Below are 123,844 nucleotides of genomic sequence, written 5' to 3' on the forward strand. Positions count from 1 at the left end.
GTAGCACTTTCTTTGCCATCAGTGTTTGTAGGACTTAGACTATGATCACCTTTAAAAACATTTATGTGCTAAAAATTATCAACGTACAAATGAAACAAGGTAACTGGAACCTACAGGGAAAATGAAGAAGGTTAAGTAATAAGTTGTTTAATGTACTCTACAGCTGTAAATCAGGAAAACTTGGCAAAGACTGCCCTAACAAGTTTTGTGTGATGAAAAAGAGGACAAGTAGTACAAAGTGGCTGCTTTCAAATAATTCATGGCACAATGCTCACTGCTCATTCTAGCTTGTTAGTATTAACATAACTACTTGGCTTGAACTGAATCATAGCAAGTAAAATTAGAAGAAGCAATACATGATTTCAAGTGCAATTTGGTGTAAATATATGAGAAAATATTTCAAAGACAACAAAATTGCACAAGCCCATACTGGGCCAGTAAAAACAGCATCACAGAGAGTAAAAACAGACAAAATATTAATAGTGCACCCACTATTTGTAATTTGCACTTGTGTTACAACTTTGCACTGGTGTTATAACTTTACACTCATGTTACATGAAAAATATCATTTTCAGCCAATTAGAAGACTGCATACTTTTTTCAATTTATCAATTTAAAAAAGTGCCCAAGAGAAACAAAAACTAGCTCAAGTCATTTGATTAGGCTTTTTTACAAGCAACATTCACAAACTAAAGAAATCAATTGGAGGAGAGGGGAGTTATAAAACAAAACAAAAACCAGAAAAGCATCTGAATGTTCCTAGTTAAGGCTCCAAGCTGATTACAGGTAACCCCTTGAATTAACTACAAGAAACAAAATCATACAGGAACCCTTTTAACCAATGCCTTATGGAGCACCATTCCACAACAAAAACTTAAGGTTACCTTTAACATTGACATCTGCTCCTGCATCAAGTAAGAATGTGACACATGCCATGTATCCACCCCTGGCAGCATGATGTAGAGCAGTCCCTCCTTGGCTCCCTGTCACATTGGGATTTAGGTTCTTGGCATCAAAAATAGTCTTTGCCTGATAGAGCATTTGATAAAGATACAAATAACAATCTCAAAAGGATACAAATAGTACAGGTATCACTCTCACAGATATCCTAAAAATAATACACTCAGCACTAGTTGCCTATATAATCACAAGTACACATACATCTCAGAGGTCACTGCAACAAGTCAAATATTCAATTCCTTTATTTCACTGAGTGTTAGGACTTAAGACCTCAGCCCCAAAAACAATAAATCCTGACTTGTGAAATATGTATTTGGTTTGCAAAGTCATGAATCCTTGGTATAGTATAACTAAGTTTTGCATCAGTGGTGTGAAGTCAAAAATTGGCAAGATTCTTCTCAAATTTTACTTATTGGTTACTTCTCTCTTCTAACTTTTATTTTGGAGTTAAAAAAGACACACCATTAAAAATGTTCTTGTGGTTGCTATAAATCCAACTCTAAGTCAAAATCTAGATCTGTTTTCAGACCGAAACAGCTAAAAAGCTCCATCTGTGGGTTGCACTGTCCAAACCAACTCAAATAGGGGGAATACCCTCTCCCCTTCTAAAGGACAGGAGTAACGGTTTTGATGCGGGTCACACCATGTGATATGAGTCAAAATTAAAATCACACCTAAAGGCGTACCACGTATTTGTCTACCTAATATGAGTCATCTCGTAACACACCTCACTTTGAGTATTTGTATTACTGTTGGTGCTAACCGAACAAGCTCTGGAAAGCTTTTAGGTGGCTAACTGTAAGCATGCTGAATTAAAGACACGATTCCCTGTTGCAGCATAACACCGAAAATATGATGCATTCTGATCCATGTGAGCTTATTGTCGACTTACTATCTGTTAGTACTGTTTCAAAATAAACAATGGACATAATGTTACACCCAATGTTGAGATTCTTACTTCGTCCAAATTTCCCTCACGTATTGCTGCCAGAAATTCTAGAACTCCATTTTCTCGTGGATTTGCTAGCATAACATTAAGAGGTCGAGGGGGAGGAGGAGGCCTCATCAAATCGTCACCTTCTCCATCCATAATTTTCGAATTGAACTTCGTTCAAAGTTTCCGTTCGAAAGAAAAGAGTTTTATAATTCGTTTTAGATGTTATCCACCATTGCTTCAAATCGGTAATGTCATGCCCATATTAGGAAACAATTTTTTTATCCCGCTAGAATCTGTATTGCTTTGTCATTCACACCTCTGTTGGCTTTCCACTTAGAAAAATTCCTCTACTTTGTAAACAATTGTAGTAAAACTAAATTGCTGGATGACTTCACCCTCAGACAAAGAGAACTACAAGGGAAATTATCCTTATTAGGAACAAGATTAAAGGTGGCTCAGTTTACTGCTGCATACATACAGAAATTGATGACAGCCTTTGTCATCCGCAGGCCAACATGTGGCTCATACTACCTAACTAAAGGCTTCCTTTGTGTAAGGCATATCTTAGAGGTCATTATTTGCCCCTTAGGCTTGAGAAATTGGGACTTACCCGAAAACTTTAGAAGGGTTAAAATAAAAGTCTTCCATTCCTTCTTCTTACTTTTTCTACCCTTTATTTTTTACTTTTCTCTAATCTCACTTCATTTCTACCAACGCGGTTCAATGAGTACCATGTTGAAGAAATTTGACCTTGATGTGATCTTTCAAACAACATACTACGATACTCGCTCAAAACTGATCTTGGAAATCTTTTGCTGACGTCATAACCGATCCAACTGGTGGTTGCTGGTGACAAAAAAAGTTTCTTATTTTCGGCTTCCAAGATTCAGCCTTGCGTTGAAACGTGGAAAATTATTTTCCCCTTTTAATTCGCCACAGACTTCCTTTGCGATATTTTTAAATTATTAGCACGTGTCTTTAAAACATCGCAAGAGAAGAAAGACATTTTGAAAGGGAAAGCAATGAAAATATTCGGTTTACAGCTGATCATGAGATGACAAGGACTGTAAAGCCGGTTCAATTCGGAAATTTTTTCCTCAGTAGTCCGTAAACAATATTTAAGTGTGGTTAAACGGCTATAAGCTATGGATTCAGGAATCGAAACAAACGATAGTATGAATGACAACGATAAAGTGTTAAAGGTAAGATTGCTTCACAAATGATGTATTATTTGAAAGTGTTCAGCCAGGGTAAGAAAAGGGCCAAAGCCTCGTTTAAACTGACATTATAATCCTTATTAATCTCTTCTTTTCTCCGTCGCCGTCTCAAGATATAATATGCGCGCTGTCCATTTTCCTCCCGACGATGTTGTACAGGTTTTAAGAAATAAATATATCCTGAGCCTAATGGTCGGGGACCTGTTCTATCTTACTTAATCTGGGCGTGTTAACAGATGAGTTTAGACTAATTGTATGGAAATTTGATTTTATACATTTACAAGAATTACGGAAATTAATACTTGGTACTAGCTAATCCTGGATAGCATTCTAGCAGTGCAAAAGCACTTTTGTAATTATTTATATACTAATTATACCGATAGCAATCTAGGAAGCGAGGGCCCGATGCAAAATGGACACACAAATTGCCAGTCTTCCTACGATTCGTGGTATTTACATAACAATGTTCTCCACTTGTTTGATAAATTAAATGCTGTTCGCTGAACAAGCCTTTAAACATATATACCTGTAGATAGTACTTTAGAATTCAGCTAGATATCACAGATGTTTACTCAATTTCATGCAAAAAAAGCATATATTTGTTGCAAGTTCCAATTGCATTGGAGGCTCACGGTGACATGTCGAAAATTTCCGAATTTGGTCAGTTTTTTTTTCTGAATGTCTACATTTAATTTCCCTCGCTGGCAATTCGGGTTAGGTTTAACTCTTAACCTGCGAGTTTACACTTCGTTTCCGTGTAAAAGTCAAGTTAAGCTTAGATTACCGTGAAGCATATTTTCACCTAAAATATTAACCGCCAAATGAGCAATTCGAACTAATTTAACAAACTCGTAGCTAATCTGAATGCAAATCCTTTTTTCTCCCCTACCAAAATTTATTAAAAACTTTGTATACAATGTAGGATTATTAGACAAATGCGTCCAGTAGGCATCTGATCGCGTAACCACCGTTTTTAACTATGGGTGTTAGCTGGTTTCTTGCGCGCGCTCAAAATTTCAAGCGCGCAAAACATGTGCGCTCACATCACACAATGACGGTTATACGTGCAATCTTTACGAGCCAATCACATTGCTGTATTAGCAGGTATCTTAGCAGTCCGTTGTGAAAATAAACAGCTTTATCCTCAAGAGAGCGCACAACTTATACGAATTCCCGCAGTGAAGATTTGATATATGTAATTGCTTTAAAATGTCAACGTTAGCAAAAAATTATGTCCAGCAGCCTGCAGTTTATAGAGGAGCTGTGGATCGATCATCGGTGAAGAAATCAAGAACAGCTAAAGACATCCCATTACCGGAAGTACCAAAAGTCATTGACAACGGAAATGGGAAACGCTACTTTCGCGGAAGATTGCTCGGCAAGGTAATCTATGTTTAAATGAAAATTATCTTGCTATCTTGCTTATAATAAAGCCAGATTTGCCTTGATTTCAACAAGACAAGAAAAGATTGGTACAGGCCTTCGGTATATTGACACAACACCTTAATTGACGATACTCTTCAACATAGCTCAGTCTTTATCTGTAAATTTTAGAATTTTAATGTAAAACTCTGCCTGATTTGCACACAAACTAAGCTGACCTAAATAGAAGCTTTGACATTCCTCGAATGAACACTTAAACCGTCTAGTAGTAGAATCGATGTTTCAATTACTTTTATTTGAAATTCGCAATCTGCAACTGTAACTTATCTCTCCGTCCATTTGTGTTCCATGTTTTTTGGCAGTTTTATTCAATACCATAAATTGTGACTGTCAATAAAGCTATTTTCTCATGTCTGTTTTTGAAAGGTGTTTTTTTTTTTCTATGAAGTACAGAATAACCAAATTTCAATAAATGATCACATCTGATGATATCTTAGTGGAAAAATTGTTACTCAGAATCTTTTCAACTTTATATCTTTGAATTCATCAGGCTTTCGTTACTCAACTTTAAAACAGGTTTGTATCAACATAAAACTGAACCTCATGGCGTTATATTCTTTTAAACACTCAGGGTGGATTCGCTCGTGTTTATGAAGTCACTGATATGTCAACAAACAAGGTGTATGCCCTAAAAGCCGTGCCAAAGGCTAAACTTACAAGGTCCGCTGACAAATATAACAAAGTGAGTGAACGCGTCCATTAATAACTAGTTGAAGTATTTGGACCACAATTTTATTTTTATCAAACCCTCTGTCCGTAGAGAAAGTTGTTGTGAAGAAGAGGAAGACACATGCTCCTTCTTTACTAACAAATGAACATTTATCGCAAGGCACAATGAATTGCAACACCTGGTGAATTGATGATTTTGTTCTTTTGATCACCAATTCTTGATGGAAAGTAGTCGCCACCCGTTTTTGTTTTTTACATAAAATTGGAAAGAAATTTTCCTAACCATTCCTCAACAAGATACGATCATTTCTCAAACAATCAGGTTACCATAGGAACATAACAATTAACTGAAAACACCCTTAATTTTTTACTTGAGGTAGAACTTTGGGTGACTCATCTCGTAAGATTTAAACTTGCACTGAAATTACAACAAAGTCAAGCGCATGTGATTGTTTTAACCTAGTTTCTAAAAAAGAAGTTAGAGGGAGAATTTTCTAAAATCGAAATATGTTTTTCAGATAGAAACGGAAATTGAACTTCACAAGAGTCTCAGGCAGAGACACGTTGTTGGCTTTCATGGACATTTTGAAGGTGATCAACATGTGTACATACTGCTGGAGCTTTGTAGCCGAAAGGTGATTGTAAATTATTCTCGATAATAGTAAAAAACTTTTGCCAGCATGAGATCCCTGAGTTTGGGTGCGATAACATATTATGCCTATTAGTTGATCATGGGCGTGACTCTTTTACGTGGTTGGCCCTGAGCGAGGAATGCATTTTAATAAAGAGAGGGTGAATTGAAATGATCCTCTCTTGTTTGTATTTATTTGGTGCAAGGTTCACACATGACATCGGGTGGAAATTGAGAAGAATACACATATTTTTCCTGAGCAATTAATTTATTACCAGTTGTCGCTTGATAAAGATAGGTAAGCCACCCGCGCAAAAAGCTGACGAATCTATCGCAAACCCTCAATTAGAGTGAATTGAGAACTCCTTTTATGGAATCCTAGTTTATTATCATATGAAACGTTTCCTTGCCTGCTGATGCAGCATAACAGCTTCTCCATAAATTAATATCTTTCCTGTGAAAATATTGCCGAGAGTACCTCAATCCCACGATGGGGCCTTGAACAGGTGTACATATTCCTCCGAGTGACGCGGTGTTCTGTTTGTTAGCACCTCTTTCAATATATTCAAATTACGATTTTTTTTGCTTTATTATCTTCAGCCAATCAGCCTGACAGCATTGCGATGAATAATATTCTAACATTTACGGCTCTTTACTTATTTTATTGTATTGTTTTTGTAGTCTTTGGTGCAGACACTCAAAAACCGTGGAAAATTAACAGAACCTGAGGTGCGATATCTAATGTATCAAGCCGTGCAGGCATGTTCATATTTGCACGCCCAACGGGTCATACATCGTGACATCAAAGTCGGTAACTTCTTTCTCAATGCTGACATGGAACTGAGGCTGGGAGATTTTGGCCTGGCAGTGAGACTGAAGGAAGGAGAGAATAAAATAAAGTAAGTAAAAGAATCCTGGCTAAAAACAGCCTCAAACCAAAATTATCCAATATGGCGTTTTAAGTTCTGAACGAAAAGAGCTCTTGATCTGAAGAAACGACCAACTCTTCCGGCGTTCAAAGAGATTGCTACACAAAAGGTGCACATGCTACATACGCACGAATATTTTCGTCGCACAGGCGTGCACGTGTATGGAGATACTCTACCTTCCTGCGAGTATCCAAATGTGCAAAATTGTAAGCCAGAGGCAAAAAGGGTTTTCTGGGCCTCAACTTTGGCACAAACTTTCAAGATTCTTTACTCTGGCGGGACTAAGTGCGATAAAAGACTGCTCGTATTTCACTTCGAATAACACTTCTTCTGCTTTTCTCGTGACCCAGATTTTTGCGAAGAGAAGCTCTTCCTTTATATCATACCATTGTCATGGGCTCTTGTGCGTTAAGGCTGAGAAATGCAGGCAAAAACTCTTCAATTTGCAAAACAACAATGCTGCGTGACAAGTTGCAAGAAAATGACATCATTATTACTTGGCCCTAATGTGTCACATAAACATTTAAAAATACCAATATACATGAAATTGTTGCTGGCTGTTCCTCTTTTGGTTTTCCTATCGACCATACTTCTTAGCCAATCTTAATTGGGAAGACTTTGATCCAGCCAGTGCATGTCATCATTTTCTTTTACTTTTAGAACAATGTGCGGTACACCAAACTACATCGCCCCTGAAGTTTTGTCCAAAGAGGGGCACAGCTACGAGGTGGACACTTGGGCTTTGGGTTGCGTTATGTAAGTCTTCTGAGAAGTAGCCGTAGTCAAAATTTACCGTTTCTCGGTGCATTTCTCAAATTCTAATGATGCAATGTATATATAAGAAAATAAACAATTTAAGCATGAGTAGGAGACGTACAACATTTGAAAAGTCGATGTATTTGACATGGAGTTTCGGTTTTGATATTAAATATGGGTCACCCCTAGTTGTATGAGGTATAAATCTCATAGCTATTCAAAAACTTTTATAGGCGGTCAGAAAAATATTATCATGAAGCATTTGACAGGCTTGCGCTGTCAAACTTTTTAAGTTGTGGGAGAAAATCAGAATCTAAGCTCTTTATAATGAAAATACTTACTGATTCAGTCCAAATGTCTTTTGAGTAAACGGCGTTACCTCCTTCTTTTTAATACAGGTACACGTTGTTGATTGGACATCCCCCCTTTGAAACGAAGTCTCTCAAGGAAACCTACAGCCGAATACGGAACAACGAATACACGATTCCGCCTCGTATCTCCGACAGCGCCGCGAGGCTCATTCGGAAAATGCTTCAAGCGAACCCGGCTAACAGGCCCTCCCTTAACGACATTCTGTCTGACGAATTTTTCAAAAAGGGATTTTTTCCCAACAGACTTCCCGCATCAGTAGTAACAACTTCTCCAAGATGGTCTGAATACGAAAGAACAAGGGAGTCTAATCAGAATATATCAAAAGATGCCATCAAGAAAATAACATTGACTTTATCGCGCCAAATGAAACTTTCTACGGACGAGAAAGAAGAGTCGCTTGAAAAAGATTTAACAGAAATGGAAAGAAAAGGAGAAAAATGCAGTGTATCTTCTAGTAGTGAAAAAGAGAGTGAGTTAAGTGGAAATTATGGAACTAGCTGTGCTCGAGACACTGGACAAGAAGGTGAAGATTTGTAAAGATCATGTCCTTGTCATGTTTAATATATTTAAGCTTTACACCCTAACGTCAGTATGCATATTCCCCGTATTGTTCTCTATACATTTTTTATGGTACTAACGAAGAGAATTTGTCTAACAATCAGGAGATTCTGGAGTGCTCAATCATTTCCTTTATTTTCATAACTTAAACAATGTTTGATTCAAGAGTGATACTGTCCAGAGAAATTGGATGATTATCACTCTTAGAGGTTAGGGGTTAAAAGCAAATCAGATGGATAAAGTCGAGATTTGGTCGTTGCTTTCCTCGTACTATTATTTGGGTAAAATAAGACTTTTAACTGAGCCTTAATTTCATCTCCGTTCACGTGTCTTCGTCACAAACCTTTGATTTGTACACTGAAATGGTCGGTGTTTAGCAGTCGTAATCAGTCGTAATCAGTCGTAATCAGTCGTAATCAGTCGTGCAAATAATATCCCAGTGGTCACCTGATTCATGTGGAAACTTTGAATGTGTTTACAAAAGTAAATGATAATATGACAGGTTCTCGGTGATCGGGAATTTTGTAGCTAATAATAATATTCATATTCTTAGGGCAGGGAAGGCCAACATACTTTCCCCCCGAGGATATGATGTCCAAACTTTCTAGCTGCCTGGAATGTCTCGAAGAACGTCCGCAAAAGACTCTGGCTGGAAAATCTTCAGGACCCTGTGCGAAAAAGGCCCCTCCTAACTTATTAGAGAATGTGCGAAAATCAGGGGGGATTCTACCTTCTGATGCTCCTAAGTCCTTGCTGGTTACCAAGTGGGTAGATTACAGTAACAAGTATGGATTCGGAGCCCAGATGTCAGATGGAGGTGTAACTGTTCGGTTCAACGACTGTAGTAAGATAGCGATCTCTCCCAATAAAAGGTGAGATGCAATCTGAGAAACATTCCAACAACTTTCATTTTATTGTATTCGATTCAGTTAAAACGTAAGTGATTAGGCCACCCAGTAAGTAGGTCCGTCGGTTAGTCAGCTAATGAGTCAGTCAGTCTGTCAGTTAATCGCTCAGTTTGTCAGCCAGTCAATTAGTGAATTAGATAGTCAGTCAGTCGGTCAGTCGGTCAGTTGGTCACCCACTCACCCACTCACTCAATCAATTAGTCAGTTAGTCAGTCAGTCATTCAGTCGGTCGGTCTGTTTGTCCGTCAGTCTTTCTGTCTATCTAGAGGGGGAAATTTTCTGGTGGAGATGTATAGCAAGATAATTTGGTTTTATCAACTGACTTGATAATGCAAATTAGCCGCCGTAAAGAGTTCGCTCTAGCAAAGGGCTAATGTTCGAAACGTTAGCTTTGAAACTCTGTACGATTGGTTAATCTATATTTCCAACTCAGTCAATAAAACCAAATTATCTAGTCTGTCTGTCTGTCACTCATTCGGTCAGTCTGTATGTCTATTTGTCTACATGTCAGTTAGTCCGTCAGGCAGCCGGACAGACAGTACATGCAGTTAGTGAAGAAGCAAGTCAGTCTCTGCGGTCATTCAGTCAATGAGTTAGTCAGTCAGGCAGCCGGGTACGCAGTTGTTAATTAAAAAGCCAGCTTTTCAGTCAATCTATTGTGCATCTCTCTAATATGCTAACCTTTTGTTATGGCTTTATCTGACAGTTTTGTACACTATTGTGACCAAGCAAACAATATACGTCAGTTCCGGTCCACCGCGGTGCCGACGAACTTACAGGCAAAGTTTATGCTGCTCACTTTCTTTGCGAACTACATGGAAAAACATCTCTTAAAGGTATGGCTCGGGGTACACTGCGTACACCCGGGTCCTCTATTCTTAAGATGCTTCTCTCTGATTAGGAGTACAAATGATTAAGAGAGGATAGCCGAGGATGGGTTAAGAAAATGAATAGTATAACAATGATTGATTTATACTTTTGCAGGCGACACATTAAGTCAAACATGAACGGTAAAACTAAGAGATGAAGAGTGTACATTCATCGATACTTTGTTCTATTAAAAAGAAGAAAGCAATCTTTTAACCAACAGGGAGGTGATTCAAAGGCCCTCACATCCACTGACCAACCGAGCTTTCCGTTTGTTGACATCTGGTTTCGCACTGATATTACCATGGTGATGTATCTTAGCAACGGAACTCTACAGGTATGTATGCTTAATTTGTTCGGTTTTCTTAATATTACAAAGATATCGAAACGCAAACGTGGAGGCCACAATAGGACTCGCCTTGTGATGGCCTCCTTTTCCGCGTCACTAAACCGTGGATAGAAAAGAACTGTGTGAAATATAGCATTACACTTTTGACATTACTCATCCTGGAAGCGTGCAGGACGGCTGTCACATAGAGATCAATGCGGTACACAACCTAACTCGACATCAGCTATGATCGACAGCTAAGTAATTCGACCAGTGATACACCTAATGATAAATGCGTTCCTATCAGTGATTCAAACTTTTTCCTTATTTTGAGAGATATTACCATGGGAAATAGTGCTAGCGATAATTGGCTAAACAGGGCGAGTGACCGACTTAATTTTTTCGGAACCATTGTCATCAGCAGCATCAGAAGCCCTCAGTTTGAAAATTGGCCAAATTAACATAAGTGTTTTCCCCGTTCTTAGCGCCAGTTACGTGATCGGGTTTCCCTACAAGTTAAACTAAGTATGTAATGATTGTTACAAGCTGTCAACGACACAGTTTTAAACTGTCTTAACTGAAATTCAATTAAGTACTTTTTTTTTACTTTACAGGTGAATTTTTTCAATGATCACACAAAAATCGTTCTTATTCCTGGACCTAGGGACGTGTTAGTGATTTACATCGACAGGCAGCGAGAGGGGACAACTTATGTTATGTCTGATATTAACATGCAAGGATGTGCTTCAGAATTGATAGAAAGACTTCGTTATTGCAAAAGAGTGCTCAAAAAAGTCTGCGATTTAGTAGAGGAGGAAAACAACCCTTGACACTCCTCTAAGAAACCTTAGGACGCTTTCGATCAGTTGAAACAGTGTTGGATAACATTTAGAACCGATGCATCATAGATTCTTTATAATTATTTGCTACGAAGATAATAGTTCAAAACCTTTAGAGAGAGTATAATTTAAAACAGTAAATTTGTATGTACACAACATGGATGGGAAACTGCAAGAGCGTCTGCAACAAAATTGGCTAGTGCTTAATTTAGGGTAACTCGAAAACGAGCTACCATGCATCAAAAGACTTTAGTAGCAAGAGCGAAACATAAGTTTTAATTTGCTGGTTAAAAAGAAGAAATAAAAGAGGGAAGTGTTTATTACTGCAGTCCTGCTGCTTCTTTTTTTTCACTTAACTGCAAATGGTGGTCAACAAGTAACGCCCGAGCTCACCAGAATCTGAAATATGACATCTTCGCCATCATCTTTTGCGCTATTAAACCATACAAGTTATTCTCGTTGTCTCTCTTTCCACCTGGAAAACTTGACTTAATTACAAAAACATTGATGCTGGTGGTAAACACGGACAAGAATTCCATCCGAGAGAGGAACTCATACTTGTCAAATGACCCATACGGCCCCGTGCCCATAATCCCCGAGAAATCCATAGTAAGAGCAGACGTATTTAGGAACGGACGGGTTGACGTGAGTCTTTCTGGCCACCGTAAGGAGTTAAAAAGTTGACGTTTCGAGCGTTAGCCCTTCGTCAGAGGAATTGTGGGTTGTGTGTGGGTTTGAAAGCAGAAAATAGAGCTAAGCTATTGGTGGGAATATGGTGTCAAGAAAACAAGAATAAATTAAAGAAAGATGTTTTTTTTTGTTCGTCTTGTCGCGAGCGTGGGACAAAGAAAAACTTCTGAGTCCCCATGAGGAATCGAACCTCAGACATTCGGATTCCGCGCTCCGATTCTCTACCGCTGAGCCACAGAGACTCCACGGTGAGCGAAGTCTATTACAAGTTCATATGACACATACTGCTAATGAGGATCAGCAGTGTCGATAGAAATAGGAGAGATGGTAAGTTTTGAGCTCCGAAAAGAAATAAAGAAAGTTTTTTTAAAATTAGTTGAATAAATAGCGCTCGTTGATATCGTGGGGACTAAGAGTGCTGATTTGAGAGATACATTTTTGTTCTGTAGTTTTGCGGCTTTCCGAACTGCCTAGATGTAGGGAAAGGCCGCAAACTGCTTTAAATGACTAGGGAGATTGAAGTGTCTAGCGACTGGTTTAGATGCGTCTTTGTCGTTTCTTTTCACGTTGCGATAGTGTTCTCAGAATCGGTCATCTAGTCGTCTTCCTGTTCCACCAATGTATAACTTTTTGCAACGAGTGCAAGTTTTACAGTAGAAGACATTGGCAGAGGTGCACGTGAAGTGATCAGTGATCTTAATGGATCTCTTGGGTCCCGAAATTTTCTCTACGTTATAAATAAAACGACAAGTTCTGCGTCGTGATTGAGCGCATTTGAAAGTTCCAGGTTGGTCACTGGTTTGAAATGAATTTCTGAACAAAACGTTGTATACGTGAATCGAAAAACTAGAATAGTTTACAAACTGAAGTAGTTAGGCTTGTCGAATTTAACACATTTGCCCAAGGTTTCTTTAGTTTCTAATACAGAATCTGAAAGTGAAATGTTCAGTGAAATCCGGCCGAATTATGGCTCATAAAATCACGCTAGTTTTTTCACATGACAGATAGAAAACAAACTGTTCAAGGCGTGTTCCATGAATGAACAACAGCCGAATTCACAGGAAGGGATATCAGAGCAGGCTCTTAGTTGTTCACTCGAAGGGCGGCCGATGTAACTGCGATGACCGGAGATCGCGAGGATGAACTAGCTGCGATGCACCTCAGCACAGTCGCTCTGACACCGTCATGGTTTGTATGAATTTTAACCGTTGTACCAGTGGCTATCTTTTTAATCATTCCTGTTCTGTTCCGTTTTATTTTTAAACACGAACCTATATATACAGTACGAGTGTTAGCTGTGTTTGATTTTTACTGCCGTACGTAAGCTCGCAACCATGTCTACAAACCTTTGTTTGGTTCTTCTGTTGCAACTTGCCGGCTCGCAAGTTCCGAAATTTCACTATCAATTAACAGAAAAAAGCTTGAAAGAAGTCCCGGAAAAAGGTCGGACATCGTTCAATTTGGCAGATGGCGTGACGTCTTCAGCTCAGCTCTACGCTTTGTACACTGATAGAGCATATTCTTTCAGTCAATGATAACGCGCGTTGTATCCGAACTATACTATAAGAGAAAGATAAAGAACACCGGACAGGAAAACTTAAGAACCATTTTAATCCAAGCAATTATGGCAGTAACGATGAGATCTTTGGGTAAGCATAACTACGTGAACTCCACCACAAATAAAGATGTATTAGTCATCCATGAATAAATGAAGCTGAAATACGAGGGGAGGGGCAGATATTTCGTCCCACCAAGGGAACACAGCGGCAGGAAAGCATATTGAGCCCTTGCTCCTATATTCCTCTTCCAGGCTCTCTATTAATCCAAACTAAAAACGATGAATGTGACTGGGCAACGTCTCTTAACTGCATTCAGTTGCAGATCCTCAAACTGGTTACATCACAAAATCTTTAATTCTGAAGCAACAAAATTGTACCAAGTTCGAACTCTGAATTTGGTGTCCACCCCAGCTTGTAAATGCTTATGTCATGATGTATCTTAGACTCTAACACAAGCGACATACACGCCAACTTTCTCTTTGCTCATGGCCAATGTTCCATAGCAAAGCGACTCAAGAAATTGCACTCCCATCTAATCGCGAGGAAGTTTGTAAGAATCAATTACAGTAGTTTATTCACTTTAACGCCTATGAATCTTGAGACTCAGACGAGCAGGATGATTGACCACACAATCATCTGGAAGAACATCATTGAAATAAAATCACTGAATACATTCTAATTACAGGGGTTTGGTACAATATAACACTTAGCAAGTCGAACAACCGCAAATAATAAAATAATAACACCATTATTATAATTGTATGCTTTACCATATCTAATAATAATAATTATGATAAGCAGTATTAGTTAGGCCGGTAAGATGGTCCACCTGCGAGAAAATGAACTTCCAATTTTAATAGAATGTTCTTTTCGGACATGCAAAACATTAGAGACTTTGTAATTTAACAGATCGGGAGAAAATCACGTCTTGGTTACGTTTAGTCATCCGCTTGGTTTAGTAGAAAGTTGGCAGCCAACGTCTCATTCTTTTCACAAGCAAAATAGGCTTGGATAACTAGAACTTCTGGAAATCCAAGTTGTTTTAGCTGTTGAGTCAGGAAAAGAACAGTTCCTGTTATTGTAGACTGTAAGTGAAAAGGATGAGAGCACAAAGGGGGAGTACTGGGGAGAGAATGGTGGAGGTTGAGACAGAACTGTCAGAGCAACAACAAAGAAAAAGGTGGGCCAAAAACAAAACGACAAAATGATTGTAGAGAGGCAGTTACAGATAGGAGAGGGTAAGAAACTACGCGTGCAAGTACAGGGGTCTAGCCGTAGAGAAGGAGGATAGAGAAGGACATGGGTTAACTAAGGTTAGGGAGGACAGAAAAGAATAGAAGAACTAAAAGTACTTTGGGTCAGAAGAGAAGCAAGAATGGGCAGATACAACAATCCCAACTCTTACCCTCTCAATAGCTTCTTTTTCTTGTGGTGTAACATTAACGTATCCTGCCTCAGCAGGTGGTGCTTCTAAGTCTTGTTCACCTCCTGAGCCAGGCTGGGGTGGCTGTGAACCCACTCCAGGGGCAGGACCAATATCGGGGCTGTTTAACATACCTATGAACTCCTCTTGATTTTGGCTAATAAGCTACAATAGGAAGATATATTTCAAACACTTTTTGATATAACCTTTACTCCAACACAAAGCCTTTTTTTAAATCATAAAACACCAAGTTATGTGATTTGAATAGCTAAGGAAAACTGATAACTATAAAGCTTGTAATAGTATTGTGACAGAAAAGACAATTGAAGTTCACCTCATGGCCGTTTGCCATTTCACATGTACAGCAGGTGTTTACCTGTTGTGGTTAGAGTCTTGACCCACAACACTAATACAACTACTAACCTGCAGGAGTTGTGGGTTTTCCTGTCCCATTTGCTGAAGTAAAAGTGTCAATGATTGAGGGTTTCGTTGAACCTGCTGCCTCAAGCTAAGGAATGCAGGGTGCGAGCGCAGGAAATCCAGGTTACCTTTTATACAGAAAACATAACAATAGCGGTTTGCTTGTCCCATTTGCTGAAGTAAAACTGTTACTTATTAAGGGTGTCACTGAACCCATTGTCTCAAAATACGGAATTCAGGGAGTGAGCACAGGAAGTCCAAGCTACCAGTACTTTATGTTAGAAAAAGGTATTGATGTTCAACACAATTGATCATTTGAAGAGTATATGGCTCAGCTCACTCCTACATGCACATGCATCCATTCCCTCTACATCAGTGGCAGAGAAATTGTTCAATAACCTGCAGTACTCAACTATTTTCCAACTCTGTCCCATACATGCACTGATGATTCATGCTGAGTTCTTTGATGAGAGGGCTCCCCCGTGAATAATATTGATATCAAAATCATCATCATTACTATTACGGTTATCATAACCATCATAATTCTTTACCTCCAGAGGCTGGTGCATCGTCTCCACCCTCTCCTTGTTGTTCGTCTTGTTCTTGGGACTGGGGCATCTCTGGTATACCCTAAAATTATCACAAAATAACAAATTTGTCTCTGAGTAAATGCTTAAAAGATAATGCCCAATTTCAAAAAAAAAGCTCAACTTTTTTGTCCATGGGTCACCTAAATACATTGGCTACTGACAAGTTAGTCACATATCCACAAATAGAACTCCAAATTTGAAATTTTTGTTGCCAGAGATGTTCACCTGCAGTAAAGCACTCTGTTCACCTAGCAGACACAGGCACTTTCTACTTCAAATGGTGCACCACCGAAGAAAAGGACTTGTATAAATTTGACAGGTACACAACATTCTTTTATTGCACTTTTCTTTTCTAAATATTTCCAATTTTTTACTTGCTACCCATGATTCCAAATGCTAGTATAGATGGTCAAGTCAGACTTCATTTTTCAAGTGGATTTAATTGTCAGACTCTAATTCCTGCCACATTTATGTTCTCATTTTATTTTTTTGGTTTCAACAATTGTACTCTTGAGTCTTATGTAGTAGGCAGTGTGATCATTTTCAGATTTAAAAAAATTGTACCAGTCTAATTAAAAAAAAGGTACATGTCACACCCTGCTGTAATTTGAAGACTCAGAATAACCAATTAGGTCACAGTTCAATAACTACATTAACAGGTAATGACCTTCAGATACCAAATTCTATGGCCCCTTTTTTGGCAATTTGCTGATTCAAAGAGTAAAATGCTCTCTTTTCAAACTTTTTTTTTCAATCACGAACAATCTTGAAATGATTGTCAGATGTTTATCATCTTCTGCTGTTTTCTGTAGTTTACTTCAAGAACTGGAAATGTAATGGTGTCTATAGGCCAGAAACACCAAAGGAAAGAGCTCAACTGTGTATCAAGTGCAAATGTTGAACAACAAACAATAAGTAACACCAGGAAACATTGGGCCAAAATTGGGTCAAGATAGGAATTCTATTGTTACACTCACTAACTCATCCCAATGACGTATGTAATTTCCCCTCCTTTAGGAGGCAGTAGCCACAAAAATGAAATGCCTACAGAAAAAGACACTTACACTCATCAAGTACTCCACAGCTCTGTCTGGATTGTTAAAACTTGCTCGGAGAGCTCGGTTAACCTGCCATTGAAAAACAAATAAATAAAAACATTAACAAATAAATGAAGGGATGATGAATGCTACAACAAAGTACACATAGAACCATACAAACAGCTGTTCTAAGAGAGTTTGTCGGGGGAAAGCATGAAAATACACATGAGAACCCTAGAAAGGAATGTGGGTAATTTTCAGGTTAAGTTTCCTTTGCCTCAAATTTCACAGAAATCTGAGAAAACGTTACTGTATGGACGAGGCATCCAAGTTTGGAGAATTTATTTGTTTCACTTATTGAAATTTATTGATAACTGGATACCCAAATAACCTTTTGAGGTTGTTGTGCCCAATTTTTTTGACAACCTTTCTGAAAACAGCTGTATGCACTGAGAACTCCGTATTGATATAAAAAGATTTGAAATTATTCCCAATTGTGATACCAACAGGCTAATCAAAATTTATGCCTTGCGACTAGACTCATAGTGGTATACTCAGTAAATGATTTTAAGACTCACCTTTTCCCTCTCGAATCCCATTGCACTTATTTCATCCACCATTCTGTCATAGTCCTGCCCAGTAACTGCAAGTGCAAAGGAAACATCAGCAGAGCGTAAGAATTTTAGTTGGTGATCATTTCCTCTATTCTTGTGAGCTTAATGTTTGATTTAAGGTCATTTTTAAGTATAAATTGGATGCTTGTCTCTCTTAGTGGTTAAAGAGTTTAGAGTTCACCACCAAAGCAGGTCTGTGGTAAGTGCTCACCCACTTCAATCGCTATGAATTAATCCATTCAGGTTCATGCTTCCACTATTAGCCATACATTTCAATAGTCCCAAATCAAATACAAATGGACATAAGTTCTAAATAATAAAATAATTAATTCTATGATACATCTTTTTGAAGTACTGGCTGCTTTCATGAATTATAACTTTGACCAAGATTTGAAAAGCAACAAACTTTTAAATTACAGGTGTTGGTGTTCTAAAATTTGTGACTGGACCCTTCAAACTCAAATTTTGAGAACTGAGATCTAAGTTTTACAGTCAAAGAACTGAGGTGCAAGGGAATTTCATCTTAAATCCTAGTTATACATTTGGTTATCTTTCTAACTGGCGTACCAAGAGTTGATTCAGCAGTGGACAAAACTTGATCCGAGCTAGATGATGGAGCAGCAGTAGAAACAGCTGGACTTGTTGTTGATTCAGGCTCATCTGTAACTTTGGGTTTATCAGCGTCAGAGCTAAATAGAGTTCCATCACAAAAAAAAAGGGTCAGAGAAAGACATTTTACACACAACAACAATAAAGAAGAATTAACAAGGTGAGTGTGCTGACCATAGAGCATTACAGTCTAGATGGATGTGTTTGGAGTAGTTCAACACAAGTGTATCGTGGCCACCTGGGAACCCACCTAATCCCTCCCCTTAAAATAAACTGATACAACAGCTGGCATGTATTGTCTCAAGTTTGACAGCCAACTCAAAATGCATAGAGTCCCTGGACAAAACAGGCAAGAACAATAAATCTAACCATATTGACAAACACAGCTTACAAATTACTACAATGTCAATAAATATTATAATTCAATAAAATTTCAGTACTTCAGTACAAACTGCAAGGCACTTATCTCACCCAAAGAAAGATACCCTCACCTTTCAGGCTTAGACTCATCTGCAGGTCTTGCTGTACTTTCTGTGACTGTTGCAGCAGTGGGCTATCAAGGTCATAAACGTAAATAAATATCAGACAAAAAGCTTATGAACTTTGCAATAACAAGGAAAGATGCTTCTTCATCAAGGTATCGGGCAGACAATGATTACAAATTCAATGCAAAGGGAAACTAAACCTAGAATAAAGTACATATTCATATCTGGATAAATCAAGAGCTAAACTCACTAAGAAAACACCCAAGCACAAATAAAGTCACTAAACACTCCCAGCAGCAATGCTTCTCATTGCCATGCCATGCAGAATAAAATTCAGCCCTTATATTGCAGTAAAAACCAATCACTAATTTGTTAGGGTGGTCATGTTCCAAGTTGTACAATAACACTGGTTATTTATCAAGGCCTTTCTGGATTTTGTGGTGAGTTAAACATTTATAGAAAAATATCCTCTACACTCCATTCAGTTCCTATGTCTAAGTTGGCATTATCACCTTAATTAGCAAAGTAGTATGCTTTTTAATATTTGATTTACTTGTACATTGTTGTAGAACAGCTAGGCAGTCATTTTGCCGACTATTTTGAGGACAAGTTGTAGAGTCTGCATTGTGGCCCATTAAGTAACAATACAAAAACTATCATTTTCTCCTTTTTCGGTGAACAATATTCCATCTCTATCAATAACTTAAGGTTGCCAAACTGGCACAAAGAAAACATTGAACTTCAAGCAGGGGACAAGTACTTCTTGGTACATAAAACTCTTGAAAAGAGGCAATTCCTGGGAGAGAACAAAATCCTACCTGAGGTGTTGTTACAGGTTGGCTTGGAGCTGGAGCAGGTGCAGCCTTTGGCTAAAATATGAGGTGGAACAGAATCTGTTTGTCTGACTTACTCACTACATGTGCCATATCTAAGCACTCTCTCAAAAACTTTTCAGCCATTTGCATTTTTCATAATTTTGCACTATGGCTGAATAGCTTGTGATCAGTAGCACAGTTCTGATGTACAAAAGCGTAACATTGGGGTAAAATTGAAAAATTGATTCAAGAATCAATTCTTATTAGAATTAAGTCAGAAAGTAAAGGAAATTGGTTCCTATCTTGAAATTATGTCATTTTGGTCGATTCGGACACATTTCAAGAAAAATTTCTATTACCCATGATGCAATGTGGCCATGCTCTTTTTTTTTTTTTTTTGTGTGTAAAAAATGCATTAATACCATGTTTCAAGGAATATGGTTTTTTTCTTGCCACATCTGAATCCTAGAAACTCTAGAATCCTTAATCTTTACATTTAATTTCACGGCCTTGTGCTTGTGAACAAACAGCACTTGACTGCATGCTTGAAACATGCGGTATGTACTTAGGAAATTTCCCGCTCATTTCCTCATCTGATGTAATATTTTTACTTCTTAATAAGGAAATCTAAAACAGTCCTTATTGTTCAAGTAGACTTTGGGATGATTTGGAAGTAATAGAAGCCGTCAAAATGACAAACGCGTCGTGTTTGTTTTAGCTATAAATTTGATCACGTATGTTCCTGAGGATCAAAATTGTAGACCTAATGTTTCGGATGAACTTAAATGCTAATATTTTCGTCAGCTTTTAACAGATTCGATCGAGTTTGGTACCAAAATTTAGCTTGTCATTTGAGCATTTTGTTTATGTCAAAGTTGACATGCTCCAGTGTACTTGTCGCAAACAATGCGATTAGGAAATTCATTGACTGGTTCTATCGCGCGGCAGATCACAACGCTCGCCAACTGTTTTGGACGCAGAAACAAATTCATATCTCGACAACGTTTCGACAAAAACACCAAAAAATGAAAAGAAATTGAAAATCAATTTATGAGCAATGCATTTTGAGGTTAAATTGTTCTATAACTCAGGAATTATGACTCGCAAAATGAATTTAAAATTATCTGTCTCTCCTAAGCTTTAAAGCGTGACGCGTCAAGTGGTGAACACTTTTGTTGATTTTAAGAAAGATTTAGCTCAAATTTTCAGGATTTTGGTTGCCACTTTGCTAAAAAAGGAACTATTTTCATTATCTGTTAAGTCTTACGGTTATAAGCAAGGCTTCAGTGGGCAAAAACAGGAAAACAGTGAATAGTGAAGCCGACGCATGTTACGCGTGACGCCATGTTTTTGTCACTAACTTTACAATTCGGCTCCAGTTCAATATTTTCAGAGATCCTTTATTCTACCTCTGTTTAGTCCAAAACCATCTTTAACACATTTGTAACAATTGTGGAAAGTCTCAAGCAGATCTGATCATTGTGCGCCGAGAAATTCTTAAAAGATTCAAGCAAACCCGTGATTTTTCAATTTGTACGTGACAAGCGTGCTACTGATCTTGTTTTGAGGGGGCCTCTAAAGCAAAAAGCCCATTAACTCTTTAAACCCTAAGAGTGAGTATCAAAAAATTAATTACCGCAATAGCAGGTACAAAAATAATTATATCAAGGATAAAACAAATATATAATATATCTAATAGTTTCACCAGCAATACAGGCACAAATGAAAGTATAACTACATTTACAATGTCTTATCAAAGCATGTTCAGTAATACAACATACATATATAGCACATTACATATAGCTAAAATGACCCATTTTCTTTCAACACAATTTCAATTACATACAAAAACTCTGTGAACAAAATATACATGTGCAGGGGTTTCAAAATGATTTGAAGTAGGCGTCAGACTCTGCACAAGTAGGTGTCTGTGAAAAGTTCATTACCGCATTTATCTGTGTATAAGCCAAACCCGTGTATAAGTCGACCCCCCATTTTCAACATCAAAAATCTGATTTTTCATCATTTCTAGTTAAAGAAAAATTCAGACCGATAGAAAGTTCCCAAATGTTTGATCTCTTATTTCTAAGAATGTATTGAAAACAGGGTGAATTAAAAAAAAACTGCAGAGCAAAATGTAACTGTGTACTGTGAAGTTTCGTAGAACTTGTTTATATCACCACAATTCATGATTTAAGCATACATGAGCACCTCGATTTACTGGAGAAGTAATTTACCAGATTTTGTAAATCGCTTTGAAAATGAAATCTTCATGCATTTGAATAATGTTTTGAAAGGAGATTTAGTAGACCGAAGGAACACCAAAGAGCTTCAAAGGATCACTTGATGAAAACACCGCCATCTTGGAAACTACAAATTTGAGGAGCACTGGTAACTAAGATAAGCTGTACTTACAATCTCATTGGTCCTTTTCTGGTTGCTAACAACAAGAAAACAATATTCACGCAACAAGCCTTACAAGCCCTTGGTTACAATAACATAATTGGTCCATGTGCGTAACAAACAAGACCGTGTGAGAAAACAGCATTTGCCAGGTCACTAAGCTGCTGCAATCATTCAATGAAAACGAGAGTTCAGTACTGTAAACAGCAGCGAAGCTGTAACGAAAAATGTCTGCTCTACAGATCAGAAGATACAATAGAAATCAGCTCCAGTAGGTTTCTGTTTAAGCCGCATAAAATTTATTACTTCAAACTTTTTTGTTGATGAAGGATGCACTGAAAATTGACAAAACTCAAAAACAATTAGAACTGGTTTTGTAAACTAGGTTTTACTAATGGACTTCAGGCAATTGTTATGCTAATTTCTTGGGTTGCTTGGGTCAGGTCGTGTATAAGTCAAGGGTGATTTTTTGGGCTGATTTTTCAGTCATAGAAGGTTGACTTATACACGGATAAATACGGCAATTTACATCCAAAAGGTAATTATTTTGACCAGAAAAACAATGACATGTCCTCAAGTTGCCAGCTGAACTCCCAGCCGTCACCAGCTTGTTTTGAAACCCCTGAAACAGCACCTTTTGGATGTTTTAGAGAAGAGACTGGTGCTCACCTTTGTTACCATAATGACAACAAAACCCTTTTCATCAATTTTGTACTCTGATACTGGCTGGTCATCATTTAATATTTTCCCTGAAAAAAAAAAAGATATTTCAATGAAAAAAACAATTAAGTTTAAACACACAGGCTGATAAGTTTCTGCTGAAGGGGATCAAGGAAAGATAGTCCTGGTTGGTATTTTGCCATGCAGACCATTTCCATGAAAACTGTTATATGCTGTGTATTCCAGATTTTACAACAGCTAGCAAATTCAATATAAAGAAGTGGTCCAAGTGAGTTTTTTTTAATACTGACCTTACTATGCTCGGCCTGTACTGTCACTAACTTGGGCCAATATTCCTCAGTACAGCCCTTGTGCTTGGTTAGCAAGAAGTTATCAGTTTAATGTAATTGGATGATACCAGCAATATCAATCACCCACATGAAAGAGTTATCAACTGATATAAGTTGACCACTTGATATTTATCATGATTTTCCAATGCCAAGTCTTACGATTTTTTGAGAATCAACTAGCAGTCATAATAATAATATACAGAATTCTTTACCAGCATATATAAGTCTGATGCTAGCCTTGGGATAAGCATCCTTTCCTTTCTCAGTTTCCAGTTGGTTTTTGAGATCTGCCACCTGAAAGCAACGAGGTTGTTAGATAAATTTTCACATGACAACAACATAGAAGTTAACTATAGTATAAACTGTGGAGTACAAATGCCTTATTATAAGTGTTGCACAGGACTACTGAAATACGTGGGAGGAGGGTGGCCTCTGAACCAGTTAACTCTCACAAGTGACCAGGAGAGAGTTTCTCCTTACAATATCAATACAATATCCAATATCAAGCAGTAAAGTGATGAGATTAAGAAAAATATAAATTACTGGATTATTAGAGCATCCAATGCCAGATTCTCAGAACTAACATCATAATAGTTTTATAGTAGAAAGGAGAATTAATTACGAGAGCTTGGGAGTGAAAGGATGGACCATTTTTTGACAAAGAATCAGATCAATATCTCAATAGAGCAGCCAGCCAAAGTACAAAGAATGTGTGGATTTCCATAGCTGTTAACTACCTTTGGTAGCTCTAAGAAGACTGCAGCTCTTGTCAGAAACAACTGATAGAATTCTTACATATTGAAAGCTTTGGTTTACAAAAATAAAAATATCCATTGATCCCATAGGAAAGTACTAGCAGATTCTAGAAAGGACAGTAACCAAAATAAATTCCTCTTGTGAAATTCAAATATGTTTCACAGCAAAAAATTTTAATGGCAAGCCTTTTTTAAACCCATGTTTTACTACAGGCTTGAATAAATAATATAAAAGATTTATATGGGGCCATTTCTACAAAGCATCCAACAGCACTCTATAATACTGAAAGTTAAATAATGAAATAACAAATGCATCTAAAAAAGAAAGGCCTAAAACACATTATTTAAATTATATACATCTATTAAACCAATGTATATCAACTAGAAGTTCTCTCAAAAAGAAGTGACTTCAGCTTAGATTTAAAAGTGTTCAACAAGTTGTACCTCTCCATATCCTATTGAAGAAAATTCTTTATTCTTTTTTCTCAGAGGGAAGATGCAGATTTTCCTATCTCTGCTCACGGGCACAGCAATGCTTTTGTGAGTTGCTAAGAGCATCACTAGCTTCTTTGTCATTTTCATAAATACACTTTGTTTTGCCAACTGGCCAGCACTTTCAAGCAAAGTATTTCTAAGCAAATCAAGCAGAATTATAACTTATCAATCTTCTCTTTGCTCTCTCTTAAATCACTTTGATTGTCAGCAAAAATTGTTTAGGAAATAAATTTGTAACTTAAATTGCATAGCAAGAACCAAAGGAATTCAATGAGAAAAAGCTGCATTAAATTCTCCTTGGGCCTAATGAACATGTCTCATTTTACTTTAGTTTTTTTGGTGGAAAAATTTGCATATGCCATAACAACACACAAACGAGCAAGCTCACACAGCTTCAAAACCTATCATTGAATTTACACACAAATACTTTCCTTGCCATTTCCTGACGGAGCAGAGGTATCCTTTATACATTAATCATTGATGGAAGTAAATAATTCTTACCGTAAGATCATTAAATGTTGTTGAGGAAAATATTGTTTGATAGTCATTGAACTTTAGTTTGTTGGCCAAAACCAGTAACATTTTATTTTTCAATAGTGTACATGCACTTTTTTTTCTAAAGCACTCTCTAATTGACAGTTGTCTGATTGTGACAGATACTTGTAAAAAAAATGTTTCAAAGTTTGTTTGGAAGCCTTTTAAATCGCATTTATTGTTACACAAATAAAAATCTTTCAGTGAAGCCTCTCTCTTTAATTTGCATTACCTGTGTTTTAAGCCTACATGTAGATTTGTCTGTATTGGGAAAAACTGTGCCCGAGGTCTTGAGTACCGCCTGAGGCCCTAGGGTGAGGGTGGTACTCAAGACAGACCAACTCCAAAGAATAATTAAAGCATACCTCTTGCTCTCTCTTAAATTTGCATTTCCTATGTTTTAAGCCTAGGTTAGTCCATATTGGGAAAAACTGTGACCTTTGTCTTGAGTACCACTCTCAGCCTATAGCCTTGGGTGGGACTTTGTACCTTGGGCACAGTTTTTTTCCAATATGAACCTCCCAGCGGGCAAATAATGTATTAATACTGGTGCAGTAAATGAAAAAGCCTATGACTGTACATCTTAAGATTACAACTTATTTTCAAGAAAATATTTCCTAGAGGGGCACAATGTTCTCGGAGGAATTAATCTGAATAATTCTTTTAAATTCTCATACATCTAGCTGTACATTTGATCTTGTTGCGCATACAAAGTGTGGTCTGAGAGATTAAAAAAAATTGTATTAAAGTATTGTTCAAAAGGCTTCCATGTACGAACTTACACAGGAAGCAGTTCATACCCAACTCACACAACTTTCCAGGCTTGGATAACACTACTGTATGATTCAATTACTTTCCAGGTGTTCAATGATATGTGCTTACATTAAGAACATGCTGAAAACTAGAGTGAACTTCAAAAATTGCAATCAAAGTTAGGTGTGTTTTCACATGCCTGACAGTTCTACTGAATATTCCCCACAATTGTTACAAAAGGACAGATGGTGAAGATTCCAACATATGTTATTGTCATGGCAGGCAATCAAAAGATTGTCAGGTTAATGATCTTCACTTACTCATTTTCAACACTCTTCACATTACATGATCAAAAAAATTAGTCAACCTAACACACAAGTTTCCAAAAAAATTAACCCGACTATTTTACAAAGTTCATGTATTTCGGTGATAATTAAGTGATTACAAGGGCATGAAACAAGAGAGAAAAGCAAAATAGATGTAATCCATAGGAAAATGTACAATTTATAAGTTGAAATATCTAATCCATAGCCTGCCGGCCAGTTCCCATTCATTTCTGGCAGGAAGTTAAAAATTCTTTGATTTCATACCATTGCGACTTGTATAATGAAAGGTGAAAGAATTTTCAGTAAACAAATATTATCGATTACTCAATCACACGTGTTATAGAGACAAAAGCCTACTTCTAGAGCAGGACCTCTTAATGCTCAACTTAAACTGTACTTGGTCTAGAAAAAGAGTCGACACTTTGAGTAAGTGGTTAAGAAATATGTCGAGAGCTTATTTCGATATTTGAAAAAGTAATTTACTCTTCCAGTAACCAAATGCACTGAAAGATAGGATAATAGAAACACAGTAGACATAGCAAACACTACAAACAAAAATAACGAGAAAAGATAGAAAAATGCTCTAATCGATGTAAATGTCTGAAAATTGAATAAAAGACCGAGACCTGCTCGTGATCGATCAGGTTGTCAAACGTACCGTTGCAGACTCGTCTATTTCAAGCTTGAAAGTTTGTTGTTGGAGAGTTTTAAACGTTATCTGCATGGTTCTTCTCTAATATTGCAACAGATTTAGATCACCGACGGTAAAATACAACGGCTGAGAGCAAGGAAATCGAAGAAATTTGGAATACTGCACTACAAGCATTTGTAGCGTGTAATCCTTAGAAAGAACCAGCAACATGACGTCATCACGTTGGCTACGCGTACCTCGCATGCGCCATGCGGGGCCCGTAGGGTTATGGGTAGTTTTTGGTAGACTGGGCACGGGGTTGGGTGTAGTCGGAAAAGACTAGCACTAGAAGGAAGACCCGGAGCAAAGTTATCATCGAATATCTATTGCCAAAATTGTGGACAAATGAAATTCGTCTGTGAACTTGCAATAAGTATTCTTGCAGCCAAATGTGTGTTGTAGAGATTGAAGTGACCGAAGTCACGAGGTTCGTTCCGTCTAACTTCGTGACTTTGCTCGAAAGCTTCCGGAAATTCACGGAGGAATCCAGAATGATGGTAACCATCCAAATCCGAAGAATAATCAACGCATACCTCAGGCGATCTACAAATACAGTAAAAAAATATTATCCTGCGTTTATCAAATTTCCTTTAACAAAATTCATCAAATTTAGACGCTGTGATCAAAATCTTTCGGTTATGTGACCGCAAGTATTTTCACTGATTGAAATTAAAGATATGTGGTAGTAAACTACTCGTGTTTTCCTTTGGTCAGAAAAGTACAGGGTTATTTTCATCCGCCAAAGTGTTACTGATCGATCCAGTCGCCAAAGTTTACGAAAGATAATTGAATTTAATCAACCAGCCAATAAATTTAGACTGTTCCCACATTAGATCGTAAACAATCGAAGCGATTTACCATATTGGGTTGTGTTTTAACTAAATATGTTTGTTCACTCGAAAGGTGGTATTTGAAGCAACAATGCTAAGTATAAACTGTAACAAACCTGGCTATCGTTTATGTGCGGTTACTATTCTAGGACGATGGCGTTAGGCCCGTGTCTACATCTTAATGAGTAAGTGACTGACTCATTTGCATATTGGAGTCACCATAACAACTTATTTCTACGCTTTGCGTTAAGTTAAAGACGAGGCACTCCACTCTCAGGCCCGTCTGTTTGTGTACAACAATTTAGTTACATTTGTGGAGTAAAGCTGGAATTCCAGTTTTTCCTTCATCCTCTTACTGATCAGTAGTTCGTTACCACCCTTACATATTCCCATTTCTTATATGGACGGGAGTGTTTTACCTCAGTGGAACTAAGACACTCGTAGAATCAAAACGACCACTATACATCGGAGTGTATGCAACACGAGTGGTCACATTAAGCAACTACGTCACAACCCGCCTTTTAAAACTTTTCTTTTCAATCTACCACGTATTTATTGCCTATATGATAACAAGAAACATTACTCGTTAGCTCGAAGATATGAATTTTATTTTCTCACATCTTCTCACAACCGTATAATATCCTCAACATAGCTATCCCCTCCGATCAGCTCCTTGTCAACAACGACAAAAAAATTTATTTTTCTCGTTGTTGACAATCATTGTTGTCGTTGTTGAAATAAAAAAATTTATATAAAAGCTTCTAAATATGGCCAGCTGCCCCCAAATAAAACTTAAAAACTATTATATCATTATGCAGCTGCCTGTAAAATGAAAAGAAAATGTATGACAAATTCATCCCTCGACCATGAGAATCTGTTCGATGACCTTTACATTTTTCTTTTTCTGGCCTATAGCTTATGTAGGCACACAGGGAAATGTTTTAATTCCTTCTCTGGTCCAGTTATAAGCGGGCTAAATAAAAACTACCATAACACATATAACATGATCGCTATAAAAAAAAAAGATCGCCCGACTGCTTTGCTCGTGGCTCATAATGGCAGGAGCCCATCCTGATGATGGTCGATTCCATTAAAGCAATAAATGGCAATTAAAGAAATATATATTACTTTTGAATACATTGAGAATCCTCCTTTAAAAAAAATAATTTTCTTTAGTAAAAATTTATTTGCCTGTCATATAAAATTTTTAGACAGCCTAGTGGTGTTTTTTTTATTAAAAAATATAAATCCCTAAAACACTGACACACAAGGAAAATTGAGAACTATGACCGGACGCATATGGAATTTGTGAGAAAAACAGCAATTCTTGGCCCAATTGAAGTGAAAGGATAACACTGGGTTTATCACAGGCGGCCCAAGCTCCAGCTGTGAGATGATCATCTTGCACAATAACAGTCACAGCGGAATGGGCTTTTCTTATGTAAGTTGAAAACCTCGAAATGGAAAACTCGCTAAAATGGGTACTTTTCATCAAAATAAACGGTCGGATAACAAGCGATACGCTGTGAAAGTAAGGTGAGGTATTTTCATTGAGAATTTGACGTATTGTTTCATTCCTTAGAGCAGTCGGAAATATTCTCATACAAACTCTTATAATTCCGCCATGACTGTTATTGTGCAAGATGATCATCTTACAGCTGGAGCTTGGGCCGCCTGTGGGTTTATAAGCGAAATATTGGTAAAAGCTTGCTAAAGACAGCATTGGTAAAAGCTTTCTAAAGACAGCATGTTTCTTTTTCATTAACAAAAGGTTGTTTCCATGGAGATGGGCTCACAGGAACATCTGTCATCAAGACCTTTATGGATCAGTTCAATCTCCTGTTGTGGTTTGTTGTTTAAGAAAAGCAAAAACACAGTCTTACTTTACGAATTTCTCACCCACTATTAAGCTATCATCCTGAAACGAAGGGCTAAGGTTAATTTTGCTTTGAGAGTCAAAAATTAGAGAAGGAGACCTCTGCTGCGAAGTGTTACTTTGAACGGAAGGTTAATTGAAGCTGAACTGATTCGTTGATGAAGGACTAGGGATAAATTAGTAAGCTGATTCTATATTTTAAGCTTCACAATGCAAAAAGCCAGATTTCATGGTCAGCACTTTGGGATCTTTGAGAAAAGCTTGCGAACTGACGATTCCACGAAAAACACTACAACAGAACAGAGAACCCCTCGCATAAACGAGACAGAAGATATGGAGGAACACCTTGGAAAGAAAACACAACAACACGATATGGCGAATACAGTCGAAGGAAAGCGGAGACAGAGCGTATTTTACACGCACGAAATCAAGAAAATAATGGACGAAATTTTGAAGGAGAAACTATCCACTCAATTATATGACGCCAATACCTGTAGGGTTCTCTGCATTAGTTTGTCAGAGGATATTAAAAGCCGAGTAAAGAATCTAGGAATGGAGAGATTCCGTTTGATATGTAGCGTCAGTATAGGATCGAACTGTGGCCAAGGTATTTTGATGGCTAGTCGGTTTCTTTGGAATGACTTCAGAGATAATTTTTCGACTTCTTCTTTTCAAAATGCGTCTTTATTTGCTGTAGCTATCGTTTTCGGAGTTCTAAAAGAGTGAAGCGACATGAAGAACACTGTAGAAGTCAGGCTGAATGGATTAAAGCTTTAAACAGCAAGTGATGATCATGACTCTATGTAACCGTACCGAAGTCTCAAGCCAAATGAAATAGATAGATGGCAAATTTTCTTCTATGATTTTACCCTTTTAAAGGTTATCTCCATGCTGGGTCGTAAAAAAATATCAAAATTATCATATTAAAATCGGTGAAAATGATAAAACATCCCTTGCAATCAAGTTTCGGTGAACGAAGCCGTAAATTTAAATAACAAAGATAGTTTTGAATTTCATGACTGAACTGTTCTTTTTAATGAATTAAGGCAAATTTTGTTGTCTCCGCTGTTCTTATGGTGACATTTCATTAATTTTTCTGTTTTCCTCTGTCAGGAACTAAAATATATTAAACAATATGAATTATTGACTCCAACGTTTAATTTGTTGACTTTTTTATTGAAATAAGCAATTTGGAATGAAAATAATCACGGTGAAAACCTTTCAATCTACATGAATCAAATATCACGCCTACGTCCTCTGTAAATAATACCAAATAGGTATAAGATTTGAATTTTCTTCGCGCTCTACTGGGGAAAAAAGTCCAGCATCGCTTTAGTATGATTATTTCACATCATATAATTTGAGTTTTTCAAGCGTTGCGCGAATTACACACTCGAATGAGAATTCTCACGGCCGTCTGCCATTCTGGAACCCAGACCTCTTACAGTCACACAGCTGGCTAACAACAAGAAGTCTCTAGGGTAGAGTAAGAATGAAATATTTACAAACGCAGTTAGTTATTACAGATTCTTCAAGTTTTGAACTCAGACCATGGTCGCTTATTCGAATTCGTCAGCTAAGGTTGACACGGGCATAAATAATACGTACTATAAAAAAAAAACGGGCGGGAGATATTTTCCAAATGAATTCGCACAACTTTCAAATAACTGAGTAGAGAAACCGTATTGCATATGGCATACAGTACTCCATTATATAAATGATATCTCACGATAAACACAGTATTTAGCTGGTGTGTACAGAAAAGGTTAGGGGCCCGCTTGTCTACCCAACCTATAGTTTTCTTGAAACTCAAAAAACTCTTTCTCCAAACTTGGCGAGTTAGATTTTTAATTTTAATGTCTTTGTCGGTCATAGATATCAATATCTAGGAATCAAGTACCGATTAAAGGATTTCGTGAAAAGTAAGGCGGTGTGCGCACTCTGATTTCTGCATGAATAATATCAAAGACAGAAATAATATTCCCAGACGCGAGTTATTTAACAGGGATTCTACCCTTGACGTGCAAACGCACTGCAAAGAGACAAGAGATCTTCTTATACACGAACTTTTTTCAAGTCATCCACCAGGCTTAAATATACGGTAAATATAGGATTCGTAAAAAGAGAAACGCCACCCCTCCTGAGAACGAATTCATCACGCTCCACGTTTAATAAAAACGTACAGAAGTTCTAAGTAAGCTTAAAGAATCGAGGATACTCAGGTGAAAGTTTTGAGAAACGTATCTCTTGAGTTATTTTCTGCGGGAGAGAAAGGTTACTTAAATACAAAGTAAATAGTGTACAGGAGAAAATATTGCCTTTTCTAACAACTTAGCAACTTCTCTGCTCGCAAAGTGATCATTTATCAATTTAAAAAGTAAAATCGTCCACAATTACATACAACGCTAAACCGGAGATCGCTTTATTTCTTCTAATTTTCCTATTTATTGCTTTCTTCATTTATTTTCGAAAACACTGATTCCTTTCAAAATTTCTAACCGCCGCCCCCTGACGCGCATGACGTCCTTATTCTAACTAAAGATCAGAGCTTGCCGATGTTAACTTTCGACCCGGCTGATGCCAGTTGGTGTTACGGCGTCGCTCTTCTTTCATAGAAGCCGGTCCAGCTGCTCTTCATACAAGCCGGTCTAGCAGGATAAATGTCATAATTTAGTATTTTCAGTGTTGCGTGAAGGCAGGCGAAACGGCTTGCACAATATCTGCACCATTCCGGTTGCCATTGTCACTTGTCACCATTCCTGGTGACAAGTTATGTTAGCAATCCCAGACACAACGTACAATCCTAACCACAAAGAGTAGATAATGAACCACAATTTCTTTGAACTTCTGACCTTCCTATATTTATAATCTCTTGACCCAGACGTTTATTAAATCCTTAAAAAAATGTAAAGGATGCTCAGCTACGTCATCAAGTTATTATATTGCTTCTTCAAGAGCCTTTCGTTGTCAATCAAATTCTCCTCGTCTGTCATAAGGTTAATGAAAAACCAAAAAGGAAACAAATTATGAGCTAATCAAAAGACTGATATCGGTATTTGAAGCTCGCAAAATCGTGTAAGTTTTCGCCTTGTTTCATCACGTTTCTAATTGGAGGGAAATCTTTGGATAATGAGTAACAAGACTGGGACAAGAAGTCCAGCGGCAAGATTAAGAAGTCTGGCCTTGAGTAGGTCTGTTGGTAGACCAAAACTACGAAAAGCTTTGTCGGTAAACAGCGAAAGTGAGCTATTAAAGGCAGTCGCTGGGACTTCACTTACGACAGGCAAAGATTTCGGCGTGAGCAAAACCCCGCCTTTACAAAGGAAAGCACTAAGTGCCTCTGAAAATGTACTTTCAATCAAGTTACAAGCCAGTTCATTTAAGGAATACGACAGAGAAATCACGACTTCAAGCAACCATGCGGAAAACGTCGGTAAACAGCCAAGGAGTGGCAAAGAGTATCAAAAAACAAACAGTTTGGATCGTAAGGATTTAAACTCGAAAATACAAGAGATAATTCGCCAGAGTTTGTCTGCGCACCTCGAAAGTATGGAATACAATCACGAAATCTGCGGCAGCAAGTGTAGAACTATAAGCCAATCAATAGAGAAAGGTGTCAAATCTCTTTACAATACTCAATACAAAATTACAGCTCTGGTTTACATCGGCGCTATTCGAGACCGAGGAATTGAAATCTCTAGCCAATGTGTTTGGAATCCGAAGACAGATAACTTTGCGATGGCAACACTTGACACCAATTCGCTGTTTGCAACAGGGATTGTTTTTGCTACGTTATTCAATGATGACTAGATGTTTGCCCGCCGATTTTTAGTTCGTGAGGGAATCTTGGCTCTCCCGCAGGAGATGTTATTATTTTTTCACTTCAAAAATATCAACAATAGAAAGAAACAGTGGGAGACAAGTTGAAAGAGTTATTCATTGATAGGGAGATAATTGATGGTGCGATTAAAATTAAAAATGAGAATGCTGTTGTAAATTGTTTGAAAATAGGCAGCGAGGCGCTTCATTAATCTTAATTGTTTCTCAAGGTTCAATATCTCAGGAGAACAAAGAACTAAGTTCTCGAGTCCTTTCTTTCAAAGAAAGTCATGAAGTGTAAATGGTCAGAACTTTTAATTTCAGTTTTAAGTTTTCAATGTCAGTATTTCGAGACTGCGTAGAACCAACAGGAGTTTTACAGTTTATCGTATCAAACTCAATAAACAAATTAAGGCCATATTCTAAAGCCAAAATGCATTTGTGTAACTTATTTGGATAATTTATTCACGTTGAATCCACTGTTTGACTTTTTCGAAAGCGAGACTCATCCACTGTGAAAAGATTGAAAGTTTATTCAGTTGACTCTTCATGGTCCTTAGTGAGTGGTTCTTTTAAAGACAAAACAAAGGATGGACAGGCAGACAAAGAATCGCAAACATCTCGGATTTACTTCATGTAAGTCAGATATCGTACATTTTTGTTCTTGGACATTATCTGTTCCTCAAAGCTCACAAGTTTCCTCGAGCTTCGCTCTCAGAACTGACTGTTCGCATCTTGTTTTGGATAATGTCCGCGGACAAACCGCCGCGCATGTTAAATGGAGGCTATTGTTTATATTTCCCAATAGGCAATATTTCTTCGAAACCAGAGGAAAACTCAAACGAACTGAAAAACAGGAAAAAGTCTAACAGAACCCAGTTGTTCAAAGGAGAGATAATTTTATTCAACGGATAAATCGCTATCCAACGAACAAGTTGTAAACAAAACGTACTGCGTTATCCACTGGATAGAGATTGATCAAGCACCATTCACCTCCAATTCGGTGAATAATTACTAGTTCTTCCATTGATAGGACTTTTCCTACCCTGTATCAGCAATTGGTGCACCCGTGGGTGGAAGTAACGGAAACAGTTAAATAAATTTGTGTACCGCTTTCTCATGTCTGAAGCTCTATATGTGGCCACCGACAACCTGGCGCTGTATATTGGCTGGTCTCTGAGTTGTCTGCTAGATGCAGCTGGAGAGCAATTCAGCGCCCCCCTTCTCCAATAAGCTATCCCTTATAAGCGCCAAATTTGTCTTTGATGATAATTGCCCCTATTCTAATAAGTGCCCCTGTTGAGAAAGCATCCTCATTACAATGAGTGCCCTTATACAAATAGGCGCCCCTGTTCCAATAAACACCCCTAATCTGTTTCAGTAATAACACTGTTAGAGTACAATACATTAAGGTCAATTGATGTCCATCTTCCTTAAATTGCTCAATTAAAGCTTCACAACTTAAGAGTGGTCTTTGTCTCAGTCTCTCAACTATTCTTTCGCCGTGAGTGCACAGTTCCTTCAAACGAAAGATCCCGTCTTAAAATTTTACGACGATTGCTTGGTTAGTCGTTCTGGCAAGGAAGATTCCAGGGAAAACAAGTCCGTTTTGCGGTCTTTTCGATCCTAAGTCCTAAGTCCTAAGTCCTTTTCGATCCTAAGTAAACATAAAAGCTTTTCTGCTGTTTCTCAAAAGAGATTAAGCGCCCTGTTTCAGAAAAGCATTCCCCCCATGAGATACCAAAAGTAAATAAGTGCCTCGGAGCTTTCCAGAGGATACATACATCACTCTGTGTCGATGATATCTGGTGCTTCTGTTTTCTACTTGGCAAAGAGTTATTATAGTAATGGTAGTCTGGGCTCTGTTAACATAGCGATTAGTGAGATTACAGCTGCATTTTTAGATATATCTAACATACTAGGAGAGGAAGGAAGTTTTTGAGTTTCAGGGAGGCACCAGTTTTCACAGACATGAACGGTCGTCAAGTAAAGCATTCCAATAAATCAACAATGAAAGTAGAAACTCTTACCTAAGTAAGTGAAGGAAATCAAGGTGGAATGAATCAAAAGTTGCAGTTTCGTTTAAGTTTTTGACATATGTTAAGTTTGCAATGTTTCAGATATGCTTTTTACAACGGCTGCGGAATTGGCGGTTAAAATTCAGCTAACTATGCCGGTTCATCAGGAATGACAAAAGTTTTACATCAAGTAGACTTTCTATACGTATAAAAAACTGAGATTCTAGGAGCGCACTAGAAAACCGATAGAAAATTGAGGTTTGCTTTTGTAAAAGCATTACACCGCACTTTCTATCGGCTTACCGGCGTAACAACCCACTTGAGCTGTTGGAAGGACATTCAAAAAGTTTTTAAAGCACTCACCTCTGGATCATGATTCCCATTACTTTCTCTTGCTTCTACCCCACTGCGACCCTGTTTCCATGGTCCTCTACTTCGACGAACGAGGTCAATTTTCTGTCTTCTTAACCTCAACCTCAAGCTTGCTTGATACTGACACATCTACAATCACGGACCTAGCGCGTCCTGAAAGCCGCGGTCACACAGTCACGGTTTTAGGTTTGTCTCAACTTAGTCGATGAAATGTCACTCCAAATGTTTTGAACAATCATTTCAATTTGTTATACGCAGGGGTGATATTGGCTAAAATAAAAGGCTGCTGCTCTGAATAATTCATGTATGACAGGCAGCTAACATTACACAACTTCCCGCTGTTTGTGTTCTTTCAAAATTTGCAGATTCTGATATTAACTCCAGATTTTAATTCACCTGCTTCTCTCATTTTGTTACCATAACAACAACTGCCAAAATCTATCTTCTCTCACTACAAATAATGAGCGGCAGAAAACGTTTCGTTCAGGATCATATTTCATCATTTTGCAATGGTTAGCGTTACAAGGAATGAATCTACTGAAATCCTGGCGAGGAAGTTTAACTGATATTTGTCTGATGGAATGCTAATTCATCAGTTTCGGAATATATTCTTAAAGTCATTCTGTGTTTTCTAATGGAATCAAATCGGCAAAATCGTCGAAATATGAAGGACAGTACGACAAGTAACCGAACTTAACTGCGGCAAAAAAAATCATGGCAGCTTTAGTTAAGGCTATCGAGCGGAAGAGATTCAAACAAGCCAAATTACTTTTGAAACTTGGCGACAATGTTAATCAACAGGAACAATTATCAGGAAAAACTCCTCTCTTAGCGCTTTGTTTCTTAGAGGACGAGAATCTAGCGTGTCGTATGACAAGGAAGCTACTTCTTAGAGGAGCAGACGTTTGCATGCAAGACGAACATGGAATGAGTCCACTCATGCAAGCTTGTAAGCTGGGTAAAGAGAAACTAGTCAAAGTACTTATTCAGAGCGAAGAGTGTGATTTTGCTGCTGCAGACAAAATGGGGAATACTGCGCTTATTTACTCCGTTGATGCTGGTAACGCTGTTATTACTAAAGCTCTCACAGAAGCAATGAATTCCTACGATATACGAGCTACTGATAAAGCCAACAATAACGGTGAAACTCCTCTGATTAGAGCGATGAAACTCAAACGAGATGACTGCAAGGAAGTGTTATTAAATGATGGGAAAGCGTCCCCTTCAGCCCGCGATTTTGATTTAAAACTAAACGCAAAAGAATGGGAGAGGTATCTAAAAGATATGGGCGAGGATGAAATAAAACCTGTAGAGGATAAGGCGAAAAGAGTCCGCTACAGGGAACAAAATAGAAGTTCATGTGTGAAGTCAAGGTTCTCATCCATAATTGATTATGGACAGGATGTGAAGAGTTCGACTAAGCTAGGAACACATTCAGTCAGCTCTAATCACAACTGTAACGATATAAATTCTACCAAGAGGTTTCCCCAAAGGACAAAGTCTGCTTCTTTGGTGAGTTGTATCAACACTAACAAACGCCAATCGACATCTAAGATTTTCCATTTGGAGTCAAGTGATGCTGTAAGGAAAATTACTGAAATGAATTTTTCAGAAAAGGGAAACAGTCGATGCTTTGAAAAACAGACGAACAAAGGCGAGATGATTTCAAACCAAAACAGTAAATCAATGAGAACCCCAGGAAGGTCATTCGAGCGTCATAAATTGAAGACATACCCAGTGAAGGAAATGCTTCCTTCGACTGCTGCTGTCACAAATAAACAAAAGATGGCATATGAAAAGACTGGTGAAGACAGTGGAGACGGGTTATCTTTTGGTCAAAGCCATATACCTCAGCTTTTTAATCTGATGACTCAGCAAAGGACCCATTCATTCCGGTCTTCGGCAAAGACACCAGCCCCCGGAGAACAGAGAAGCAAGTGGTCGGTCCGTGAAGGGAAAGAAAATAACAGGAGAATATTTTCTGGAAGGAACTCAACCGCGATGCAAAAGCAGTGTCTCTTAGGCAGAAGATGGTCCACAGCTGAGTCTTCCCTTATTGCGCTCGAACGATTTCCCTTGCTTTACAGTCGTTCGGATTTCCAGGCGTTAACTCCAGACAACCGCGTGACTTTGGAAAAATCAGCTTTGAAAACAAGACCAAACTCTGAACTATCAAGCCTAGAAGAGCTAGTTACAAAAGGAAAGAATTTAAACAGAAAATCAAAATCACCAACTATATCTCCTAATTTTTTGAGGCTAAGCATACCTCTCTCAGCATCCCTTCCTGACAGCAGTGGTCACGGACGGATAAAATCTTCCAGACCAAGATATACAAAGCGCAATAGTGACCCACTCCCAGCAGATAGAACCTTATTAAGTGGGTCGTTGAGGACAGTGACTGCAGGCCCAGTGATCGAGGAGATAGAGGAAGGAGGGGATAACGAGATATGAGAAAAATTAATGGAATGTGGATTATCGAGGATACGATAATCTGAAGGTCGTGAGAAATCGTAACTCCATCCGGAGTTAAAATTTCTTCGTACAGCTTGACTCTGTAAAGGAAAAAAAACCTCTTAACTTACCATGGTACTTGGTCAAAATTATGTGATAATATGCACTTACTATTTGAAAACCAAGTGCATTTGTGAGCATGCAGAGAAGATAATCTATGCCCTCAATTAAAGTAGTTTTCGGAACGCATAGCACCTTACCTTGCACAGCACGCTTAAACTGCGAGAAGACAGTAACTGTAAGAACAGTGTAGCATGTGCTGAAAGAAAGGATAAAGAAAAGTTGCGATTAAATGTTCAGCCACCGAAGTTTTTGTTGTGCTATCTTCATCTCACATTTTTCTTTTTTTTTTTTTCTTTTTTTTTTTTTTTACTGAAGTAATCTTCATAAAAAAAAATGATTTAGGTTTTGTGTGTCAATTTCTGTAGCTGGCTGACATAAAATGGGGTAAATGAGTGCGGAAAAGGAAGGACGAAAACTTTTCTTGGATGGTAAGCCAAGCTACACGGATTGAAACACCTAAATTTATTTAGTCTGTGATAAATTGGTTAGACGATGAATCAAAGAGAAGCAGCTGACGGCAAGTGCTGAAATCATTTATAGCAGTAACTTTGAGAGACCGTCCAAAGATCGGAACCGTTTAGTGAAGTAACCTTTAGGGGATAAAAGTTCTGCTGATGTAAATCGGAAAGAAATGCTCTGAAAGTAATAGAAGTGCTTCAGGATAATCACTCACCTAAGACAGAGAGAGTAATGTGCAGATGTATCGGGGCCAGGGAGAAAAAAAATCGTGAATAACTCGAGATGGACTAAAGTGGAAAATCGCCTTGCTTTTGACTTGGTCTAGACACGGATACATTCTGCATCTCTCTATCAAACATGACTGATTTCTGTAGATCACAGGCTCCCTCGCTCTCTCGCCGGGCCTTAAACCTGTTAATTATCTATGTCTGAATCAGGGCCTACCTTTCCTGGTCAGCAAAAAGGTCAAGTTTTGCGTTCAGGAAATGAAGACATTAATCAGAACAAATTTCACACATCAGTACAAATGGATCAAATGATTTTATACAAAGGATTGATTGACAGAAGTGCAATATTGAGAACTAATGACGAAGGCTTTCGTTGAGCGTTCCTCCTCTCTTCTTTACCTCGTGCATTGTCGTGAAAATCAGAAGTCTTTACTGCATCGAAACGTGACCGATTTTAAGTTTGACTGACGTAAGAGGCTTTAAACCTCATTTAGTAAGGTGTAATACGAGAGCACACCAAATGAAAGTCGCCAAAGATACATAACTCCCTGACTTAACAAGTTGTAGACAAAGCTCTTCATTCATATCGGAGAAATAAAATTTCCATGATTTTGTTGGAGCAAGAAACCTATTGCCCCAATCACACCAAACCTAAACATGTTTTAAATCTATTTTGGTCATCATAGTTCATCATCCAAACAAGCTGCATAAACCGATTTTTATCAACTTCAAATTTAGCACGTTGAAAATACAAGTTAATGAGTTCTTGAATCCTGTGGAAAATCCAGTTTTTCAGTTCTATGTTTGTGATCTTCATTACTTGAACCCGGTTTAACGAAACAAGTTTTGCTGACGAATAGGATTGAGCAAGTCATACTTACGCCAGTTGTCTGCTTAAAAAAAAATCCACTCTTTAAAAAACCGGAAACTTGCTTCATGAAAACCGTCCCATTGTTGTTACTCTGCGTACAAAGCATAAACAGTTGCTTGAGCAAATAATGACGAATTCGTAAAGGAAACAGTAACGAAATCGTCAAAGTTCTCATTCCAGGCACATCTGCTTGTAATTCGTATTCCCTGACCTTTTTTCTCGCCAATGTGCACAACAACAACTAGTTTGTATCGCGGGCATAGCAAACTTTTTACCTTCTCTTTGATGAGCCGGCAAATATTCTGACTGTGGTCTTTGCACTTGGAACTATCATAATCTTCGTTCTTGAAGCGCTCTTTCAAAACATCTGCAATTATGGTTTCCACTGTTTTAGTTGGCATTGGCGTTTTGGCATCTGGCAACAATTTGTAAGTGTTTTCATAGAAATTTATCCCGCTTGAAAACTCGCTGTCGGCAACGGAGGCGTCATCGAGGCGATCTGTTAGATGAGTGTCGTTGCGATTCATTGCCGACTTCTGGGATGGAACTTCTTTGGAGTCCAGTTTAGAAGCAATTCCCAGTTTGAGCTTGGAGTGTGGTTGAGGACTTTTTCCTGAAAGGGTAACAATTCCTCGCTTAGTCCCAGATGCCGACATTTTAAAAATCTTACGGCAGATGTATAATAACTTTGGTTGCTTTTTGTTTTGAAGAAAACGAAAGCGTAATTTTGATTGTTTTCTCTCTCTACAGTCAAACACAGCCATTGGAAATAATTAAACCTCAAACTATTCAATTCGGTAACAAAGCCATGTAAAGGGACTCAAAGAGCTCGATAATAAAGAGTCATAAGTATGTTAATCAAAATGGAAAGATCGTGACGCTAAATAAGTACGGGCTTTGTGTGATGAAAGTTCTCTTACAATTGGTTTTATAGGAAGATGAATGTTTGAGTGGAATTGAATAAGTTTTTAAACAATTCACCGATTGTATTGAATGCCGGCATTCCGTATAAAGTCGTTTAATTTCTTCTAAATAATCAAACGCCTGCATGGAAAAAATAATAAAGTAGGAAGGGAAATGTTATCATATAGGCATGTCTCCTAACAACATTCATCGGAATCCTTTAACTCAAATCATGATTTGCAGACTAGAATAATCCACCTTTAGGATAGATCATAGGAGGTTTATTTTTCTTTTTTCAGATCAGTTATTGTGTTGTGGACATTAGAATAGTTTATTTAAGGAAGACACAGTAAGTGCTTTTGATAATACCCTCTTAGGTTGATATTTTTTCAAGGTAAATCTCATAAGCTCGTTTTACCTCATCAGTAGCAAGAAAGACTTCCACAATTATAAACTCAAAAAGGCGTGTAGAACCTGTCTCAATATTACAAGCAGTTATGGAAGTCAGCTGTTATCCGTGATTCCCTTTTAAGCTCTTAAGCCATTGTAGGATGAGCTTCTTGTGTTGTCTATAAATCTGTTTGGTGAAAATGAAATCAAATAAACCCAAAGTTATATATACCAATTGTATGTGAGTTTGGAGAGTTTAAAACAGAATTAGAGGCGAGACCTTTTTCTGCTTATGGTGTGTGGCTGAGGGGTTACGCTGTTTCAAGATATGATGACGTGCACATTGTCCTGAAAAATTACACGCTTTGTTCATACGTGTAAAATATATGCAGCCACATGATCAGATTTACTCATCATCTCAGAGCCCACTATCTCTTTTTGCTAAACAAGAAACGCGTGCTGGTGACCAAATGTCACAATGGCTGTGCAAATGGTATATAAAAACCCGGTTTAAAACGTTTTTGAGACGCGGACGGCAAGTGGGATTAAGATTAAAACTAACCTTGGTGCACTTTAACTACCATAAGGTCTTCGTTTTAGCAATTTAAACCAAACTGTGCGGACCAAAAAAGTGTCAGTAATGAGCACCAAGAATAAGTACTTTTAATTTCCACCTGCCGTCCGCGTCTCAAAAACGTTAGGTGCTTACTGAAGCTCCCTTTTTTTAATGGTAGAAATAGATGTCATGTGGTTTCTGGGGAATATTTCTCCTTTAAGATAGAAACTGACGGCCTCGTTAATAAATATTTTGAATCCTTTCTACCGTTAAAATGGATTAAGATCAAATGGATCTTTTTAAGTAGCAAAAATGGGCCAGTGACTCCTTCGTTCATTTTCTACAGCCCCCCCCCCCCGAGGTTCCTGTTGCCTGTTGGCTCTCGCATTTTATTAGTCTGTCACAGTTATGGTTTCATTGAAAAATGTGTGCCTGCGAATTGATAAATCAAGTATAGTGCGTTGTTCAACTCTTCTGAAAATACATTCTCTTACCCGCGGCATGCTGGTTTATAATGAAATTAAGCAAAAACTTCGTCTTTCATGTAGACGCACATGTCGGTAAATCTGGAGCAAAACGTGCAGCTTTACTTTTTACCAACCTTGTGGAAACAAGTATTTGGACTGTAAAGGGGAAGTTCAAGCTGAGTTCTGCACTTGGAATAAGTGATCCAAACTATTTGAGCTTACCTGAGTTTTCCCAGCATAAAGCAGTTAGGAGTATTGCCACTCCTCCCCATGGATGGGTGTTAGGCCATCCCAGGTATCCACATTTTGTCCACGGTACTCTGACGGTTAATTAACCAGCACCCATATTTATGCTCCCGGAAATGTTGATCATAACAAACACAACGCATTGACCCCGGTTTGAACTTCAACCCCAATGTTTTGACTCGGAGTCTGGGGCGCTAACCCTTAGACTGAGTCAGTGTTGAGTGTTTTAGAGTGTTGAGGCGTGGTCTAATTGCCTTGAGGAGACTATTATCCCATTCACACCAGCAAAACATGTTTAATCAAACCGAGTTACACTGAATGAAAATCAGGAAGAGAGTCGGAATTAAAAACTTAATTTTCCATTGGATTCAAGTATTTACCAGCTTGTATTTTCAATGTTCGACATTCTACTAAATACAGAGTCGACAACTATCGGTTTATGCAACTTCTATGAAGAAAACAGCTTAAAAACACGTTTTAGCTTTGGTGTGAAAGGGGTATAAGATTGTTGTTAAATAATTCGAAAATTTTTGTTCTAATTTTTGTGAATTTCTTGGAAAAGTTTGGAAAAAGTAGAATTAAGACATGGCGAGATTAGATATTCAATTAACAGTGACTTCCGCTCCTCACAATTCGTTCAGACATAATAGTTTATTGTTTAATATAGGTTTGGAATGGTGTCAAGCTCATTGAGCTGTTGACTGTGGAAATCTTAATTTTCATCGTCTACCTTGATTTTAAAGAGTACACTCGACCAAGAGCCGAGCTAAAAAATTTTTCCTCTAATTACTAAAGAGAATTGTTCACCAAAAAAGAAAATTAAGTTTTTTAGAGACATAAAAAGTTTATCACGAGGTAGCAGTCACGAGAAGCCTTAGGGAGGCTTTCAACTGATTACGGTAACCGCCAAGGTAGTCCTAAAAGTGTCTAAAATAAGGAAACGGAAGGAAACGGCCGACGTATAGTTCTAGCTAAGTAAGAAAGATTGCTTTGTAACAATGTACAATACAACAATTATTGCTACAGCTTTTGTTATTCCAATTATGGCACAAGCTTACAAAAAACTGTTTTTGTTCAGTTTTCTTAATTACGACAAGGACGCACTTACTGAATAGCTTAAAGACCTCCATAGAATTACGGCGTTTTCCATGTAATTAGAGGCTATTAGATGTCAATTCAACAGGCGTGGTATTCTGTTTCAAGTATCATCGATTATATTTGTTTTTCCTTTTTTATTTTGCAGTCACAGGAAGCTACAAGAAACTGTTTCTGAGTTGTAGTCGGGCAATTTTTATCAAAAGGCATCTGCCTGTCGGTTTCAATTTAAAATGAAAAAAAAAGTCATGGCGTCTAATTAGGGAAACCATAATGACGGTGACTTTTTTGTTCAACTATAATTGCAAACCTCTTGTTAATACTTTTTGTCCTTCCACGATAATGGTTTTAAGCGAATCAGATAAAAACCGCTTAGCAATTTCCATTTAATTGAGGTATTCATAATATCTTTTGTCCATTGTTGAGTCGCCATCCTATTATTCACGTCTTTTGTCAGCCCTGAGTCCTTCACCCACGCTAAGTAAACATTGTTTGACCTGTTTTGCATTTGTCTTATTCCGAAACATGGGAAAGTTCTAGTTAAATGATAAAAATATCCAGGATAAACTGAACAGCATGGTGCACTTGGTCAATTACTACTACGATCTCTGAATAAGGTTTGTTTTTCACTTATTTTTGGATCAAAGGTAAAGCGATTAAAAGAGAAAGTAAGCCAGTCAAGTTCAGGACATCTGCACATTATGTATACATGTTACTTTATGCTCAATATTCACTGGATAGTTTGCTCAAGTTGAGTAAACATTCATTTAAAGAAAGGAAGAGTTGACTCTTCATTTGTATCGCTTAGCAACGGAAAGGAAAGTTTACATAGATAAAGCCGATAATCTTATCACAGTTTTAAGTGCTGACGAAAGATCAAAGAGGGTTGTCTTCGCTCGTCCTTGTGTCTCCAATCAACTTCTCGTAGTGAGCATAAATTGGAGATTTATAAATCCGCCTTTAAGGCGAAAAGGGTAGATTGACTTTTATAATAATCGAAGGGATGTTTCATACCCCCCAAGTACTGCTGTGAACTAGATTTGTTGTCGATTTTATTGGTTTTAAAGTCATGGATTCACAAATCCACCGCATCAGCGCCGTAGAACATCGGCCACCTTCGTTGTCTGTATCTTCAGCGCAAGGAGAAACAGAGAGAAGGCGAAGATCGTCAACTAACGCGTCCCAAAATTCTGGTGTCAATACCTTTTCTCCTGACAGGAGCGACCGAAGAAAACCATCCAGTACAGCGACGCCATTCTTGTATTCCTCCAGCGGTCGCAAAGTATCTAGCAGTGTTTCTCCAAGGTTCGAGCCCATAGACACTGCAGCCTCGAAACACAAGCAAAGTGAAGTCTTACCGACCTATCGAATGGCACCGCAGGCCGACAGAAAATTCCGACCTCAAGTTGTCAAGAAAATTATGGATGAGGCTTTTGAAGAGAGCCTTGACGGACTGAACGGGTATGATTCAGTGAAATGTCGGGCGCTCACTACGCAAGTCTGCGAAGATATCAAACAAAGAGTAAAATGGCTTAATTTTGAGCGCTGTAAGCTAATTTGTGTGGTTCATATTGGCTCGGTGAACGGTCAAGGTATGAGAGTAGCAAGCCAGTGTCTGTGGGATCACACGGTGGATAATTTCGCTTCGACAACATATTGTAAGGGCGACATTTTTGCGGTTGCGTTGCTCTTTGGAGTTTACAAGGAGTAGTTCAGCGACCGCTGTTCTTTTCGTATAGGTTATTGTTCGTTTATAAACTGTTGTTGCTAAGATCAGGGGCTTTAACTGTAAAAGCGTTAATATACAGCTTAATATATACAGTACAGTCATAAAGAAAGGTTAGGAAGCGCTAGCTGATATCATTCGGCAGCCTACTGAGTAACTAAATAACACCTTCAGTGATAATTTCCGATATCTTTGAAAACCGCATCAAAATCCTTAGGCTAGAATAATTTCAATTCTTATTTAACCTTTATCGTTACTGCAATGAGCCCTTGTGCAAATTGGATTTGCAATGAAATGATTTCTTTTCCAATCTGATTTTTCCGAATTGCGTTTCAACATTCCATTGTTACACTCCTCACGTATTGACGGATTACAACCGAGCTACTTAGTGTAGAATAACATATTCAGCCCGTGCTATGGTTAGAACAATGGGTGCAAAGCACATTTCAAATCACTGTAAGAAGATAAATGATAAATATACGATATATAGATAAATAAACATCTGCGCATATCATAAAGAATCAAATTCTCCGATACACCAATTACAGGTTGAGATTCAAACACAAGGAAAGGCACCACTGGATGCAAAGAGGCGGAACCTTTTTTAGATTAACCTCTGGTAGCGCCGATAATCCTGACTATTTCCTTAATCGCGTTCAAGTTCTATGTAAAGATTCATTTTTCCTTTTACAAGTTACCTTCTTAAACAACGATTTCTCTGCAGACGGGTCAGCGGTACCTGGAAATAAAGGCAAGTTGCATGAGAGAAGTAAATGTTGCAAATTTACTTCGAACCTGGGAGAAAGAAATTTCCTAATCAATCAAGAGTATGCAAAGCCCAGAGAACTGAACATTGAAATTTGAACTGTTTTTCTGCCAACCATTTCCCTAAAAGACCCAAAAAGAAGACATGGGAAAAGAAATTTTCTTGAAAGTTTCTCAGGCCACAAGTTCCCCTAATGATTATGTATCTTTTGCCTTCTTTAACATGTGAGTTTCGCATGGATAACAATGAACAATTTGCTTATGCTGTTAGAGAGGAAAGAAATATGCCCATATGTGCAGAACAGTGCACATGCGGATAATAGCCTGAGTTCCTAGCCATATTAATACTAAAATAGACCATCAAGTTGACACTATAGTGTACACGTGGATACACTGTTCAGAATGTAATTAGATTACCGTACATCCTCCAGCATTTATTCAAAATAAAAAAGAAAGGGCGCTTATTGGAAGGAGGGTGCTTAATCGAGGGGGACCCTTATTAAGAAACTATGAAGCTGAACTGATGCCGTTGTCGTTGAAGCTTAAAAAAATTATGAAATGGCGATTGAAACAGGTTTTCCTTGTGTTCCTACTATTTAAGAAAGTGCAGGAAGAGGGGCGCTTGTTTGATACTATGGCCTAGGGGTTGGGTGCTTACTTGGGGGAGGGTACTTATTAGAGCGTCAGCGCTGGTTTAAGGAAATACGGTCTGTAAAGTCTCAAGTTGTACAAATAAATTATTAGGGTGTTTTAGATTCATGTTTGTTTCTGAATGCGTGTGACCGCAAACGTCTAGGAGTCACTTGACTAGACTCCAGAAGCTCACATGTTGACTTTTTTCAAGTGAAAGCCGACGTCGATCTAAAATCTGAAAGTCTCGAAACTCCTTATTACAAACTGCTGAAGGCGGTTTGACGTTAGCGGTGAACACACCAAACGTGGATCTAAAACTCTCTATTTATATTTAATTCCTACCGCCCTTGAAATGAGTAAGTTTTCTAAGGGGCAGCATCAGTAGTTTAAAGTTTGATTGACACGTTATTCCACGTTTCACTTCCGGCACAAAATTTGACGTCATTCCTACAAATGTCGCATACCCCGTATTTAACAATCGGTCCGCCATCTTTAATAAGATGCATTCTCTCCCAAACTCCTGAGGGCATGCTTACACCACGAAATTTGCATATCAGGTCTCCACATTATTCGCTCCTTTGCGTCGCATATCCACGAGTAAAAACGATAAATCTTGCATCTGGAAAAGGTGCGTTTCCGTCATGTTGTCTTAAAATGGCAAAATTAGATAATTGCTATACCCCTCTGAGACCTCTGAGTCTCGTTGAAAAAACAGATACCATTTGACAATGCCACATACTGGCATCTGACAGAGGCCGCGAGCGGTCTTTAACTCGTTGCGCCAGCCCTAATTGCTTTCAGCGCAGAAGGAAGCACCAATCCTGCGTTGCATGCCTGCTGTCTTCAACCGTAGGGGTTTCAGGGTCGGTTTTCAAAATGGAGGCGGGAGTATCAGATAATCTATAAGTTGGCATGGCAACTGACGGTGTGTACATATCCGTAAAGTCAGCAACAAATCACTAGAGACTGTTTATTTTTGGATGTTGGCAAAATGTTAAGAAACACAAAAACTCTCAATGGCCATCTTCACGCCAAGGACTTGCGAACTCATAAAGTCCGTATGCAGAAAGCCGATGGAGATTGGGGAAACTAGTGTGGAAATAACAGAGCATAGTAATATAAAGACAAATTTGCAGCTTCTTATCATAATGTCTCAATAAAGGCTTTGAACTTGAGTTTGTTTTGAATTATATACTTGTGAGGGTGCCTCAAGGTTTCCTGTGAAAATTCAACGGGCGTAACGACTAAAATAAGTAAAGTTACAATTTTTTTAGCATTACAATCCAGCTTTTATTTTGGTTCTCTTTTACCAAATATATTTGACCAGAAAAATTCGATTCAAAGTTGCTGTTTCTGTTAATCATCTTTCATGACGCTTAGTACAAGTGTTTCCTGTTACGTCTCTGACAGCAGGTATATTGTGAATTCTTCACCAGCTAAATTTAGTGGTTTTTCTTTCTGTTTTTGTACTCAAGCTTAGGAACTCCAAATGCATCCTTTTCGCTAGAATACAAGACAAGTTCATGGTTTAAAAGTTTTCTATTACTATTCATAATTTTATAGTATGGACAGTGAATTAGTTTCATTATGCAAATCCGCAATTGATGGGGTGGTTTCCTCTGAGAAGAAAACTAAACGAAGTGACTTCCGAAATTTGTGGCAGGAAATTCGTGCGCTTCAAGTTTGCTGTAATAAATTTTTTGGTTTTCTTTTTAAACAACAGCCTTAAAGCTAGAAAACGGAAAAATCGAAAAGCGCTAAGGTTTGTTGGTGTCATTAACTCTTTCAGAAATACTGTTTGAAATTAACCGAGCCACCTTAGGAGATCAACAACGGTTCAATAATTTGGTTTTTACTCCTAAAAGGCATTGTTATCATGAAAAGAGAATAGAAAAAAAAAACCCTCAAGAACCAGTTGCACGTCTCGTTCACAAAATTGGTATTATTTGCCGGTTTTATTTATGCGTTCCAGGGTAGAAATGGATCTTTGAGAAGAAGGTTGCAAGATTATACCGATTGTGTTTTGGAGGCAAACCACAACAAAAACATTTAGCACTTTTTGACACCTGCAGTAATAAATATTTCAGTAGTTTGTTTTTTAAGACAATAAGCGGTTTGCTAGCTTCTTTTTAAGACTTAAATGACCAAAATATTAGTTGAGCAGAATATAAATGAAAAGAAATGTTGAAAAATGAAGGAAACTTATCACGGCTTATGAATTTTTTTTGCAACCTTAACTGATTTAACACTTCACTTATTACTGAGTTAAAATCTCTATGTCCAGCCTTTTGTTTCTGTTTTTCGCAATAGGAACAAAAGTTCCTATTTTTCCTCAGGGTAAAAGACTGCTGTTTCCTGCAAACCTCCGATAAAAACAAAAGAATTTCCTTTCTACATATGTAATTCATTTTCTTGTTTCCCTCTAAAAATTAAACGTTTAAGGCAGCTTTCAAAGGATGAAAAATATTGCACTTATTTTGAGTCTTTTGATGTGCGCTGCGCCGGCTCCCAACTTTGTACTGACCTAACATAGCAGACAGACCACAGAAATATTATCAATTGTATATCTGTAGAAATTGCGGAAAAAAAAGCTTCACCCAAATAGGAAATTAATATTCTCTTTGCCGAAAGATGTATATTTGCAACATTGATTTATGCTTGTCGGCAAGATAACAAATTTCAAGAACAGTTTTCATCACAGAAATATTCTAGAAGGAAATTAAGATGCGATATTTATTTAAGTTCCAGATGACAGGTGTCTGCTCTAAAACTGACAGACATAAAGCAACTCTTTTAACGGACGATTTGTGATCGTATATCACCACGAAACCTGTCATTTTACAAAGGAGCGTTAATGTCTTAAACTGTACTGTTGCGAACTAAATTGAAGCTGAATGGTTAGGGAACTTTCGGGATCTGACAAAACAGAGTGCGCAAAATGGATGTGATATAATAACAGTGATATTTGAGAGCGCACTACTTATCGAGTTTTGCTTTCTAACGTAACAGCTCCGATTTAAAATGAAGTTTATGCATTTTTTCCGTCTAATTTAGCGGCAGTCTACAGCCTATTGATTGCACTTTACTTTTGCTCTAAAGCTAGACTTCGATTTTGAATATGCTATATTTTTTCTACGTGAGATACATAAATTAGGCTAACAATTTATGAATGGTAATCCTTTTTTTTTCCTTCCTATGTTTTTCGTGAAACTAACTGTGTTGTCACAAATTCAATCATAAACAATACCACCGACCGGGAGCAAACCGGGGTTATCTGTTTTGTCAGCCTCTAAGTACCTATAAACGCTGGTTTCCTAATTTTCTTGAACAATATCTCACCATGCATTTAGTGCGGTTGTTTCGTGCAGACAATGAATTTCCAGTTTCCTTGAACATTTATACCGTGCTGATATGCAGATGGCAAAATTCGCCAAACAAATTTAATCCAAACTCATTTTCAATGGCGAAATGGGCAATAAGATACATACTTCATTATGAAATATTGCAGTTTGTAATTTTACGGTAAAAGCAAATTTGTTCAAATCGCAAAAGAATAACATTAACATAACCCTTCCAAACGCAAAAACTGTAATCATTAAAATATTTTTCTTCGTTTCAAGCACTCTTAAATGTTCCATTAATTTCATGTTCTTTGAACTTGTTTCCTTGTCAAAGGAAGAGAGGTATTTTCTATAACGTGAACAAATTCAATTTTCCCGGTGCATTATAACGGGGTCAATATTTTATTTGAAAGAAAACGGGGCTGTTCGTCGATTTTCTTGTGGTGTATTCTTTGTCGACCTTAATCAAGTGATTTTCGCGCTTATTCAGTATAAATGCAAAATGTGATGTCATTATTTTCTTATACCTACTGAGCATTTTCGTGTCTTATTGTTACAACATACTGTGTTCATTCAAATTTAATAAAGCTATGGTTCCTTAAAGTCGGCCAAGCTCATAACCAATCATAATGAACGCATTACAGCTCGCACGCTAGGAAGAAATCTCTCGCTCATGAACCTCAAAAGCTAAAATCTAAAAACAATTTAACCGATATCACAGCTTTAGCTCCACCGCCCGAACATGTGTTGGATTATGAAAGACTTTCGTTATATGGCCTTTCAAAACACTTTTATTTCGTGAGCCGAAAATGTCGTGGTAATAATTTTGCGAAACAATTTTGTTTCGATCTCGCATGTATTTCAGACAAATCCGACGAGTTTTTCCCGAACCCGTTAGTTCCCTTTGCGTGAGCAGTCAAGCGATCTGTCGATCAGTGCGATGGATGAAACTAAACACCAACTATTCATACCACTTAGGTTTCTATTTGGTGTGAAACTTTTCCAAAACAACCTTACATCATTTTGACTTGGCTGTCAAATCTTTCCGCCATGCGAAATCGATCGATTTCTAAACCCCCTGGTTTCAAATGTTGGTAGTCAATTACCTGATAAAATAAAATCATTTTGTTCTTTTTGTTTGAGCTGTAAATACGAAACTCTGACGCAAGAAGCTCCTTTGATTCAAGAGACTGAGCCAAAAACACTGCTCATCTATCAGCTTTGAGTTTTGATAATGAGATTCGATTTTGGTTAGTTTCGTGATCTCTGAAAGAAAGAAATATCAACAATAAGGAAGAAAGGAAGGGCACTTTCGTTTTATGTTATACTTTGACAAGGGCTTATAGACAGCTCTTACGACAAAAAAGAAAAAAAAACATGAAAGGCTGGAAAATAGACAAAGTACATCCTATTTGAATAAAATTCAAGTTGCTTTAGTCAACACGGACGGCATTTGAAAACAATTCAATTTTATTGCATGGATAATGTTTCGCATGGAGTTGGTTAATAACATTAGCACACTGTTTTATCAATTCAAGTTTTTAGCCCCTCTCCATCGCAAAGATTCGTTATCATAGAGGATCTATGTATTTCTCCGACATGAAGCATTGTCTTCAAACCCCAAAAGCCAAGCTTTAAATTTCAGAAGGCGCCCACTAAATGATTAAGATTATTTTCTTTAGCAATTTCCTTGTTTGCAGATTACGACTTCTGAATTTATTTTTTAATTTGGAATCACCCAAGCAACCATAAAGTTGGGTAGATTTAGAGGTAAAATGAAACATGGAGAAATCTTGTGTTAAGATTGATTTTTCTCAGCCCGAATTCGGTAGATTTTCTCGGCAAGAAATTCATGAATTTCTGTCGATTAAAAAATTAGCAACAGGATTAACCGACTTCATAGTCCGAGGTTAAGCATTATCGATGTCCTGTACACTTATTAATTTCATATATGTTAAAATTTTGACGCGCCGAATATAGTGGGCAATTTTTTGTTATACAATATTATTTTCTAAGTGTCTGTCAAATTCTTGTTAAATTTGGTCAAACCATAAACATGGGAGCATTCGCCCCACAAATTGCTGACAAAGTCAGCTTAGTTATATGAATATCTTTGAGCATCATCGGGCAATACAGGTTTATCCCATTTAAGAAACAATTTATGAAAGATGTTACAAAACCTCTAAAAAATACTATAACGCTCAAAGAAAGTGACAAGGAGCACGATACCTACTGTGGAATATTCCTTAAAAAACCTAAACAATCTACAATACTTAAATACGTTTTAATATCTCGTTCTATAATTTATATATCCAGATTATTTTACCACAATTTAGAGGCTGGAGTTTCTAAGCACTAGCCTTTTCATACCCGCCTTTCTCAAGTGCTGTTGTTCGTTATTCGCCAGCGGCGAGAAATCAAATGAGTTCGTCTGCCGCGTATAACCTTTTTTTCAGATTTGCATGTGCAGCAATAGTTCTTTATTCAAATGTTTTGAGTCAGTGGAGTGTTCTGCGGCGGCTGCTTTGCAGAGCTTTTATTTTTGGGGCAGTACTTGATGGTGTGCGACTGGTCCCCGGATGCTTTGCATAGAGGACATGTGTATGCTCTGAGTATTGGACATGTAGTGTTCCCCTCGGCATCCTTCAGAACATGGCTTGAATAGACTTTTTTGCTTTCTCCGTTATTTCTGCAAAATACACACACGTTCGCATTTCTGTTCTTCTTACTTTCGCGGTTCTTCCGGTTGCGATTGGCCACTTCGCTGTTGTTTTCGGCGTTCCGTTTGGAAACGTTTCTGGTTGGTGCGCCGGGCGCGAGAGATGAGCCTGGCGCTTTTGACGTTTCAATGCACAATTCAATGTCTGGATTTCCACCAGAACCCGAGCTCGTTAGAGAGTGATCCGATCCCACGCTGTCCACACGAGATCTTTTGGTGTAGGTGAAATCATACAAACTGTCTATCCCTGCAGTTCCTTTACCGTTCAACTCAGCGTTCTGTACAAGTCTTATGAGTCCAAAATAGTCCCTGAAAAGGCGAAATTCGCTCTTTTCGTCGAAACTTGCCTTCAGGTTCGCTACCTCCCGAGCGCTTATCTTACCGTGGCCGGCAAAAATATCTCCACTGTAAAACACGCTCAACATCTCGTCTCCCATTGTTTCAAAGAAGCGACTCGTGAGTCAGTTTTTAAATTAGTGTGAGGAATCTAGAGACTATATTTAACGAATTTACCCCGAGCTCTCCGAGTTCCAGTGACCGCGACCGCCAGTAGTGAAAATTTTGCACTTGTTTCGATCGGGGTGATTAACTTTGTGAATGAAGTGTACGGGTTCTGGCTCCAACAATAGCACGACGGCACCTGAGATTGGGAGACTTAAACTAATGCGTGCATGGATCCACAATTATACCCGCCAACCACCACCGACGGCAGCTGTCGCAAAGCTTTTCAAACGCAGTCTTGTCACTTATCATAGCCACTGTGAATAAGTTTGAAAGGCACATTGAAAAATTGCTTTAAGGAGAAGCTTTGAACATGTGGTCCGATTGTTCCTATTGAAAACGATCATTAAATTTAACCAATCATATAAGCGCTATTGACGCGGTTTAGAGTGGCACCGCGTGCGTTTCATAAGTCAGCATTTTAAAAAGAAAACGGGATCGTTTTACATCAATTTGATTGGCTGCTCAATATAAGTGCCGTCAAAAAGCAGCCTGATTTCACATGTAATTGTTTTTAAGGATGATCTAAAGTTGTCATTATGAATTCATTTTATAAGACAAAACAACAGAGTTGCACGTGGAATCCTGCTGAAAAACAGGCCTGTTAAAAATAGTCTCACAAATAATCTACGCTATTTTCATTACTATAAGGCTTACCAAAAGAGATTTTAAGAACCTATCAGTTCCAACTAAAAACGTCTATTAGTTTTTTTGCTGATAATCTATCGAAAAAAGAGGTTCAGGTTTCGGTTTCGAAACATTCAAGTTAGAAACGAAACAAAAAAGGCTTACAATTCGCTAATGAAAGTTTTGTAAACACTGAAACATGCTGCCCATTTCGATTCGCGCCTCAAATTAAATATGTAACCTTTGCTTCCAAGACGCTTTCGAAAGCGGTTGTGAGAGGTAAATATTTTCAAAGTTGGTTTGAAATCGTTGCATCTCTTTGGTGATCGAGGTTAGCGAAAATCTTGAGAATGGTGTTTTGCTTTGTTGTCTTTGCGATCTTTACGGGTGATCACTTTTAAGAACATGCAAAGATAGTGAGCTCTAGCGTTTGGCGTGGCTGAGAAATAAACATTAATATGGCAGGTGTTCCATATGCTAATTATATCATCACAAAGGACAGCTTTGGAATAAATTTTCCTCTTAAAACTCAATATTGCATTGTTTAAGATACTTTTTAATGGCTTTGTTTTCGGTACGCTGAGCCGCAAATGTGGCAAATTCATCGAAATCGGCACCGTACAAGCAGACGGCCCTTCCCAAAGCCGATTTTATTTCTGTTCTCGCTTTAAGTGGAGTTAAATTATGAAATATTGAAATAAAGTTAATCCGGTGTTCAAGGTTCCTTTAAATTTAAGCTCTATTTTAGAATTGCCTCTGTTGTGAATAGAGTCTCTGATTTATTATTAATAAAAAGCCCTGTCTCATTTTGTCTGTGTATACCTTAATTACAACCAACACTCGAAAGTCCATTATGTGTTTTTGTTTGAACATTTTCGGTGAGAGTTGAACATGAAACCAGGTAAGTTCTCAGCTTACTGGTGATCAATACAAAGTCTTTCTTTGAACTTCTAGAATGCCAACTTCTTGAGGAGCCGTGTCTGTCAAATCTAATTATCCCTTCAGGAAAGTAAAGAGTTAGAAAAACTTCCAATTCAATTTACCCGCTCAAAAACTAAAGACCGTCTCTCACCGTGGGGAATGAGTCATAAAATTGCTTACCCAAAGATGACAATTGCCCAGTATTTGCATTCGAATTTTTATCATAGCCAGGTGACCTTAAAACAACATCAATTCTAAAGCGGAAAAATTCGTGGATGCTAGAATGCTAACCTGGAAATAAGCCATACTCAAGGTGTCAGCTCTAAAGTTAGAGGTGGATGTGGGTCGCAAAGCCTTTCAGTGATTAGACAGCTCATACAGTCAGTTAGGGTAGCCTAAAAAACGATCCGCTTTCAAAATTTCCTTTTTATGCATATACATGTTGTTCAGTATGTATTAGATTGGCTTGGATTATTTTGGCAAAGGTTCGAAACTAATCTAAGTGTTCCGGAGCAAACATACTAAATTAATAGGTGCTTGCGGTCAATTGAGAAAGGACGGGAGGTTGATCGATAATATAAGTTCATTGAAAGACCGTGAAAGGCTTTCATTCGCGGAAAGTACCTCATTAATTTAACGTAAGAGAAGTACAATTTCCCTCAAAAGAAGGCGATAAGTTGCTGAGCTGCTTTATCGCATGGTCTTTTTTAACTCTAGTTACACTGAGGTGCCTAAAATGAAAGAGAATTTTTTGTACAAAGCATTCTGAAGTTGCACGTAAATAAATAAATCGTTACTTTGTGCTCACTGGTTTTGTCTTTGTCCTACGTTTTAATCGGCGCTCAGATGCAACGTTTGAAGTAAGAGACTTGTTCCTTATCCCACTTAGGACAAGCTAACTTGGGTAAGAATACATCAAAATAGCAACCTTAAATTACGTATGACATTGCCACTAATCCTAAAACCAATGGATCGGATATAGCGAGTGAATTTTACCTCAGTTTCACATAAATTGACCATACACCGCTCCTCATAATTCATAAATACCGACATAAACATTTACGAAACGGAGGAAAGCAAACTCTGTGTGCAGTTTTTTTTTTATGGAAGTTCATTGTGTCGATCGTTGACAGACAATAATTTTGTGGCAAATGTTATTTCTAATGATGAATGACGAAATAAATTTCTTTTAAATTTCTGTCAATCTTTAAATTTGCCCGCGCTTCACTTTGTTAGTTACTTCAGTTTATTTTACGCGCATCAGCTTTACAGTGACCAAATGTTTATTTATACGAAACAAGTTACACGAGATCGAAGGCATGTAAATACTAATATCACAACAAGTTTACCCTGGATCCATGTTTGAAATGGTATACGCTGTAAAAGCCACTTTTTGCTGAAGTTGTCACAATAGTTTGCGGGCTTTTTTATCGAAAAGTTTGCTTTGAACATCTAGAAAGTCGTTAAAAAAGGATAATTTCTGAACGCCATATTGTTAAACGTTTGGCGAATTAACCGCTAATGACATGGTTCGTTCCCTGAGTCCACGTGCGCTAATCTTTGTTTTTGATATCAAAAGCTCTGCAGGAGATAAGTTTGCAAGTCATTCAAAAATGGCATGCATTGTGAAGAACGAGCGCTTTGAAGGTAAATAATTCATTAAATGTGTATACTTTGAAACTGAACGATTCTGTAAGATTGAGTTATTGGGATGCATTTTATATAAGCTGAATGAAAAGATAAAATCCTTTACATCTCTTTTCAAGCGTCATTGATGGTAATTTAAAGATTAGCCGGTTTGGAGGCACTGAATCGTGTTTTTCATTCTGTAAATTAACTGTTAGCTTTAGAGGGTGAACAATAAGGGAAAGATTTTTCAATTTTCATTGTTCGGTTGTAATATATTCACAGGTAAAACTCTCTAGGTAATTACATGATTTATTCAAATTTCTTGAAGCAATTAGCACTTCGTTTACATCCTCTTCATCTTTTAACCGTTTTGAAACTTGTTTTCAAAAAATTAATTCAAACGGATTTGAAAATAAATTTCTTCGTGAAAAATGTGTTTTTATCGACAAAGTTCCCTAAAATATCTGACATTTACTTATGAAGTTAAAGTTCTGTTGGAAATTTTTTATTAGATGTTATTAATTCACTGCTTACCCAACATCTCGTAGATGATAAATGTTCGGGATGGTAACAAGAAGTACAGTTGAAGAAAACACATTGTCAACTCTAATCAAAAGCGACAGATTCGCAATGTTAGAACCATGAGCATAAGAACACCTTCAAACATGGGATAGAGAGACCTCGTTGCTCTACGAAAAAAAGGGAGACATGCATGCAATCACGAGCCAAGGTTTACAAAAGAATGACAAAGCACATTTGCATCCTGAAATAATTGTGTACACATCGTGCTCGTTGAAAGTATCACCAGGAGCTTCTGAAAATATTATTTGTTATAATATTCTGGTATTACTTAGCCATTTCAGTTTTTTTGGTCAGATTTTTTTGTTATCAGTAGCAGCTAATACTGCATTATTTTCTTGTCGTTTGAAACTTCACGTTGCAACGAGAATTGAAGCTTAGTAATTGCCCAAAAGTTTGGGTCAATGTCTCGCTTTAGATCCACCGCAGGCAATTATGCGCTTGAGCCTCTATGGGTCTTTTTTCATACCTTCACAGCCCTGCGTTCTGTGGTCTTCTTCGCAACCAATTTTTGCGAAGAAGCTTTGCGTAACATCCCGTAGAACGGCTGTAAAGAAGACGATGTGTTTAAATAATATATTTCAGTTTGTATTACATCAACCCAGAACTTACCTTTTGTTGTTATATATCTATTGAAACCAGTTTAAATTATGATAAAACGAAATCTTCACGCACCAATTTTTTCCACCGAAGTTCAGTTTTTGTGGCTACTGCATTCTGGGAATGCGTAGCCCTTATGTTATCGCCCTGTAAGTGCGTGCGTAAGTTAAATTTTCTGCAGGAAGCCCAGCTGAATATTTCCGCTAGTTCGTGAGATATTTTTTGTTTCCTATTTGGGATTCCTGTGCAACCACGCAAGCGTTCTAAAATAGCATGTTTGTAGCGGTATGAATGGTGTCAGAAAAGTTTTATATGCGGTATATTTGTTGACTAAGGTCAGTTTACTATATCATGTTTCTATGATGGCATAGGAAAAAGTATGGACTGGACCATTGGACCCTTGGACCATTGGACCCTTGGACCATTGGACCCTTGGACCATTGGACTATTTTTTGGACTCTTTTTGGGGCCATTTTTCGGACCATTTTTTGGACCATTTTTTTGGGACTATTTTATCGGGGGAGGCAGACCATAAGTACTTAGGGAGGGGTGGGATGCAGCTCATCAGTACTCAGGGAGGGGTTGTAGGCGGACTGTTGTTACTAAGGGAGGAGTCGAGTACGAACTATCAGTACGCAGCGAGGGGTGGGAGGTTGATGTATTAGTAACAGCTGCTAATTAATGGAGTTTTTACTAGATCATACAAATTATTTTGAGCGGTTTTTCGACTGACTGTTCGTATGTTAAAAATTTTTGCGCTGGGCCGTAGCGTTTCTTTATTTTATGTCGTGCGAATGCGAAACTGGCACCTAAACACTGGACTATAATTGTTATTGAAAATATCGCCAATTCCTGTTTTCGATCCTCCACTGTTAAGTCATGCGTGTGCCTGTTAAGTCGACTTGTACCAGTGTTAAATGATACTCATGAGTTAGCATGAATCAACCATCAGTTGCCTCACGTTTCCCTTTGCGCATACAGTAGATCATTAAATTGATCTACCTTCCTTTTGTCATTGATCTTTTCAGACGACAAAGATCACGGAATTCCCTGTCCTTAGCATAGTATTCACGAGCGTTATCGCAATTTTCACGTTTACACCTTTTCTAGAAAAACATTGTTGGTACAACCGTACAAAGCAATTTTCTTTCTTTTCAGATACACAGTTTTCCCCTATTAGATACACTCAACTCGCGCCTAAAGTTGAATGTCATGTCACGCATTTCACTTTCATAGCTTCAGCGTTAGATCATTTTTTAAATAACAGGTTTGCATTTATGGCTTAACATTTGGCGCAATTTTCCTTTCACATAGCCGTTGCATTGATTCATTAAATCCACACTGGTGCAAAATACAGAATTACCTTCCTCGAAAATTACGGATTTCTAATTCACTAATTACGAATTTCCTTTTCGCAAATTACCGATTTGAGCTAATCTCACAGATTACATTTTTTCATTCCGTTTCGTTTCGTAAATTACAATAAGCCCTCTCAGAGACAACAACATAGCGAATTCTGTGTTTCGCAATGACTTGAGAGAACATGAAATCTCTTTCCAATTTCTAAAACAGTCAAAGTTAATTAGTGTCTGCTAACTGCAGACCAGATCAAAGAATTATGCAGAAAAAGGAAAAAAAACCGACCTGTACAAAAAGGTTAAAGTGCGTAGGCTGTGGGGAAATGGGACTTTAAGCCGGAAAACTGTGTATCTGAAAAGAGGGAAGATTACTTTGAACGAAACTACCAATAATGTTTCATAGTAAAGGTGCAAAAGTTAAATTTGCGATAACGCTCATGAATACTATGCTGCTAAGTTAAGGGCCAAGGATCGGAAACTCCGAGTTCTCTGTCGTCTGGATAAGATCAATGACAAGAGGAAGATAGATAAATTTAGTAGTAATATGCTGTACACACAAAGGGAAACGTGAGGCATTCGATGGTGGCTTGTTACTAACAGTAACTTCCCTAGGGTCCTAATCACTCACCAAAAAACCGACCTTTAAAGACTTTCAATCCGTCATCATCTTCAAAAGTTTCTTTGGCAGTAGCCTTCAAAATGAGCTCCTGAATTTGCATGTGCACTCTGAAGTCCTTCTTCAACAATGATGGGGAGCTTGACTCCTGCCCATGTTAATTAAAACCCCTGGGGGACGAACTACGTAGAAAATTACATCACCCTATTTTTGTTGCTATTTAAAGCATGCCCGTGGGAAACTGAGGCTATTTATGCATTAAACCGCCGGATAATGAGATGAGGCTCATTTTTAGCGAAAAGAGTTCTTCGAAACATCGAAATACGAATTTTCCCGAATTTTTTACTCCAGTTGTTGCTGACATCGCGTCTGCCATTTAAATATGGCGTCGCCAAAAAATTAGTAAGACATCTGTTAGCGAAAAAGATCGAAATGGCGGGTGCAGAGTCGATGGGATTAACTTTTGTGGACGAAGATGGCTTACCTGTAGCATTTTTGCGAATCGCCCACGTGGATTCTGTCAATGAAGTGCCTTCCGATGTCAATAGCCGCGATGAAGAGGAACAAAACTACTCCGATATGAGATGGACATCTGTTATACAACCCCCAGAAGGCGTAAATTTTCGCGAAGAGGTTGGTATGAGAGTAGAAATGGACAATGACAATGATTGTTTAGATTACTTCCAACCTCTGTTTACTGATGATGTTTATCAACTGATTTTACGTGAGACCAAACGGTTTGAGCATCAAAAACGGCAGCTTGAGGACAATTCTCTGGGTGGTCTCCACGATTTTACCCTTCCAGAGCTAAAGGCTTAGCTTGGGCTCACATTGGAAATGGGTCTTGTCAAAAAAAGCAATTTGAAAGCTCACTGGTCAACTGATTCGGTCACCAAAACTCCATTGTTTACTAACACCATGTCAAGAGACTACTACCTTCATATTCAGAGATATCTTCACTTTGTAAATAATTGCAATGCCCCAGACCAGACAGATCTTAACAGGGATAAACTGCGGAAAATGAGATCATTTTTAGAGGGTCCAGCAGCAAGCAAGGATTTGGCTCAGCGAGTTGTTCTAATGCTAACAGAGCCTTATTTCAACAAAGCTTACAAATTGTTTGTTGTCAACTGGTATACCAGTGTACCACTCTTTCTAGAACTGGAAAAAAAAAGGAATTAGAGTCTGTGGAACAGTGAGGGGAAATAGAAAGTGCCTACCTCAGGATACTGTTGACCAGCGATGCGAGCAGGTCAAAAGCCTCGTCAGGGGAGAATCGCTTTTCCGTCAAAGCGGCAAGCTCATCTGTGTGACATGGAAGGACCGAAAGCTGGTACATTACTCTCAACTCTCCCTGGGGGTTTGGAAATTGGACAGGTAGAGAGAAGGGTGAAGTCACGAGGGCAATGGCAAAGGCAGAACATCGCACAGCCACAGTTGATTAACCTGTACAACTCCCATATGGAAGGAGTTGATTTGGGTGATCAACGCATGGCAATTTGCTGCAGGTTTATGTAAGGAAATATTTGGTTGTGGTTATGCCCACATCATGTATGGAAGAGCTGGCCATCCAAGAGTCACCCTTGTCAAATTCAAAGAGAATCTTGTGCGGGAACTGATAGGAGGAAACGCTTTAGACGGAACAACTTCTCTGGAGGCAATGTAGCAGCACAGGATGTCCGCTTCGAACTCCTGCAGTTTCAGCATCCTGTGGCAACTGACACTCATAGAAACTGTAAAATACATATTCAACGAGTGGAAACAGTCTATGAGTGCTCAGTTTGCCAAGTGCGTATGTGTCCAGGACCTTGCTTTGAGCGCTACCACACACTGCACAGTTATCTTTTTGATGACCAATAGAAATGGTCCCAAGAGACTCAAAGATGGTCGTGGCAGACCAAGAAATGGTCCAGGCAGACCACTTCAAAAGAGATCAAGATGATTTTATGTTTCCTTTGATCAAAACATTAATTTACTTAGCGAGGTTTATATTGATTCAAGTGAACACTAAAATGATTTTGAGACCACTGATCGACATCAACTTTGCAACTAAATATGGTTAAAAGAAGAACAATAGTGTTTTATTTTGTGCTAGGAAAAGCTTTCTGTGTATATAGAACTTGATATTGTGTACAGTTATTGTGTTGACAAAATTTTCACTTCAGTTCTGTTCTCTAATTCGAGGACGGTTTGGGAAAAATCCGTTTTATTACCTTTCTGGATTTTTCATATTTTTTCTGTAAGACACGTATTAGTTCATTGCACTAAATGAAAGTGCAAAATCTCCTCTTTCTAAAAATGTTAGCCTTATAGTTTTCTGCCGTATTAAAAAAATTGGTGGCCTAATTAGTAATGTCATGTCACAAATTGAGTCAAAAAACCCCCACCCCCTCAGTCCCCTAGCGGTAGGCCCAGATATCATACTGAATTCTTCCTCTAAGATGTTCTGCATGCGCAGTCTATATCACACTCGTCACAGGTTCTCTTAAGCTGACATATCCATCTTTAGCCCTTCGTCAATCGCTCGAACAAAGGGCTAACGCTGGAAATGTCAGCTTTAGAAACTTCTGACGTTAGCCAATTTACGTTATCAACTCAGTTGATAATCATCATGTACTACCTCCTAGCGACGCAGCACCGCAGTTTTTAAAGAAAAAAAAACTTCCCCCTTTTCACACTTTTAACAGTTCCCCTGTACAGTTTTGTTTCCATGTTTTCCAACTGAAATAGAAATACGAAAAGAAAGTTTGATACCGTGTATCCATATGCTCCAAGCTTGATCAGATCTCTTTTTACAATGACATTACATGAATTTGGATGTTTACTGGTATTTTACTCTCATCTTAGAGTGTTTTCATGGTCCATTTAGTGAACAAGTTGTCATGCTTATCGAGAAACATTTCGTAGACCGTCTTCGCATTGTGCTCTGCTCAATGTGGTAACTGTTCCTTATCTCTTAGAAATGCGATATTTTCAAAAGATTAAAAGCAAACAATTAAGAAAATTAGGGGATTACTTAATTTTGAAACAAATTTCAAATATCAAATGTTTTTTTTCTACGGTCTCACGTAAGCAAGCTTCTATATTCTATTCTCTTAAACAATGCCTTGGGCACCAATTGCGTTCGTGAATCACAATAATTACTAACACTCATGGGAACTGTTAAAAGATGATTGGTCGTTGCACAATGCACTATTCTCTTTGAAAGTAGTGAAGTAGTGAAGTTTTATTTAGTTGCGCGTAAGTGCGTGGAATCTTATTTTTCGTCAATTTTGCGGACCGTTTTGTTCTGCTTTGGAGCTGCACGTCTTAAATCATCTCGATTTTGTTGTAGATTACTCAAATACGAGAAGAAATTGTTGTGGCAGGTGCGTACGAGATGTTAACGCCCAGATCAGGGTTCTTGATATCTTGAAATCACAAGTCACTGCCTCTGCAGCCCACCATTTCTGACACTTTTCTTAAAGTTCACTTTCGATTAAAAGTTGATTTAATTCAAAGTCAACAACGTTCTCACATCTTCTTTATGATTTCCTCTCTGTCAAACAGGTTTACTCAATATTAAAGAGTGTGAAGAAATCAGTATCAAAGAGTGTGGAGCAAACTGTATTGAGACTACAAGCGTTTCAAATTGGCATGGAGCAGTCGTCCTTAAATCCAGCAACGTTGACGCCAGTGTCTTCGCCTAAGGAAGAAACGACCGGTTTGACCATAAGACAAGTGGCGAATGTAAAAATCTGGGCTCACAGGCGGCGGAAATCACTCTTCGTCCCACAGCGATGTGAAACAGACTATGGGAACGCTTTGTTGACGCATGCAGACTTTCCGAAAGCCAGGGCAAAGTCGCTTTCTGCGTTAAATCGTGACAGAAAGTTGCAATTCGACAAGCAAATGGCCTATAAAATGATGGAACAGGTGCTGAACATGGAGCTGTCGTTCAAATCCTACGATTTAAAAGAGTGTGAAATTGCGTCGAAAAAGATCGCCAAGACACTAAATGAAAAACTGAGCAGCACGTTTGACCTATCTGGCTGTAAAATGATCTGTTTGTGCTATATCACAAAGCGTGCCAAACCTTCCTTGGCGATAGACAGTGGCTGTGCGTGGGATGAAATGAAGAGCACTGTGGAAAAGGACGCGTTCGTGGATTACGTTTACAAAAATCAAACAATTGTTGCCGTTGCCTCCGTTTTTGTTATTTCTTGCCGCAGGTTTCCCACGAGGAAAGTGGTATTGGACAACCTCTACGCTCAAGGCACATCAGTACCTAAGGCAAGGAGTGCCGTCATGTCAGAGCCAGCTCGTAGAAGTCACGAATCAAGCGACAGAATGTTTGGCGTCCCACCTCCGAGGAAAGATGAATGGGTGGGTTAAGATTCATATTTCTGTGAATCGATGAGGAGAAACGGAATGGTTTTCGTGAGCATGCAAATAGAAGGAATATACCACACCATAGCATATCGAGGTTTTATCTTTATCACTACGAATGCATGGAGCTTATTTCTAAGAAATCGCATCGTTGTATCAGTGCCTTTTCGAGACTTTGAAAGCCTCTGTTTAGATACTAAGCTCTTTAAGATATCTGGGCTCTTCATATATTGGTCATTAAAATAATATGAAAATCATTAACGATTTTTGCATTTTTATGAAGCATCAAGACAGAAAACGCAATCGCTTGCTGAAAAACGCAACGACACTTTGTGGTGTTGTTTACTTTGTGTGTGGGCTTGTACGTGCCTCGATTATCATTAGAGTCCTTTATTCTCTTCACCATGAAAACGTGTTTTGTTATCAAGTGCCACTTAGGACTTAATTAGACGTCCCTCTGGGTAAATAGAAGAATCCACACTGAAATAGCCTCATCATTCAATAGTTTAATAACTTTATCTTCAGTGACGTCAAAGATATCTAAAATGGTTGCTGACTTTTCACTTGGGACTGTTTACATTTGTAAGGGTATTGCACAATTATGCATGTAAATAGGAATACATGAAGTGCTTAACGAAAAAGCGTTCTCCGCACATTGTGAGTATTCGAGACTATATTGACCAAATATTACACTTTTGTTTTGAGAAGAAAAAAGAACGATGGAAGGACCTTTATGAAATAACCATAGTCAAATAGTGCGGCTGAATTTCGTTCCAGTCATCACTAAAGCAAGAAGGAGTAAGAGGCGTACAAGCGAATCGAGAAAGCCGTTTCTTTTTCCACAGAAAACTTTTTATTTTGTTTTTTTGCTCAAGTTTTATTGAAAGCGTTTTACGTTTTCTTTCAATAAGGCAGGAAATATTTCTTTCTCTCGCTCTCTTGTACCTCAAAAATTGCATGTGTGAGTTATGTGCTGAAAGTTTTCGTAAATGCACGGTCCGTAGGCGAGTCAAACGTACTTCCTCGCGTACTTCCTCGATGCACACTTTTAACACCGGTTGGAAATTTTTTTTTTCCACTAGGTCATTTCATGAAATAATTGTGACAGAAAAACCAAATCCCGGGTCTTTCGCAATATTTTTAAGATCATCATTGTTAACTGACCAATCAGGATTGAGAAAATTTGTTAAGTATATAATAAAAGCCCTTTTGATGATCAATAAGTTAATTTTAATATTTTATTAAAAAATCCAAATAGGAAATTTTAAGTCAGAGATCGTTTGTCTTACTGCACTCGTGGGAATAGTAAAAATAGTAGATGATGTAGCTCTCAGCCTTTGGTAAATAGCTTAAAAAGTGCATGTGATACACAATGTTACTGAATTAAAATAAAGCTGGTCATTTAACATTTTTTAAAAGATTGGTTGCTCTTCCAAGCTCATTTTAGCGACTTCTCGATGATGTTTTCGGCGCAAACCATTTTGGAAACAAAAAAACTAGTGTTTTCTTATCTCCAAATTTTTCCTTAACTTCCTGAGTGCGTTTTTGGGATCTTATTTCTAAATATGTTGATGCATCTTGATGTAAGAGCTCCTGTTGATATTTACGACTGAGAGAAGGGAATAAGACCATGAGCTCTTCGTGTTCTCTTGGTGTACAGCTTACTTAGACTTGACTCGCTGATAGTGTCGAAAATAACCCACTGAGAGGCAAAGATTCGGGATGTAGTCCCCAATCAACTACAGCCATAACGCGGGCTCGATCACTGACATTTCGGTTCCTCTAAATGTTAATGTATTCAGAGGGTGGCAGGGGAGTACATTTGTGAACTGGCTCAGCCTGGTGCTTCTCGTGAGTAAAAGAATGCAATGGGGTATTTTTTGGTGATCATAGTAGTATTATTGTGTTTTAAATCAAAATGCCCCGATACTAAGGCTCTTACATCTAAGCCGACCTCCACTTCAGAGAATGATTATAACTTAAAGAAATATGGAAGAAGTAAATGACAAGGAAGCATTTCGTGAAAGTGCAAACTTCGCAGATGCTTGCTCTAAGAGATATATTTCATAGAAGAATTTTAAATCACAGATATATTTTTCATTTGTCAGTGCAGCACTCCTTTCCTACTTATTCATTTTTTTTCTAGCACTCTAAAATCAACCTCCCACCGACGAAACGTTGCTATGAGCGAACACCTGTACGTCCTTCCATCTTCTTTCTCAATTTGTATAAAACTTTGTCTCGCCATTTGGTCTCTTCCGATGTGGACGCTATCGATATTCACTTTAGATGTGACTTAATGGTCAGCACATAGAGAGTAGTATATTTCTCGCACCAATCAGATCGTTTAGGGTATGTGTCTCGTACCAATCAGATCGCGGCGTTTAGGGTATGTATCTCGCACTAATCAGAACGTCGTTTTTGTTCTTTGATTTGAGAAGTGTTCAAATCTCAACGATGTAATGGGGGATTCAAATTAACTATGGACGATTTTGTGTATGTTTTCGATGACTGGAGAAAGTGATCTTGTGGAGTTTTTTGTGTTTGGCGAAGGACGAATTCAGATACCATCGTTAGCATGTCTATTTGATTTTGTAATCTAGGACGATTGATTAACGGAGGTAAGTTAATATGATGTGATTAACTAACGTCGAAGGAACAGTTTTGGTCTAGGTCCGCATTTTTGACAACAAAATAAACACATACCACTTAAAAAGATTATAACACGGACCACGTGTAAAGCTGTCCATTGTTTCTCGAATATTGCGCGTGTTAAATATTCAAAACTGACATCTCATTTACATCTACATCTACTTTTATTACGTTGGTAAAACCTGTACAGACATCACACCAACCAACTCGCGTGCAAAGTGAGAAGACCATACGAAGGCTTGAAATTATATTATGATCGATTTTGATCAAGAAATGGGCCAGGAATATTCCACAATGGTGCAAATAATCGTGAAAGTTGATCGCGGAAAAGCGATTGCGTGACGTTCGGTAAGTTATAACATGACATGTTATCACATGCCAGACGGAAAAACTCTTTAGATTCTCAGTCTGCATTTTGTGCCCACTCTGCGATCTGCAGTCTACATTTTATACCTAGTCTGCATTTTATATCTGGTCTGCAGTCTGCAGTCTGCATTTTGTACTAACAGGTAGACAGAGTACACTAACTGAAAACTATAGACATCTGTGGCACCGATACAGTTTATTTTTGGTTACAGTTAACAAGCTACCACAAAGTACCTGTGTGTGGGTTAATTCGATATCTTCGTTCTTTTCCGCGTTAATATTCTTCTTTCCTTTCCTTTCCCGGAATCGAATGTAGTGTTGGTTACATCGGCACAAATGCTTCATTTTCATGCAGTCAAGCCGCAGCTTTCGAAGAATTTTTTTAGTTTAGAAATACATGCAGTTTAATGAGCTTTCTCGTGGACAATGTTTTGTTACATAGGGCTTTGATTTGATCCAATGGTTCCGCTCGGCTAAAAATATAGCCATCTGAACTGTTAATTATTAATTACATGCAAAGGCAACATTTGGTTAAAATATAAAATTGCACTTATCGATAAGGTTCACCAGTATCCATGATTCTGGTATTGCTATATCTAAATAACTGTCCATGTTCAAAGTTACTTTTTAAGCTAGAGAGGTAAAAAAATTACTTTGTCATAGGAGGTACTGGAAGACCAGTTTTCGATAATAAATTCAGTAAACTCAGTTAAGCTCTTGGAAACATTTCAACATCGTTTCCTCTTCCTCCTCGAGACACGATTCCCCTGAGGCCGTCCGAATCATCCCTCTCCTTTACGTATGGCTGCGTCCTGTCGCCTGTTGATCGAGGATATCTTTCCGCCATAGCTTCGTGCGCTTGACCAACCAGCGAGAACACATCATTTCCTTCAAATTCGTGCCAGGTTGTATCAACAAAAGTCATGTCGACTTTTTGTTTGCCTTCTTGTTGAACTTTTTCCTTAAAAGCAGTAACAGCTGCCTGCGCTTGAAGATGTTGATAATCCTCCAAAGATGGAAACGCTTCGTCGAATTTATTTATGGCGACCAAATGCTGATAAGCGTTTCTGAGTATGTCGGAAGGATTTTGTTGCACTGTGGTAAAATACAGATCTGCTCGTCTCTTTCCTTGTTCTCGTGCCAGCTTTTCCATGTTTTCTTTAAATGCTTCAACTGCTGCTTCTGCTTCGAGTATTTTGTAGGTGAAAGGACTTGGCAATGAGCCGATTTCTCGCTGGAAACAGCATCTTTGGATGGAAATAACAAGGAAACCCCCTAGCAGAGAACAACCGAGGAGAAATAAAGCGGCTGTTTGTGAATTTTTCCCCGCATTTGCGTAATCTGCTTCGATTTTTAATTTCTCTTGAGGTGAAGCCGAAAGCAATTTTGCTTCTTTCGTTCCTCCGAGAGCTGCACATATAAAATAGTCTCGTTGTAACAATGCCCAGAAAATCCAAATGAAGCCAGACAAGGAACTCTGAAATATGATTTCCACGAGCTTTCTGCTGCATGGCCAGCGAGGGAAGAAGCAGCAACAGTAACGCTTTAATCCTCTTCTTTGTTGCTGTTCGTAAAAGCAACATCCACGCACAAGATCCCAGAATCCGCTATGAAGAAATATTGTCACGAGAAATAAAAACAAAGCTGGAATGATGAAGAAACAGCTTGCATACAAAGCAAAACCATCTGGCGGACATTGAAAAAAATCCTCGCTTTGAACAACGGCGTTGATTCCAAAAACTATCAGAGTTATAGTTGTGTTTCTGATTGCCCCTGAATGGCTCTGAAAAACTGACTGAAACGAGGTCACAAGCTTGGTTAGAGTGAACGCCATTTTGATTTTGTTTACGATCGCTAACGAAACGCTCCCACGGGATTACGCATATCATTAGTTATATTGGTCACGCTACGAGGTTCGTGTTCGAGAGCTGAGGTCAAGAGATGATTCCGAAGTGTGTCGATGACAGTCTCTAATCGTTAAGATGGATCTGTGCCTGCGGCCTGCTGATAATTTTTAGGGCATTAAGCAAGAATAATTTAGCATCAGACACATTTTTTAAATTTTCCCAGGGTATAAAAGGAAGGCCAAGATTTAAATGTGGGAATCCGCGCAAAAACATCGATATACGCTTAATGACCTTATCCTACGCAAGGGTCAATCGTACCCCCATCATGTGCTATGATACAAGCATCAATTGATTCAGGTGACAAGGCAAGCACGGAAAATAAAGGATTGCGAGTGGCCAAGGAGCTCCCAGCTAGAACTGTAACACCATTGATTTTCTATTTAATTTATGCCGAATTTCAAGGACAAATGTTTCGTTCAATCATTCAAATCGCCTAAACTCATGCAAACACGCTGAGTTCCCTTTTTTAAGTTTGTCAAGTGCTGAGCATTTTGGCGAGAGTCGGTTTTTTCACACTGCTAAACTTATAAATATAACCTCAACTTATGCAAACTTGCTATGTTGAAGGATTCGGTGTATTTGACGGACATTGGTCAGATTCTTAAAAAAACCAACTCAACCCTAGAAATCAAAGAGCCAAGCGAACTTACGAAGTCTCCTTAAATTCGTTAAGTCCCTCTGTATTTGGTAAAGTGCAAACTGGTAAATCAAGTTTAACTCAGTGATGTCCTGTACAGACAAATGCTATTTCAATAGATTTTGTAAAGCTAATGACAAAATGATACGCAACGTGACTGACGGTTCGCGGGTTGGCGTCGGTTCGTTGTTCTTTCGTGACAGGATCCTTAGGTTTGGCGAAAATATGCCTCAAAGTCTGAAAAGGTTTTTGAGCAACTTTAACGTTGTGGCTATTCAAAATTCTCTTGATGGTTTCGGTAACACCTTGAATGTAAGGGATAACAGCAAAACTAGTAGCTGGTTCCCTTTCATCAAGAGCGTTACTAGTTGTAACTGGTTTTTGGCAGTTACGGAGAAAGGTTTTTGTATAGCCATTTGCCTTTAGGACATTAGAAACATATTTCCTCTCCTGAGCCTTCGAATCGAGTGAAGATGGTAGACAGTCAGCTCTCCAAAGTAAAGTTTTGGCAACAGACTTTTTATGGCAAATAGGGTGGTGAGAATCGAAAGCGAGGTATTTGTCGGTGTGGGTAGTTTTACGGTAGACACTTGTCTCTAAATTACCCTGAACCCCTCTGGACACATTTAAATCAAGAAAGGGCAAATTTCTATCCTTTTCACGCTCAAGGATGAATTGGATCGAAGGCTCTACTGAATTCAAATGCGACAGGAGGTGTTCCGCTTCATTTCCGGATACCGCAGATATAACATCATCGACGTATCGTTTCCAGAAAAAGGGTTTAACCGGTGAAGTGGCTAAGGCCCTTTGTTCCACGTCTCCATTACCATGTTAGCAATGACAGCAGAGACAGGCGAACCCATCGCTGTACCAAAAACTTGTTGATAGTAGGTGCCGTTATAAATTGCGTGGTTTTGAGGCAAAAAGACAGCAGATGAATAATATCCTCTACAGGCAAAGAAGTTCTTCGTCCTAGGGAGGCATCTTCTCTGAGTCTCTCCTCCGCAACCTTAACGGCAAGATCAACTGGAATTTTAGTGAAGAGCGAAACAACGTCGAAATATACTAATTCTTCACAAGCGTTAAGAGTTTTATCTCTTATAAAATCCGCAAATTCGCAGGAATTTTTGACAGTGTAATCAGCATTCCCAACAACAGGCGACGAAATTCTCGCAAGATAACCAGAAATTGCATAAGTCGGAGAACTAACAAATGGGTCTCAAAGGGATTCCCGGTTTATGAATTTTAGGTATGCCATAAAAACGTGGACATAAGCCGTCACTACTGTATAACATTTTGTACGTAGAGTCACTAATTTTACCAGCTTTTTTCAAATCAAGCAACATTTTGTTTAAATTTCTTTGAGTTTTACTGGTAGGATCAGAGTTTAAGACAGCATACGTACTCTTGTCATTAAGCAGAGACAAAGCTTTGTCGTGATATTGCCGTTTGTCCATAACCACAACACAATTACCCTTGTCAGCAGATAATACGATCCTGTCCGTATCCTTTTTAAGAGTTATAAGCGCATTGAAAACATCCTTTTGAAGGTTTTTGGGAGGAGGTTTAGCACGCCTGAGTATGCTGCTTACTTTGGCTCTTACCAAATGCCTATGGTCGTCGTTGAATTGAGAGATACTCTCCTCAACAGCGGCGACAATTTCGGCAGTCGGTATTTTGCGAGGGGCAATAGCAAACTTCAGACCCTTCTCTAAACCACTCTGTTCCAGCGCGGATAACTCCTTGGAGGAAAGGTTCATGACCCATTTATCTTTCAGAGATGAGCCTGAATTAACAGGAGACCTCTCACTGAGCAAATGACGGAATTTTCTGTCGTGTTTCCCTCTCTGTTTGGTAAACACGAAAGAACAACAAACCGACGCCATTTATTCTATTCCATGCAATGACTGTGACCACTAATACATCGGACAGACCAAACGTCAGTTTGGTACACGTTTGAAAGAGCATCAAAAAGCGGTTTTCTTTTGCAAAAAGGAAAATTCTGCTTTATCGAAGCACACATGCCTAACCAACCATACAATTGGGTGGGATAATTCTAAAACTATCACCACTAATCGGCATTACCACCAGTGCCTTTGTTTGGAGGCTTGGCATATTAACTCCGCCCACGCTCCTTTAAATCTTGACGATGGCGGTTTGCTTCCTGACGCCTATTAATACCTCGTCAGAAAAAAGACCGCTAATTAGTGATCATATAAAAGGACCTCTTGTTGCAGCGCTTAGATCACCCCTGATGAAGGCACTAGACAGGAGTGTCGAAACGTTGGATCTATGAATTGTAACTTTTCAGTTACATTCATTAAATCTGCAAACCAGAGTAGCATCAAACCATGTCTGATTGTCCACCTGGTTGCCGTGTGAACTTTAATATAACTTAAAGTATTCCTGTACAAACATTGACTCTTGAAAAAAGTTGCTCCTTAATAAGTGTTATTAAAATCCATAGTGTCTGGTATAAGAGGACAAGCTGATCACATAATTGTTGCATTTAAAAAATAAGTAGTGATCCTCAAAATATCCTGTTAACAAGTTGTTAATACAATTCTGACTAACTTTTATGAACACTGTTGCAGGTTTATTGTTAGATTTATATTCTTAATCACCAACGAAGATTCGCTTTGGTGTATACTCATTTCGTTAAACTTCTGAAAATTCCTAAAAATAATAGAAGTTCTTGAGGTAAAGGCAGTCGGAGCCGCAATATCGGCATAAATAAACGAATCTTTAATAAGTCAGTTGATATTAACAATTTGGGGCCGCTTTTTGTAACTTGAGGGAGTAATTTCTTTATTTTTACGTTAGCCCTTAAACTGCGCAAACTTATATGAATTTCACTTTTAAAGTATTCAGGTTTTATCAGTCGGGCTACTTTTGGAGACTTGTAAATTTGTTTATAATGGAATAAGGCCACAAAGAAACGAACCAAGCAAACCAATGCTGTTGTGTGTTTAGTAATTCCTACTTTTCGAGTGTTCTCCCAATTGCAATCGCGTCGCGAACAGTCACGATGCGTATCATTTTGTCATTAGCTTTACAAAATCTATTGAAACAATATTTGTTTGTACAGGACATCACTGAGTTAAACTTGGTTTACCAGTTTGCACCTTTACCAGATAACATACATGTGATTTTTCGCCGACGTGTGTAATTCAGTTTTAAGCTTTTTCCTTTTCGCTTCGACTAGGAAATAAAATTATTTGATTAATAAACGAATGTCGAGTTAAATAAAAGGCCGAGCAAGCGATAGAAAGTGGGTCTATTTCTTAAGTCCTTGAGTTAGTAAAAAGTTCATAAGTGCAGTAAAAGGTTAGTTCTTGACCAATCAGGGTGCTCGGAGTATCTCAGTTATCTCATAACGTGACCTATATCACACTAGTTGATTTCCGCAGGAAGTGATCATGTTATTTATAGACATTTCCGTAGCTTTTTATCCCATACCGCCTCAGATGGACACCGCCTCAGTGTGAAACACGCAACATGATTGGACTATTCTATTGTGGGATAACGTTTGTGTACCGTTAAGAGTTATTATTACTGAAACACTTACAGTTGATCTCTTATGGTAAACGGTCCTAAGCTTTTCGTCTCGCTTGAATCTACTTAAATTAGTTTTTTGAGCACCGCCGGGATTTGTTTCAATAGAGTCAATTATCATCATTCACATAACTTATGAAGCTCCTTCAAATTAAAAGTTACCACCATGCACACCCGAAACTCATTAAGTAAGTCCGCACAGACTCCTCGTGTTGCGAAATTACAGGTAAAATTAACATTTTGTATTCGTGTAGTGATCTGTTTTGTTAATCCTTGTTTGTCTATTTCCTTTTGTTGTTCATTCTCCAAAGGAATATCGGCTTTCTAGGCGCACGAAACATGAATTATCATAACAAAGACGCCCACAGACTTTGAAATGTGTCTGCTCAAACATGTGTCAAAAATTGATCCGTCCAAATATTATTTATCGTACCCTTTTTCTTCTCTTTTTTCTTGGTGACAACACGAAGAATAAGACACATTTTTGTTTGAAATATTTGCACTTACATTGAACTCATGCGTCTTCTGGCATGATGAAAGATTTTGTCACGGGATAAGCAGCAATTCTATGTAGGAGACTCTGAACTGCTGTTAATATCTTTTTAATTACGGTATCTCACACCAACAATTGACTGACTTAGTGGACCGAAGAGAGCGATGTCAGCTTCCACAATCGAAATGCATTGATTACTTGTGACGGGGTCATAATTTTCGTTACTTGAAAAAATGTTATTTCACAAATTTAATTTTTTCGGTGAGGTAACGTAAACCAGTGAAGATAGCACTTGTTCGAGTGCCCTGGGGCTAACTTCAATGGATCATGACGGAATGTTGTTTACATTTGAAAGGACATAAACAAAGTGCGTATTGTGTTTGAAGACTTGTCACTAATACTGATGCAAGCGAAACGAAGGTTTGCGTGTTCTACTAAAATATTGCCGTGATGCGCGCTGATGACTTTTGAGATAGAAAGATACATAGAGGAGGATTAAAGCACACGAACAGGAAAAAAAGGATTCACTTTCGAAACTATAAGGAGAACAAGTCGGCGTCAAATGAGCGACGGCCCGAAAGAAGGCGTGAAGGAGGTGTGTATACTCGAGGCATGTACAAACTTTGACATGGAGTCAAATATATCCACATCAAAGATTGCTCAGGATTTTGAAGGAATAACTCTTGCAAAGAACACTGCTATGCGTAGAAGAAGGCATTCATTGTTCGAGACAAAAGAGTCGCCCAAGATACGAGAGGGAGACCATGGTGTCGCCGTCATGACACATGCTGATTATCCTTTGCGGAGTCGCTCGAAATCCCTTCCGTTCGAACCTGAAAAGCGAAAGATTCCAATTGGATTCGAGCAAGAAAACGTCAGAAAGCTTCTCCAAGAGGTTTTGGAGAGTAAACTTAAAGGAAGAAGTTACGTAGCGAGCGAATGCGCAGCGTTAACACGAGAACTAGTAAACATTATGCGCGACAAAGTTGCAGCACTCGATTTGAACAAGTACAAATTTATTTGTACTTGCTGTATTACGCAGAAACTCAAACCGCCTCTTGCCATGCAAAGTGGCTGCGCCTGGGATGAAAGCACGATAGGGATTGATAAAGACGGTTTCGCTGAATTTGTTTACAAGAACGACGATCTCATCGCAGTTGCTACGGTTTATGGAGTTCACGCTCAGAAGAGGACGCAAAGACAGAGATGCATAAAGAGTATCAAGGGATCCATTTACTCGCCCATCCCAGAGTGAACCTTCCAAGGAAAATTTTGCTTGCAGGGAACAGGTGATATCAATTCCCATAAAGGACATTAAAAATATGAGACTGGCGAATGTAATAAACAACTGTTTCCTCGACAGTGCTGGTCTAACGATACTGATGTAAAATGTTTTTGTAACTGAAGTAGTTAAAATAACAAACTAGTTGACAAAAGTGACAAACGTTACGTCTTGAATTTTCGATTTGTTTTGGACAATCAATATCGTAAACGGTGCGGATAATGGTCGAATAATAGAGTTCTTGCTATGATATGTATTAAATCATGTCGTAGTCTTCGCAAGACTGATCCAAAAAGGAACAAAAAACACCTACATTTCTAACATTTGATGCAAAAATTGTCTGTTACAAAAACGGTCGAAAAAAGTATATTTTGAATACATAATCAGAAAATAATGGATTTGAAGCTTCCGTACTTTGTTAGCTGACGAGTTGATGTAATAATAGATGATTGACGGCTCTCAAGGCTACGAACTAATTATGCCGTGATAACAACTCTTACGTCGGGGCATGTGATAAGTCTTACGTCGAGGCATGTCACGAAGTACGTGTCAAGCTCGATTAGTCCACTGTCTTTAAATAGCATCACCATGGCTCCTACAAAAGTATTTAAATACCTCTTAGCTCCATAGATCCATATATTTTTGCCACTTTTGGTATTTTTCCTCAACTGTCACCAGTTTACAGCTTTTTGACTTCAAGTACCAATCGCTTATTGACCGGCTGGCCTAATAAGGAAGACACTTATAATTATCCTATGAGCCGACTACTTGCTTATGTCAGTAAGTAAAGCGTGAAAAACGTTTCTGCATTGATGTGATGATATTTTACAACAGCTGGCTCACCAAAGTAGACATTCTTAAAGGCAAAGCCAATGCTGTTTAAGGTGGCTTTTACGTTTACTAATAGCTGGTTACCGACTTATTTACAAGTATTTCGCTTAGCTGAATAATCGGTTAATCAGCAATAGCAATGTTTCCTCATAATATACGTTACACCTCTGACTACAAGATTCAGATTGACATGGTTTACTAAGAGATTAGTACACATACAAACGATTAAGAAAAAAGTTAATTTCAGTTATCAGATGTTTGTTTATAAGGATTTGATATTTTCATATCAGTTGATCTCAACTTCAGGGGGTTGAAATTAATACACGTAACTGTAACCTTAGTGTCACTCAGGTGGATGTTCAAAATTTTCCCATTAACTCCCAGAAGTGATCAACATAAAACTTCTCCCTACAATATCCATAAATTATTCAGCAAACAGGTAATGAGAATATTCAAACTTATCAGGTAGAAGCTGCTATCTTGATCTAGCATCAAGTTCCCATAACTAATTTACAAGGAAATGTTTAGCAGCTACAGGGGATAATTAACAATCAGATCTTGTGAGTTAAAGGGTTAATTGAAAGAAACAATCAGATTTACATGCATATGGTGGGTGGAAAGTAGAGATCATAAATTGTATTAACTAGAGTGCATCTCGAATGATTGTCATAAAACCCAAATCAAAGTAGTCGCAACAGCCAATCAGAACCTGGGAAAATATCGCAAGGAGCCAGTGAGAACGCAAAGTAATAAGAGACAAACTTTATACAACGCGGGAAAACGCAACAGACAAAGGTATGATTGCTTTCAGCTCTGAATCTAAAAACGTGGACAGAGTGGTACCAAACACCAGGTACAGTTGATCATGATTATTTTGGTTGCAATGAAGAGACTCTCAGGTCCGCACTACTTATTATAGGTTGAACCTCGTTCGTTTGTTTATTTATTTGTCGCGTGTTACAATTTTTTTTACGATTTACGGGGACGCCATGTTGTGTCATTTTGGTGCTCATCCTAGGGGCACCAACATGACGGCCATGTTGTTTTTTTTCGCCATTTAAGTGATTAGCTATCAACTGTGAACTTGTGAACATTCATCTCAACACATTTCTTTATATTTCTGATGCTCAGGGAGCTTTTCGGGCCTATTTCAATCTCGAGCGACAAAGAATTACGAAATTAGAAATGGTTCTATTTTCAAGATGTAGAAACCCACGTTACTGAAACCTTTCCACAAGGCTAATGTTTAGGAAATCTTTCGTCCTGTAACAGCGATTTCGTGAAACTTTTGACGATAAAACGAACGGCGAAACACAACGTTTTAACCAAACCTCGGTCATTTTCAAGTGAATAGTAAGAATGTCACGAGGAATATTTATATGTGCGTGTAAGAAGTATAAAAAATTTTTGGAAGAGTAATTGGACAATAAGAACATGTAAAGAGAAGAAATAATTAGAAACTAATCAAAAACCAAATTCCAAACTGAATAAATAAAAATTAACCGAACTTCGCAAGAGGCACTATCACGAAGTTCTAAATATCCAGAGAGGAGGACGTTGATGAACACATCATTAACATCTCCTTGTACAAGCTTTCCTTTTTCCAAAAGCTTGTGCTTTGTCGTGGTTTAAAATTTTCCATCCCTAAACACGTGTCCTCGATTGACATAAAGGCCAGCTTTGAGAAAGCTTAATGGAAACTCGAACCACATTTACCGGAAGAATTTCGTGACCTTGCAGCGCCTGCAAGATAGACCAAAGTGTAGAGGTAGACCACCAAAATACTATCATCCCTTGCTAAAAAAGGAGAAGGAACTAGAATCACTTTTTCGCCGAATGCTCCCCTCTGCAATTGCAAACTCTGTCCATCCGTCAGGTTCCAGGCTGGCCCATCTTTATGGTTTGCCTAAAACGCACAAGAAAGACTAGCTATTCGACCTATCTTGTCAGCTACTCAGACTTAAAATAATGCCCTCGCCAAATGGCTAGATGACAAAGTAAAACCTCTCGCCCTAAACCAATATACGATAAACGACACCTTTGAGTTTGTGAATGAGGACCACGAATTGACGATTGACAACGGATGTACCCTTGGAGGAGACCATACAACCAATCGCTGATAAGGATTTCACTGATAATTGGTTTAATGAAACACACCACCTTAACCTCAATAAGCTGGACCTTGTCGATCTTAGAGCGGCGACAAAAGACCAACTTTTCTTTTTTAACCGCCATTCATATGAACAAACAGACAGAATTGCTATGGGCTCCTGCCTTGGTCCTCTATTAGCCAACTTCTTTATGTGCAGCATTGAGGATACTTTGAAGCATGAGGGCAAGATGCCCACATACTACAAGAGATATGTGGATGACACACTGACTATCATGCCAGTCATAACATCAGCAGTCAATTTCCTCGAGATTTTAAACCAGTGCCATTCCTCTATTAAGTTTACCATGGAGATGGAGAGTAAAAGTATGCTGCCTTTTTTGGGCACCCAGCTGCTCAACAAACACACACATGTTGAGACTAAGGTGTACGTTAAACCCACAAATACTGGCCTTTTGCTGCATTACAAGAGCCATGTAGACGACCGATACAAACGCGGATTACCAAAACCTATGCTTGATCGAGCATTGCGGCTTTCATCCAATTACTGTTGCTTCTCTGAAGAATGTGATCGACTGAAATTATTGTTTTCTCAACTAAAATATCCTGACAAACTTGTCAACTCTACTTTTTCACGTTTTATTGCCGCCAAAGCATCGGATCAACCTGTTTCTTCGGCGACTGTCAGTGATCGAACAGACCCCATTCGCGTTGTCCTACAGTTTCAAGATCAGGCCTCAGCCGATATTGTACGTGTCAAACCTAAAGATTTGAGTCAGAAGATCCACACGACCGTCCAGCCTGCATTAGTCAGCCAGAAGATTGAATAAGATTTTAGATTACAAGAAGCGAACTGAGCCACCGGTTTTGAACCAACAGTGCCTTGTTTACAAATTTAAATGTGACCTGTGCGATGCAGGTTATGTCGGTTTTAGACGCGGCCATCTGCACCAACGTGTTCAAGAACACCGAAACTCGACTTCATCGATTGGCGAGCATTTTAGCGACAAGCATTCTCTGGCCCCGAGGGATCTTACGATGAATTTTAGTGTTTTAAAGAAGTCTACGAACAAACTTGACTGCCTACTTTTTGAAACTCTATTCGTGCAAAGATTTTTAATTAGCTATTTAATCGTTTTTTTAATTTGGTTTTTAATTAGCTTCTAATTATTTCTTCTCTTTGCATGTTCCTTCTGTCCGTTATACTTCTCACACGCATATACGCACTCAAAATTCTCACTATTCACTCGAAAATGAATGAAGTTTGGTCGAAACGCTGTATTTTGCAGTTCGTTTTTATCGTCAAAACTGTAATAGTCCTTCTTATTTTGGATTTTTAAGATGTCACGTGAAAACCAAGGATAGCTAAACACCATTCATTGCTTTAAAATTGCTCACTGGATCGTGGCTAAAAGAAGCAACAATATTTACATTTATGACATTACAAAAAGGAAGAGTGATTTCCTTGCTTAATCAAGATACAGGGCTCCTCTGAATACCACTTTTACAATATGGGCTACTTGTGTATCGCTACAAAAAGACAAATAATACAAAAAGCTTTTCATTTTCGTTAAAAGCACGAATTGTTATCATTTAGAGAACGTGCTATCTGGTTTATATTGTTTTTTCTTTAAAATGATTTCACCGGGACTCTAAGATGACAAGAGACCAAGTTAATATTTGTTTTCCTGGTTTGCAAACGGCTTTCATTTTCATTTAATTTACAAACTTGAATGACTCCTCGGTAACAAAAATTGAAACTGAAATCAAACTAATTGTTCTCTGGCTTAAAGCCGGTTCTTACATATGACCTAGAAGAGAAAAATACACTGTTCAATATTTAATTCGATATTTCTTGAATTTATAACAAAGCTTGACTTTTGGATGAAACTAGAAAAAAATGCTTGGACACTCAATTAGGGGAAAGTTGTTGGATCAATACATGAAGGTATTTCATGCCTTTACTTCAAGGCGAGGGTTGGAGCGATAACCATGATATGATAATAATATTTTTATTAACCATTTTAACTAAAAGTTTTTGCTCTTGGTCTCGTTTTGAGTTTGAATGTATTTACAACTCGCGAATGGCCTGTTCCTTAGGTTCAATAAGGAACAAGACCCCGAGCGCTAATTATTCTTCTATATTACGAGGAGAGATGTTTTGATATTAACCGTTAACTCTTAAAGACGCTTGTTTATTGAATTGATTTTAATACATAATGGTAGGTAATTAAAAACATATCAATTACTGGACGACAGTTTGCTATATAGGAAGATTTATCTAAGAATTAAAATTGACATCAAGAGTTCAACAAACTCAGGCAAAAGCAAATACTTATCTTCGAAGAATCCACTCAGTAAGCATATATCGGTAAAGCAAAACTTGGTTGAGAATTAAGCGTTAGAAAATGGTCCCCTAGAAGAAATTTCATACAAATATTTGACCTATTAGAATTTCTATCAATGATAAAGACGAATCAAGTCCGCCAAATGTTGGTATATATTGTATAAAAAGGTGCCATATAAATCTTTTAAGGATTAAAAATGGCCTTCAGCAGCTTACCTAAGGGCTTAAGAGACAATTTTTCCAATACCGTTTTCCTGCCCGCTGAGTGACATCGTGGCCAAGAAAAATGACAGTCCACTCATTTTTATTTGCAAGTGGTTCTATTTTCACCTCGATCGTAAGCGAAAAATTTTAAGAATTGGAAAAAGAAGTTAGTCTTCACATTTAAGAAGCCTGATCTATCTAATACGTGATTTCTTGTTAAGTTTGTGCTTTGAATTTTTTTTTTTAATTGTCAAGAGCAACATCCCTATATAACTAAAAAACAAGTATATAACAAATAGGGATTGTTTCCGTGCGCAGTTTAACACAGCTGCAGTTTGGGACAGTTTGAGATGAACTTAAAATTCACTCGAAATTTTTCGTCTCAGTCTTGCTTTTGTTTCCTGTACAGAAATTAAGGTTGAGGGTCTTCTCCAAATCACTAACATAATACTTAACTGAAACAACTTCAAACCATTTTATTGCTTTATATCTATGCCACATAGTTCTGAAATAATTAAATGTTTACACAACGTCACATGCCCCACATTGTCACACAATGCTAAACTTCTGTTGGCTTATCGTTTCCATGGAGATCGCACGTTTAAGCCGTAAACTACGACGCACGAACTATCTCTCAATTGAGTCCCCACCAATAATTTTGTAAACAATATCTTGAAGATTGGTAATAACCAAACCTGAACATCATATCACACAGATGCCGTTGAGAATACGACAGACATGATCACCTACAAATGATACCAAGCATCTTCCTAACTCTCTCTATAATCTTAAATTAAATATCATGAAAATTAATGGTTTACTATTTTAATTGGCAGACCCCTCCGTTGGTCTTTTCTAATTTTCTTATTTTGAGACCAAGCTTTCTTGAAGACATTGTAAGTGAAAATTCTAAGTCACGCCATGAATGAAGAACATTATTACATAACTCGGAGTTGGAACGTGTCAACAATCACACATTTCTTTCAAAAATACCCTAACGGAGGATATCGAAACGTCTTCGGTGATTCTCGAACATGCAGTCTAAATTAACCAAAATTTTTCTCAACAACTTCCGAAGAACCTCATCCTCATTATCAAAGTGATTGTTTTATTGAATATCACCGGGTAAACGTGATCCGACCTAAGTGATCGGAAACCCTGTTGAACCGTTGCAAACCGGTTGATACTTGAAAATTTGAGATGGCTAAAAGAGACGCTCCAATTAGATTTTAAACGTTGTATCAGCTAAGGTTTGTATACTAAATTACTTTTTGTTATAAATAAAAGCTTAAATAAAAAACCCCAAACAACATATCTCCAAACAACAAAGGAAACTTAATCATCACAACAGAAGCACTCACGCACTACTTAAATCAATTTTTTTTCAGTATCACGCATGCGATAAAAACTGTTTATTCTCGATAAATTCCAAACACTGCTGCTGTAGCAAAGAGATCATTGCCACAAAACGATGATGAGGCCACGCGATCTGTTTCAACATCCCAGAGGCACCGGCTTGCCACACGTACTCCTTGGTTATTCAACTGTCCTATGGTCACGACACAAACAAGTTTAAATCTCTCAAAACCAAGTACCTTGACTTTATCTTTGATTTCGTCTGCGATGCAGGGAAGCAGGCTCTTACATTTTTCAGGATCATATGGAAGCTCCTTAAGGTGGCTTTCCAGGACTCTGTCTATGGCATCCTTAACGTCGTTACAGCGAAATCGTTTGTCCGCATCAGGACGTAACTTGTATGTATTGGCAATCTTCGCTGCCAGTTGAGGCGGAAGCTCGGTTTGGCCGGCTTGATGTGATCTGGAATACAGACTCATGGATTTTCGTCTGGTTGCTGCGTTGGCCTTGGAGGTGGCTGACAGCGTACGAATCTGTCTGGCGACGGGCTCTTGTATGTTCAGTGTTGCCGGTTTGTTCTGAACATCCGCCGCCACAGAGCTTCGTCGACTGGACACTTCACTAACAGGCATGTCAAAACGCACTTCCTGTCTTGAAAGATAAACCACTGGACCTGAACAATGAACAATTATTTCAGAGGATCGATCCAGTCTTATTTATCTCAGGTTTCACTGCTCACGTTTTGATGATTCAGTGACCGCTGAGTAAGTGAACCTTTACTTTGTTCGGCCTTATTTTAATTCACCTATTAATGTATTCATCATTTCCGCCCGGCTTTGTCTGGAACAATGGCGAGTGTTAATTTACTCCCACTTATTTTATCGCAATTACTTGTCACCTTCACCAATGGATTTCTCTCAGCTAATGAGATGTTAATTTGGTATACAGCTGTTAGCAAAGACACAAGTGCAGCTAACATATGAAAAATGCTGATCGCTGACTAGCGCACCAGTGTTCTACCAGAGAACAGATCCCATGTTACTCAATTACACTCACTTCAATCCTCTGAGTCTGAAATAACGATATAATCTCCTTAACGCTTAAATGATATACTCATGGATATTTTAGCATGTCTAATTGCTTAGATGATTAGGCATAGCGTGCGTGCTTAACTTGTATCTGTCATGTGATCAGAGTTCATAGTCCAGTTTTGGAGAGTAGGCTTTCACGCTAGTAAGGAAACATTTAAAAGTAACTTGTTAGATATCTACCACCCTATAAGATACTTGCCACATCGTTCCGAGTCATTCGTCTACAGTCTCAATTGAAAACGCTAAAAAAGGTAAAAAAGGACTGAGGCAATTAATAAAATTCAACACCGACTGATGCTTGAGCTTGGGGTAGCCATCTTACAAGTTTTTAGGGGACAAAGGTTGCCTGAAAGGAGCAAACTAAGATGGCCACGTTCTATCATGGCTCTTATTTGTACAGAACTACATGCTTTGATAACAAACAAAACTTCCTGTTGTCACCTTTTGAATAGCTTTTATTTACAGACCAGTTTTTTTCGTCTTCGATCTCTGCATCTGGGACTTAAGACAAAAAAGGGAAAAAACCCGGGTACGTCGCTTTGCTAAAATAGACTGAGAGGATGATTCTATTCTATTCTATTACGATTCTTTTCGTAAGTTTTCGCCTGTACCCATCCTGGGTGAGGAAAGACGCTGTGAGTATATCTTATGTCTTATCCAAGAACTCGACCCCAGCGGAGATAGCGTGCTCGCTAAATGATTGCGCCACCGCGTGTCTCTGTTTGCTTAACGAATTCAGGATATATTTCGGTCTTAAAACACAGAGTAAAAACTTCAAGGTAGAAGAATCCATGACTTTGAGGTTTAACATTTTCAATTCTGGCAGGGAATCACTCTGGCTCCAGCTAAATAATAATTTGACTCACCAAGGTGCAAGAAGTTTTGAAAGAACCTTGAGAATATCAAAATAACTTTTTTATATATCAATTGAGTTGATAATATACATTGGCCATTGTAAAGACATTCTGAAGCTGACGTTTGGAGCGTTAGCCCTTTATCATTTTCTCTGACGGAAAGCTAACGCTTAAACGTCAGCTTTAGAAACTCTTCACGCTGGATAATTTTCATAATCAACTCACGGAATTAGTAAGAGCAAATCATCTTGTAAAACCTTCCACCAACACAGTTCCACATTTTCTTTACAATTAAAAACATGACCCCTTTTGCTTTTGAATATCAGATCTTTAAAAACTGAATAGTAATAATTATGTTAGTAATGAGCTGAACGCACATGTAGTTTTCCTCGTCGCCGTCTTCGGTTCAAGTCTCAAGCTGTTCTCCTCAATTGGCTAATTATAAGACACCATTAAGTGCAGACACACGGTAGTAAACTTGAGCTTTTATATGATGGAAAGTCTTCGTACGCGGGCCCTACGGAGCAACAATTTCATGCTGAACCTTTTGTCTTCAGTTTCGGTGCAACATTGTGCGTTCGCACAGAGCACAATAAAAATCTCCTTCGCTTTCCCATTAAATTAGTTCTTTCCTAATGGCGAGCAGCCACGGATTGTTTCCTTCTTTAAATCCATGCCGTAACAGAAGATAGACGAGGTCATTAGCATTCACAAAGGTAAGTGACCTCCTTCAAAAAAGGCAGTAAATTGTTTTTACAATCGTTGAGCTCAACAGGCTGTGAGAGTTTTTAAATACTAAATATGAAGGTATGCGGTTCTCTGTTCAGCTTATCTTGATTTGAATTATTACACTGCTCAGGTTAAAATCGTCACCACAATAAGAATATTGGCAGATTTAGAGAGTTGTGTGTATGATAATATGACGCAATGTGGATTCTAATCAAACTGACTGTTTGTGAACAATTCACCTTACCTTACATGAATGTCTCAGTGGGGTTAACCGTTAACCTAATCTCGTAACCAGATCCTACTAATTGTAACTGAAATTTACAACCGCTTGGCCGTGAAAGGTCCGGGTACGAGACTACTGTTGGCCGTAAACGGCTAAATTATCCGGCCGTTAGGTGTTAGAATAAAAAAGACTTTTAACCACTAGTCGTAAAAGACAGTTAACCGTAAAAAAAGAATTTCTGGTGCCAGAAATGGAAAGATATTAACCGTTAGCCATAAATTGGCCAAAATTTTAACCGCTAGTCGTAACAAAAAATAACCGCAAAAAGTTTTCTGTGACCAAAAAGGAAAGATATTAACTGTGAGCCGTAAAAGCCATCATCCTATTGAGACCATCCTATGCTGACCCTGAACGATTCCCATAGTTGCCGCGTTCTGCTGCTGGTCACCTGTAGATAGAACGCACTTGAAAATTCCGGAAGATTTACTGGAGAAAACCAAACTAGTTCTGGTTTCCTTGCCTTATTGCCAACTCACGTAATTAGAAAACCAGCTCAACCCACAGAATCTCTCCTCTTTCTCTAGATCTCCAGATGTTGGACGCATGAGTCATACATTTCGAGCAGAATGGAAAGGTATCAAATGTCCTTAAATGATTTTTTTAGAAGATACCTTAGATAAAGGCAAATATGACCTAGACAAGTTCAACACACATTACTAACAGGTAGTGAAGTCCATACAGGAAGAAATGATCAGCGAAGGAAAATCCAGAATTTTCGATTACTCACTTATGCGCAATCAAATTGTTTATTCAACACTAGGTTTGTCCAACGTAAGAACTATTTTCAACTTTTTGGCTTACTTTTTCTTGATTTAGCTAAATAAATCTGGTTGCTTTAAAACTAACAGAATGCGAGAGGGAATTGATGACTGAATTTAAGCAAGTCGCACTTTGTCCTCAAAGTCCCCCATGGGTCAGGAAATACAATGCGGAAACTAATAGGACATTTGTTTTTCTACTTATTTTTGGGTTAAACTGTAAGCTAAGCGTTACACCACAAGACAACAAATCCAGGCAAGAAAGCCTCTCTTCGTTTATGGAAATAACTGCCTCTGTTCTGCGATAAAAGAGATTTGTAACGCCGTTTCACTGACATGATACTCAGCGTCATTAATAACTTTGGGGCGAAATTTTCCACCAAATGAATGCAGAATCTGTCGCCATTTGAAGTAAATTTCGTGACTCTAACTTTTGATTTTCAAATTGGTCTACGAACTATATCATTACATGAATTCTATCGCAATCGTTTCAGGTCTTTCAACGGTTACAGCGTGCAAACCTGAAACGGTTTTGGTAGAAGAGGCAACTTTGGGAAAGCAGCTGTGAGGCAAGTGAAAATATGGAGAAGTAAGTAAGAAGCAGCTTGCTTTTGAATTGTTTATCCTAACATCGCTTTGATGTATTCTGCTTCGCAATCAAGTAAAAGTCTTTTCTTTCGACGAATTTAGTCAGGGGCATTGATCAGTTCTAAAAATCCATCCGAATTAAAAAATCGGCGACCGAATATCGGTGACTGTACAACTATAGTTTTCGACTCTTAAGCTTCGGGTCGTTGATCATGATCATGAATATCTTAGCAGTGTGGGAGGGATTATCGTAATTCTATTATATAGGGTGTGCCGGTAATTTTTCATATCGATTCAGAGAGGCTCCATGAAATACCTCGGTTGTTGACATCCTCGTACGGTGGAGCGCACGTAATTAAACTCGACCAAATGTTCACATCACCGATACGATAAATATAACTGGGATCAAAAAGCAGAACAAAAACAAACGGTGTTAACTAAACAAGGATTCGCACGTCAGCTCATAAAGGCAAGCAGCTTGTTTTTTAATTTTTCTTGAAGAACAGTCGACAATTCAGAGTTTGAAACAATGAGTGCTTCTACAGCAGTTAGAAGAAGATCAGTGACACTCGGTTCTTTGGAGCCATTTCTAAGAAAGCAAAAGAGAGATCGTCTGCGTACAACGAGCATCAATTCTATCGCCTCCGGAATTGCGAGCTCAGTGGAACGACAACGCTCCTCGACATGGCATGGCGCAGAAGTAGAATCAAGCGGCCTGAGTTTGGGTAGTTCTTCAAAGCTTGCCCTCCCATCAAACACACCACATGACATCGCTGATTTGAAAGATTTCCAGGATGAACTGGAATCGCAAGAAGTCATCAAGCACATTATAAAAGAAGAGTTGGACAACTCTCTGATGGATTGCGACTACGATAGCCAGCGATGCGTTTCTCAGTGTGCAAATATTAGCCAAGCAGTTGAGTTGAGAGTCAAGGAAATTACTCCCCCGGAAACCAAACTGGTGGCTGTGGTGTACATCGGTGAGATTCGGGATCAGGGTCTTGAAATAACCAGCCAGTGCTTATGGGATCCTGAAACTGACAATTTTGTAACTGCAAGCTTCAAAAGTAAAACATTGTTTGCCGTCTGTACTGTGTTTACGGTTCACTTCTAAAGTATGTAATACTGCGGCATGCCTTTATGGGATTGAGATTTTACAGAGTCCTGATGTAGTTTCAGAGCGAGGAGCTTACAAAAGAAACCTTGATATTCAAGGTTCACAAGACGAGGCCGGTCATCAAAATAAACATCTATGAACAATCTTCCAAAACTTTGCATGTATATGTTGCATGCGACCGCCGGCCTTGAAATAAGAGAATGAACATAATTGTTTATAATTATTTCCGAAAATCATTATTTTCACTGATGTTAATCAGAACAATTACGCAGCATTTTGTTCTTTCAGATTTCCTCACTCGTTCTTCTAACATTCGGGTATTTAGAGGCTTGTAACAGACTCGTAACTGCTTGTTACGTCGTCTTCTCCATGTTAATCAGCGAAAAAGTTACGGTTCATGTCAATATCTATTTTACAAATGACTGGTATAAACGGATTGCCGCCGGCATGACTGCATGGCTGTTAAGCGACTTTAACCCTCGATATCGTAATTCGCTTCGACAATCTTGACAAGGAAAAACTTAGACAATCCAGATGAAAATATTTGAATCACAAATTGTATTCATATTTCCAACACATGTGAAAGATACTGAATAAAAAATAAACAAAATTTAAGACAACCAAACGTTGTTGTGCAACCCACAAATCTAGTGTCCTTCACAACACAATAGCTACCTAATGTTTTGTCTTTGCATAAGCAAATCTTTAGGGTACTTTGTTTACCATAATGAATCATTTAAAGCTTCACTTGCCATGAAATGGCAAAAACTGACGGGAATCAAGAACGAAAAATGCTGAAGCTTATGAACTAAGTGTCCCTAGCGATGATTTTTCAATTACTATGAGTCAGACACCAATAAACAATAGTCTTAATGAGCTTCAGTCTAAATTTAAAAAAGCTAATGCTGAAAAGCATTAGGATGAATCTACTAGCTTTCTATTCCAAATGTCACAAACTGATTGGCGACCCCCCTTGCTATCTATTCCGCGATGGATATTGTGTAAAAAGACCACCCTAAAAGTGTGTAGTTGTAAACAAATTAAAACAAAAGCATGAGCCCGCCTCGTCATTAAGTTTTGAACGAGTAATATATTTAAACTCAAACAATAAGATTATTTGCTCCGCCAATTTCTATGCATAATGATTGCTTCAGGCTTCCCCCTAATTAACTATCACGCGATAGCAACTGATCGAGCTCTTCATCTAGGTCCCGTCCACAAGTATCCGCATACTTCAAAAACGGAATGTTTTTTCTTTCATTTCAGACTCCACATGTAAATTACTCTCTGTCACCAGAAACGGAGGTTTTCGAAAACGCCAGGTTTTCGTTTTTCTGCGAACGATCGAAAAGCGGATTTTTGAATACGGTAATGTCATCCCACAAGTCCAGTTCATCCCGGTCGGTGTTACTTTGGTATTTGGGCTTCTTTAAAGCCTAATGGAATACATACAGTTGCAGTTTAGTTTGATAAATATTCAAGCTGACATTAAAAGGAAGCGATTAAATGTGCTGATGTCGCTTTCTGCGCCAGTGTCGAGGACAAGCGCGATAAAAATGATTCTTACAGAAGGCCAGCTACACCAAGGTGATTTCTAGGTCAGACCAGAAACAACGTTGATTTCTACATGACTGGAATTATCAAAAAAGATCGAAAGATGTAACAAACACCGTAAAAGAAGAGGAGCTGACTGTTGCATGCAGGCTCATACATTACTAACACTGTGCATGCATCATCGTGTTTCATCGTTTTTGAGTTTCGTTTAGACGGGCGAAATCGATTTTGAATACGCTACGTGTCTATGAGTGCTTGTTTTGAAAACGGAGTGAAAATTCTCTCCTTTCAAATATATTTGGAAAAGTTTGAACGGAGCCCTGGTTGTTAGATATTTTGCGAGAGCATCGTACAAATCAAAGGAATACATAGTTTGTTCTTGTTTTCTTTCTCGCCAAGTTGCAATTGAAGGTTAGTCTTGCGAAAAGACACCACTTTTGGAATTACCTCATTAGGCTTAATCAAAGACTCCTTGAAGTTCTAATCCTTTGCCAACCCCTTCCAATATTTCGAGACGTACCATTATAAATAACCATATGATTATTGACCGAAAAAGCACTAAAAGTAAAACTACGCGTAATAGCAACCGACATAAAATGAACTTTCAAGAAAACCCCCTTTTTATTAGAAAGCCGGATAAATGGACCGCCAAAAAGTAAAAATACAGAAATTGAAGAATTCGAATGATCACCCATATGATGTTGAAAATTCAGCCTGCGTCCACAAAAGTAACAAAATATAACTGAATAATATGATTCACGCGGTCAAACCAGGAGCGAAATAGCTCAAAAGTTATTAGCGTAACAAAAATAGAGGTCAAATCCAATGAAATTTGTAAAACCTCAAAACATGGTAAATCAGCTGAGTGAAATCAGTAAGACCTCCAAACATGGTAAATCGGCTACCAATTATGTTTAAAATGTGGCTAAATGGTAGCCAAACAGATACCGGAAAATCAACTTGAGGATAGGGATTGAAATTACTTTCTCGGCGCGACCATAGTTATCGTTTGGACTGTTGTTGTCGTCGATTTTAAGACTTTAAAGCACTTTTCTTTCCAGTTGAGTATTCTCGGCACATTCCCTCTTCGTTTATGAAGTATACAAATATGTATTTTGGGAAAGTATGGGATGAAAAGATGCAAAACCCACCTTGGTCAATAAAGCGTATGGCCTAACGCGAGAGACGCCATTTTCATGATAGGAAAAAATTATGCCTTTATAATCTGCTCCCAGACATATAAACAGAAGACAATAGCACGAATATAGGGACAAAGGCAAACTAAGTAGGGTAAGTTTTAAAGTAGAAATTAGTTGTCTTACAGTGACGTCATACCATGCGGAAAAAATTAAAAAGAGGCCGAGGAAGTCATCTTTTCGCTGACACGGGAAGTCTTAATTATTGGTTGCATGGGTGTCACCAAGTGTCTGTATTTCTTCTTAGAGATATTTTAAAAGAAGTTACCAACAGGTGCTTAACCGCTGAAAAGCTCATTATATATGTCTTGATGACCCATCCGCAACGCCAACAAACCCCAAACCATTTTTAACGTCGAAATTTTAGTGAGAAATAAAAAATCTTGCTAATTGTGACTCAAGGAGACATAGGCTTAACTTGTAATGTTTTAACAGACATCTAACTAGTGATAGAGACTCCAAGCGTTTTTACAGCTTATCACCAGAAAAGATACATTCATTATTTTGAAAGGCAAATTATAATTTACATTATTTCTCAGTCTCCTATTTTCGTTTTGAACCAAAACCAGCAAAACGATTTTTAAGTTTTAAAGTTATTTTTTAAGACGGTTTTTTTTTTTTTTTTGCGGAGAAACTACTTAACCTAAAATTTTCTGACTTAAAATGCAGCACATTGGAAATGCAGGTTAGCAACTTTTTGAATCCCATGGAAAATAAAGTTTTCCAGTTCTCTTTTTATGATTTTGTAAAAACCAGTTTAACAAAATATTTTTTACCGTTGTGAATAGGGTATTATTCTTTGATAGATCAAATGTGAAACTCGAAGGCCTTAATTTGGTGATCACGACTATTTTACATCCTTCCTTGGAGGTCTGACCCCTAGCGTTCAATTCTTACCCTCATTCAAGAAAGCTTGCCAAAAATTTAACTCTTGAAATTTATCCCCTCTAAGAAAATTTGACATACGATCAGCAAAATAAATGTTAGAAATCCTCAGCCACCGAACTTTCATTTTATATCTGAATTGAAATTAATTTTTTAATAATTTTTCAACATTTTCTCCGCTTTGTTAGAAGCGGTGGCTACTTTCTATGTCTTCGAGGGTCTGTGCTTAATAATGAATGTTTTGAGTGCAATTCATTTGTGAAGATCAAACAATCAGACAGTTGTATTGCTCTGAAAACTTCAAAATAAGACGACTCTCTTTGCTTAACAGCAGATGCATATTCACTGAAAAAGACAAGAAATTAGGTTCAATTGTAAAATAGGTCCTCAGCCATTATTGTTTTCTGCCTCTTAAAAGTTACTAATTCCTAACACCCTGTGGCGCTATTAGCACATATCAAAATTCAAAATAGATAATTGAACGTCGAATTAACACAATAACATATTTATTACGTGCGAGAGTGGATGTCAAAAATTATCTCCCGTGCACACATATGTGTATATCTTACATATGAGAAGCTGACTAGAAGCAGATTGAACCAGCTTTAAAAATTTTAATTCTCTATGCTTTCACGACTCATGCAAAAAAAGAAAAATAATTGACAGGCTGTCGACGAATTATTTAAATCGGTATTCTTTATGACGTTTTAGCTGTAGGTAGTAGACGCATATTTAACCATAATTTTCATATCTCCACTGGTGAAACATGGACACGGAACTAGAATTTTCCGAGGTTGGAATTGAAAGGGAGAATGATGAAGAAATAGAACTGATAAAGAGGTTAACAAACATGGAAGAGGTTAGTAACACTTAACATATCTGTTTTAAAAGTTAAGTCTGCTTTTTTATAATACATAATACCAGCCCATCATCAGCTGTCCTTCAGGACGCTGATGTCCTTCACTAGTGGGGATGAAAGAAAATCTTCTAACTGTGGTGAAGACTGGAAGCGTATTATCAAAAGAACAAAAAATATGAGAAAATTGAAATTCGTATTTGACTCACTAAAAGAAAGAAATGGTTTCAAAGGCGAAATTCCGAGACAGGAAATATAAAGTAACAATGTCTACCAGCAAATTTATATGCATGGTCGTTGTCGCTAACGACTCTGCAGCGTAGCTACAGGTGTACGATAGCAAATATTGCTACACGTGTGCGATAATAAATATTGTAACTTAAGTTGGCGAATTGTTGCTTTCTTCTATCCTTATCTTATTACAATATCAAATATTTTCGACCAATTCAAGCCGGAATCAGTTGACCCCATCGCCTGAAGAAGGCTTACAGTAAGCAGTCGAAACGTCGCGATCTACATCTAGTGACTTTGCCGTAAGGCAACAGAACAAATTTATATTATCAATTCAAGTTATGCTTACATGAATAAGGAAAGTAGTGGTCATTCTTGTACAATTCTAAGCTAGTATTGGAATTTAGGGGTGGGAAGTGGTGCACAACACGATAAGTAGGAAAATAAAGGCTCAAAATAGAATTTCTTCGAGCAAAAACTGAAACGGTGTTACTCCAGTGAGCTTTCTGCTGCTCACATCACAGACGTTCAATATGTACTTCCTTTTCCTTAGATTGAGAAATATGATATCCTCTTTGCTGATTGAGTTCAGAGTTTCGTTAATTTTGGTCGGCCTTTAATTAAACCGCATGAGATTGACCAATACTATTGATTTACCTCCCCTTTAATGAAAGTCAAGTCATTTTCAAAGGCAAGAGCGTTAATAGACCGATAGATGCATTTAATTATTTTCCGCCCTTAGAGTAAGAACTGACTTTCCTAACGATTACATTGAACTATCCGAAAGCTTAGCATGCTAAACAAAGGTAATACTCATGATTTCCTGGGTTACGATGAACCAACACCGTGTCGATGTGTTTCAGCCTTCGCTCTGGGCTCTGGTTGAAAGTTAAATTAGGCGAAAAGCAGTTAGTTAGCGGGGCGCCACAGCAGCGAAAAAGGACCGCGGAGGTTTGGGAAGTCTCGCGGAAAATACTAAACAGAAAATACTAAGATCTTTCCCCCGGTGTTTTCGTTTCTGTCGCCTTCTTTTTCATTTGAGAAGGCCTTCCTGTTATTCCTGGAAACATTGAAATCATCGAATCACGCAGCAACTTGTTCAATTTTGCCCCTCTTTTTGAGTCAGAGCGATGTGTTTCCGCAAACAGTGGGGATGAATATTTAAGAAATAATAAATATAAGAACTATAAGGGTTCTGTATTTATTTAGGAAAGGAGTTTATCAAATTTCCGGAACGTATAGTTCAATCTTTAAGTCTTAACAGCAACTTTCCCGCGGCTGAATCTTAAAAATAGGTTATGTATGTAAATTCATAATTCAAGAAAGACTCATTCGAAAGCTAGTAAGCTGTCTGGAAAAGCTAAATCATTGTTAAGACTTCAGCCAAAGGAAACTCTTAACTTATATTTGCGTCAGTTTGCCTCCGAATCGGGACTGTTGCGACTATCATGCGTTCTTTATATTTTCTAGCTTTTTACCGAAGCTGTTTTGGTGCCAATCAGCAACTGTGTAATCCAACTGATCATTATGCAGAATATAAAAAAATGTATGTAGGCGGCTCTAGGCAAAACACTCTTCAGTACGGTATGCGAGGGAGTTTGGACCACACCATCTTCTCCGCCTCCGCAATTCAAAACTAAGAACCATCGCAACTTTGTTGACACATTTTCTCGAGCCAGCAGCCGTTTAACTCATTTTATTTTAAGAGTGTACGTGGCTCCTTAGCACACTAACATACTCAACAGGGAAAGGTTATATTTCTGAGTGCTCTGAAATTTGTGCGACGCTCGTGAAATGGAATTAGCCCTAATAGAGTCAGCACCAGATTCAAACAGCAACTGGAAAGAGCCTGCTAGCTTGATTGGAAAACTGGTAAGCCTGTGTTGGTTAATATCAGAAATGCCTGTTTGCACTTTATTCCATACCTGTTAATGTCAGTTCTCAATATCAAGGCCATCAAGTGGCGAGCTGCTCTCAAAAATGTCATTTCTTCAGGCTAGTTTAAAATCGACATACAGAAGATATCTATAAGGAAAACCGGTGGTTGTTTTCGGTTTTTTGGGAAAGTTTAGTTGTAGCAAGTTTGAGAAGAATTTGAAAAGTTCCAAATATAATCGCTGATTCCAGACTCCGGGAGTGAATAATTTCGGGATATTACCTGGTTTGAAGAGCATTCAAAAGCAATTTGCCTTCAACTTTAATTGGAAGACTGTGATATTGAAATACCTTGTTTCTTTTGTAATTTAAGAGCCATTAAAAACGGATCAGCTTGGTTTCCCAGCAACAAACTGTGATCCTTTCAAAGGATGTGAAGATAAGAATTAGTTGGAAATATACTGTATTCGTGTTTGTCATGATTTGTTTATTACGATGTCGTGAGCCGTGGAAAATTAATGCAGATGGTTCACAACACCACATGACCTACGGCTCGTGCAATTTTGAGAACTTTCAAAACATCACTCGTGCCCGTAAATCACGAAATGCACTCGCGTTCATACGATTTCCTATACAAAGAGCCAAACACTGTGCAAACTGTCGCACATCATAAGAGCGCAAGGCAACATTAGCTAAAAATAGATACGACTTTGTTATAGGATATGGACAAAATAGATGATCTTTGAAAGGTCAATAGAAAGTAAACAGTGCATTGGTCCATATTGCAAACAGATAAAAGTCGATAGAAATTGATGTTATTTCATTTTATTTCGATTATCAGTATCACTCTAATCAATTTCATTCAATTTCTCAAAAAGAAAAAGAGCAATCGGAGTTGAGAACCAATAGACAAGGTCAAGCTACAAAACCTTTCCTTCAAGTATCATGCTACGAGAAAATTCACTCTATCACGGAATCAGACATTGCGGCGCCCAATAATAAAAAAATGGAGCTCTTATCGTATAACACAAAACCACGTATGTAGATCCGTATGGTGCGTTCGGACAAAAGTGCATTTGTCCGCATTTTTGCAATCTGTCCTATTTTTTCTTTCATAAAACGGGTGTCATTGACATCCTTTGTTTCTGACGAAGAAAATTAGGGAAACACAGTAGCATCCATAAACAAATCAAATTCTAAACCTACGGTGAATATAAATTAAAAGCAGTTCATGATTTATGAGACTAATTGGAAAGCTAGTTAGCTCTCTCGAAAAGATAAATCTCAAAAATTCAGCCAAGATAACTCGTGACAGCTGGCTCTTGAATCAGGAACGCTGTGACCTAACCTTTCAGATGATTGATTGGCAACAGGAATTTTCAAATCAAACCGATCATTATACAGCATTAAGAGGGCTGTGGGCACCTCTTAAAATAGCACTCATTATTAATTGTCGGAAATATTTTGGGACAACATTATCTTCTCCACCTCCGCATTCAAAACTAGGAACTATCGCAACTTTGTTGACGCATTTTCTCAGGCCAGCAGCCTAGCACACTGATATAGTCAACAGGGGAAGGTTATATTTCTGAGCGCTCTGAAATCTGTGCGACGCTGGAGAAATGGATGAAGCCCTAATAAAGTCAGCACCAGATTCAAACGGCATCTGGAAAGAGCCTGCTAGCTTGATTGGAAAACTGGTAAGCCTGTGTTGGTTAATTTCAGAAATGCCTGTATGCATGAAAACACTTCATTCTACACCTGTTAATGTCAGTTTCTCAATATCAAGGCCATCAAATGGCGAGCTGCGCTAAAAGTTGTCGTCTTTTCAGGCTACTTTAAAATTTACATACAACAGGGCAGTAAAAACACCTATAAATTAAACTAAAGTATCTATAGTTAAAAAAAAAAACTGGTGATAAATTTCGGTTTTTTAAGAAAATTTAGTTGTAGAAAGTTTGATAAGAGTTTGAAAAGCTCCAAAGTAATTGTTAATTCCCAACTCAATTAGTGAATTTGTTTTCAAGTGTAGAAGATGGATTTAGAATACCGCCTGACATAAGAGTAATAAGATCATAGAGCTCCGATTTGCCTGTGAGTGTAACTCTGTTATGAATGACTGCTACAAGACAAAGATGCCGCAGATACTTTATCCAAAGTGTTTCTTGGAACTTCTGCGAGATATAGAAACACTTTCGATGAAGTGTATGGGGGCTGTCCTTCGTATAACTATGCAAAGAGCCGAACGCTACGCAGGCTGTCACACATGAAAACGCAAGGCAAACGTTTGCGAAAAAGAGATGAAGAATTTGTAATAGGATATCGATAAAGTCGATGATCAGGTAAAATCAAATGTACATATAACATTGGAAATCGATAAAAGTCGATATAAATTGTTTTTTCTTGACTGTATTTTGATCATTAGCACATTCTTAGCAATTTCATTCAAATTCACAAGCCATAACAACTTTACACAGTATGCTGCTCCCGTGAAATGCACGCTTCAATAAACTCGACAGTCTAGCGCTTAAAATTGAAAAAAGGACCCATTGACGAGCAATGTAAAGAAAGAAAATGCAAATTCATGTGGCCTCCTGAGGGAAAGTTTAATCTCCTGTTCTTTTTCTTTAAATAAAACAACAAATCAGTGACACAGTCGCCTGCATTACCTGTGCCACTGACATCCTCTGTCTTATTTGGACTTCCTCTACGATCTCTCTACGATCTCAAAGTGGGAAATGATGGACGAGCGTGTGGGTGTCACAACAACAATTATTTTGTTCATAATAATTGCGCACAAAAATGCGATTAGTGGTTGATGTAACACCGAACTTTTATAAAAAATGTTTAGTCCAACAAAACCAAACAGGCAATCCAACTAGGCTACGCAAATCGTATAATCTATTCCAATATATTATTATTCGATCTAAAGAAAAGAACGAGATACATTTGAGAAATTGAACAGGATCCATCGATTCATAAACACACGAGTAAAACTATTAGATAGAATTACAGCACTGAGAACTTACTTCTATGACGATGTCTAGTAGGATTGTTTCACGGTGTATAGCTACGTAAAGGTCAGCAACAGATGAAACAGGTCAGGGTATAACAGAACACGGGTCAGCAAGACAGGTTAGCAGAACTTGTACGTATCTTCGAATCTTAAGTATCTGAACTGAAAACTGAACTATTCACGTGGCTTAATTACATAAGCTAGTGTCAATCAAAATCAATCAGGAAAATCAAGTTAATAATTCATTATATTGACGAAACAATGTTGGTTTCCAAATGTAGCAGTCTTCTTCTCACTTTTATCTCCTTCCTTCTCAAATGCCAGGCGAGGTAGTATAGCGAAACAAAGAGCCTCCCACAGCCCAGCAGAGCCGTTTCCTTTGCCTTTGTATTTTGCGATCCCGTTTGCTAAGCAAAAGCTTTAGGGCGAAATATTTTGGAGGAGAGTTCAAATGCTAATTTTCAGAACAGCTCTGCACGTACCTGCTAATGGTGAGGTTTTGAGCTCGCACGCGGGGTCGCAAGCATTTTAAAACCCGCAGTGTAAAGTGACGGATTCTTTCAAAATGATTTCATTCTTTACTCTGTAGTTGTCATATTTTTTCAAAAGTGTCATTACAAATTAAACCAAAACCGATTTCAAGTCTTTCTATTCAAAATACCCAACTGTTTGGAAATCAATGGCCTTTGGGTAAAATTGAAACAAAAAATTTTAAAAGAGACAGGTCCATAATAGTGAAAGAGTGTCATTTGTTGCTAGTGACAACAAGAATAACAAAAAAGTTTCAGAGACTTCATCGAGTCCTTACCATTCCTCTCGCGGCCTCACCTTTTACGGACAAGTTGATTGTTCGCCCATCGTGCAAAGACCAAATCACTGGCAACGGATACCAAATATTTTGAGAAGAAAATTGTGAGAGAATGAATTCTTTTTTACAAACCCAGGTATGTTTCCAAGAGTAGATTCACTCATCTGTTGCGGCTGTATCAAGAGTCCAGTCTAAACCGCTCTAATGCATTCTAAAGGAAAGCTTTATTTCTGTTTCTGAACAAACAAACAAAAAGATGGCGATGTGAGGTAGAAAAAAAAACTTAACTTTACAAATTCTGTACTTACGTTTTACAGAAATTTCAAGCTCCGGAGCTTATCTGTCGCGTATAATGACTCTTGTTATTCAATTAGCTGTGTTGAATTGTGGACAGATTGAAATGTTGATACTTCAAGCTAGGTTCTTCCCATAAAACTTCTGTATGTCAATGTATGGATTTTTTTCCGTATGAGCTACGCTATGAGTAAAACATATCCAATAACAGATTTGAATAGAACGAAGGATATAGAGGAGCGACGCTTGGCAGCAAATTTTAATAAAAGTGAGTAAACTGATAAACAATCATTCTGCTATCATAATAATCGCCGGTTAAGTCTTAGTGTCTGAGAGAATTGTATTTTTCTTGCTTTACCATTTTCGTATACAAAGAGTATCATTTCAGGACAAATAAATTAAATGTAGACCAGCTTGATTTTCTCATAAAACAGCAACTCGTGTCTTGGTAGTATGACAGATGAGTTTTTGTAACAAATGTTTGGTAACGATGTCGGCCCCTCTTTAAACAAGAGAGAAATTTATTCAAAGTCATAATTTGGGAGGAAACTTTTTTTTAAAACTCTCATGCAGGAATCTATCCATTCTGCCCCAAAATCCAAAGTAGTAACACAAAAAACTGTAATACCTGGCTCTCTCTGCCAAAAAAATAAAAAAGGTATAAAAAAAGTATCTTATTTCAAAGCTGTCAGGTCTAAGCTGAATTTGCGTAATTAGCACTGGAAGGCCACCAGAATACACGGTAGGACATTAATAAAAATTTCGTTAATTCTGTATTACGCGTTGAATTTAAGAGCAAAATTCAATTTGACGTTTCATAAATCTCATTTACCAAAACGATAATTTCCAAAGGTTTTTGTATACTGTTGTGCGCCGAACTGTGAAGCGCGCTGCAAAAGAGCCATGCATTAATTGATATTGTGTTCACGATCATTTTCCTTGCATAGCATACTGCTCATGAGCCGTTACCATGGGATATAGGCGGCAAAAGGTTTCACTCGTGATGCAAGTTTGAGTGGACTGTGAAATCCAAAACATCCGTTCGTTTTGGAAAATCTAATGTAAGTTCATCTGTGAAACGCAGAGAAAATTTCACTCTTCACGTACTCCGCTCACAGTCTTTTTATTTATTTTTATTTATTTTTTGATTTTTTTAAATCAATGGTAAAAAAAGAAATGAAAACTATTTTAAACTCAAGAGCAAAAATCTGGAGGATCCGGGCATCGATCCCGGTACCTCCCGCATGCTAAGCGGGCGCTCTACCATTTGAGCTAATCCCCCATTTATATGGAAGCTTCCCTGATTTATAATCTGTGTTTTTAGTGCAGACACCTCTCTATCAGTAAAGAGAGTTTCCGCCGGGTGCTCCGACAAAATTATAATATATTTTTTTTTCTGATATGAAAATAATAATAATAATAGTATCAAACTTGATGTCATTCATTTCTTTCAAAAACCGATTCACGAAAGGTTTACAAAGGAATGCCACAGACTATTTGAAGGCTTGCAATTTTTAAGATATGCACTCAGGTTTTAAAAAAACTATACCATTGCTTTGTAGCTCTGGTTTTGTTCTTCTGTGAGACAGCGTCCTAATAAATCAAAATGTGCGCCTGTTTTTGTTAATATATATTTGAAAACTGTCTGTGGAATCGTATAAGTGACGTCATAGTCGTGACCTATGAGCAAAACAGACACCCCTCCAATACGGGCAATTTGCTCTGTTCCTTTACCCTCCTTGTTTGGAAGGTTTGACTGTATTTTGAAAGATTTCAAGCATGTTGTGTATATAACTGAAGAAAGTAGTGGGGTGGGATCATGATCACCTTTGCATAAATGATTTTCTTTCACCTACGGTTGTAATCGATATATGTGCAAACAAAAGTAAAACGTCACTTCCCTGGCTTACAAAGTCACCAAAAAACTTATAAATTGTCAAACAAAGAGGCCAATCGAACAAACTGAATGGCAATAAATGGAAAAGAAATTTATGTCATCAAAACTGAAGAAGCGTCATGTGTTTCGATATTTGAATGTCTCATTACGCAAGTGAATTTTTTCATTGTCTGCTTGACGCTTACATCATCGTTAGTTTAGAGTCACGAAGATAACTGGACTTTTACTAAAGAACGTTCCTCAGGGATATCCTGAGAACGTAAATACCTAAGATATGAGAATCTTAGATATTCCGAATATATACAGTTATTTGTGATGCTATTTAAGTAGAAATGCTAATTGTTGCCTCTCCAAATATATTACATTAGAATCGATTTGCATATCAATAAACTATTGTAAACATACCCACGTCACCGTTGGTGAAGTAGCTTTAAGTTTGTTCGGTGGTGGGACACATGTCAATAAATTGATTGTTAAGCATGTTCTGAGTTAGGTGCAAACAAACTTTCGGAGCATCCGCAAAATGAAAGAAATAACTTTGTTCCCAAAGAAACGTTGTTACAAAATCAGTCTTTTCTTGGTGGTCGAGCGAAGCAGGTCGTAATAGTTCTACAATGGCTGCGTCTCCTGGAAGTATGTACCAAAAACAAGTTCTTAAAAAACGGCCAACGTCCTACCTACAGTCATCTTTAGGATCTTTGTCCAAATCAGACCGATATAAAGAGAAAGATATCCCTTTAAATTCAAATCCGCCAGGCAGCCCGGAGATACCGCGATCAAACATCAGCTTAAGGAAGTTCAGTCAAATTAGTGCGCATTCTGATGCTTCAGAGGCTGATGAAAACCACGCCGATACTAACGGTAACTCAATCAAACAAACAGGGACGCCAAAAAATGCCATTCGGGCAAAACATCACCAGGTAAGACATCTTACCTTACTCAAGCTTTGGAGTGAGAAAGTACATGAGTTTTTCGTCTGATGTCCATTGTTTAGCGATGTTTTGATGTGTTTAGAAAGACTAAGGTGATATTTACTTACATACTTGCATCGGTAAGTCGCTCCCTTCCTTCCTGGAAGTGTATCCAGCGATTTGACTGAAACTTATTGTCAATTTAAAAATCTGGATTTACAAAACTGTGTGATATTTCTCGAAGTTTCGCACAACTCTTAGATAAACATCGCTGTGAAGAAGCCTTGAGGTTTGATACTATATTTTAGCCATTCAAAACAGAAAGCTTAACAGATTAGGCCACCGGAACTTTAATCAAACCGAGCGTAATTATTACTGACGTACGATATCAAAATTTCATAACTTTTAATGAGAAACTAACTCTCGAACGAGTTTATTTGTGGCACAACCTGTGCTTATGCATCTGAAGTACATTGTTTGCATGTAGTCGCTTAAATTTACGGGTACAGCAGCGCAACAAACTGTACAAGATACGTCAGAATACAGCGAGTGTGCACGTATTGGCCCTCCAGTTGTGCGATACATAACCAATACTCATATGGACTATTCATCTTATAGAAAGCTGGTGAGATTTGTACTTATTTTTGAAAATCTACCTTTAGGAGTCTTTTGACGGTACTACGTATTTAGGTAACAGCGTAGCTACAAACCGGTAATCATTATGATTACGCATGATTCGGGCTAAAGAATTGGAGGCCGATTATACTTTTGTTCGCTACAAATAAAGGTATTTGTATCCGAGAGGAGGTACGAAATTTTAGACAAAATGTCAATTAACACATGCTTCATAGGAGTCCTTCTTGCCTCGAGCATTGTAAGCAACTTTTCAAAGTCCCATTACCGAACGTTTTCGCATGAGCTTAATCCATAATATTTGGTCTGAGATTAAAGTTAGCAAGAAAATTAACTTAATTTTCTAACCAAAAGTCATTTTTTCAATCAATGCTGCCAATTAAGTGGATTGAGTGCGAAACATGGTGTGAATAATATTCAACTTGAACAGTGTAAACAGTGTAAACACTCCAAAACTTAGGAATCAAGGTTAGTTCCCACCTTCAGAGGCCGAAAAATCGTTTTTTCTTTAATTTGACTAAAATGACTTCAAACATTTTGCCTAACGTTTCCAAGAAAACATGTTCTAAAATTTCCAAGAGTACCCGAGTTATTAAGAAAAACGTAATTTCAAATAAAAGATAAAAACGTGAATATGAAAGCGATCTTCGCAGTAATGAACATTACTTAAGTTGTAGTGACAAGAAGGCTTGAAAACATTCAGGCCCGTACGGGATTTGAACCCATGACCTTTGGGATACCGGTGTAGTGCTCTACCAACTGAGCTAACAAGCCAACTGTATTGGTTCCAAATAAACCCGTGAAGTGGTAAATAAACGGTTGTGAATATATGGAAGTCATATATATGAACTGCGGTTAAAGACTTGAATATGAAAGCGATCTTTCAGCACTGCACCGGTATCGCAGAGGTCATTGATTCAAATCCCGTACAGGCCTTCTTTTCACTACTACTTAAGTAATGTTCATTACTGTGAAGATCGCTTTCATATTCACGTCTTTAACCACAGTTCAAATATATGACTTTCATATATTCACAACCGTTTAAAAGATAATAAATTAGGAAGGTGTCACAATCTCGTAACTGAGATGGGGGAATTTTCGCGGCAGGCGGTCATCTTCAGGGCTCGTTGGTCATGTTATTTGCATATTTTGTTTACATCGCGCAATTGACAAAATTCAGACGTGGAAGCTCTTTGCTTATGGAAAAATTTTTGCTCATGGAAAAAACAAAAGCAGAAGAAAGACCTTGGTATAAAAAGAGGAAAAAAAAAAAAAGGCCCTAAGACGAAAGATTTCGAACAAAGTCGCGTCAAACCAAAATTTGTCATACATAGAGCAAAATGAGGTTTCCTTTTACTTATGCAAGTACCAGCCTTGACACATGAACTTTAACAATTGCCTCGAAATGTTATTTTGAAAGCCGTCTGTCGATTCTTTTTCTTGCTTCTCAGCACATTTTGAGGTTTTTCCATTTTTGCCACGGGTTTTTCCTATGGCGTTGGCAACTTTGCCCATTATTGTGTCGTCCTCCTCAACGCTCTACAGAACGATCGAGATGAAAAAACGTGTCCGCCAAGGATCACTTTTCCCGGGAAATCTTGGTCCATCGTTATTGACGCCAGGAGGTCCCGTTGTCCCATTGGTTTGCGGTTTCGGGAGGCGAGATAATCTCCGAGCGTGGTGCGAGTTGTTTACGAACCTTTATGAGCTAAAAAGTGCTAATGATGAGATAATGAGCAATGAATAAGACTGTGCAGCCATTTTGCTTGGGCTGCTGCATCCGATACCCGGTAAATTCAATAAAAGAACCCTCGGTCGTTTCACGCCTTACCGGCTCCTGACACTTCCTAAGAGGAAAGGATATCAAGGATATGTCGTGAAAATCATAGATGGTTAAACAAAGTCATTTCTTGGGGTTACTTATGATAAACCTTTAGTATCGCCAGCTTTAGCAAGTTTTTTCGAGATCTTAATATATTGGCAATATAAAAATGCTGTGAATGAAGTTTGATTATTACTAAAGTATAACTAGCAAACACACAGAGCTACTTGGTATTCTGATTGTGACAGAAAAGTAAGGATGTGAGATGTGACTTGTCTCTTGTCAGTTTAACTACTCTTACCATATCTCTTACAGGTAGGTTGAGACTTTTAACCGGGAAGACTGTGTCGTCACCTTCTAAATTTGATTGGCTCATTTGTTTACCATATTTAAATAAGAGCTATGTATCCTGTATTCTTTGCTGGCCCTCTGTTATTCAAGTGCTATACTTTACTAGTTCTTGATGTTTGTGCTTTATTTTTTCCCTATGACAGAAAGCAGGCAAAGGTAACAAAATACAGAAACTGCATCATGCAGCTTTGTCTGGAAACGAGGCAGAAGTGCAAAAATTGCTTGGAAAAGGAGTTGGTGAGTGTGGAGTAAAACTCTAAAAATCATTTAGACCATTTATGCAAATATTCCTTCATATCTAAGAATTAAAAATGGCTCACAATCAGTACTGTATATATTTAGAGTCCCATTTCGAACTACTTTCAAACGGATCATCACATAACTCTCTGTCGTATCTGTTTTAATATAATCACAAACATAGCTGACTGCCATTGTTTGAATTGGTAATTTAGAACGTAATATTTTAAATTTTGAGTTGTGTTAGAAAATTAAGTAAATGTAATTACTGCAAGTAATGTAAAAAAAAAAGGGAGGAAAAAAATCCTCGTTTCAAAGGAGCTTTTCTGAAAATTAAAATGAATGTCCCTTATTAGGATTGGACTCCGGAAGTGACATGCGCGCAGGGTACGCGTACTCCTTACATTAAGTCTTTTCTAGCTTTCTTGAAACACTCGTGCACAAAAGTCCGTTTTAGTTGTATTTTTGAAAATTGCATTCAAGTTCCAGCGCATGTAAATTAGTCTGATGGTTTTCATTCAATTTTACTTATTATCATTTTACACTTGTAGGGTGTGTACGTGTCGGCACGTTCTTAGGCTGAATCTGGCACTGATGATCTTTTTACACCTTTCACTTAGTTAATTCATTTCAATATACTTATTCATTGAGGTAACTATAAGATGTATCTTTGCATTTGTTTCCCCTAGACATAAATGCTCCGGATTCAGTTGGCAAAACCCCGTTGCATAATGCCATTCTTGGGAAACATTTCAACATCGTAGACCTGCTGTTGAAATCAGGAGCTGATGTCAAGTGTCTTGATGAGCGGGGAGACACGCCTCTCCACGCTGCTGTCAGAGTTGATAGCGAGGCAATTGTTGTGGTGAGAAAATATAATGTTTGTTCTTGTTATAATGATACTTTCCTACTTTTCACTTGGTAGAACTATAGTTGACCTCATTGCTGCCTCTTGAGCAGAAAATAAACTCTCGATCTTTCCTAATAAGACTATATTGATCTTGATCAATCCTTATCAGGAGATTAAGGGATGGTGTCCATCTGTACATGTTAGGTGCACCTAATGGTAGCGAGAACCGCATTCCATTATGATTGTATTAAGTCTTATCAATGATGTCGTCTATTCTTAATATCCCTAGCTATTGTTAAAAGACGGTAAAACCAACACTAATGCGAAAGGATTCGGGTCTTACACACCTCTTCACATTGCTGCTCAAATGGACTGCGTCGACATTTGCAAGCGATTGGTAAGAAACTGTGTGTTTTATTTCAATCTTACATGTTAAAATCTAGGAATTTTTGAGAAAAGACATTGAACATTACATGACAAGGTATTAGTGACTAAGCCTCCGATTTTGTATGTACGCCCAGCAGGATAACTGGTTAGGGAAGCTCTTACTATCAGTAAGATGGCTGGTAAGGGATAATTCGATCGAGACGTTATGCAATTAAGCGTCGATAATACAGTTAACAGTTAACAGTAACATAATGCACAAACATAGCTATAAATCTATTGATGCAAGTGGATAATTGTTCTCTCCAAGAATGTTACTCTGGCTCAAAAGATGGTAGTCGAACAGCATTTGACTCCACGAAACTGTAGAGATTCATTTCTCACTTTTTACAAAATTCTCTATTTTTAGGTTGAGCACGAAGGCGACATCGCTCAAGCAGCTGAAGACAAAATGACTCCCTTCGGTTTCGCAATAGCTAAGGGAGCACAGGCTGTGTCTGAATATTTTGCTGGAATTGGTAATTCATTTCATTTTATGCTGTATCTTGGTTACTATAACATGCTTCCGTGGGAAAGTATAAGTTAACCGGTAAACTCATCAGTGACATAAAGGATAGTTCTTTTCGAGTTAAGAATGTCTGGCAAAGAAGAAACTCTTGGTTCTTTAGTTCTCTTTAATGACGCCACTAACCAGTTAAACCGAGATACTTGTTACAGTACCTTGCATGTTCACCTACAACATTGTCCACGCGTATTCCCCTCCCCGGTCCCCCCCAGGGGAAGAAAGTCGAGACCCCGTATCAAGACATGTCTACTGACGCGGCCGGTATGATTACTTGTGCTTTGATGTCGTACCACTATAATTTTCTATTGTGTATCCTGCTCCTTCTTTATTTTGAACCATATAAACCATAAAAAAAATGCTTCATAACATTTCCTGACTGTGGTGTTTCGCTTTAATTTTCAGTCAAGGAGAAAGGCATGAATTTAGAGGGTCTCCTCTACAACGTTGATAATGAAGGTAGCACCTTACTCCATCTTGCAGTGGACAGCGGGATTCTCCCGGTGAGACACGTTTCTCATTTGAAAACCATTTTTATCACTGCGAAAATAGTCAAAGGCATATTTGAAACACATGAAATAGACTACTTCACCTCCCATAATTTTGATGAAGGAATAGGATGGGATATTTATATCCGCAGCGATAAATATAGTTCAACCTCTGAGGAAATAAATGCTCTCATGCAAAAAAAATAATAAAATAACCAAACGAAAGCTTGCACATATTCCTGAGCTTTAAAGGAGCCGTGTCTTTTTTTCATCTTGTGTATCCAATTTGATTCCTTTCGGCGAAATAAACCTCTTCTTTCTTCTTCAGATTGTAGGGTTGTGTTTAAAGCTTGGATCAAATGTGCGCCAAACAAAGGTAACAAATTTGTACTCTTTGAATTCACATTGCAATCCTGGAGAAAAAAATATCTGTGCCCTAAGGTCTGAGTTGAATATCTTAGAACAAAATCAACTCTGATGAAATTAAGAGCTCCTCGCAGCTAAGAACACTACTGAAACGAGTAGTTGAAAATAGGACCTGAAAAAAATTCAGGCCCGTACGGAATTTGAACCCATGACCTCTGCGATACCGGTGCAGCGCTCTACCAACTGAGCTCGCAAGCCAACTGGGAGCTGGTCAATGTGTTGGGTCCAAATAAACCATCCAGGTGATGAATGATGATTTTAGATATATGAAATTCATATATTTGTACTGCGGTGAAGAGATGAAATTAAGAGATCCTCGCAGCTAAGAACACTACTGAAACGAGTAGTTGAAAATAGGACCTGAATGAATGTATGGAAGTCATATATTTGAACTGCGGTTAAAGACGTGAATATGAAAGCGATCTTCGCAGTAATGAACACTACTTAAGTAGTAGTGAAAAAAAGGCCTGAAAAAAAAAAAGAAAAATTTAGGCCCGTACGGGATTTGAACCCATAACCTCTGCAATACCGGAGCAGCGCTCTACCAACTGAGCTAACAAGCCAACTGTTTTTTTTTTCAACTACTCGTTTCAGTAGTGTTCTTAGCTGCGAGGATCTCTTAATTTCATCTCTTCACCGCAGTGCAAATATATGAATTTCATATATCTAAAATCAACTCTTTTGTAAATTGATAATTCCTCGTAAATTACCTTCTTCTGAGTCATGTTACACCTTCTTCTGATTATCTTAGCAAGTTATTGGTATTTCAAAAAATTTTTCGATAAAATGTCACATTTTACCCCATAACAGGAATCAGATAACAGCACTGCTTTACATCTAGCATGCTCACAAGGCTCTCTTGAGATCGTTCAACTGCTGACCAATGAGATCCGCGACATCTGCAAAGAAGAGATCATCGATGAACAAGGCATGTTTCCCATTCACCGAGCAGCAATGAACAATCACTTCACAGTGGTAAACTTTTTATTGGATCAGGTGAGGGATTTCTTTTCATTATAATCAATAGAATCTAAATACTATTAGAAAAAGCTATTCCAGGAGATGCTCTTTTTCCTTCTGTTGTTTCCTTCCCTTCTTCTTGGAATTCTAAAGAGTATTTAACAAAAGCTGGCTCTTTTCTAACCTTTGCTCAAAACGCATTGATTGGGACAGTGAGGATGATAAGGCACTGTGCTGATTTTTCATTCCTTTCGTTATATTTGCAGTGTGAAAAAAAGGCTTAATACCGTTTTCATTGTATAACTATTCCTTATTTTGAAATTCTTGGTTCTCTATGACATTGCGTTTCCTTCAGGAGGAGCCGATTGAAGCCATAATAAAAAATATCGACAGGATACACACTTGGGTCATTCTGAGTCCTTCCTATTTATTATTCATTATTTTTTTTTACTCAGGGCGCCGAAGCTGACCCCAGAGACATTGAAGGGCAAACTCCTCTTTTCTTAGCCGCTTCAGTGGGTGGAACAGAGACTGTTCAGCTCCTTATGGATCGGGGAGCCGATATAACACTCAAAGATATGGAGCTACGCTCGGCTCTGCATGTAGCTATTGGGAACACAAGTACCATGGATGCCTTAATGAAGGTACCTACGTCACAACATTATTAGTTCAATTTGTTTTTCATTAATCAATATTCCTTAACATTACTAGATAAATTACGTATGAATTAATTTTTTGCCATTACAAATACACTTTGAAGAAATATATCCAAGCCTCCGTTTCTCATGTGCACAATTCTTTTCGAGCTAAAAATTGAAGTTGGTTGGGGGAAATCTCACTTCATTTGTGTTCAACGTTCCAGGTTCATGAACACAGTTCCCGAAGACAGTCAGTTGCCTTCTTTATCGTAATTGATTCTGGTATATTTATAAAACCAATCAAAATAATGAAGTATAGTCAAAGTTTTTCGCCATGTCCAAACTATGTCCTTGCACTGACACGAAAGACACTGAAAACCTTAGCACTTTGGTAGGTTACTCGTAACTTACGTACATTATCCTCCCAATTGATTCTAGAGTCCCTCATCCAAGTCATTAGTGGTTGACAAAGATGCGACTGGATATACTCCGGTACATTATGCAGCACGAGCTGGATGTCTTGAGGTACTGCGATCAAAATCAGCCTGTCTCTCTTCTAATTTTGGATTACAAATAAGTAAAAAAGGTCGTTTTTCATGGAACGTGATGCCGTCGATATTGTTGGAACGAAACATTGCAGCAACAGCCGGACTTTTAGTGGAAACTAGTGTGTGGGAGATGAACTCTTTCTGATGCGAATCAAGTTTCTCTTTTACCTCAGTGCAAACGAATGATCCTCATCACTAAAGATTCTCGAGTAGTACTGGAAAGTGTAAAAACACCGACTCCTTATTTTTGTTTACTGATTTTTGTTTTATGTCTAAAGCACATCATACTCTTCATCAGCAAGAACAAAGCTGCTGAACAAGTCACATCAGATTCACTGGATACGCCTCTCCATATCGTCTCCCGGTATGCTATGCAGAGCTATGGCATTTCTTTTTGATACTTCAAATGATGACGTACTCTAGGCAACTAAATGTTTTCATTGTGAACTTTACACACTTCTTGACTTTTTGAAGGTATGGCTGGCTCGAGATTGCTCAAAGGCTACTGAAAAAACGAAATGTGAGAATCATAAATGTACAGAATGACCAAGGAAAAACACCCCTGCATTTGGCGTGTCACGAGGGCCATGAAAAAATAGCTAAACTTCTCTTGATGGAAGGTGCAACAATTGAAAGGTAAACTGAAAGAGCACTATTTGTTACTTTTCTCCTTAACTAGTATCATATCAACTACTTGAATAGTAAATAGAGTTTTAATCGAGTGGACTAAAGCTTTTGATAGGCGGCCAGTACTGATGATCTGTTGATCAGTCAATCTGCGATTAAGTGGTCAATATTACGCGAGAGTGTTAAGAAGTAAGCGAAAAAGTCGACAGGATACTTTTTCGGTCCCGGATCAATTTCGACTCACGTAAGGGACTAAGAAAGAAAGATGGAATGTGCTCTGCCAAATTTAATGGTCGCCACTTTTATTAGGGATCATCATGACCGAACACCACTTCACCTGGCAGCAGCAAAGGGCTCAGAGGAGTGCGTCGAGTACATACTGGAAACGCACCCAGGAAGTTTAAACGCCATTGACAAATATCAGGTATTCACTTCATATTAAACTTACATTTATCAGACCAAAGGTTAGTAGTCGAAGCTGTGGACTGCTATAGTATTTTACTGCTAAGTAGAAAATTCGAATGGAAATAGGCGCGTTACTTTATCGTGCATCCGTGGTATGCGATACTTGAAACCATTTTCAACGTTTTAAGAAATTCGCGTGTGTTTTCTCCTAATAAATTGTTTTATACAAACATTTTGACATACACACCGAGCCTTTAACGTGTATATTGCACTTTTAACTTATTCATGCATTAGATATTGACTACTAAGGGTTGCTTCTGATGTTTGAAGTAAAAAAAAACAAATGGCTTATATGCTACCTCCCCTCTTAGCTGTTAACATTCATTGACTTAATGAGTAACGAGTTAACTCATTTATTGACACAGAACACGGCTCTCAATCTGGCAGCGACCGCTGGCCATGCGTCACTAGTAATTTACCTGCTCTCTGTTAAAGAACAAGAGATCCTGTTAAACTCGCAAAATCAAAACGTTCTTGACCTTGCCATCTCGAACGACAAAGAAGCGGTTGCTATGGCAATCATTGAACATCCCAGGTAAGCAATCGCCCAGGTAGGACGGATTTTCTCTGCTTTTCATTTTTACTGTGCTTGTACGTATTGGGTTGCAAATCAGTGATCTGTCAGGAGGATTAGAATGTCTCAGATTGACAATAAAGCTTTCCGCGATGACTTTTCACTCTTGACGTATAGCTGGTGATTTTACAATTCGCCAGAGATACGTTTTGGCGGGGTAGCCATGACAAGTGATGCGCACGAAGCCACAGAATGAACCATGCTGTCACATATACAGTTGTTGTCGTTTGTTTGTTTGTTTGTTTGTTTTCGGGGGGGGGGGGGCTTAAAAAGTTGTCTCAAGGCAGAGGTAATGGCAACCGAGAAACAATCACTGGAAAAAAGAAATTCAACACTAATTTGCCACTAATTTGCAGAAGGAGTTGCAGCCCTTCCAGCCCGAATATTTCATGGCCGCTTTGGCTGATGCTCTTACTTACATTATGCTGATCGGTTTCGTTATTTGCATTTCTTGCCCTTTCTTGTTATTACCAAGTCATTTGATTTCTTTCATCCACTTGTTAATACACAGATGGAAGGAGGTAATGGATTCAGCTGTGGGAGGAGGAGTGTCTCAGATTCAGACTTTGGTAGAGAAGATGCCGGAGGTGGCAGAAGTAAGTGATATGCAGAATTTCACGCTCTATGTGAATAACTGAATTCCCAGCTTTTTGTGTCTCTAGCCCAGTATATAACAGTCTATTCAATGAATAAACTATGTACATGAAACAAGGCCAAACAAAGAGACAAAAGAGAAAAAAATTTGATTCTTCATCTTAACGGTTTTTCGCAAAACCTTCTAGAAGTAACCGATCTGGTAGAAATGTAAATATAAGTATATTTACATTTCTACCAGATCGTACCACAGTCATCTTGTTTGACCAATTTCTCATTTTCATTGCAGTCCTGGTTAATCTGCAATACCTTTTAGATAACCTAACATAATTCTCTTCGTTTGATTCGTTTCTGTTTTCTAGCGTGTTCTTGATCAATGTGTCGACCAAGAGGGTGACCCGAGCAGTAAAGATTTCAAAGTAAGCTGCCTTTTCATTTTTATTAGTAGTGCGCTCTAATTTCTAAAGACACATGGCTGTAATGTGCTTCAGGGTTTATCAACCTTGCCTTATTAGCCCTAAATTATTTTGTTCAACATTTGTATCTCCTGTTGCTCTTCCCCTTACGTCATATTCGTTTTCTGGCTACTCCTTGCTCAGTTGGTTAAAATCTTTAATACTATCATCCTATTATTGTTAAAACTTTTATCATGAATCTCTTAAGAAAAGAATTCTAATAATGTGGATCTGAAGACAATTTCCTTTGATGCCTTACGACGTCTATTTTAGATTTTCGGTTGATCACGGCCATAAGACTTTGGTATTAAAGACCAAACATAACAAAATCAGGAAGAGGAGAAGTAATTACAAGATAAGAATGGTGAGGAGGAAGAATGTAGGCAAAAAAATAAGTTTATGGACGTTAGAGGTCAAAGTCCACCCGTAATATCAATCTCTTGCATATTTGTAACAGAGCATACGGGGGTCTATTTGTAATTTCACTTTTATCCATTCGTTATTCTATGCGTTTATTCATTCACCATTCACACCGTTTCAGTTTTATTTTATTCAACGATTTGTGCAAATATCTACTCAGGTAACATATGATCTGCGGCTGATTCAAGGAAAGCAAAACAGTTTTACAAGTTCGTTAGAGCATTCATTAGATGCCCTAAAGGTGAAGATTTGAGTAAAGTCTTGTTAATTACCACTAAACATGTTGTTTCTAGGAAGGAAGAATTACCTTTCTTGTACAAATGTACGCCAATTAACAAGGTACATTCTGATAATCTGGATGGTCGTAAGTCAAGCATGTAAGCTACGGATTAGAAAACTTTATCAATCGTCAAGATTGTTAAACCTCAAGTCGCATTTATCTCATAAATAGTTACAAGTGGAGTTGGGTTTGAATCCAACTCAGAGCTCCTGCGAGGTCTTATAACTCCCTACACTCACTTAACTACGTACATTCCATAGCTTTTTTTAAGAGAAAATGTTACAACAGAGCTCAAAACAATTTTAACATCAAATGAGTAATATTTCTCTCTCTTCCTGAATGTAGACTATGGCAGAAAGACGGCGAGAGAATTGCTTGACTCATCCAGTATGCTATGTGCTTATGAACATCAAATGGTAAATAACAGGATACTTTAATTACTCCAACTAACACTGAATGTAATAATTGACCAAATATTCATTTGGACTGATTAAAAAGATATATCTTCTAAAAATATATTTCAATTGTTAATAATTTTCCATTCGAAGTTCAGAGGTCAAGTTCTTGTTACTTTCGAGGTCGGTGTCGACTTTGTCCTTCCACTTGTTGATGTAAAGTCAAAGTAAATACTGTGTTAATAACATCCTCAGGAGACCAACCTTGGGATGTTAGTACTAATGGCCTAAGACTAAGTGAATACGTATATAAGTTATCAGTAAAAATTAAAGAAATGAGAAAAAGTTAGTGAAAGTCAGCTAACATTAAAAGCTGTCCTGTCTCTCTTTCAGTTGTCTCTTTAAACTAGAATAAACATCCACTAAACTAGTAACCACTAATTGGCAGGCAATAACATGGGTCCTGAGGGTTGCCTGCTTATGACAATTATGTTTAACTGTACACAGTTATGAGCAGTTTGTTTTGAAAAATTTTGACCCCATAGGAAGAAATTTGGTTGGATCACATTCATCGTAAATCTGTCTTTGTACCTGGCCTTTCTTTTGCCATTTACTGCACTCGCAGTTTATCTCAAGGCCAACAGCCTTGAATTGTGTGGCTATAAATTTGAAAATATGACAAAACATCGCACAGGCTACTACGAACATACTTGGGTAAGTAACTCGTTATTTAAATGCTGATGCTATGTAAAAGAGTGAGTGCCACAGCTCTTTGTCTCATCAGCTCAGTTCCGCCAACCAATATTCAATATGAGCTTTATATCACAAAAGGAAAAAGTTACTGAAGTTGTTTTTTTGCATTTTATGTAAACGCTCAATAAGAATGTTCTTTCGTCGTACCCGTCTTAAATTTGAGTGTTTGAGATTAACCCGAGGTAAGCTCTTATTTAGGACTTTTTCAAGTAGAAACCGCAGCCCTTTTGCTTATTATTACATACGCATGTACATAATCAAAGATATACAACCTTACCTTTTCCAGACGGAATTTGCCAGACGTTCATTTTCCTCGCCGACTTTAAAGCGATCTATGACGTATAATTTGTAAATCATGTAATATCATTTTCCTCTTTTCACCAGGACTGGCACGATGACGACAGCATCACATGCAATGGTTCTCAAAAGGTAATAAGGGACGATATTGAGGTGTTGTACTCACGTTTTAAATCAACCTATTGATAGAGAAATATACAATTAGACCCAGGAAAGCAGCATAAACGTATTAAGGTATCGGTGTTTCGTCCACTTCTGCGTGGTTATGCAATACCACGTGTCCTGCAGTCTATACTGAGTGTATATTAGGCAAGAGGCTAAGAAAAACGGAGGCCTCAATATTTAATTACTGAATCCATTTTAAAGGTGAATTGCTTTTTGTATTTATTTTTATGACTTTTAGACTGTTGTGGTTCTCCATTATGTTGTGATCGTGTTCGCCCTCATTCATCTCACAAAGGAAATTGTGCAAATCATGAGACAGGTTAGTATGGCACCCAATCTGATATGAGAGTGGGTAATTTAGTACAAAGAGAGGATGACAAAAATCTAACTAAGCATGCAATCAGGTGTTTAATATTAAACCAAAAAAGACCTGTCAGGAGTGGGATTCGAACCCACGCCTACAAATGTAGACTGCGACCTGAACGCAGCGCCTTAGACCACTCGGCCATCCTGACCGTCTGAGTTCTTAAGAACGTGAGCATGGTTACCTCAATAAAAGTTGAAAGAAACCTATGACAACGCTGACTTCTTCTGCAGACTACTTCTAAGCTCATTCAACCAATTTCTTCTTGTGTTCCCGTCACCATATTTATACCAATAGCGTAGCTCCATTTTCTGCATTACCCTTTTGTACTCTCCCACTGACGCAGTACCACAGTTTTCTCTAGAAACTTACCCCCTATAATCTAATATAAGACTGTTGAGTAATGCTTGGCTGTCAACTATGATTTCTCACAAGAGCAACTTTTCGACTAAGTATCCAAATATAACATTTTGTGTCTTTCAATAAACTTTAGGTCACATTTTACAACTGTTTTCTAATAAGCCTAAAACGGGGGTCGATAAACTTATTTCTGATTACTAAGCCACTTATTTGTTTTTATTACAGCGCCTTAAGTATTGGACTGCCATCACAAACTACATCGAGTGGGTGATTTACGTGTCTGCACTTGTTTTCGTGTTTCCGATCTGCGCCTGCAAAGCACATTATAAATCTGAGGCAGCGGCATTCTCCTTGTTTTTTGCTTGGCTCAATCTTGTTCTTTACTTCAGAAGGTGAGACGCAAAGCTGTTACCACAGCCAGATTCAAAAGTGTAGTACGTGTAGCTAAAATTTTAGTAGTTCGTATAGTGTGATCGTCCGGGTGAGTGTAGTTCTGAAAAGAACTGTTGTTGGTGACTGACGTTTCGACAACCTGTGCGGAAGTCATCTTCAGAGTCAAGTAGAGAGTAGTTGTCAGTCGATGATGTTATAAAGTCTGGTCGTAAAGTAGTAATAGGCTTGTGAGCTACGCGAATGTTGTAAGGTTGTAGGATCCGCGCGATAGCCTCAGAAGTGCCTTTGATTTAGGGTATAGTAGCTGTAGTAGTGACAGATGTGGAGTCCCTGTTAGTTTCTGTAGTGTCGGTCGCCCTGTGAGTGTTTCGTCTAATGAAGTCAGTGTTGTAGTTGTTTTTGTCTTTTTCTTCAGATAAACTGTCCGGTGTGTTGCAAACAAGTTGCGCTCGTCTTGTTAATGTCTTGATACTCGTAGCTTTGTGGGAAGTCGGGTTGTAGGATGATTCGTCAAGCAGTCTGTCGGTATGCGTCGGTTTTCGGTATACTGTTGTTCGTAGTTCGTTGTTGTTTCGGCTTACCAAACAGTCGAGAAAAGGAAGCTTGCCGTCTTCTTCGATCTCCCTGGTAAACTGAATGTCGGTGTTTTGTTCGTTAAGGTGATTGTGAAAAGCGTCAATTTCGTCTTTGTGTACGGCGGTAAATGTGTCGTCAACGTAGCGTAACGAAAGCGGTATGGTTTGTCGGCAAGTTGCAAGGGCGCGTTCCTCGATGTTTTGCATCACAATTTCTGCGACAACAACGGAGACCGGCGACCCCATAGCTGTTCCGTGCAACTACTTATAATACTTTGAAAGCTCTTCTATTTTTCAGCTGCCATGCCAAATGTTTATCGATAAAATGTATATGAATTTCTAAAATACGATTACAGAAGCAGCTCTAAATTAGTTGTCTGCAGAAGAGGTCAGCGTTTTTGTCATGGTTCCTTTTAACTTTTATTGACTTACGTACCTGGCCGACGTACCTGAATACTTAGCATCCAGGCGGTCAGGATGGCCGAGTGGTCTAAGGCGCTGCGTTCAGGTCGCAGTCTACACTTGTAGGCGTGGGTTCGAATCCCACTCCTGACAATGCTATACCCCTTTTGTCATCTCCACCTTGTACAGATGAGTTAGAATAAAATTTGTGTCGATTTCAAATTTCCTGCAACGAAACCATTTTATAATATCAGTTTCAGGAGCTGATAAAATTAAATGTTTTACTTCGTTCCTCAACTGTGCAGTATAACATTTTTACCCAATTAATCGCTTGTTTCGAGGGTAGCTTACCAAATTTAGGGAACGAACACAACTACTGATGAAATAATTTAGAGAGGTGTTAGAGTGGGTAGCCTGTGCTTATGTTACGGCTGCTTAATACCGAAGTCCTTTTTGCAGTCATGTGTCTGATCAGATAAATAGATAAACAAACTTGTATTTTTTTGCGATGACGGAGTCGATGAATATAATCATGATATAAGGGAATAGATTTCATTTTCCCGCAAATTCTTTGCGCTTGATTAAAAAGAATGCAAATTTAATTGATATTTTCGTTTATTTCCTCAGGTTGTCGTATTATGGAAAGTATGTAATCATGCTGCTCACGATGTTTAAAACACTTTTCCAGGTCTGGTTTAACTGTTACTTTTGTATTTTTATCAAAATAGCTTTCGTGACTTTAATGTAGTTAGTCTCAAAGTAATGGACCAATGATCGGATTTTATGGAGCAAACGTTAGAAACTCTTTCCTTTTTACTCTATGTAGGTCTTGCTTCTTTTCTTTCTGTTTGTGGTAGCTTTTGGGACAACGTTTTACCTGCTCATGTATAACAAGGTAGGGGCTTTGAAGGTATAAACGTATTGCTTTCTTGGCGTTTAGCGTTTTTAGCTAAACGTGGGTTCATTTCTAAATGCATGGTCAATTACACTTGGGCGAACTGAGTCAGAGAAGAGCCATTCGGGGAGAAAAATAGAATCGAGTGAATTTAACCAAGGCGATTAAATAAGATTTAAGTAGAGGCAATAAATTTTTTTTTGTATCGTAATGAATGCAAGAGGAAAATTTGGGGTACAGGAGTTTTCTAAGTCTCCCATACGCCCATATACGTTCAAATGAAGGCACAAATTGATCCTCCTACCTTATCATTACAGCTTACATGAAAATAGATTAAAGTTAGATGAAACCTGCTAACGAACAATGTTCTTAGGAAGAACAGAGTACATTTATGAATATCTAAGGATTACTGATCTGGATGGTCTACAATAGATATGGTAATTTGGACTAAACCTTGTTAATTCTTGTTTCATTTTACTACGTTCAGTCTAACTTTGACACATTGGAATACGCTTTGATGAAAACCTTTGCGATGACTTTGGGAGAGTTGAACTACGAATCAGACTTCATACCCGACATAAAACTGCATTATCCTCTGGCTTCTAACGTCATGTTCGTGTTTTTCTCCCTGGCGATGCCCATCATACTCATGAACATGCTGGTATGTTTTGATTCTTCAGCTTTATAGAGGGGGATAAAAGTCCTGTCTTTTTCACTAGTGAGAAATTTCAGTGCCTTTAACAAGGTGAAAAAAATTAAAGGTTGTTTCGCCCCAAATACGCGAGATATAGACGGGTGAAGAACCAACCAGTACCTATAATTCTCTAGAGACACTTTTACTTACCTTGGTAATTTAAACTAATAATTATAATTATATAATTTTCCTTCTTTTATATCAGATCGGTTTAGCTGTTGGGGATATTGACAAGATTCAACAAAAGTCTGTTATGGATCGTTATGTGATGCAGGTAGACTAAAGCACGTGTTTAGTCCATATTTTGTAGCGGTTATATTCCCTTGTAAATGAAGTTGCGCCGGCTGCCAAAAACAGAACTAGGGATTGAAGGAAGTATTTAGTAACGAGACTGAGAGACAGAAAACCTGCCAGAGGCAATACCACCATTAATTATAAGTATTACAATTTCCTCAAATGTAGTGCATTAGATGCACCGAAAATGGAGGAATTTCATAATGTAGAAAATGTCTATATATTTTCTAAAATAAATGTATTTGTTATTTTTTGGAAATTGTAATGGCTATGATTAATTGATAACAAGACTTCATGTAATCCAGTTCGGTCTGTAATCATGCTCGTGATTGACAAATAACTCGTACAATCACAGACCGAATTGAGGTATGCCACTATGAATTTTTATTTAGGAATAATGCGCACATGTTAAAACTGCTCTCTAAACGAGCCAGAAACATTCTGCTCTTTTTTATTTTAATTTCTTTTTGTTTTAATTTCTTTTTGTTTTTATCGAGAGAAAGTAATAAATTTTAAAGAAGCAAAGATGTTTAAAATTATTACCAAGGTCGACTGAACTGCACTCGGCGAACTTACAAATTCAGGCAAGATATTTCAACACGGATTCTTACTGCGACGTACATGGCTCCAACGAAAAATTTGTATTTCTGCCGTGAAAAGTATGTGAAGCGTCAAATTCATTAATTTTACAGGTTGAATTGCTTCTGGAGCTCGAGGAATCTCTCCCACAATGGATTTTAAAACGCATGCAGATCGATAAATATGAAGAGTTTCCAAACAGAAAATCCAAGCTACAAACCAGAGTAAGAAATTGCTAAATAATGGTTAGAGACTGTTCAAGAAGTTTTATACAACAGCAAATGGTCGGACGTGCCGACTTAGGAATGGACGAAGATCGGCCTGTCAGTAATGGGCCGTGGGCGAGTTCAGTTGGAAAGCGTCGAGTCCATTCTACAGTTCAAAAATATGAGATAACTTTAACTTAAGAGTACCTTGGCTAGAAAAGAGCTTCTGATCATGGAACTCTGCGCATAAAAACATGTTAAGGCACTCATCAGCCTATAATTTTTGTATCACGCTCGATGTTTATTTACTAAATTCGATTTTGGTCATTCTTAATCATATTAACATTTCGGCCAATCAACGACGATGTTTTAAATTTTGAAAATGAAACGTCCATTGTAATGAACAAGTTGGATAAAGATGCATTGCTATATTCATTTATTCACTCACCATTCACTTAACTGAATATGATTTCATTTTTCAAGCTTTACGAGAAGATCATTGGATTTGGAAAAGCAGAAAGTAAAGGAGAGGACGACGGCGTTCCTCCAGCCATGGCGCAGATTATTGACAGGGTGATGGAGCAAGACGCAAAGTAAAAAAAATTCATTTCGAAAATATGCAAATCAAACATCTGACAAGCTTATTCCCGCTGCCTCCAAGCTATTTTTAATTACTGATGGGCGAATTTAGCTCTAAGAAGACCACCTTTTTACTTAATTTGAGACTTCAGAACTCGTTAAAGCTGATGAAAATGTATATGGTTGCCGTAGCACTACTATTATCTGGTTTCTGATTGAGCAACTAACTTACTCCTTCATTACATCCATTCTGAAATAACTTTGGCTCCTTGCAATCTGATTGGCACTCAGCAATACAATTTGCATATGTAATCATATGATTTCGGGTGCAATTTGGGAGTAACACGGGTAAGTTTTTCAAAGGCCAACCATACTGTAGTGTTTGAAAATTCATGTGTCGATTTGTCCCAAATTGTACGAGAAAAATGAAGTGATTACTTGTTTATAATAAACAAGAAAAAATGTGACTTCGTTTTCCTCGTTTCGTCTTACGGCTCACTGGTTCGGCCGCTTGCCTTTGGTTTGTTGCTGGAGAAGTTGAGCTTTTCCCTCAAGAGCTTCCTTCTAGATTTTAAACTCTTCATTACGAATAATCGAGTGTTTAAACACTTTCTATGCTTGGTATCGGTGAAAAAGCTGTAACGTTCACACGGAGGCTATAACGCTCGCAGTCTTCCACGTCTTTCTTATGAACTGTTGCGTAAAACCCCTCAAGAATTTTAATCTGACCCTCCGCTTCGTCCGTTCCAATACTTTTGTCATAGCCCAACATTTCCAAACTTTTAGTCACTCGCTTATGCTTTGTTGGGTGTTTCTTGTTCTTAGCATTCTCCCTAAAACTCTGAAAGGTTGTTACTTTCTCCTCTTCTTTCTGCCATTTTATTTTGTTATGCATTCGCAACTTCCTGTCGAACAATTTAATTTTAACTTTCTGTAATCAATTTTAATCTTTACTGTTTGGGATTAATTGACGTGTTCTTAGCCAATGAGCATACTGAAGTTGTGCATGCACATTATTAAACTCACGAATCGCGCATTTTTTTGCATATTTTCCCAACTACTAAGAAAGCAACAATAAAACAAAACAAGCAATCAGATTAATTTCAAGGCCTGTTGGAGTAACCAATCAAATTACAGGAAAATACAAACGCAAATACAAATGCAAGAAGCGGTTATAAATCAAATTTTGCAGCATATGTCCCCAAACCATTTTTAAATTTCGTGATTAAACTTTTGATAAATTTTGCATTTTGTGATTTCAATGTAGTTGTAAAAGAGTGGTAATTGAGCTGATTGGGATTCACTTTGGTCTAAAAGAACGATATACTTCGGATTTAGATCAAACTTATTCTATTTTTATAATCACTCGTATGATTTCACACCAAATTGCACTCCACTTAGTTCAACTATTATTATTTATCAGTTGCCACTCCTCGGCTAAAGGACCCTTTTGCTTCGTTATATTCCAAAAATTCCATTTCAGTTCATTAAAATAACGCTATCTGCAATAATCCATTTTACATTTCAATGATACCTTCTTCTTCATTTGTAAAACATAGGATAGACGAAATATACGCCATGATGAAGGAACAATCCGAGATCCTCAAAGCCATCGGTCGCCGTCAAGGAGTGGAAGATACTGCATCAAACAGAAAGAGTATTATTGGATGGTTCTTGAAGAAACATTAGATTTGGTGAAAAACATGACAGCTATCTCCGTGCTCTTTTTTCTAGACTGATAAGGCTTTTAAACTTTTAACTTAAAAGTTAACGGTTGAACATTAAAAACATAACTTCAAAAAAAATTGCAGATAATATTTGATGGAAGACACGAAGAATCTTTAATTTACTTTCTCTCGTCTAGTGCTGTAAATTGATGTAATGCAGTTGAATATGTTCATTGCAGGTTTAAACAAAGATAAAAGAACTAAGTAATGTTTTCGTCTTTCTCAAAATTGTTTTAAATGGTAATGGTGAAAAATGTAAACATTGGCATCAACGTAGGAGCTCACTCATACTTGAATGTTTGAAAAGGTAGTCAGCTTTAACTATAAAAGTACACTGTTTTATCAACATTTTTCCTTAACTTACGCTGAAATAATTTTGAAAAGTAATGAGAAGTTCAAGCTGATTTGTTACTAAGTGTAGAAGTTTGTAACATTACATTGCTGCTGGAATCGTTAAATATATCACTGTCATAAAGACAAACGTTTATTCTGCGTATCTGTATCACGTTATCAAACACGATGATGTTAGAGAAAAGGGGCGTTTATTACATTTTCAATAATAAATGGCGTACACATATGGAACTTTGCTACGAGTATTTTACGACTGCAAAGGTTTGTCAAAATGACATGTTACGCAGTTACTTATTAATTGTTCAAATATTTTGTCATCAGCCATGAAAGAAGCGAAGAGGCGATAGGTTTCTGTATCTTGTTGATCTCCCTTCTCTGAAGCAGACATTCATTCACTCATTTTCCAAGAAGTAGGCCATTCATCTGCTCTATAGAGTCGCAAGGATGGTTGGATAGGGGTGCTTTTCTCTTTGCCACACTGTGTAATGGCGTGCGTTTTTCGAATTATTAATGCCCGTGGGAAGTTTGGGGAGCACTCAGAGTGATTTCCATCGCGCCTTTGATACAAAATCCAATCCAGTAGATACTTAATAAGTAGATACTTAAGTGTCGCCGTCACTTCTTTGTCCTTGCTACTGCTATTTTATCGTAACTGTCTTTGGTACTCTCACTTTCACTCTAATTCACCCTGTCACTGTCCCTGGCTTCGTCACTTCCTTGTTACTTTGTTTGTCACTGTCTTTGTGACTGTCTTCGTCAATGTCTCCGTCTTTGTCTTTGTCAATGTCACTTTTACTGTTATTGTCTCTTTCCATGCAATTGACAGTGTCACTTCATTGTTCCTTTGAGTCACTCACTTTCACTGTCTTTGCCTCTGTTACCGTCAACGTCTCTATTGTTGTCACTGTCTTTGTCACTGTCCGCCTCACTTTCATTTATTGAGATCCCACTGTCATCGCTATTGTTTTTGTCATTGTCACTGTAGGTCACTGTCACTTTCTCTCTATCTTTCACTGTCACCGTCTCTGTCACCTTCACTGTTACTGTTCCTAACACTTTCGCTGTCTGTCACTATCTGCCCCACTGCTATTTTTTTTTAATCGCTATTGTAGTCGTTATTGCTTTTGTTATTGTCATCGTTATAGTCATTCAGTAAATTGTCTGAACACAGTGAGTGAATATAGTGTTGGTAGGTCCTGTTGTCGAAAACTGAAGTCAGTCACTTATTCCTCCAACAATCCCTCTAAGGAGTACCCTCTGCCGGGTGATCACACCACAAGATCGCATATTTTTGATGAAAATTGTCGTGGTCATAAGCATCATTATCATCATCAATATTTATTATTACACCGAGTTACGATCTCTAAACCGGATTTATCTCTTTGGGTTTAAAGCCGCATGTGGTAACCCACAGGTCTAACCATCTGTTAATACGTTTTTAGTGGTCTAACATTTCTCTTGCGATTCTTAGAAGAGTAGTTTTTTATGTTCCAGTGAAGGATCCACACCAACACTCCCAATATCGTGTTCCAGTCTGTTTTGGACTCTATAAGAAACAATTATTGGATGAGGTTTTTGTGATAAGGGTTATCAGCTGAAGCAGAAGGCTGAGACCGATAACCCTAGCCTCACTGAGATCTTGGTCACGACAGTAGATGCTATCTGCTATATGACTTAAACAGCAATATGATATGTGGTGTAGTATACCGACATCCCAATCTTGAAACATTTCTGAATAACTTTTACTCGGTTATTGGCAAAATCAGTCAAGAAAGGAAACTCTGCGTCATATCTGGTGACTTTCATATTAATCTTTGAACTTCCATAAACATCCCTTAACCGAAGATTTTATTAATATCATAGGTCCATTCTTTTAGAGCCCCACATACTGAAACCAACAAGGATTACCAATCATTCCTCTACACTGATTGATAATATGTTCTTTAATTCTATCGAATATCAAACAGTCAGTGGGAATTTATTTCATGATCTAACAGACCATTTGCCTAATTTTCTCATTACTGAGAGGTTTGCTTTTTTAATGCATAAAGAGAAAAGATTTAGACGAGATTATTCCAATTATAATGAAGAATCTTTTTTAAATTAATTTAGTTCCATTGACTGGTCTAATTTATTTCATGGACTATCCGATACAAATGAAATTTTTGATAAGTTTTACACAAAAGTGATCAATATCATAAATAATCATTTACTCTTAAAGCTACTCACTCGAAATGAAGCGCAATTTCAAACAAAGCCCTGGATTACTCCGGGAGTAAAGGCATCCATTATTAATAAAAATGGGTTGCACAGGCACTACCAGAAAATTCGTTGATGTTAAAGCCATACCAAATTTAAGTGTTATCGAAACAAATTAAATCATCTAATTAAACTAAGTAAAACCAATTATTATAAAGAATATTTCATGATCAACAAGGCAAAAACAAAAGAAGCAAATTAATTATTAATGAACATGAGATTACAAATGATAAAGCTATTGGTGTACATTTGAATAAATTCTTCTCTAATATTGGAAAAAACTTGGCGTCAGCTGTACCTAAACCAAATCTACCATTTAATTGTTGTCTAGATAAACCACAGGCCTCTAGTTTCTTCTTATCACCTACCAATTCAACTGAGATTGAGAGTATAATTATGTCACTAAGTTCTAACAAGGCTTGTGGCCCATCTAGTATTTCAACCTCCCTTCTTAAGACTTTAAAAGGCGTTTTATCAATCCCTCTTCAGCTGCTTTTTAATTGCTCATTTTCTACTGGTTTGGTGCCTGATCAATTTAAAGTAGCCAGAGTAGTTCCAATTCACAAAAAAGGGTCCAGTTTTTTAGTCTCCGACTATAGACCTATTTCCTTGCCCTCCATATTTAATAGAGTAATTGAAAAATTAATGTATAATAGGATTATTAGCTATCTTGAGAAATTTTCTATTCTACACAATAATCAGTTTGGCTTTAGATAAAAGCATTCGACCACCCATGCTCTTCTCCTCTTGGCCGATACGATACAAAGATCAGTCGATAATGGCACCTACTCTTTTGGCATTTTCTTAGATCTATGTAAAGCATTTGATACAGTTGACTATAGAATTATAT

At 38.0% G+C, this 123,844-nt stretch overlaps 15 protein-coding genes, 3 non-coding genes and 2 pseudogenes across 25 annotated transcripts in view; 11 read left to right on the top strand and 9 right to left on the bottom strand.

Moving 5' to 3' along the window:
- The window catches only part of LOC131774297 (serine/threonine-protein phosphatase 6 regulatory ankyrin repeat subunit A-like), a 7,259-nt gene extending 4,946 nt beyond the window's left edge, over positions 1-2,313 (bottom strand). Inside the window, exons 1-2 of the mRNA XM_059090300.2 lie at positions 1,919-2,313; positions 885-1,029 (exon numbers count right to left, since the gene is read on the bottom strand). Of these exons, the coding sequence (XP_058946283.2) occupies positions 885-1,029; positions 1,919-2,050 (277 nt within the window). The 5' untranslated portion in view covers positions 2,051-2,313. The remainder of the gene's footprint in view (positions 1-884; positions 1,030-1,918) is intronic.
- Positions 2,314-2,810: 497 nt separating this feature from the next.
- On the top strand, positions 2,811-11,742 carry LOC131774303 (serine/threonine-protein kinase PLK1). Of its 3 annotated transcripts, XM_066159192.1 has the most exons (12): positions 2,811-3,099; positions 3,498-3,563; positions 4,354-4,497; positions 5,129-5,239; positions 5,745-5,861; positions 6,539-6,756; positions 7,447-7,542; positions 7,941-8,437; positions 9,026-9,344; positions 10,087-10,216; positions 10,471-10,584; positions 11,190-11,742. In XM_066159192.1, exons 1-12 carry the CDS (start codon positions 3,043-3,045, stop codon positions 11,403-11,405), a joined length of 2,085 nt encoding a protein of 694 aa, XP_066015289.1. In that variant the 5' UTR covers positions 2,811-3,042; the 3' UTR covers positions 11,406-11,742. The 3 variants fall into 3 exon arrangements, with proteins under 3 accessions (XP_066015289.1, XP_058946290.2, XP_058946291.2); XM_059090307.2 differs by lacking the exon at positions 3,498-3,563 and having other exon boundaries at positions 2,812-3,099; XM_059090308.2 differs by lacking the exon at positions 3,498-3,563 and having other exon boundaries at positions 2,812-3,099; positions 4,357-4,497.
- A 734-nt stretch (positions 11,743-12,476) lies between these two features.
- LOC136277160 (uncharacterized) lies at positions 12,477-14,195 on the bottom strand (annotated as a pseudogene).
- LOC131774302 (UV excision repair protein RAD23 homolog B) lies at positions 13,697-26,793 on the bottom strand. Its single transcript, XM_059090306.2, has 12 exons — positions 26,591-26,793; positions 23,282-23,363; positions 22,729-22,808; positions 19,660-19,710; positions 18,848-18,909; positions 18,315-18,436; positions 17,712-17,776; positions 17,161-17,223; positions 16,058-16,136; positions 15,510-15,634; positions 15,069-15,251; positions 13,697-14,709 (listed from the first exon to the last, which is right to left on the bottom strand). Exons 1-12 carry the CDS (start codon positions 26,654-26,656, stop codon positions 14,602-14,604), a joined length of 1,086 nt encoding a protein of 361 aa, XP_058946289.1. The 5' UTR covers positions 26,657-26,793; the 3' UTR covers positions 13,697-14,601.
- A 2,304-nt stretch (positions 26,794-29,097) lies between these two features.
- LOC131774311 (dynein light chain Tctex-type protein 2B-like) lies at positions 29,098-30,402 on the top strand. Its single transcript, XM_059090319.2, has one exon. It carries the CDS (start codon positions 29,540-29,542, stop codon positions 30,053-30,055), a length of 516 nt encoding a protein of 171 aa, XP_058946302.2. The 5' UTR covers positions 29,098-29,539; the 3' UTR covers positions 30,056-30,402.
- A 1,914-nt stretch (positions 30,403-32,316) lies between these two features.
- On the top strand, positions 32,317-34,262 carry LOC131774305 (uncharacterized). Its single transcript, XM_059090310.2, has one exon. It carries the CDS (start codon positions 32,459-32,461, stop codon positions 33,137-33,139), a length of 681 nt encoding a protein of 226 aa, XP_058946293.1. The 5' UTR covers positions 32,317-32,458; the 3' UTR covers positions 33,140-34,262.
- Positions 34,263-36,128: 1,866 nt separating this feature from the next.
- On the top strand, positions 36,129-38,286 carry LOC131774288 (uncharacterized). Its single transcript, XM_059090292.2, has one exon. It carries the CDS (start codon positions 36,253-36,255, stop codon positions 37,987-37,989), a length of 1,737 nt encoding a protein of 578 aa, XP_058946275.1. The 5' UTR covers positions 36,129-36,252; the 3' UTR covers positions 37,990-38,286.
- Positions 38,287-39,742: 1,456 nt separating this feature from the next.
- LOC131774284 (dynein light chain Tctex-type 5-like) lies at positions 39,743-40,325 on the bottom strand. The gene has a single exon (XM_059090288.1). The coding sequence runs from the start codon at positions 40,323-40,325 to the stop codon at positions 39,756-39,758; it is 570 nt and encodes a 189-aa protein (XP_058946271.1). The 3' UTR covers positions 39,743-39,755.
- Positions 40,326-44,176: 3,851 nt separating this feature from the next.
- LOC131774295 (dynein light chain Tctex-type protein 2B) lies at positions 44,177-46,489 on the top strand. Its single transcript, XM_059090298.2, has one exon. The coding sequence runs from the start codon at positions 44,396-44,398 to the stop codon at positions 45,035-45,037; it is 642 nt and encodes a 213-aa protein (XP_058946281.1). The 5' UTR covers positions 44,177-44,395; the 3' UTR covers positions 45,038-46,489.
- A 4,751-nt stretch (positions 46,490-51,240) lies between these two features.
- LOC131774293 (nanos homolog 1-like) lies at positions 51,241-53,403 on the bottom strand. Its single transcript, XM_059090297.2, has one exon. It carries the CDS (start codon positions 52,945-52,947, stop codon positions 52,276-52,278), a length of 672 nt encoding a protein of 223 aa, XP_058946280.1. The 5' UTR covers positions 52,948-53,403; the 3' UTR covers positions 51,241-52,275.
- Positions 53,404-62,628: 9,225 nt separating this feature from the next.
- On the top strand, positions 62,629-63,837 carry LOC131774312 (uncharacterized). The gene is made up of 2 exons (XM_059090320.2): positions 62,629-62,709; positions 62,891-63,837. Exon 2 carries the CDS (start codon positions 62,978-62,980, stop codon positions 63,713-63,715), a length of 738 nt encoding a protein of 245 aa, XP_058946303.1. The 5' UTR covers positions 62,629-62,709; positions 62,891-62,977; the 3' UTR covers positions 63,716-63,837.
- A 3,069-nt stretch (positions 63,838-66,906) lies between these two features.
- LOC131774301 (calcium homeostasis modulator protein-like) lies at positions 66,907-68,591 on the bottom strand. Its single transcript, XM_059090305.2, has one exon. The coding sequence runs from the start codon at positions 68,559-68,561 to the stop codon at positions 67,437-67,439; it is 1,125 nt and encodes a 374-aa protein (XP_058946288.2). The 5' UTR covers positions 68,562-68,591; the 3' UTR covers positions 66,907-67,436.
- A 4,725-nt stretch (positions 68,592-73,316) lies between these two features.
- On the top strand, positions 73,317-75,796 carry LOC131774299 (dynein light chain Tctex-type 4-like). The gene has a single exon (XM_059090303.2). The coding sequence runs from the start codon at positions 73,882-73,884 to the stop codon at positions 74,572-74,574; it is 693 nt and encodes a 230-aa protein (XP_058946286.2). The 5' UTR covers positions 73,317-73,881; the 3' UTR covers positions 74,575-75,796.
- A 1,712-nt stretch (positions 75,797-77,508) lies between these two features.
- Positions 77,509-78,540, top strand: LOC131774283 (uncharacterized). Its single transcript, XM_059090287.2, has one exon. It carries the CDS (start codon positions 77,695-77,697, stop codon positions 78,370-78,372), a length of 678 nt encoding a protein of 225 aa, XP_058946270.2. The 5' UTR covers positions 77,509-77,694; the 3' UTR covers positions 78,373-78,540.
- Positions 78,541-80,549: 2,009 nt separating this feature from the next.
- On the bottom strand, positions 80,550-82,242 carry LOC131774307 (dynein light chain Tctex-type protein 2B pseudogene; annotated as a pseudogene).
- Positions 82,243-85,430: 3,188 nt separating this feature from the next.
- LOC131774306 (dynein light chain Tctex-type 5-like) lies at positions 85,431-87,477 on the top strand. Its single transcript, XM_059090311.2, has 3 exons — positions 85,431-85,575; positions 85,659-85,753; positions 86,254-87,477. The coding sequence occupies exons 2-3, from the start codon at positions 85,746-85,748 to the stop codon at positions 86,864-86,866; spliced, it is 621 nt and encodes a 206-aa protein (XP_058946294.1). The 5' UTR covers positions 85,431-85,575; positions 85,659-85,745; the 3' UTR covers positions 86,867-87,477.
- Positions 87,478-91,223: 3,746 nt separating this feature from the next.
- On the top strand, positions 91,224-120,961 carry LOC131774308 (transient receptor potential cation channel subfamily A member 1). Of its 6 annotated transcripts, none has more exons than XM_066158981.1 (29): positions 91,224-91,363; positions 103,342-103,435; positions 104,125-104,300; positions 104,575-104,682; positions 105,079-105,187; positions 105,637-105,734; positions 106,048-106,095; positions 106,956-107,141; positions 107,561-107,749; positions 108,182-108,268; positions 108,570-108,655; positions 108,766-108,927; positions 109,228-109,342; positions 109,749-109,918; positions 110,469-110,553; positions 110,914-110,970; positions 111,587-111,667; positions 112,052-112,122; positions 112,647-112,815; positions 113,239-113,283; positions 113,555-113,635; positions 114,266-114,432; positions 116,038-116,098; positions 116,237-116,305; positions 116,793-116,966; positions 117,205-117,273; positions 117,986-118,096; positions 118,562-118,671; positions 120,217-120,961. In XM_066158981.1, the coding sequence occupies exons 1-29, from the start codon at positions 91,271-91,273 to the stop codon at positions 120,344-120,346; spliced, it is 3,201 nt and encodes a 1,066-aa protein (XP_066015078.1). In that variant the 5' UTR covers positions 91,224-91,270; the 3' UTR covers positions 120,347-120,961. The 6 variants fall into 6 exon arrangements, with proteins under 6 accessions (XP_066015078.1, XP_066015080.1, XP_066015079.1 ...); XM_066158983.1 differs by lacking the exon at positions 91,224-91,363 and adding an exon at positions 93,156-93,463; XM_066158982.1 differs by lacking the exon at positions 91,224-91,363 and adding an exon at positions 94,735-95,166.
- On the bottom strand, positions 98,794-98,866 carry Trnaa-agc (transfer RNA alanine (anticodon AGC)). Its single transcript has one exon. It is a non-coding gene; the product is annotated as a tRNA-Ala (tRNA).
- On the bottom strand, positions 113,748-113,831 carry Trnal-cag (transfer RNA leucine (anticodon CAG)). Its single transcript has one exon. It is a non-coding gene; the product is annotated as a tRNA-Leu (tRNA).
- Trnal-cag (transfer RNA leucine (anticodon CAG)) lies at positions 115,480-115,563 on the top strand. Its single transcript has one exon. It is a non-coding gene; the product is annotated as a tRNA-Leu (tRNA).
- Positions 120,962-123,844: the final 2,883 nt, after the last annotated feature.

The sequence above is a fragment of the Pocillopora verrucosa genome, chromosome 12 (genome assembly GCF_036669915.1).
Source record: "Pocillopora verrucosa isolate sample1 chromosome 12, ASM3666991v2, whole genome shotgun sequence".
Classification (NCBI taxonomy): Eukaryota; Metazoa; Cnidaria; class Anthozoa; order Scleractinia; family Pocilloporidae; genus Pocillopora; species Pocillopora verrucosa.

What these genes read in the sequence shown, in the direction of transcription:
- LOC131774303 (XM_066159192.1), top strand. Translation starts at nt 3,043, where the DNA reads ATGGATTCAGGAATCGAAACAAACGATAGTATGAATGACAACGATAAA. An exon ending in GAAGGAGAGAATAAAATAAA is followed by an intron (nt 6,757 to 7,446) that starts GTAAGTAAAAGA and finishes TTTTACTTTTAG; the next exon opens with AACAATGTGCGGTACACCAA. An exon ending in TGGGCTTTGGGTTGCGTTAT is followed by an intron (nt 7,543 to 7,940) that starts GTAAGTCTTCTG and finishes TTTTTAATACAG; the next exon opens with GTACACGTTGTTGATTGGAC.
- LOC131774302 (XM_059090306.2), bottom strand. Translation starts at nt 26,656, where the DNA reads ATGCAGATAACGTTTAAAACTCTCCAACAACAAACTTTCAAGCTTGAA. An exon ending in AAATAGACGAGTCTGCAACG is followed by an intron (nt 23,364 to 26,590) that starts GTACGTTTGACA and finishes CGTTGCTTTCAG; the next exon opens with GTGGCAGATCTCAAAAACCA. An exon ending in CGATGCACCAGCCTCTGGAG is followed by an intron (nt 15,635 to 16,057) that starts GTAAAGAATTAT and finishes TCTGTATAAAAG; the next exon opens with GTAACCTGGATTTCCTGCGC.
- LOC131774311 (XM_059090319.2), top strand. Translation starts at nt 29,540, where the DNA reads ATGCAAAAAGCCAGATTTCATGGTCAGCACTTTGGGATCTTTGAGAAA.
- LOC131774305 (XM_059090310.2), top strand. Translation starts at nt 32,459, where the DNA reads ATGAGTAACAAGACTGGGACAAGAAGTCCAGCGGCAAGATTAAGAAGT.
- LOC131774288 (XM_059090292.2), top strand. Translation starts at nt 36,253, where the DNA reads ATGGCAGCTTTAGTTAAGGCTATCGAGCGGAAGAGATTCAAACAAGCC.
- LOC131774284 (XM_059090288.1), bottom strand. Translation starts at nt 40,325, where the DNA reads ATGTCGGCATCTGGGACTAAGCGAGGAATTGTTACCCTTTCAGGAAAA.
- LOC131774295 (XM_059090298.2), top strand. Translation starts at nt 44,396, where the DNA reads ATGGATTCACAAATCCACCGCATCAGCGCCGTAGAACATCGGCCACCT.
- LOC131774293 (XM_059090297.2), bottom strand. Translation starts at nt 52,947, where the DNA reads ATGGGAGACGAGATGTTGAGCGTGTTTTACAGTGGAGATATTTTTGCC.
- LOC131774312 (XM_059090320.2), top strand. Translation starts at nt 62,978, where the DNA reads ATGGAGCAGTCGTCCTTAAATCCAGCAACGTTGACGCCAGTGTCTTCG.
- LOC131774301 (XM_059090305.2), bottom strand. Translation starts at nt 68,561, where the DNA reads ATGGCGTTCACTCTAACCAAGCTTGTGACCTCGTTTCAGTCAGTTTTT.
- LOC131774299 (XM_059090303.2), top strand. Translation starts at nt 73,882, where the DNA reads ATGAGCGACGGCCCGAAAGAAGGCGTGAAGGAGGTGTGTATACTCGAG.
- LOC131774283 (XM_059090287.2), top strand. Translation starts at nt 77,695, where the DNA reads ATGGGCTCCTGCCTTGGTCCTCTATTAGCCAACTTCTTTATGTGCAGC.
- LOC131774308 (XM_059090315.2), top strand. Translation starts at nt 100,096, where the DNA reads ATGGCTGCGTCTCCTGGAAGTATGTACCAAAAACAAGTTCTTAAAAAA. An exon ending in ATTGCTTGGAAAAGGAGTTG is followed by an intron (nt 103,436 to 104,124) that starts GTGAGTGTGGAG and finishes TGTTTCCCCTAG; the next exon opens with ACATAAATGCTCCGGATTCA. An exon ending in GAAGGTGCAACAATTGAAAG is followed by an intron (nt 108,928 to 109,227) that starts GTAAACTGAAAG and finishes CACTTTTATTAG; the next exon opens with GGATCATCATGACCGAACAC.